The sequence below is a fragment of the Quercus lobata genome, chromosome 7 (assembly GCF_001633185.2).
Source record: "Quercus lobata isolate SW786 chromosome 7, ValleyOak3.0 Primary Assembly, whole genome shotgun sequence".
NCBI classification, from domain to species: domain Eukaryota; kingdom Viridiplantae; phylum Streptophyta; class Magnoliopsida; order Fagales; family Fagaceae; genus Quercus; species Quercus lobata.
In genome coordinates, this window is record NC_044910.1 from 45,265,188 (window position 1) to 45,409,366 (window position 144,179).

The following is a 144,179-nucleotide window of genomic DNA, read 5'->3' on the forward strand; positions in this document are numbered from 1 at the left end:
GCTGGGACCGCAGATTTTGGGCCCCACAATAACCCCTCAAAATCCTACTGCCCGGCCTTGTTGTTGGGGAGGAGGGTTTTGGTGAGATAGGACCCACATCATGGCTTAAATTCTGTACTTCTACCAATATTTGTGTTTTCCCATTTACATGTGAGACGTGCCAAATTAAGAGGCATTTCTTTATTCACTCACACGGAGCCCTTTGATGCTACAGTGTTCGAGGCGCACCTTCTCGAGGATCTTTCAGATCCTACGGCTGCGGATGAGGTTGGAAATTGAGCCAAGTCTGCCTTGTCCGCAGCATTCCTTGGAAACTTGCATGGATTAAATGCCACCGGTTTGCTCTCTGTATAAATAGGATGGGGGGCCACTCCCCTTACATATAACCCCTTCTGCTTCCTTCAAAATTATACCCCTTCCGCCATACTTATGATCTCCATCTTCGGTGCCATTCTGCCTCAGAACAATACGTTTGAGGCGCGGGTGGGGATGAAAGGTCTTCACCCGCTTCAAAGGCACCGAATCCTTCTGATGCTCAAGGTGATGTGGTCTGGACAAGGAAGGCACAGATTTAAGGTGACCTCCCGCTTGGATAAGGTGGGAACGGTACCACCACCTCTTTCAGTCAAAATCCGAAGCAGGTTCTGGTCGCATCAGATTTTTGGTGTGTCAGAAGAAAGAATTTCTGCCATCAGCGCCGTCTGCCTTGTGGCAGGCAAATTTTTGTGGAGGCTCCTCAACTTCCGGTTCCCGGCACCTTCTCTTCAACGGTACGGGCCTCAAGTTGGGTTCCCTGCACCTTTTCTTCAGCTGCGCTAACCCGAAGCTGGGCTCTCTGCACCTTTTCTTCAACGGTGCAGGCCCCGCGTTGGGTTTTTTGGCTGCCTGAGTTATAGGCATGTAAAAGTATTAAGGAATGGCTTCCTTAGACGAAATTTTGAAGCGGCAGCGCGGCTCTTCTCTGCATCTCTTCTTCGGTTTTTCCTTCATTCCTTTGTATCTTTATTTTTCGCTTGTGTAGTTAGTTTTAATATGAGCTTATTTAAGCTCCTTCATTGTACACTGTACTGTTCTTTTGTCTTAATAAGAAATGAATTTGCTTAATCTCAAATACTTTTCTTTTCTGCAACAACTACTTTGTGCATGAATATTAAATATACGCTTTCCTTTAATGATACTTAGAGCAGGAAAATACCTTAAAACAGATTCCTACTAGTTTAAACTTACTGACATTATCAAGTATAGCAATGGTAATTCTCGATAAATTAAACTCTTGAAACTAACCGAGATAACGGCCGAGCGCTGTGCGATGCATGCAAAACAAATGTCCGAGAACGATAAACTCTAAATAATTCATCCGAGAGGGTAACCGAGCAGTGAGGGACTTCGATTGTGTTTTTGGTAACATATTGCTCTATATTGCATCAATCCCTTTGGTACTGAGGATCCAAGAGTAGACTGGGGAATCCATGCAGTTTAGGGATTAACCCAACTGTTAATGGGGAGTTCTCCTCGGATAGATTCTAAAGTCCATGTAACGTAGTTTTTCTTTTAAGTAGTTGGTTTCCCCCCCATAGGCTTGTGTCCGAGGACCATGCAAGGCCTTGGTTCTGTCCAAAACTTGAAGTTTTTCTTTTGAGTACTTGGTTTCCCCATAGGCTTGAGTCCGAGGACCATGCAAGGCCTTGGTTCGGTCCAAAACTTGTAATTTTTCTTTTGAGTACTTGGTTTCCCCATAGGCTTGAGTCCGAGAACCATGCAAGGCCTTGGTTTTGTCCAAAACTTGAAGTTTTTCTTTTAAGTAGTTGGTTTCCCCATAGGCTTGAGTTCGAGGACCATGCAAGGCCTTGGTTCTGTCCAAAACTTGAAGTTTTTCTTTTGAGTACTTGGTTTCCCCATAGGCTTGAGTCCGAGGACCATGCAAGGCCTTGGTTCTGTCCAAAACTTGAAATTTTTCTTTTGAGTACTTGGTTTCCCCATAGGCTTGAGTCCGAGGACCATGCAAGGCCTTGGTTCTGTCCAAAACTTGAAGTTTTTCTTTTGAGTACTTGGTTTCCCCATAGGCTTGAGTCCGAGGACCATGCAAGGCCTTGGTTCTGTCCAAAACTTGTAATTTTTCTTTTGAGTACTTGGTTTCCCCATAGGCTTGAGTCCGAAGACCATGCAAGAGTTTTGTAGTTTTTCTTTTGAGTACTTGGTTTCCCCACAGGCTTGAGTCCGAGGACCATGCAAGGCCTTGGTTCTGTCCAAAACTTGTAGTTTTTCTTTTGAGTACTTGGTTTCCCCATAGGCTTGAGTCCGAGGACCATGCAAGGCCTTGGTTCTGTCCAAAACTTGTATTTTTCTTTTGAGTACTTGGTTTCCCCATAGGCTTGAGTCCGAGGACCATGCAAGGCCTTGGTTCTGTCCAAAACTTGTAGTTTTTCTTTTGAGTACTTGGTTTCCCCATAGGCTTGAGTCCGAGGACCATGCAAGGCCTTGGTTCTGTCCAAAACTTCAAGTTTTTCTTTTGAGTACTTGGTTTCCCCATAGGCTTGAGTCCGAGGACCATGCAAGCCTTGGTTCTGTCCAAAACTTGAAGTTTTTCTTTTGAGTACTTGGTTTCCCCATAGGCTTGAGTCCGAGGACCATGCAAGGCCTTGGTTCTGTCCAAAACTTGTAATTTTTCTTTTGAGTACTTGGTTTCCCCATAGGCTTGAGTCCGAGGACCATGCAAGGCCTTGGTTCTGTCCAAAACTTGTAGTTTTTTTTTGAGTACTTGGTTTCCCCATAGGCTTGAGTCCGAGGACCATGCAAGGCCTTGGTTCTGTCCAAAACTTGTAGTTTTTTTTTGAGTACTTGGTTTCCCCATAGGCTTGAGTCCGAGGACCATGCAAGGCCTTGGTTCTGTCCAAAACCAAGGCCTTTTTCTTTCCAAAACTTGTAATTTTTCTTTTGAGTACTTGGTTTCCCCATAGGCTTGAGTCCGAGGACCATGCAAGGCCTTGGTTCTGTCCAAAACTTGTAATTTTTCTTTTGAGTACTTGGTTTCCCCATAGGCTTGAGTCCGAGGATCATGCAAGGCCTTGGTTCTGTCCAAAACTTGTAATTTTTCTTTTGAGTACTTGGTTTCCCCATAGGCTTGAGTCCAAGGACCATGCAAGGCCTTGGTTCTGTCCAAAACTTGAAGTTTTTCTTTTGAGTACTTGGTTTCCCCACAGGCTTGAGTCCGAGGACCATGCAAGACCTTGGTTCTGTCCAAAACTTGTAATTTTTCTTTTGAGTACTTGGTTTCCCCATAGGCTTGAGTCCGAGGACCATGCAAGGCCTTGGTTCTGTCCAAAACTTGAAGTTTTTCTTTTGAGTACTTGGTTTCCCTACAGGCTTGAGTCCGAGGACCATGCAAGGCCTTGGTTCTGTCCAAAACTTGTAATTTTTTTTTTAAGTAGTTGGTTTCCCCATAGGCTTGAGTCCGAGGACCATGCAAGGCCTTGATTCTGTCCAAAACTTGTAGTTTTTCTTTTGTATTTATTTATTTTTCAAACGTAAGCCCCTAGACCAGGGCGGGGAGAGTTGGCTTGAGGCCAGAAGCCCCTAGAGCTGCCCGCGCCATTGGCACTGCAAGGTGTAGCCCCTAGCAGAAGTTTATGTCGGAGCAACAACTGCATGTCGTCAGAAATGGAGGTAACCCCGCGAACCTCTGCTTGCTAGAGAGTTGACTCCACCGCCACCTGGGCCAACGTGCAAGCCTTCCCACAGACGGCGCCAATTGTAAGGACACGATTTTTAACGACCTAAGGATGACGTTGGGCTCATATGTAAAGGGCCCAAACAATACGATTTGTAGAGAGTGGGTTTGAAAAGGCTGGACCTTGGTCGTTGGGCAACGGTTTAGTCGGGATTTTCATGGAAGCCCATACGAAGGTGGGTTTGGCCTGTATAACTAAGCCTTACACGGATGTGGTTTGAAAGGTCTGACTCCTCAGAATTAATCCGAGGAGCAGTATCTTCTCACCACTCTTCCTCTTTTTTCTCCTTCTTTTTTCCCCCAGGCCCCTCCTTCTTAGCTCTCTTTTCCCTTTTATACTAATACTCCATTCCCCTTCTTCATCTACGTGTCAGTTTCTCCTTGTTTGGGGCAATTACTCGTCCTATCAATCCTCACGTCAGAGTGGTTGGGAAAAACTGGATAGCATGGTATGGGGTATGGGCTTGTCAGGTGCTGGGCTCCACGTTATGGTGTTGGCAGCTTTCTCGTTTGTACTGCTCTTGTACTGAGTTTGTCATTTTCTTCAGGCGTTTTGTGAGGCGTTGAGCGTGAGGTTGTCCTCGGCTACATTCTTGGGCCATTAAGGGGTTCTCATCATACCTCCTCGGTAGTGGGGCTCCTCGGCCTGGGCTTTGAGCCTTTAATACAAGGTGGGCTGGGACCGCAGATTTTGGGCCCCACAATAATAATTATATAAATTTTTCTATTATAAATAATTAATGTACAAGTATAAAAAATATTGTAGGGTCATAATTTGGGGTCCAAATCCAAAGTGTATGGAGTCTTGGTCCAATGAGCCCAATACAATTAATTTGTAGAGAAATGGGTTGGAAACTCGAGCCTTAGCGAATCAGACGAGCGACCTCTATGCCTAGGTGATGAAGAAAGAAAAATAACATCAGTTTATTAGGGAGAGTCATCCTTGGATTCTATCCGAGGAGGAGGTTGATTCTCCCTCTCTTCCTCCTTTCTCTCCCGTCCACATGTAGATTTAGATTTATGGTGCTGATACTTGTCCCATTAGCCCCTCCCCAAAGTCGTTGGGAGTGGTTGTAAAAGCTGAAAAGCAGGGTTCAGTTAGTTGCAGAACACACAATGTATTGGCAGCAGCTTTCTCTTAGATATTTCCATGCCTCTCTTAGTCCTTTTCTTTCTTAATATTTATCCTCTTTCGTGGAGTGGTCCGATGCATCACTTTCAGATGGCTAATAGTCCCCTTTCTCCTCGGCCTGGCCAGTCCGAGGAGGAGTTCTTCCTTGGGCTGGGCCCCTAGCCCAACATATACATTGGTATGGACTTCCCGGTTTATCACCCCCCCCCCCAAATATATGTATATATATATATGCATATAGGGTTGGGTTCAAATTACATCTGATGTAACTCTAAACAATGTTAGACCCTCTAATATTTTTTAATTGGATTTGAATTTTGACAAATCCACCGTTAGATTACATTATCTTCATATATTATCCATGTTTACAAAATTTCAAGGTAGAAAAAAATTAATAGTCATGTCATCAATCAATTGTTTAAATTCAAGTTTTTGTAATTTAAAATAATGCATAAAAGATGAGTTTATGGATTGAATGGTAAATAACATCCAATTCGCATGAATGTTAAGAATATATAGATCATACAATTCAACGGTGGGATTTTCAAATTTTGAATTTTATAACAAATTATTGGGTGATGTAACTCTAAGCAACACTATATTAGGTGTAACTTGAACCCTATATATATATATATATATATATATTGTTGGGACACAGGCCCAAATATATATTAGGCCTTGAGCCTTGTCCGAGGAGGCACAGTAATCCGAGAATAGATCAATAGTGAAGAAGAAGTAAGACTTTGAACTTCATGAGCAAATTATGATTGTAAAGGTTGCGAAAGGTAGGCCGAACAGGAGTATTTCCTCAGCTAAACAAAGAAGTGGTCAGAAGGTGAGTTCTATTATCCAAAGTGACGTTCCAGGAAGTTTTGTTGATAAAAATATGCACTGTGAACGTACAGGACAAAATGGGAGCTGAGAAATATTTGGGGAAAAGCTGCTACCACCGCATTAAATGCTCTGTAGCTAACTCTCTGGCCGCATTAATGAGGAAGTGATATCTGAATAGTGTTTTTCAGCCTTACAGCTACCCCCAAAGATTTCAGGAGGATACTGATGGGACAAGTATCAACACAAGCAATCTAATGTCCACGTGGAGAGTAGAGATGAGAGGGGAGATATGGTATAAAATAGGAGGAAGGTCCCAAGGGAATGAGATCAAGAAATAGAAAGAGAAACACCGTAGCAATCACGAACTGAACTTGTAATCAAACTTGAGAATCAATACATAAGAACTAATCTTCTCGGACTGTGCCGATGACAATTTTCTTTAGATTAAACTAGTCTACCTACATTTTCTTCTCATCTGAATCCACTTTATTTGTTGACCGATTCATTAAAACCCAGTTTTCCAACCCATTCTCTACAAATTCATTATATTAGGCTTTTTGAGCCTAAGTTCATTTATCATTTGGGCTAGTCTATCTACATAGCTCTTACAAATAGATGTGTTACCAATCACAATAAATAATTATTATAAGAAAATCTTAAAAAATACTATAAATTTTACTGCATAGTTTTCACAAATTAATATAACAATAAATATGATTAGTTGACTTCAACAACATATATTAAATGTATTTTTGAATTACTTTTTGTGATTGATGATGCATTTTTGTAATTATCATGTTGTAAAATTTATAATCCATAGCATCGTTCATTCAAATACTTTTTGTGATTGAAGTGCCACTGATCACACTCATTGCTACATTAATTTTATAAGTTTTGTGGTAAAAATTTGCTATAACTTTAGCATTTTTCCACCAAAAAATAATAATAGTAAAAAGTATAAAGAATGGATTTTTTTTTTAAAAAAAAATTATATAAAACACTAGTTAAATATTATTTAAGTAATAACACGAAGGCTTCATTTGAAAATATCACCTTAGGCATCCAAATCTATTGGGTTAGTCTTGGACTAATTTAATGAATTAATACTTTGATATAAATGTAAATTTTATTGAGATAGGAGTCTAAATTAAATATATAAAAAAAATAAAAAATAAAAAAAGTTAGTGCCACAACCACAAACTATATTGCAACATTTTTACAAATTATTGATATAGCAAATTCTTAGTGGTTCTCATATAGGCTTACCATTGATATCACTTTTTCACTTTTTAACCACTTGCCATATTATCAATTTGTGGAAAAAAAAAATTTGTAACTCTAACATTTTCCTTAAAAATTATAAGAAATAAATTACATAACAAAACCTCATGCTGTCTCTCATAAATCATATATATATATATATATATTAATACAGAAAATGCTAAAAGTACTACAAATTTTATTACACAAAACTTATGATTGGTAGATTCTAATCAATTCAAAACTAAATTTTGAATTGCCTCTTTCTATTTGATGACACATTAATTTGTAAGCCCAATGTAATAAAACTTGTAATACTTTTTTTTTTTTAATGAAAAATACTGCAACTTTATTAACTTGTAATACTTTTAGTACTACTCAATTGATATTGGTTGATTAGTCAACACTTCCTAAGGTTATCAGCAATTAGAATTTTACCCAAAGCTGGTTCTACTTTCCTTAATTTCATTGTTGGGCACTCCAGGTGTTTAAACTTAAAAGATTTTATTTCACTTTGGAAATGTAATAAACCATTACATACCAAAGATCATATCATTTCCATGAAAACCTGAGCCTTTTCCTTAATCGGTTGTATCCCAAAGCATTCACAAAATAATTTTAGTCTTGACAAGATATAAGTCCACTTTTTTTTTTCAAAAAATAGCTCCTAGACTAGAATACCACCCTATCCAAATACACCTCATCAAGAGGATTCCAACGTACATGAGAATGAGATAAACTATCAATAACTTTTAACATGACATAAGCTTAAATTACACACACACGACTACATTTTTTCTTCCCTCAAAAGCATGCAACACCATCTTGTAATGCGTGGTTGAATTTGCACTTCAAAAATAATTTAGAATGCGAACACCAGGCCAATCCAATTGTATAGGTCGTATGAAAATCATACACTAGTTTCAGCCACCAGCACAGCTGCTCCTGCAAGCAATCAAGATAGCTCATATCAGTGGACAACACAATACTAGAAAGAGTTCTTAAATCCTACATTAAGTATTTGGAAAAGATAAGATCCTTCAAATAACATAAACTGAAATATTTTACGAGGCTCAGCATTTCCCTTACTAACCAATTCTAATAATTTCAGCAGACTTGAAAGATATACACTGACCTTGAAGAAAATAAACTACCATGCTGTTACTCTATCTCAGCTGTTCTCTTTCAGACTGCTTTCTAGCAAAGTCAAGTTGGGTGTCTTCTCTGCCTCTTTTACCACTGTAGATCCTGTTGAAACATCAAACAATCCATCCATATTGCAATAAGAATCCTTAACAGAAAAAGGTATCCTCGGACTAACTGTAACTTCAAACATGCTGGGAGAAAGAGAGGGGGTAGGTTTCGACGAACATTTCAAGTTTTCATCCTGTTGAGAAAAGTCATGAAGCTCCCTCTGACTGGACAACTCCAGAGAATCAGAATCATCTTTGCTGCCAGCATTTAACCGAGAAAGAGAATCACCAATGAGATTGTTCTGAATCTCCTTATTTATATCCATAGATCCAACTTGTCTGCTCAAACCATCAACTTGATCTTCAACATTTAACTTTTCCTTCTCATAAGTGCTATTATTTAAATGCACATCATACTTGGGATTGTGTAGGTCATATATTGCATCTTCACCCACTTTCTGACCTGGGTTTATATTTACAATATAAGAAATGGTACCTGAATCACCAGTATTAAGTCCTGCATTAATAGGAGTGACCTTCATATCCAATCTGTAGGCACTTCCCTTGGTTTCTGAATCACATATACCAACATCACATCCTTCAGATTCAATTTTCTGTACCTTCAGCTGACTTTTTCCAACAGTTTTAGGAGATATTCTGTTTTGAGCTTTAGGAGATTTTCCGGGACAAGTTTTGACATTCCTTGACGCACTAGAGCCTTGGATTGCAGCAAATGGTGATTCCGGAAGAGGTGTTGGAGATTTAGGTTTCATATTCAAGGAAGTTGGCTGAGGATCAGGTTTTACATTCCTGATGGCTGTTAGAGTTCTGACAGGTTTTCCAAACGTTGCCTCGTTTGGGCCTCCATTTGGTCTAACACTCCCTGCTCCAATTTTAGGCAAGCCACTGGGTACCACAGGATGAGATGGTATTCTTCCTGGTGGAGTGCGTCCTGCCAGTTTAGCCTGCATTGGATAAAAAATTGATGTACAATAAGGTGATTTTGCCAAAACAATTTCCACAAAGGACCTGTCATTTTTTTAGTTTGTATAGCTTAGTCATTTTTAAAATTATATCTTTTAACTCCATCTTGAAAACTGCCACAAAACAAAAAAAACCACTTCCCAACTAGAATACAAAAATTATAATAGGGAATGCAAAAACTGACCCCATCAAAGAAGCCAATTTTAGGTGATGGCAACCGAAGACCAGAAGGTTTTGCAGAAGCTGGATGAAGAAGTGCACCACTTCCTATTGAAGCTCTCTTTACACATTGACCAAGCAATCCAGCCACATGAGTTTCGAGCCCAACTGAACCTTGCTCGTTACAATGTTTCTGAGACTCCAAAACATGAGTTGCATCACTATCTATGGAGATCCCTTTGCAAGAAGTAGCGTCAAAGCTAACTCTTGAATTATTTGACATTTGTTTAACAGTAGAACATGATGATGATGACTCTGAGGACCATTCACTGATAGAGCTAGCAGGTGAAGTATTAGGGGTGAGCTTGGGCACAGACATCAAATGAGAGAGATGAGAACTGCCAGACTGAACTTTATTTATTGATGGTGCTCTGGATGGTGTTCTGGAAGGTGTTTTGGAGGTTGAACCAAATGAAGGTGGGTTACCACTTCCAGATTCAATTTTTCTTTTCATGGAATTTTGGGTAGATATACAACTGTTGTCAGAAGAAGCACTTCCAGAACTATCAAACGAGGAAGAAGTTGGTAGTGTCTTGGTTGCATTTGATGAACCCAAAGAAGAGGATTTAGATGATTCTGTGGGCCTAGGAACAACATTTCGTAAACCACCCGACGCAGGTAATTTAGGCACTAAAGCCCCTCTACCTGCAACGATGAAATAAGGTTTAAATGTACTTCAATTCAAATAAGAGTAAAGCTAATCTGAATATAAGAAACTAAATGATCTGACCAAATAATGCTCATAATTACCAATTGCACTTCTTGCATCATCCTTTACAATTTTAACATGGTGACCACCTATTGAGGCCCTCTTGGTTAATGTAGTTGAGCTGGGACTGTCCTTGCCTACCTTTGGTCGCTTTGCAAGAGATGTAGGCTCTCCCCTCTTGGCAAAGGACTTCATTTTAGAAAGGATAGAAAAAGTGTCAATTAAAACACATCAAAGGTTAGAGCTTAATTTCATGATATCTGATTATTTTTATTCCTGCCTACGTATTAGTTGGCACAAATATAGGCCAAAAATTCTCTCTTCATTGTATTGATTTCAAATAACATATAAAATTTCAATCACCGAATTAGCAATGAAATAGAAAAACCAATGACTAGATCAGCCGAAAGATGGATGCACACCTGAGATACATGTGGACCACCAAAAACTGGCTTTGTCATTTTCCCTGGTCCTTGCAAGCCTACATTTGACTTGTTGGAAGTTGATTTGGCCTTAATCTGAAAATTCATAGCAATATTCTTTCATATATTCCTAAACATTATAGAAATTATGACAATTACCAGCTGCCAAGCTTGGAACTTACCTTATTTCGAGAAACAAAGTCCACCTTCTTTGAAGCTGAAAACAAAAGCCAACGTTAGTTTGAGAATAAGTCATTCCTAAAATAGACCCAGAACTTTAGCTAAAGTTATAAGGGTTTGGATTGGGTTTGGCTAGGGCTTGGGTTCAAATCTTCTCAGCATAACCTGCCAACTCCTAGCACTTCAACATGGGCAAGACAAAGTGAATGACTGCTGAACAAGTAGAGATGTAGCAACTGCACTTACAACGAATACTTTGGATTCCAGTCACTGATGGTGCAGCTGTGCTTCTTGCATTTGCCACATTGGATGCAGCACTGGATTTCTGGATTGAAGCTCTTACGTCTTCAAACAAATCAGCCTCAAGACCTTCTAATGTCAAAGACTCGCTTTCTAAGCTTTCCAAAGTAGAGATTGACTCGGCAGATCTGTGTATCTCCTCTTGAATCCCGGGTAATTTATGTTTTTCAATGCCCTCAACTCCTTCGATGATGCTAGACAACTCCTCCGGTTCCAGAACACCTGTCATACATACCAACAAAGTCATGCTCCTCACAATTGAACTTTAAACAAAAAGCTTCCATATTTTCGAGTATATGCAGAAAGCATACCTGCACTTGTGAAGAAAGCACTATCCCACGCTAAACTTTTGCGCAAGTTACATTTGCGATTTTTTGTTGTCATTTCTGGTTCCTTTGATTCAGATGGTTGAGGCACCTGTTCCATATGTTCAAAAGTGCCAAATGTGTCCTCTAATGTGTTCGTATCCACGGACTCCATCAACTCAACACTTCCATGTTCCTCATTTTCTGAACATTATATTAAATCAGATCCATTTACCATAACTTGTTTTCATCTTATTCGGCTTATGTAAAATTTATTAAAGCTTTACTCTTTCTATGAATAACTGTACTTTCGCTCAGCCTATTTTCTATGAACGAAAGCAAATGAGCAATCTCAACAAGCAAAACAAGATAGATTGTATGACCAAAAATTATCGACCAGGCAGCCCTAGAATCTCAAAGGAAACACTTTTATCTCATTTCAAAACAACAAAATAGAGTATGATCAAGATCAAATTGAACGATTTTCGTCACTTCAGCCACCGAGTGAAAAATCTTCGTTTTGGAGAGCTCGATTCAAAGCTATTCAAAAACTCAATTTCAGTAAAAAAAACAAAGATCAATTTGGCATCTGAAACTTTTTGCTCTTTACAAATGTTTAGTATGAAGCAGTAAGTTTTTCAAAAACCTAAATCACGCTATAAACAAACAAGATCAATCAGATTCACTCACACATACAACCAAAAAAAAAGACTTCATACACACCAATTCGAAAATGAAAAAAGAAACTTGTGGATTTAGAACCTGAAAAAGAATGGTGGAGCGATTCAGAGAAGGAGGAATTGAATAAGAGAGAATCGTCCTCTGAGGAGACATCGATGAGACTGAGGCGTCTGCCTTGAAGATCGTTGTTTCTCTTGACGAAATCGGCGTCCATTACTGGTTTTTGAGCAGCGGATCTACTCGAATTTGATGCGGCGGAGACGGAGTTTTGATTGGTTTTGTATGAATTCGAAGATGAGAGCGGAAAAAAAAAAAAAAAAAAAAAAAAAAAACTGCTGGTGTTGGTGTTGAGATGAGAGTTGAGAGAGAGAGAGAGAGAGAGATGGAGGAGGGGGAGTTTTTTGAACTTTGGAGAAGCGGCGGTTTTTAAAATTTGGGACTAAATTATAAAAAATGAGAAGGTAAAAATGGAAATTTATATATTCGTGTGCAAAAAAGAATGAGAGCGTCTAATTTGTCCTTTGCTCTGACTGATATGTAGTTATATACAACACTTTACGGTTTACACACCAAAAGTACACAACTCATTTTTTAAATTGAAAATGAGTTTAAAAAAAAATGTGTTGGACCCTAATCTAATTGGGGTGGATTAAATTAAAACTCATCATGAATAGGTAAGTTTAAGACTATTTTCCTTCTAAAAAAAATTAAGACTATTTTAATTTGGTTTTTACTATTTTCTAGCAATATCTTTCTGCTCATTTACCTAAATGTAATTTTTCAGATTATAAAAAAAATCTAATTTTATTTCAACCATCATGAAAATTTTACTTGAACGTGATCATAATAACTCTATATTAGTTGAGAAGTCACGTATAATTATTTCTTTTATTGACATGTCATATATTTTCACTTAGGTGTAATGGTAAATTGGTAATGTTTCTAATAAAGTAAGTGATCAACCAAGGCATTATAATAAAGTTGTAAATCTAGTTTTCTAAATTTGACTCTAAAAAAAAAAAAAAAAAAATGTACACTCCGTTTGTTTCGATGAAAAACCTTGTGTAAATATAGTTTTCCGTGTTTTTCAGTATTTTTTAGCATAAAAAAAGATGAGTCAAAGGAAAACTATCTTTGGTCAACATAAAAAGTATGACTTATTTTTAGACATTGTTTTCCATTAAATTTTTTTGGAAAACAACTTTATCTCATAGCAAGCTAAATAAGGAAAGTTAGGAAATTGTTTTTCAACTCATTTAAAATTGCTACCAAACATTGAAAAATGAGATAGTTTTATAGAAAATCATTTTTGAAAAAGGACTCATTTATGTTTGAATGCTTTCACAGTACCTGTAAGAAAAGAAAAATAAATTAGGCAATCAATTTAAGATTATATAATTAAAAAGGTAGGTTATCAATTTAGGATTTCATTACTTCTTTTATCCAATTTACTTATAAAACAACCATGAGTGTTAGAATGTGTTGCCCAAAGTATTAGCAACCAATATGATATGATATTGAAGCTTGTCCATGAAGATCCTAACTCTCCATTTGGAAATGAGGGAAATAAATGAAAGAATAAAACATTGGGGGATATTTAATATATACTCCAACTATTCCCTTGCTTAGGAGTAAAGTAATGGAATGTTTATGAGCAAATGCACATTCATTTATACTCCCTCCTAACTATTCTTCCCATATATAAGAGAACAATGAGATTTTGATATAGGTAGCGATTGAGTTTTCATGAAAACTAACTCAACGGTATCATTTTCTAAAGGGGCAGAGACCCGCCAACATCAGTTCGGCCCAAATGGTTTGGGTGGGTGAGTCGAGTTCACAATTTGGTTGAACGCTCCTACTTATTATTTTTAATGAAATAGAAAATGCTAATTATTTTTTTACCTATTTTAGAAAAGTTCCTTCTTTGATAAACTTCCCGACATGGGGAAAAAAATGTAATATTTAATTCCATTGTCATGTTTCATTCCACTTCATTCTTTTCTGTGGGGCCCAAATGATTTATGGGCCAGGCCCATCTACTCGAGGAGAATCCGAAGACCCAAGCCGAGGAGGGCTACGGCCCAAACTCGACGAAATAGCCTATGGATACCGCCGAGGACAGCTCAGTCCTCGGCAGACCCAAAGTCCCCCCTGAAAGAAGGGTAAAAACGGTATAGGACTGAAACTAGGAAGAAAGATCTAAAATATCCAGGGAAAGCTGCCCTTACTGCCATTCAATGCTCTGAACCTGACAGAGCCGCATTCTTTGGCTTTTACAACCACCCCCAATGACTTTGAATATGGGCTGATGGGACAAGTATCAATCTTGGAAAGGTTGACCCTATACGTGGATGAAGGACAATGAACGCAGGCGAATATAAAAGGAAAAAACAAGTAACCTAAGAGGGGGGGTTGGGAAAAGTGGCCAAAAACCAGAGCCTCCCAGCCCACCTCCAGGAGAAAGACTCCAGGGGTAAAGGAAAACTTAAACTTGTACGAACACCGCGAAAAACCCACCGCCTGTCAACCAGGGCCTAGCCTTCCAAACCCACGCTCTACAAATGATATTGTTAGGGGCCTTTTTACGTGCGAACCCGACACTGTTACGGTCCGCCACGAATCGCGTCCTTACAATTGGCGCCGTCTGTGGGGAAGGCTTGCGTGTTGGTATAAGATGTGGGTCGATAGAGTTTCTTCGTTATTTCTAACCGTTGGTTATAGAGTTCTAGTACAAAGTTCTGCTAAGGGCTACGTTTCTGAACTAGGGGCTTGGCTGAGGAACTAACACCTTTAAAGCCAAGGTCCCCCGTAAAGAGCAAACTAGGTTCTTGGTAGCGTTAATCGTACGGAAAATTTAGGGGCTTGGTGGGAGCTAAGCTCCAGCCATAAAGGTCAAGATCCACAACAAAGAGAAAACTAGGTTTCGGACAGATCAGAGCAATTTGCATGGTCTCGACTCAAGCCTATGGGGAAACCAACTACTTGGATGAGGAAAACTAGGTTTTGGACAGAACCAAGGCATTGCATGGTCCACGGACTCAAGCCTATGGGGAAAACAACTACTTGGATGAGGAAAACTAGGTTTTGGACAGAACCGGGGCATTGCATGGTCCACGGACTCAAGCCTATGGGGAAACCAACTACCTGGATGAGGAAAACTAAGTTTTGGACAGAACTAGGGCATTGCATAGTCCTCGGACTCAAGCCTATGGGGAAACCAACTACTTGGATGAGGAAAACTAGGTTTTGGACAGAACCACGGCATTGCATGTCCCTCGGACGTCAAGCCTATGGGGAAACAACTACCTGGACTGAGGAAAACAGGTTTTGGACAGAACCACGGCATGGCATGGTCCTCGGACTCAAGCCTATGGGGAAACAACTAACCTGGATTGAGGAAAACTAGGTTATTGGACAGAACAAGGCACTTGCATGGTCTCGGACATCAAGCTATGGGGAACCAACTACCTGCGATGAGGAAACTAGGTTTTTGGACAGAACCAAGGCATCGCATAGTCCTCGGACTCGAGCCTCTGGGGAAACCAACTACCTGGATGAGGAAAACTAGGTTTTGGACAGAACCAAGGCATTGCATAGTCCACGGACTCAAGCCTCTAGGGAAACCAACTACCTGGATGTGGAAAACTAAGTTTTGGACAGAACCAAGGCATTGCATAGTCCTCGGACTCAAGCCTATGGGGAAACCAGTTATCAAAACGAAAAAATCACAAGTTTTGGGACAGAAACCATAGGCCTGCACTGGTTCCTCGGCTCAAGCTATGGGGAAACCAAGTACAAAAAAACGAAAAAATCAAATTTTTGGACAGAACAAGGCTTGTAATGGTCCTCGGACTCAAGCCTATGGGGAAACCAACTACCTGGATGAGGAAAACTAGGTTTGGGACAGAACCAAGGCATTGCATAGTCCTCGGACTCAAGCCTATAGGGAAACCAACTACCTGGATGAGGAACCAACTATTTAGAAAAAAAAAAACTATGGCACATAAATCTCGAAATCCATCCAAAGAGAACTCCGCGTTAACAGATGGGTTAATACCTTGATTGCGCGGATTCCTCGGTCTACCCTCAGATCCCCAGTATCAAAGGGGTTGATGCGATACGGCGCAACATATCACCCAAAAGCACAACCAAAGCCCCTCGATACTCGGCTACCCTCTCGGACGAATGATTTAGAGTTTATCGTTCTCGGACATCGCTCTAGTATGCATCGCGCAGCACTCAGCGGTTATCCCGGTTAGTTCCAAGAGTTTAATTTATTGATGATTAACCTTGTTATGCTTGATAATATTTGTAAGTTTAAACTAGTATGAATCTGTGTTAAGACATTTTTCTGCCTAGAATGTCATTAAGGGCAAGCTTATATTTAACATTCATGCACAAAGTAGTGGTTACGGAGAAGAAAGATATGTATAGAGAAATAGACACGTATTTTATTAAGACAAAGGAACAGTACAGTGTACAATGAAAAGCCGAAACAAAGCCTATATTGAAGCTAACTACGTAAGTAACGAAAAATACAAGAGAGTGAAGATAAAGCCGTGGAGGTAGCACAGAGGAGAGGTTGGCTGCTGCCTCGAGACCTTATTTCTCCTCAATGCTTCTGCGCGCCCATAACTCAGGCAGCAAAAGAATCCAACTTGGGGCCTGCATCGGTGAAGAAAAGGTGCAGGGAACCTGACCTCAGGCTAACACCATCTACAGGAAAGGTGCAGGGAGCCGGAAGTTGGGGAGCCCCCACAAAAATTTGCCTGCTACAAGGCAGACGGGGCTGATGGCGGAAATTCCTTTTTCTGACATACCAAAAATCTGGCATGACCAGAACCTGCTTCGGATTTTGGCTAAAAGAAGGAGGAATACTATCTTCCTCTTGTCAAGGTGGAGGATTGGCTTGGATCTGTGCCATCCTTGTCCATACCACATCACCTTGAGGATTCGGTGCCTCTGAAGCGGGCGGAGACCTTTCATCCCCATCCACGCCTCAAACATCTTGCTTTGAGGCAATGGCACTAGAAAGAGAGATTGCGGATATGGAAGAAGTATGGTTCTGAAGGGAACAGGAGAGTTCATGTGCAAGTGAAGTGACCCCCTATCCCATTTATACCCAGAAATAAACCGGTGGCATTTAATTCACGCAGCGTCCCAAGGAACGCTACAGACAAAACGTCTCAGGCTCGATTTCCAACGCCGTCTGCAGCCCTGAGGTTAAAGAAGTCTCGAGAAGGCGCACCTCGAACACTAGGACGCCAAAAAGTACCGCGTGATCAAAGACTATGGAAATACCTCTTAATTTATGGGCCCAGTAAATTCGCGGCCTAGGCCCGTTCAGCATATGGGCCCAGGGACAGAACCAAGGCCTTGTATGGTCTTCGGACTCAAGCCTATGGGGAAACCAAGTACAAAAACGAAAAAATCACAAGTTTTGGACAGAACCAAGTCCTTGCATGGTCCTCGGACTCAAGCCTATGGGGAAACCAAATACAAAAACGAAAAAATCACAAGTTTTGGACAGAACCAAGGCCTTGTATGGTCCTCGGACCCAGGCCAATGGGGAAACCAAATACTTGGACAAGGAAAGGTTTGAATTTTGTAAGATGAGTTACTTGATAAAAATGTCAGGTCACTTCACCCACGGCTTAAACACCATAAAGAGGTTAAGACCAGTAAAGTTGTGAGGAAGGTGGTGAAACGCCCCAGCATTAAGTCGCATAAGAAGGCTGTTCATTTGGTGAGTGAGATATCTTCAAATGGTTATTCCTCACACGGCATCAAACCTTCGTTTTACTCCTCGGCTAGCATGGGGTAAGTATTACTTTTCACTGGTCGGCCTTATTGTGCCAAGCGTTTCTATTAAAGTTATGGCGACATCTTTTTATTATCAAGTATTTTGATCTTAGTCGTCATTGATTTAGATGCTATATTATTGTGCCGAGCAGCGTTTGTAAATTTAAAAAAAAGAAAAGAAAAGAAAAGAAAAGCCATAGAGACAAAACATGCGAAATAAAGTAACAACAATTTTTATTAATACGAAAAATTATTACAACGTACAAAGAGGGGCTCAAGCGAGCCTATACAAAATGAGAACTGCCTAAGCAACAATTACATCCGTAGTACAGATAAGTAAACTGTCAGGCGTCTTTTAAACTCATCTTCAAAGTCTCTCCAATCTCTGCCTCAATACTGCTCATATTACGATAAGAACCTTCTTTGAAAAAAAATGAATGAAGGAGAAGGAAATAGTAAGGAAGAAATCAATGAAGAAGATGGAGGAGATGAATGAAGAAGATGGAGGACATGAGTAAAGAAGGAGGAGAAGAAGAGAGAAGAGATGAAAAGAAAGAAAAAGGAACAAAAGAGGGAGAAGTGAAAGCACCAGGATGGAACTGGTGCTGGGAAGACTAAGAAAGGGAGACGGAGGATAGCACCAGTGAAGGAAGAGAGGAGGAAGTAGGGGCACTTAGTCCCTGCCTCGATCCTGACTCCCAACACACTGAAGCCATACTAGGTATGCTCATAGGAGAGCGGTTGGTACTGATGGTAGGTGTTCTCGACTCAGTCACGCCGAAAGTTGGACGTGACAAGCCCCTGCTTCAGATTTTGACTGAAAGAAGGGTGAGGTTGATTTTGAGTCTTCGTCATCCCTGTCCCGATCGAGCTATAATGAGCTTTATTGGAACATGGCGTTTATGGGAGGGGTTTGGCTCCTGCATCACTCGTTGTTATGATAAAGTATACCACGATTTAGTTTGTGAACCAGTGGGTAAAATGAACCCTAGGGGAGGCCAAGTATTTCAAATCTCAGAAAGATGAGAAGGAATTCTTTACGAAAACAATAACCTCCTCCCTTCCTTCTTATACAGAGGGTGGAGCGGGAGACATTTAATAGGTTCAGATCTCCAAAGGAATCTGCCAACACCAACATGTCGGTTCCGTTTCTCCACCCCATCAAAACAAACCGCCGAATTAAAGTAGTCTCGTAAATAGTGGTCATTAAAAGCACGTTTTGGGAAACCCAAACGATAAGAGCGCATCAAGCGCGAAATCAAAAACTGTCTCATAGATCGGCGCATTTCTTGGACAGATGAAGAGCCGCCAGTATTATTAATGGGCCAAATTGATTCGGCCGTAGGAAGAGGTTCGGCATCACCAAAACCCCCCTTTCCAACCAAGAGGTTGGACAGCTGGGTTTTGAGGGGCTATTGTGGAGCCCAAATGATTTATGGGCCAGGCCAATCTACCCGGGGAGAATCCGAAGGCCCAAGCCGAGGAGGGCTACGACCCAAGCTCGACGAAATAGCCTATGGATACCGCCGAGGACAGCTCAGTCCTCGGCAGACCCAAAATCCCCCCTGAAAGAAGGGTAAAAACGGTATAGGACTGAAATTAGGAAGAAAGATCTAAAATATCCAGGGAAAGCTGCCCTTACTGCCATTCAATGCTCTGAACCTGACAGAGCCGCATTCTTTGGCTTTTACAACCACCCCCCACGACTTTGAATATGGGCTGATGGGACAAGTATCAATCTTGGAAAGATTGACCCTATACGTGGACGAAGGACAATGAACGCAGGCGAATATAAAAGGAAAAAACAAGTAATCTAAGAGGGGGGGTTGGGAAAAGTGGCCAAAAACCAGAACCTCCCAGCCCACCTCCAGGAAAAAGACTCCAGGGGTGAAGGAAAACTTAAACTTGTACGAACACCGCGAAAAACCCACCGCCTGTCAACCAGGGTCTAGCCTTCCAAACCCACGCTCTACAAATGATATTGTTAGGGGCCTTTTTACGTGCGAACCCGACACTGTTACGGTCCACCACGAATCGCGTCCTTACATTTTCTTTTATAGATTTTTTTCTTTTTTTTTATTAGATTCACAAGTATAGTGGAAGTCTACTTCAATACTTTGTAGGCTTGTACCTTCTTCCCGTTGGCCCAGTAGTGAAAAGTGAGAAATTGTTGTGGACTAATTTACCATCAACCATCAAGTGTATATGCGCGCCGGGACATGATAAAAAGTGAAAATCTGACATGCTAGGACAGGCCACCACCATAATAGGTTTATATTATGAGTTTTGAAAACACTCTACTAGAGGGATTTTAATATTATCTTTACAGCATACAGTGGCAAGGAATATGCTGAGAATAAAATGAAACCAGATTTGCTAGAACGTAAGATAAATCAAAAACCAATGAACCTACACAAAATTTAAATCAAAACAGTTTATGGTTGCAAGATATTGTACTAGGATTAATGGTGTAATTCATACAAATGTGATTTTAGAAATGAACAGGATCTCGTAAAATAAAAGAGATTGGCCAAATCTCATTTTTAATCCGTCATAAGGAACATGATATCATCCAATCTCAATATCTAGAGTAAACATAGCAGGCATAATAACATAGAATTTAATTTAAATGAAATTGGCAGGGACATAATCACATAATAATAAGTACTCAGCCAAATCATATTTTCCTCTCTGTTTTGCCACAATAGAGATAAATGGCTGTAATGAACGATATTAAGATCACAGTTTTGAGTCTCTTGACAGTCAAAAGAACTTCAGGGCATCACAAACCATTGAAGTTAGTTCGACTAGCTTGAATTACAAACATCTGGTCATGATCCTACTCAGAAAACCTTATATTACCATAAATCTGCTCAAATATAATTGAACATTGACAAATAAATAAATAAAAGAAAATAAAAATGTTTTTTTTCATCTTTTTAAACTTTTATAACACCCAAAAAGAAAAAATCTTCAACATTGAATGCAAATAATCATGCATGTACAAGTCAGACATGGGAGGGGGAGATCCGACTCCAATCGCCACGGTTGAAAACCAAGAAATGTCATTTGGCCAAAAGATCATCACGGTTGGAAACCAAGAAATGTCATTTGGCCAAAAGATCATTAGTGATTGGCTGCTGATCCTGTATCCTTATACAGGGTTAACAAGAAGAAGGAACGTGACTAACTGAGATAATATGGTGTAGCATTAACTCCAGAAAACAAAACCAGTTGACAAATTTACGTTGACACAAAGCATTCATCATAAGACAAGATGGACAAGACTATATTATAAAACCTTAAATTGAGGTATACTGAAAAATCTAAACAACCAATGAAACCCAGAATCTCCAAAGCCTTGACAGGCCCCAACATCATGGCCTAATAAAATCTCAGGCAAAGAACCCAATTACTGAAAATGTAGAACTTTCTAAGAGTCAATTAAAAAATAACCAACTGGTTAGATACATTTGATTGAGTCTGCTTCCTACACATTTTCACAATCATATCCAAGTCAACTACTCACCTATTTGCTTGCTAACCGCATTTCAGTTAACCAACAGTACATTCATACTTGATTCATGATGAATACCTAAACGCTGAATCAACATCTAGTTAAGAGAGTTCAAAGCATCAAACCGCATTGCCTTCCTCTGATGTTGTATCCTTTCTGCCTCGCTTTTTGGTACTGGGAGAAGCTTTACTTGGTGTAGAGGACAAATATTTGAGTCGATAACTGACAAGTGAAGGTCCGAAAATGCTGAATTTCCCAGCACTGCTAAAAGCCGTCTCTGCATCAGCACGTCTCTTGAAAACCACCTTGGCTCGGTTACTCTTCTTTATAACTTCAGTCTCTGAATCATTCAATGACCCAAAGCGGCTAAATATCTTATTAAGATTTGCTTCTGAAGGAACAGCATCCATGTCCATAAAGTTCAGAATAAGAGCCGTCGGTGAGGGATCCGGCCTAAAGCTCTCCTCCAAGTGAGCCACTGGCTTCACTGCATCTGATCCAAGATTTTCACCAAAACTTTGTTGCTTAGAATCCATATTCAGACTCATTTCAAAAGCTACTAGTGGTTCAATAGCAGAACAATCCTTTTCACTTGGAGTCTCAGGCAGAATCTCTCTTGCTTCATTCTGATTCTCAAGTGACGAGTGCTCTTCAGGTAGGCTTTGGATAATCCTGTCAGTCCAGTAAGAGTCGCTCGTCTCCAACTTGGATTTTTCATTGATTCCTCGCTTTCTTGATCTTTTTCCAGTTTTCCCACCGAAGACTCGTTTCAAACACCATTCACGCTCCATGAAATTAGAATCATCCCGGCTAACAGAATTCCGGAATCCTGAGAAAAAGCTAACAATAGAAACTAAAAAGTTGTATCCTTTCATGGGATGTCTGGCAGCCAAGCAGAGCTGTGACAGCATCTCTTCAGGAGAGGAAACCTCAATTTTTGTGAGCTCACTAATGTGGGATCTCCCCAAGCTAGGATTTTGTTTGCTTTTATTCTTGTCCGCAGAATCTTGAGAAATTCCATCACCATACTTGAGTATTGGACTTGACCCATTCAGTTGGCTGGCAGCCCGACGAATGCTATCTCCAACTTTAAAAGTTTGCCTGGTCTGTACAGGCTTATCAGCAGACCCTGATGACAGATGATGCTTCTCATCTTTCACAGAAGAGTCATCAGACGTACCATCAACTGCCTTGCGTTTCTTTCCAGACAATTTTGAAAGCAACTTACCAACATCTTTCTTTTTTGATCCATTTTCACCATTTGAAGTACGCAAGCTCTTCTCAGTGAGCAAATCTGACAAACTCTTCTCTTTTTTCTCTTTTTTACTGGGGGACAAACTCTTCTCTTCTCTCTCTTTTTTACTGGGGGACAAACTCTTCTCTTTTCTCTCCTTTTTACTGGGGGGCAAACTCTTCTCTTTTTTCTCCTTTTTACTGGGGGACAAACTCTTCTCTTTTTTCTTTTTTTTACTGGGGGACGTACTATCCCCAGAGATGTGCTTTCGCTTACCAGAAGAGCTTAATTGACTCTTCGACTTTCCTTTTCCAGAAGCCAACGGCTTCTCATTGTCAATATCCGGAATAGCATTCTCATTCAACTCACTGTGATTTCTCTTCTCCCCAATTGGTAGAATGTCCGCATCACTCTCCAACAGAGCACCAACCATATTGAACTCAGGCAGCTGAGAATAACCCTTCCAACGATAGAAGGCTGACAATTGAGCCCGTGCTATTACAAGTTCAAGTCTGTTAGCTTCACCACGTGGCGATTGAGCTAATTCTTTAATATAATTAACAAGTTCAACAGGTTCAAAAGAATCAGCAGTCAAAGAATAGTCCCCACCAACTCTTCTACTCGATTCTTCCCTGATTCCGGCATTAGCTATTATCTGAGTTCTGAGTTTGGCATACACTTCTTCTGATGTGCAGGAACAGGCCAGCCCAAACTCTACGCGTCTGGAAATCTCTTCCAAAGCACAGACAACAGCATAGTGGAATTCTTCCTTATTGCTCTGCTTCTCCATTTGCGAGAAATGCCCCCTAAAAGACTTTATCCGTGCCTCTTCATTCCAAGCGAATGTTTGATCTCCAAAATACGCTATCAGATAACCATCTTTTCTAAAATACTTCTTTGCCTTGTCTGACGAATCTGAAGGATCAAAAATCTGCCCAGGCCACCAAGGATGGCTCCTAACTTTACCCCATACTAGATCAGAGACATGAAATTCCGGCCTTGAGGCACCTGATTTGACATTCTCATCCGTTGTCATATACGGATTCAAATCTACAACAAGATTGAAAGCATTAGACTCCTCTCCAATAGTCTCGCTAACCCCAGCTTCCATAACATGAGCATCTGGGGACTGTTTCTCATCGGTCTCTACAACTGCATCCATTTTCACAACTGCATCCATTTTCACATCCTGGTTTTCTAATCCCTCTGAAGTTAAAACCTCAGAAACATGAGTGTCTGGGGATCGTTTCTCATTGGTCTCTACAACTGCATCCATTTTCATATCCTGGTTTTCTAATCCCTCTGAAGTTAAATCCAACAACTGCATCCAATCCTGGTTTTCTAATCCCTCTGAAGAGAAACATGAACGTCTGGAGATCGTTTCTCATTGGTCTCTACAACTGCATCCATTTTCGTATCCTGGTTTTCTAATCCCTCTGAAGTTAAAACCTCAGAAACATGAACGTCTGGAGATCGTTTCTCATTGGTCTCTACAACTGCATCCATTTTCGTATCCTGGTTTTCTAATCCCTCTGAAGTTAAAACCTCAGAAACATGAACGTCTGGAGATCGTTTCTCATTGGTCTCTACAACTGCATCCATTTTCGTATCCTGGTTTTCTAATCCCTCTGAAGTTAAAACCTCAGAAACATGAACGTCTGGAGATCGTTTCTCATTGGTCTCTACAACTGCATCCATTTTCGTATCCTGGTTTTCTAATCCCTCTGAAGATAAAACCTCAGAAACATGAGTAACCCCCGTCTCATCAATCTCCGCTGCAGTTGATAATTGGCTAACTGACTCTACACCCGGCTCTCTATCACCCTGTCTAGAACCTGAGACCTCGTCAACATGAACCTGCTTTCCATTTTGACCCCCATCACTTCCAACTACTTCCTCCTCGGCCCGACTTTGCAATGGATCATTCCCTTCTACAAAAGGGTCTCCATCTACAGTACCAACATTCTTTTCATTAAACCCTGAATCCCCAACCATAGTCCCAACAATCCCAACACTATTTTTCGACTCCAAAACCAATTCTTTATCGCTTTTCACTTCCCCAACAACAACTTGCCCCCCCACTAAACTCTCAGCACCCTCAATCTCACTAAAGATCCTAACTTTCTCCACTAAAGAACCCTGAACCTGACTCTGACTCTTCAAAGGCTCCTCCTTTACCGTTAGGGTTTCAGTTTCAGAACCAACGGGTTTAACCGAAGGCTCCGAATTCTTAACCCGAAGAGACCCGTTTTCCGGGTCGGCCGAATCGACGTCGGAGTTCAGGTCGATATGGGAAGAATTTGCAGACATTAAGGAAAACCCTAAAAAGAATCAAATAGTAAAAAAAAAAAGAAAAATTTACATTATTACGATTACCATAACGAGCCCTAATAATAAATATCACATTCGCACAATACAATAGTAAAACATTAAAAAAAAAAAAACAACAACAAGAACAAAGAAAAAAGGGAAGGATTGTATTTGTTACCTTAGTTTTTGCTATGCCCCGTGAGAGTTTTGATGAGAGAGTTGAAACTTGAAAGTGTAAAGAAATATTTGGGGGTTTTCTGTTGTGAGAGAGAGAGAAGGGTAAGGTGGTCAAGACCTGGTGCGGTGTGGTGGTGGTGGTTTTGTACTTGTAAAGAGAAACAGGTTCTTCGTTTAATCACGAGATGAAGACAGCGCAAATGGGATTCAATGCCACGTGGCGGAGATCAGACGGGGGTTTTATTTTTTATTTTTGTTTTTTGAAGGGGTAGTGTTTGTTTTGGAAGCGATTGACCGGTCTTGATCTGATCAGAAATCAGAATCATCAGATAGGGATTGAAAACGCTTGATTACGTGTCAGGTGTGAAGAAATTTAAGGGTATGGTTATTGTGGGTAGGGGCCAAATGGGGAGCCCCATTTTGGGCCGTTACAAGTTTCAGTAACGCCTGTGGTTTCATTGTCAACTCATCAATCCCACGATTCCCACCAACATGAATATCAAATAACTTTTTCAAATGTCTTATCTTACTCAAAGCCTATCTATACGCTGGTTTTCCTTTTATTTTTCTTTTATTTTTTTATTTAAATGGTTAGACATACTTGGATAATATGAGATGTTTGATACATGTATTTATGGACAGTTTTAAATACCAATTTTTAATTTTTAAACAATATTACATGTATTTTTATATATTTTTCATCTCACACGTAGTTTCAAAAAATACAAATAACATTATTAGAACAGCATTACCAAACGGGCCCATAGATGTTGCGACTCTGGCGACTCTAACTCACTCCTCCGGCTTCTCCAAGCACTTATGACTTTGAGAGGTACCAAAGGCCTATTTAGTAAGAGATTTTTAGTAATGTTGTTTAAGTGCTATGAAAATACGTGTGGGTGAAAATACATGTTGTGATGTTTAAACGACAAAAATTGTTATTTAAACAAAGTACCAAACGGGCCTCCAACTTGCTTAGCTAGTTTTTTTTTTTGGTTAAAGCTTAGCTAGTTTTATCTTCTTCTTTTTTTTCTTATTTGTTTTCGACATTATTTTTACTTCCTCTTGGGACAAGGACGGACCCAGGTGGGGGCTCGAGGGCCTGGGCCCCCTGGGTCCAATTATATATATATATAGTTATAATATATTTCATTTATGTAATTGGGCCTCTTCCAAAACCTTAGATGCTCTTTTTCCTCTATAAATCTAACTAGCCTTACCCAACTTGCAACTATTCAAACCCAAAAACTTAACAAAAATAATAAAAACATTCACAATAGTGATTGTATTTAAGCAAAAAAAAAAAAAAAACTATTTTACTACCAAAGAACCAAAAAATTATGTGTTTTTTTTTTTTTCGATACAAAATAGAATTCTACTCTAACCTAATCTAAGTGTATATGTGTGTAAAACTCCCTCTTGGAGACTTGAACCCCGGCCCTTGCCCCCTACACCCCACAAGCACTTATACTTGTGAAGTGATTATCGCACCAAGGGTGTGCAGTGGTCAAAAAATTATATGTTATTGGAGAAGTTAAAGCTAAGCTTTTTGCAACTAAAATAAACTGGTATAAATACCAGTTGACTATAGTAAGTTGTTAAAAATAAAATACAATATTTTATTAAGATTATATCTCTTTCTCCAATTAAAAAACTCGAATTCTCTTACTTCCTTTATTATTTTAAAGAGTTGTTTATATTATTTTAAATGAAGTGATAAAAAAAAGAACATTTGATATTGAGTGTATTGTAAAGTGATGTGATAAAAACTAATATTTTTAGTACCGTCATTGTGAATGCTCTAATTTTTTTTTTTTTTTTAAATCCTAGCCAGCCTAGTATTAAAAAAAAACATTATTTTGTTTTTGTTTTTATCTTTGTTGGTAAATGATTACATCTTAATGTATTTAGAAACAACAATTTTAAATATTTATAATTTTTTAATACTATATAGATGTATATTTAGAGTTTTTCCTTTTCTTTATACTCCGACCTTTACTGGTTTAAAATCTTAGGCTCGTTCCTGTCGCGGGAGTTAGTATTTTGGATGGAGGATACTATTTGGATAAAATAAAATAAAAAATTAATTCCTGCCACTTGTGTAATTATTGACGAAATAGCGATTCAACATCTATGAGGCAATAAGCATGAATAAAACATCATGGGAAACACGGATATGATAGTTTTCATATCAATTATTCGTTTTTGTTTAGCGCTAGAAATTGAGACAACTAACATCGAGACAATTTTGGAAGTTCCAAATAACTCTTGACAACTATCATCAAAGCCCAAAAAAGGAGGAGAAACATTGAAGGAATAACTATCAATAACTTTTAAACTATCTTGTGGTATGAAAGAAACTCATGGTTGCAAAAGCATTTTTTTCCCAATAAGTCAAGAGTAAACAAAAAAAAATTCACAGTTATCAATGTGACAAGTTTTTATTAATAAGTAAAAAAGTGAAGTTAATAGTGAATATAAATGAGAACTAATAAGAACTTGCTAATTCAATTGTTATGCAGCATTACTTGTTTTTTAACACAACACACTTTTCCCATTAACAAACTATAAAATTTGCCACTATTATTTTGATTATATGATACTATTAGATGAAATAATAAATTCAGCCCCATCACCCATGCAATAAGCATGAAAAAAATGGGAAAATTTACCAAAAAATAAAAAAACATGGGAAACATGGACAACCATTTTCATATAGTTAAACGGTCATTTTCATAGCAGTTATCAATTATTGTAACATTGCGCAAAATAAAGACGATTGACATTAAGACAATAACACTTGAAAGAGCAGCAAATGTCATCAAAGCCCAAAAGAAAGGAGAAACATGGAAGGAATAGCTGTCAAACACCCTAGGTATAAACGAATGAAATATTCTCAATAAAAGACATAACTCTCCACTAACAAACTTGCTTATACAAAAATGACTCTTGTTATTGTATTTCATTAACAGTTTCTCTTAGTTGGTAGGGTTTTATAAGGTGCTCATACAAATAAGTAATTTCATTGTATTTTGTTACTTTGTTAATATTGTTTATTTACTCGAGTTTCATTTAATTTTATCAAAGTTCTTAGTTGTTAATCTTGTTAGATCATTAATTCCTTATTATGGACCTCATTTGATTTTAAATTGTTTGCTAATGCCTTATTATCGACCTCATTTGATGTTTAAATTGTTTGTTAATGCACCTATCTATCATGTTTGAAGTCAAACTTAACATAACTTTAAGCTATTAATTGGAACATACTCCATTCTCAAAAAAAAAAAGAAGAAGGAGAGGAACATACTCAACAAAACCTCAAAAAAGCAAAAATAAAAAACATACTCAACATCAACATTTTTTTCTCTCCTTAATAATTTTCAAAAATATTTTTACTTCCTCATGAGTGTTAGTATTTTGATTGGAGGATATTATTGGATAAAATAATAAAATTCGTCCTTGCCACTTATGTGATTATTGGTGGAATAGCGATGCAACATTTGTAAGGCAATAAGCAAAAAGAAAACATAGTGGGAAATGTGGATATGACAGTTTTCATATCAGTTATCAATTTTTGTGATTGTTTGCTAATGTACCTATCTATCATGCTTGAAGTTGAACTTAACATAACTTTAAGCTATTAATTGGAACATACTTCATTCTCAAAAAAAAAAAAAAAAAAAAAAATTGGAACATACTCAACAAAACCTCAAAAAAAGCAAAAATAAAAAACATACTTGTGGGAGGAACGAATCTACCCCAAGAAGGAATTGTCCTCTTTAGAAATGGCTTTGAGTTTTAGTCCTCAAGATTTTGTTCAATCCCATATCGGGAAGAGATGTGTAGTAGTGGTACACCCTTCCTTAGGCCAAAGGCTTATAAGGCAAGGGTGGGAGATGTCTCTCCTCGATGTGGGATTGAGCAAAACCTTGAGGACTAAGGCTCAAAACCATTTTCAAAGAGGACAATTCCTTATTGAGGTAGATTCGTTCCTCCCACAAAAAAGTGTAGTAGTGGTACACTCATTCTTAGGCCAAAGGCTTATAAGGCAAGGGTGGGAAGAACACTCATCCTTAGACTCTTGGTTACAAATTTATTTTGTAACCAAGAGTCTCTTTCATTCAACGTTGTCATATGAGATAAACCCTAAAGAATCTATTTTGTAACCGCGAGTTTCTTTCATACACAAGACATTTGATGATTATTGATAGTTATTCTTTCAATGATTCTCCCTCCTTTTGGGCTTTGTTGCCAATTGCCACTTATGTGATTATTGGTGGAATAGCGATGCAACATTTGTAAGGCAATAAGCAAAAAGAAAACATAATGGGAAACGTGGATATGACAATTTTCATATCAGTTATCAATTTTTGTGATAGTGCGAGAAACAAAGACAATTGACTTGAGATAATTATAGAAGTTACATATAATACCTGACAACTAGCAACAAAGCCCAAAAGGAGGGAGAATCATTGAAGGAATAACTGTCTATAATCATTAAATGTCTTGGGTATGAAAGAAACTCTCGGTTACAAAATAGATTTTTTAGGGGTTATCTCATATGACAACGTTGAATGAAAGAGACTCTTGGTTACAAAATAATTTTTTATCCAATAAGTCTCGAGTCAACAAAAATCACAATTATTGAGGTGATAAGTTGTTATTGATAAGTAAAAAAGTGATGTCAACAATCGATCTAGATAAGAACTAGTAAAATTTTAATAATTCCATAATTACAAAAATTGTTATGCAACATTACTTATTTTTTAACACAAAACACTTTCCCCACTATCAAATTGTAGAGCTTGCCACTATTGTTATGAATGGGGGATACTATTGGATAAAATAATAAATTTAGCCTCATCTCATGTGCAAAAATGGATGGAATCGAGATGTGACATCTATAAGGCAATAAGCACGAGTCAACATGGGAAACATAGACAACTGTTTTCATGTAGTAAGACAACCATTTTTATAGTAGTTATAATTCCCGTAACAGCGGCATGAAATAAAGACAAGTGGCATCAAGGCAATTATGGAAATTACAAATGACACTTGGATGAGTAGCAAGTGCCATCAAAGCCTAAAAGAAGGGATAATCATGGAAGGAATACTGATCAACAAATGTCAAACGCCTTAGATATAAAATTGATGACTTAGGATCCATTTGGATATCGCTTATTTTGCTGGAAACTGAAAATTGAAAACTAAAAATAATAAAAGTTACTATTCACGCACGGGTTACTATTCATAAGCCTAAATGCATTGTTCATGTCCCATGAATAGTGAAAGAGGCGCTAAAAAAAAAAAAAAAAAAAAAAAAAAAAAAAAAAAACCTGCAGGAGAAATCATTTCTATCCAAACGTATACTTATGCTTGGTTTGGATACAGCATCCACGTTCACGTTTGTCTCTCTTGTGCGTTTTCAGGAATTTTTTTTTTTTTTAAAGACCAGCACCTGGTGCACTATTCATAGGACATGAACAGTGCACCAAGGCATATGAACCAAAAAAAAAAAAAAGTGAACAGTAATTTTTCACACATTTAAAAATTATTTTGCTATAGTGTTTTCAGTTTTTAGCAAAATAAGTTGTATCCAAATGGACTTTTAGTGTGCGTTTGGGATGAGCTGAATTTTTCAATAACTTTTTTTCTACACTTTCAGCAAAAAGTTTTCAATTTTAGCTAAATAAGCTATTTCAAATCGACACTTATTCTCAATAAAAGATACAATTTTCCACTAACAAACTTGATGATACAAAAATGATTATCTTCTTATTTTATTTCTTCAATAGTTTCCCTTAGGTTGTAAAATTTTGTAGAGTGCTCTTGCAAGTGAGTAGTATCCTTGTAACTTGTTACTTTATTAATCTTGTTGATTTATTCTTGTTAGATCCTTAATTCCTTATTATCAACCTCATTTGATGTTTAGATTATTTGCTTAGACACCTATCTATCGTGTTTGCAGTAACACTTGACATAACCTTGAGCTACTTAGTTTCTTGGTACGTAATGACATTGAATCTCATTTAGAACATGGTCTTGACATTTTCAATAACTTAGAAGTTTAAGTCATTTGCTTTCCATAGTCTACTGTTACTAGCATCGTCGTCTTAAAAATTTCTCTTAATTGAGACATAACCTAACCACATTCACCTTAGAACAAAGTCAAATAGTCAAATCAAGTACACAAACAACAAATCGAGGCCTAATACAGGGAAAAATACATCTTGTTTTGGGTGTATATTTCCCTACACTCACAGTTGATGGGACCCACTAGCTGTGGGACCCACCCAACTGTGAGTAAGAGAAAGTATACACTCGAAACAGGGTATAATTTCTCCTAATAAAGGTCATCAACCCACATACAATCACATTGATTAGATAAAACTAAAATTATCTCAAACAAGTACACACCATATTTATTTCACTTGAGAGAAAGTGACATGGTTTGTATGAGTTTATAGTTGGACATTTACACAATGTTTGGTTTGAGGGGAAGAGGAAAAAAATGAAGGGAAATTAAGCCTTTTCCTTTGATAGCATGAGAGAAAATAGAATGAACTAAATTTGATGAAAAATCTATCACTTGGGCCCACATTTTTCTACCCGCCCCTTATTCTTTTCTCTTCTCTTTCATTCCCTTCCCTCAAACCAAATACGAGGTTAGAGCAACACAACAGTGTAAACAAGATGGTTATGGCTAGCATAAATATTCATAAAATCTTTCATGTATAGTATTTAAATATTTTATTTTTTGGATTGGATTATTTAAATAAATTAAACATAGTAGAACAATGGTCAGCACTTATTACATAAATACTCGTAAAATCATTTACATATACTTATGATATCTCTTTATCAATTAACAAAGAAACTGATCGGTTTTTGGTGTAAGCAGGATTGAACTTCGAATCTCTTATTCAATCATCAGAAACTTTACTAGTTGAGTTAATTGGAACCTACTACATATGTTACTTAAACAACTTAACTCATTAAGTAGCTTGTGTCATTAAAAGTAAAAGTTAATAAAAAAAAAATTTTATAAGAAAAGTTAATAATTTTTTGAAATGCAGTAGGTGTGAGACAATTTTTTCTAAACTTTTCCTCCTAGTATACCTTGGAAAAAGTAAAAATTAAAAGGAGCAATGTCTATTATACACAGTAATATTACACATACAATACTTTTTAAAATAAGATCGTGACTTTAAAACATAATTCCAGTTCAAAAATTGAATTGTGTGCACGATGTGTGCAACAAGTAATGTACACCAACAATTACTCCTTATGGATGGGTAAAAATCTGTTACACTACACACTTTGTGATTTCATAAACTAAGGATCCGTTTGGTAATGTTGTTCTAATAACGTTGTTTGCATTTTTTAAAAATATGTGGGTGAAAAAATGTATAAAAATACATATAATATTGTTTAAAAAATGAAAACACATATTTAAACACATATATTAAACGAGCCATAAATACGCTAGTCTCACTATTCCATTTTATGAAAATGTGTAATAAGCATCCCCCATGTGAAATATTGTACTATTCAGCCCAAAAAAAAAAGAAGGGAAATATTGTACTGTAGTAGTCTAGTCTAGTATTAAAGCCAAAACGACAACGGTTTTCTTTGTTTCTCCCAAATTTTCGATCTCCCGCCAATATCCAGCTCAGAGAACTGAAATTCGAAATCCATCGGAGGAAGCTACAGAAAGAGAAAGGCAGAGACCGAGATGGGGTTGGTTTCAAGGTCCGGGTCCGGGTCCGGAGACCCAAGCGGGTACATGGATATCCTGGCTTCATACTTTCCCCAACAGCTTTTCCCAACAATCGAAGACGACTGCCTCAACCTCACTTCTGCTCTCTTTTCCTTCTTCTCCACTCCACTTGCCCTAAATCTCGCTTCGCAGGTCTCTCTCTCTCTCTCTCTCTCTCTCTATTTAAGCAATTGGATTTTTGAGAGTTGTATGTGTTTTTGAATGTGGATTTTGAGGCATTTTCATTTTCATCTCCAATTTTCAAACTTCGGCATTTGTCACTAACGGTTTGGGGTTTCTTTGAAAATTTTCATGTGTAAAGAGGGTTCATTGTGTTAATTGTGGTAAAAAGCTAAAAGAGAGAAAAAAAAAAAAAAGTGAATTCAAGCTCGCACTAAGCATTAGGAGGACATCTCAGATAATTTTCTCAGTGAATAAAGAAGGTTGATATTTTTTTGAATTACGCCGCAGGTAAAAGATGACGATGGCGTCTTCGTTCTGTCAATTGACTTCCAACAATTCCGGAAAGTATGTGATCTCGAAGAGTTTTACATAATGCTAGAGGATAAACCTAAGGCGGCTCTCTTATGCATGAGTGCCGCAATTCACAAGGTACAAAGTGATAATTGTAGAAATTTCTCGAAATTTTTGTTTTTGGCTTAGCATATTTTATCTTTATTTAATATGGAAGCAGGTTCTTTTGAATAATTTGGAGAAAAACATGATGGTAGATGGTGCGAAAATAAATGTACGTCTGCACAATTACCCTGAAACTATGATTGCCCTGAAGAACTTAAAAGCAGCTTATATTGGTAAGCCTTAAAATATTCATCACTAGTCCAAGTGTTAAGGAAATGATATAGACGATATTACTTGTTGACATGACAGACAAGCTTGTATCCGTGCGTGGTACTGTAGTAAAGGTTAGCACTGTCAGGCCTCTAGTGGTGCAGATGAGTTTTCACTGTGCAAAGTGCAAAACTGAAATTACGCGTATTTTCCCGGATGGGAAGTTTTCACCACCACAAAGTTGTGATTTTTATGGATGCAAGAGCAAGAATTTTAATCCAATTCGATCTACCGCTCAAACAATAGATTTTCAGAAAATAAGGTGAGCTCAGTGATGCTAACTTCTGCTTCAATACTTCCAAAACTGCTATTTTTTTTTTTCAGACATCCCTTTCTTAGCGTTTTGATTTTTCCTCATCCAACTTCAGGCTGCAGGAACTTTTAAAGCCTGAAGATCATGAAGAAGGTCGAGTTCCTCGAACAGTAGAATGTGAACTAACCCAAGATCTTGTTGATGTATGCATACCTGGAGATGTGGTGACTGTCACTGGAATTATCAGAGTAATTAATAATTACATGGATATTGGAGGAGGTATGATAAAGAGATTCCTTTCACACTGTTTATTCAGTTCATCGCCAGACATGGATTGTTACATGATTAGTTAGTTCTTTTAAGATGGATGACAAGAACATATCTATAATTTGCAGACTCTGAACTCTTCTTTACTGCTAATGCTGTTTGGAGCAAACTTCATTATTTTCAGGAAAATCGAAAAGCAAAAATCAAGGGTTCTACTACTTGTATCTAGAAGCAGTTTCGATTAAAAACTCCAAGTCACAGTCTACACCTGAGGATTCACAAGATTCTAATTCTAAAGCTAGAGCTACGGAGCTGTGCAATTTATTCTCATTTTCTCCAAGGGATTTGGAATTTGTTGTGAAGTTTAAAGAGGAAAATGGCTCAGATATCTTCAGGCAAATACTTCAATCTATATGTCCTTCAATCTATGGACATGAACTTGTTAAAGGTAATGTTATATGTACTCTATTCATTGTTGTTATATGGTCCAAGGGTTTCATGCTAAATCATATATATATTTTTTTAATAAAAAAAAATTGTTCTAATTCATTTTTTCCCCATTGCTTGTTCTATTCTATTACTATTGTCCTCACCCTGTCCCTTTATAAGGGTATGATGCTGATTAATCCAAAAAGTAATGTTTTGAGTATTTTGCTTGGCAAATATAGAATGTGCTAATGTTTTTTTTTTTTTGGATTCTCCAAACCCAATTTCCCATCTTAATAACTTCAGTTGGAACAAATACAACAGTTTATGGACTTGTTAAAATAGTTTAAAATGCTCCAACGACTCCATGAATTTTCATGGGCTTCAGAGGCTTTCTGGTATGTAGGAACTACAAGAATGAGCACCTACTAATGTCCACAGACCAAGTCCCACAATATATACGATGATGGAGCCCTAGAACAAAAGAGACCATGAAAGAGATAGAGAGGAGCACTTTTAGAGGGGTAAAGCTTCGGTCCAGTGCAGCAGTGCACTGGACTGGACACGATGTGGACAATGTGGCCAATTTTGGACACGTGTCCAAATTGTGTTTGGTCTAGTGCCAAACCCTTCTTGGAGGCTAGAGCTTTCACTATGGCCAGCTATGAGGAAGGTCACACTGTCTTAGCAACACTTTTTGTTTAGGAAATTGTGCTTAAATAGCTCCTTGCAGTAACCTTAGAGTTACGGTTTTTCTGATGTTGGGTTGCCCACAGCACATGGACCAATGCCAACATGACACTTCAAAGCTTCCTTTTACTGTGAATGAAAGAAGAAAAATGGATTCATGAAGGTTTAATTCCTGAATTACTTCCAAATGGTATGCTTCGGGTTCATTTAGATAATTAAGATCAGATTCTAGGTTATGGTTCAGGAAGGATTCAATGTGCTAATTCTTTAAAATTTCACTGACATGTGCTGGCCACAGATGTAATGACATTTGAGGTAACTATTGCTTTTGTGAAATCACATAGTTGTAAACACATAATTAAGTATGAAACCTACTTCCTCAGGTTGCACTCTAGATAATGTCCTTATTGAGCATGTATCTGAAATTGAGGTGTTTTTATGGAATTTCCTTTTTCTCAACAGCGGGCATAACATTAGCACTGTTTGGAGGTGTTCGGAAGCATTCAAAGGACCGGAACAAGGTCCCTGTTAGAGGAGACCTTCATGTCATAGTTGTTGGTATGTTTAAACTCTTTTTGGATGGAACTAAATCTGGTCAGTTATTTTACTTATTGAAAGTGAGAATGAAAATGATACCACATCAAAGTATTTTCATCAACTAAAGGTCAAGGTTGCAGGGAATATTATATCGTTTATGGGGAAGAGAAGTTGAAGTTGTATCATGTTAATTGTCATTTTACTAGGTGATCCTGGACTAGGAAAGAGCCAAATACTGCAAGCAGCAGCTGCTGTTTCTCCACGTGGCATTTATGTATGTGGCAATGCCACTACAAAAGCAGGCCTCACTGTAGCTGTTGTGAAGGATTCCATGACAAGTGACTATGCTTTTGAGGCAGGTAGTTATTTCATATTTCCTTTTCTGAATTGTGATGTTTTGGCTATCTTATTTGTTTTCTCTGCTGCATTGGAATATGAGTGCTTTACTAATGATTCAGGTAATGGTTGATTGACTGAATTTCACAAGTATTTCAATTTTCAACAGATTTTGAAATCTTCTTTGTGTTTTTTACATTTATCTTCAGTGTTTTAATATTCTCAAAGGAGATTTACCACATGGTTAGACACTTGGAAATGTTGTTGCTATAGAACACAGGGTTTGATATCTTTTGATTCTTGCAATAGATAATGCAATATATTGAAACATTTAGCGATTTTGGGTTTTCTATGTTTTGGGGTAGTAATGGGTTGGAGGACACTTTCTAAATTTGCTCTTGGGTCTAGCCTTCTCTATCTGACTTTTAAGAATTCCTGTTAAGTGTGATACTTTAGTTGTGAAATGCAGTACTGCATGGGAAATTCTGATGCCTTTCTAACCTGATTATCATGCCAAAAAAAAAGGAAAAAAAGGGGAAATCTTTAGTTTTCTTTTTTGTCTTCTGTATGTACTCTATTATTATAGCCTTACTGCAAAAAGAATGACAAATGCCACAATTATTTAGTCGAAACTTTCAGGCAGAAACATAATCTTTTGAAAGTAGCCAAGCATTAGAAATTTCTGATATGACAAGTGGAAAAGAGATGGACATTGTTGGTCTGATTCTTGTCAAATAGCTGATTAAGCTACCATAGCAAGGATTAGTCTATAATAAAATTATGGGAATTTATAACATCTCTCCAACTTTAGAGCATAAAGACATGACTTCTGGGTTGTTTGACAACTACAAATTTGCTTGACTCAAAATAGTTTTGCTAGCTAAGAAACCAACATATACAAAATTGGGTCTATAGATGCTCAATGCTTGTGAATCATCTCTACCGCATGGAAAATTTTAACTCTTATACTCTTGAAGTAATAATTGAATTTCCCAATAGGTGCCATGGTCCTTGCAGACGGTGGGTTGTGCTGCATTGATGAGTTTGACAAAATGTCTGCAGAACATCAGGTTTGTCCCACTGTTAATCAATCTTTTATGATTGCTCTCTTTAGTATCAAATAGGTTTCACTTATCTTGGGATTACTGCAGGCTCTACTGGAAGCCATGGAACAACAATGTGTCTCCATTGCAAAGGCTGGACTGGTAGCAAGTTTATCTGCCCGAACTTCAGTCTTAGCAGCAGCAAACCCTGTTGGTGGTCATTATAAGTAATCTCTTAAAATTTCATTTTGTGATTTGATAATTTCTTACTAGACTGTTCTTTAAGGTGATATTAGATGAATTTATCTTTCTTCGTGGGCCATGTATAAATTATGCAAGTAGTGACAGATGACCCCGAGTTGTTAAGTAGCAGAACGACTGTTATATTATTATAGTGTGATGCTGATTATTATGTTTTTCAAAAACATGTTGATAAATCTTAATATCAATTATCCAAATTGCAGCCGAGCAAAAACTGTGAATGAAAATTTGAAAATGAGTGCCGCACTCCTCTCACGATTTGATCTGGTTTTCATATTACTTGATAAACCTGATGAATTTCTGGATAAGCGAGTCTCAGAGCACATCATGTCGGTAAGTTTCCCATCTGTCCTTTCTTTGGCGGTGCATGATTATGAATGAATGACATGCTACTCATATCTTATTAAGGTCTATGGTACCATGCCTTTTATCTTTAGCATTAATACTGTCATGCAGTCATAGTGACAATTTGGAAAGTAATCACTCATGCCACCCAAATGGGAAGTGGAAATTTATCCAAAAATGTCATGAACAAATTTTGATAGAATCGATACTTTAAAAGAAAAAACAAGCAATGTGTAAAATAGAAATAAGCATGTGTTATTGTTTTTGTGCAATTAATGATTATTCCCAAGGTAAGAAGTATTTGCAATTATCTTTTACTATTTAACATACATGAATTTTGGCTAAATAGATAAAACTACCTGGTGTACTTAAAGTTCTTCAACAAATTGGAGTGTCAGTTGTCAAAGTAATGGTTCTGTTGGACCACAAATTCTTCTAGGTAATCTTTGTGTGTGTAATTCAATAATAGGGCTCCCATAAATATCTGTTTTGCAGCTTCATTCTGGACATGGAGAACTTTCACCAGCTGCAAAAAAGCTACGGAGAGGTAGTGTTTCCACTATTTTTTCTACTCCATGTTTTGACTTAGGAAGGAAGTTTTCTAATTTAAGGAAGAAATCAATTTGATTGACATCAAATTTTTTTCTGTAACTGTTCTTGCTTTTGCTTCACCAGATGCAGCATCACAGAGTGCTCAAGGCATAAATGTGAGTGTAAAAGGTGGTTCTTTAGTTTCTCAGTGGAGACTTGACCCAAAGAAAGATGTCGATTTTGTTCCACTACCAGCTCAACTTCTTCGCAAATATATTGCTTATGCTCGAACTTATGTCTTTCCTAGGTGATTTGATCTACTCTCCACGTTGCATCTCTAATGTAGATATTTGCTATTGAAAAATATATTGTTTAGTTCTTTATTTTTGTTTCCTCTTTTTCCTTTGATTATTTTAATTTTAATTTTCAAAATCAGGATGTCAAAGCCGGCAGCAGAAATCCTGCAGAAGTTTTACTTACAACTTAGAGATCGTAGTACATCAGCTGATGGTACACCAATAACTGCCAGGCAACTGGAAAGTCTAGTCAGGCTGGCAGAGGCTCGAGCTCGGCTAGACTTAAGAGAAGAGATAACAGCCCAAGATGCAATGGTGAATACTCTATGATCTATCTAGATGTTAATATCATCGGTCCTGTCACTATTACTTTTCTCATAAAGGATTTTGAGCTGTAGATTGAAGTAGGAAAAGATGTTTAACAACTGTAAGGGAACTTAATTTTGAAAGTGCTCTTGCAAAATATAAAGTACTCATGATTTAAGGAAGCAATTTATAATTCTTGAAATGGCAAATACTAGAAATTAAAATCCAGTTTGAAGCTAAAGCTACTTAAAAACATGAAAATTTTCCAAAATTTTGAAGATGAAAATGGTCGTAAATAATGGCATGAAGGTTAAATAATTCTCTTTTGTTTGGCATTCTTAAGTTTGACGAAACCCTATAACATGAACAAGAACCATTATTTTAATTAAAGGTTGTGGATTATATCTGCAATTTTTTTAGCAATAATTTTGATTATTGACCACTCACTTTAAATGAAGTTTAGAACAACTATACCTTTGGTTGAAGAATCTGGATTGGTACATATGAAGTTCATACTTAATGTCATGTATCTTGCAGGATGTGGTTGAAATAATGAAAGAATCTTTGTATGACAAGTATGTTGATGAGCATGGTTTTGTGGACTTTGGTCGGAGTGGGGGGATGAGTCAACAGAAAGAAGCAAAACGGTTTTTAAGTGCTCTCAATAAGCAATCAGAATTGGATCAGAAAGATTGCTTTTCAATTTCTGTATGAACTCTTGCTTCTCTTGTCTTTTCTAGCTATGATTTATGCTCCTTTAGTCATGCATATATATTATGGTATTTCAGGAAATTTACAGCTTGGCAGATAGGATTGGTCTTAGGGTTCCTGATATTGACACATTTGTGGATAATTTAAACAGTGTGGGTTATCTACTCAAGAAGGGACCAAAGATATATCAGGTACAAATTGCAATAATTTTGTAAACTCTTTAAGACTCAGATCCAATATTGCATACATGCCATTAGAGAATCAAAACACGGGTAACAAAGGATATAGGTTTTTAGTAACCTACTTGAGGTTGCAAACAGTCATGATGTTGTGGAACCTCTGGCCACTGAACCAAATACCTAGGTAATATCTCAGATTGTTGTTAATTGGCAATTGTGACAAGAACACATTTCAATCTATGCTTCTAAGGTTGATAATGTTATGAACATGAATGCATATAAAAGGGTAATCTTCAATAATAATCACCATGATAATGACTGGATACCTTCAGCACTTACTGCGCATCCATTTAAGTTCAGTGACATGCAACTTGTCATTAATCATGCATTCTCTTACAGGTGCTGTCCTCATCTTATTCACGAAGTCAATCATCAAGGTCGAGGGGATAAACTGGAATAGCATTAGAGAGCAGGTCCAATTTTGTTTCTTTTTAAAACATTCTTCTGAAGTCCTGTCAAATCACTTCAGATGCATCATTACTGATTGTCATCAATGCTAAAAAGTTGTATTGATGGGTTTATGGTAACATCTATATTAAAAAATTCTTCAACTATATAAATTGTAAATTAAGCGTTATGTCATGTATATATTAACAGATTGGATAAAACAAACAATGTTGGGCAGCAAGTTTGTAGAGACAAATAGTATGTTGTTGCCCTTAGAAGTTCAATATGAATGAATTTTCATCAAAGCATGCCTGTCTATTGCATTGTTTAAATTGTTTAATCCATTAAAAAAAAAACTGAAAATTAGCTCATGAGTAGTGTAGGGATGGCAATGGGCCAGAGCAATTTATATAAAACCTGTCCGTGCCTTGTCCAATCCCACCTAACACAAACATGGGTTGGGTTTATCCGGGTCAGGTTAGGTCAGCCAACACATCTATCTTTTGAAATAATTTTTTTAGCAAATAAAGTTCAATAACCTCACTGACAAACACATAGCACATAATATTCAACAGTCTCATAGACAAGATATACATTAAAAGCATTTAAGTATCATTGGGGTGGGGTGGTGAGGCCCCAAGGGTCAGGGGTAAACTGTAAACTACCAATCCTAGTTAGGTGACAAAGGTGACCATTCATGCATAACATAGAAGATTATTTTACATATAAATTTAAGCTTCATAACCTTCAGATCCAAAGCAAATGATTACGTTTGCTTTCCCCCTCTTTTTTGGTGGGAAATTCCAACTTCAGTATTATAATATACAGAGACATACCAGAGTGGTCAAACAGAATCAGAAGCATACTCAATTACCCATCTCCATCAATAGGTTCTAACCGCCACTCACTCCCATAATAAGAATTAGGCAAACCCAACCAAAATTTGAAAGCCTCTGCTGCTCGCTTCCTCTCGATCCTTCTGTCTTGCCTGGCCTGTGAGGCATGCTTACTAGTAAACATCCTCGAATGCATTTCCACGTAGATTTTTGTAAACTTGGTCTTGTTTGGTGGTATCCCATACTCTTCCATACAAGCCACAATTTCTAAAGCCTTTTTAAAGAAAGCTGCCCTCACACAGATATCAGCCAGTGTATCTAAAAGCCCTTCATCTGGTTTCAATCGTGGTGGAGAAGTTGAAGAATCAGGAACCTCTCCTTCCCTTTTCACCCCGCACCTCTCCTTTACTTCATTCCAGAGCAGAAGTGCCTCTCCTGGCTTTCTGGCCAATGCAATTCCATTGGCCAGACTGCCATAAGTAGCCACATCTGGGTAAAACCCATTCTCTTTCATTTTTTGAACTATTTTCTGTGCTTCTACAAGCAATCCCAGTCTACAATAGCCTTCAACCAACATATTCCATGCAATTAAATCAGCCTTCACTCGAGGGTCATCGAGCATCTCATCAAATACCTGGTTAGCCAGCTTTGGTTGACCAGACAAGGCAAAAGCTTTCATCAAAGTGGTATAACTAATCTTCGTGGGAGCTATTCCTCTTGCTCGCATCTCATTAAAGAAGGCAAGAGCCCCTGCACTGTCATCAACTAGTATACACCCATCAATCAAGATATTATAGGACACCACATCAGGCTCAATTCCTGCATCATCAGCCATCTCCCTAAGCAATTCCTTTGCCTTGTCTATCTGCAGTTGCTGGCAGTAACCCTTGAGGAGTACATTGTAGGTTATCCGATTAGCAGCTACACCAATTCTTGTCATTTCAGCTAGCACTTCACGAGCCCGGTCCATCAACCCTGCCTTCACCAGTGCAGAAACAACAGTAGTATATGTTACATGGTCAGGGTGACTAGAACTATCATCCTGGCGCCGCATTGCCTCTAGCATTCGGACCGTGTCAGTGACACGACCAGCCTTCATATAACCTTTCATTAGAGTGGTGTAATCTCTAGTGTTAGGAGCATACACTTTCGGCAACAATGGTGGCTCATAATTGCCCGACTCAATACTATTAGGAAGCAACTTCACAAACACATCTCCGTCTTTGCCTCTATATCTGTCTCCATTTCTATCCCCATCTTGATCCTCTTGACCCGAATTTTCTAAATTCGAGTCTCTGAGAATCCTGCAAAGATCTCTCCTACCTTCCCTCATTGCTTGAACCATTTTCTCCGCCGTTTCTAAATCTCCAAAACCAACATAAGCCGCAATAAGCGAATGCAATGTTGTCATACACAACGGAATTCCCTTCTCAATAATCCTCTCTAATACAAATACAAGCAAATCTTTCCTATTAACTCTAGCACACAACTTAATCATAACATTATAAGTTAGCACATCAGGCTCAGCACTAAACTCAGGCATTTCATCAAACAATTGCAAGAACCTCTTCGTGTCACCCAAATTGGCACAGGCATTGAGCACAGCATTGTAAGCACCCGTGTCAGGCCGCGAGTCTGCAACTATCGTGGGGTCAGCGAATTTGCGGATTCGCTTGGTCACCGACCCGAACAGCTTGAGCGCTTCAATGGGGCCGTCATCGCCAGAAGCGGCGAGCCGGCTCACCACAGCACTCCATGCCTTGACATGGGGAAGATAGCCAGAGCGGAGCATGGACTTGACAATTGAACTGGCATAGAGCGTGTGGCCAGCCTTGGCGGCTGCCACGGCAAGGAGGCCAAGGGAATTGGCATCAAGGCGGTGAAGCTGCCGCTCTTTGCGGAGGCGCGTGATGATGGACTGGGCGCGTGTGAGGCCTACACGGGTGTTTAGATAGGACAACTGGGAAACCAAGCGGCTAAGGCAAGTGGCACTTGGGAGATGAGTGCATTGAGTGTAGGCAATCCAGGCTTTCTCTGTTTTTCTTTGACGGAGGAAAGTTAGAAGTTTATTGTCTTGTGAATTGTGTAGCTCTGTGGTGGTGGTGGTGGTGGTGAGAGAGAGGTCTGATGGGCTAGTATGATTTGTTGCGGTATGTACACGAAATGGGTGCTTGGATTTAGTGGTGGTGGAGGAAGAGGGTGGAGGAGAAGCCCAGTGGAGAGTGAGAGTTTGGGTTAGTGGGAAAGAGTTAGAGGTTGATGATGAAGAGGAAGATGAAAGTGTTGGGAATGATTGCAGTGGTTTTGCGTTCATGACTGGGCCATTTGGGAGAAACAGGAGTTTGGAGTGGGAAAAGGTAGGAGCTTGGTTTGAATTTTTATGGGAAGAAAGAAGATAATGTGAGGGAGAGAGAGAGTTTCAGGTTATATTGAGTGGAAGTGGAAACTACTACGTCGAGTATATCCTGTCCTCATGTTTGTCACACAGACAGCCTTACGGTTACTAATTGTTGGATTTTTTTACAGTTAAACTAGTTCTTACGTGTTTTTTGGTCTTTACAGTTAAATTAGTTACTTCTCTTTTTACTTATATATATAAAAAAAAAAAAATTTAATCAGGATCTTTAAGATATTTATCAATAAATTATTTAAAAAAAAATTTTGATACAATTTTTATGAAAAATATAAAATGTCTCTAAATCAATGTTTTTAAGACATTTGTTAAATTTTTTTTTTAAAAATAAAAAAAGGCATTTCTTTAGGTAAGCGCATTAATTTTTTTTTAATTAAATTTAGAATTTTTATAGGTTTACATTGTATTTGCAATGTAATCTTACTTTATAGATGCAAAATGTGTATAATGTTTTTGCAACAATGTAAGTTTACTTTGTAGGTACAACGTAAAACAAGAATTTTCCTTAAATTTAATAATGTGATTTCTTTTTATTTTTTTGGTGATAAAGGTAAATTTATTATTTATTTAAAATAAAAATAGCAAGGTCCTAGCCAGACAGTGCTTGTCATACTACATACTCAAGTTATCAAAATACATAAAAAATAAAACATCAAAAGGTGGGTTATTAAACACCACAAATCTTGATCTTGTCTAACCCTTTTTTAGCAAATGCATCAACACATTTGTTTCCATCTCTACTTCTCTAAAGCAATGCTTGATTTTCTTCAATGGGAGGCATTGGAGGAGTTCCTTGCAGTTATCAACAAGATTGCATTTATTAATTCAATATAAAAATATTATATTTTTTCAATATAATTAAATTCAACCATATGACTCAATAACCAATAAAATTACACAAATTGAATTTAATTGAGAAACACAAGGTACAACATTTAAGAAATAGTACTCTTATGATTTCTTCATTTAATTGGCGAACAAAAGGTACAACATATGTCTATAATCCTCTTTCTCATATGTTAGCCAAGATCTAATACATTCTATCTCATGGTTACGCTAAACAAAACCATTCTAGATTGTTGTTACTTGTTGGTATCTAAGACTACCTATATACTTCATGGTGCCTAAAACAGAGTTCCCCCAATACCAATACCTCATCTAACCCCAATTTAAATTGGCTAACAGAAGATATGAGCTTTGAAGCAAATACAAGTTTCATGACAGTTAGAAATGAATTAACACATAATATTGATACTTTGATAGTCAAGAATATAAAAGACAGATAAACAAGAAAATTTTATAAAGATATACTTGTTTAGAATATCATACAGACTTTTAAGGATAGTAGTTGGATTGTTCCACACTTCTTACGAACTGAAGTACTAGGTTTAATTGCTTAGGTAGGCTATGATGCCAAATAACAACAGAGAAGAAATACTCACTTTAAGTCATATGAAAGAAAACTTATTTTGCATTCGTTGATTTTTAAAAGTTGTTCTTTTGTAGAATGTGTAGTGAAAGAATACATATAAAAGCTAGATAGAAAGATAAGGAGTCCTCGTTCTGCATTCAGAGAGGAGCGGTTCGAGTGATAGCCCTAACAAGGCTCGTGTGGTATACGTAGTATTATCCATTGCCGTCATATGACGTCGGATCGATGAGCTCACATCAAAGACCCCATTTTTTTATTCAGGAAAAAAAAGAAAGATTACATAGTTGTCCTAACTTTACTAAAATGGCCTTAGTATTCTGTTCACTTCCTATTGACAATGTATTCGCATAGGTCCACATTATCCAAGTTCTCTCAAATCCATCATTATACCAATATATTATCCAAGTTCTCTCAAAATCCATCATTATACCAATGTATTGTATTTCAACAAGTCTAAGGAAAACTTATTTCACAAAGTTTTTCATAACTTCCTGAAGTGACAGGTTGTGAATTGTGGGAAATAAAAGTAATGCGAGTGATTGATCATGCAAAAGTGATCACCCACCACTTGCTCTTGTAACTAATCATCTCACTAAGCTGTGTCAATAACAAAGTTGATTTTATTTAGCACCTTTTGGGTATGTTTGGATACTGCTTATTATTGAAAGCATTGTAGCAAAATAATTTTTAAATATGTGAATAGTACTATGTGACCCAGTTTTAAAGCAAAATTGGTTGAATACTATATTTGCAAGTCCCGTGAACAGTACACGAGACCCACAGAAAAAATGCCAAACGCAGACGTTTGGTGTTTTTAGTGCAATCCAAACATACACTTTATCTTCAACTCAGTATGGTTATGGAGAAAGCCAGAATCAACTGAGACAGGAGAAACACGGCAGCACACAAAATAAACATGGCAGTGTGCAGTGTATTTTCCACGTACATACCCATAAAACTATTATTGCAGCAGGAACAAAAGAGCAACTATATATAATGATAAAAATCTATATACACAGCTTTATACATGAAATGTTGGAAGTGCAACCCATCTATCTGAAATTCCCCTTCTTTTCCTGTACAGCTTCCCAACATGAAATAGATAAACCACCTGTAATTACAGGTTATTTACATATCCCACCAATTATAGTCAGCAAAGAAAGGAGCTTCCTTTTGTTCCAAACAATCAGCTCCTCCTCAACAATCAGCTCCTCCTTAACCAGCCAGTCTTTTATCTACACCACCAACACCTACTCTAATAATTACAATTTCACAATTGAGCACCTGTTGGACAGCGATATCTGACGCTATGATAAGTGGAATGATCCTTGTCCTTCTGTTATGGCATATAAGAGCTTCTCCCTCATCTTCTCCTGAAACAAACAAACAAAAAAAGTTCAGAATACATTTTTTCAATGTTTTTCTGTAACAGTTTCAATGAAAATGTGCGCTGGAAAGCCAAGAGAGTTCACTTTTGAAGAGTAAGCTGGCAGCTTAAGATAATTTGCACAAGTCATCACACTAGGTAGGTCAATGTCAGCCCAGTTGCCACAATGCTGTTTAAAACACACGACAATAAAGAAATAGTCAGATGATAACTCAAGAAAGAACAAAAAGCGAATTAAGCAAGCAGATATTTTGACGGTACAGACTTTTCGAACAATTGTCAACTTTGGATTGAGAGACGCCAAACCTCCCGGGGGAAGCCTAGGTGCCCCAGTCACAAACTGCAGAAATGCTCGTCGCTGTCCATGGTCAAACTCTTGTATGATTTCCAGCAACTGAAATTGCAGAAGAAGTGGGTGATTTTCTAGATTATGAATGCAAGTGTCAGATTAATAGATAAGTAAATACATAAAAGATGTATGAACACTAACATTAACTACTGGAGGACTGCTGGATGTGTATCCATGATCAAACTTGATATGATCCAGGAGCTCGTTGAACTGATTAAAAGAATGTATAACATCTTTAGTAAATATAATCAGTACCCCAAATACATAATGAAATATTTAAAGTGATATGATACATACAGCCCAAGAATCATATTCTCCACATAGTAAACGCTCTAGTTCCTTTTCAGTAAAAATCTGAAGATGTTCAATAGGGAAAACCTGAAAAACCAAATACAAAACATTCACAAAATGGATTATCATATTGCTCATAGAAAAGTACATACACAGTACAATAAAATCAAATTAATAATAAAAAAAGCTAAGTAGACTCCAATTCAGAGCCACCCCCCCCCCCCCCCCCCAGATTGGAGTAATGAACCCACATCAAAACATGTTAGGCTCTGTCAATTCTGGAACTTCGATTGCAAGTAATAGCGGTAAACAAAGCTGACCAGAGACTATGAACTATACTGTTATCTAAATGAAGATCTTGAGCTAAATTTGAAGTTCAGGTTTCAATTCTTTTGTGTCACCTTCTATCACTTTAGGCCTACAATAGAAACCTCCCAGTCTCAGCAATATAACCATACTTGTGAGGCAGTGGCTATTTAGGAGTCAGGTTCCAAGTTTTGTTCAGAGGTGACAGCGGTAAATGAGGTAACCACAGACTATAAAATAGGAATGTGTCTAAATTGAAGCTCTAGGATTAGAATGTGATTTCTACAATATAATGGCTGCATTACACCTTATGTAGCATTTGAAGGTAAAAATCAACCATGGAAATGAGGGAATCATAAAAATTGAAGCCATTACCATAACAAATTTCAAAATAGGAATTTTGAAAAGAAATGATGCTGTTTCAATTTTTTTTTTTTAATAATTCATGCCTACTTCATAAAAAAAAGCATGTAATGGTACAGACCTGGTTAAATCCGGATTTAAAAGCTTCTACTTGTCTAGAAATTCCACTGTTTATAGTTGCATCCACAACAAGCGAGATATATTCCTCCAAGTTACTCATATTAACCTGGTAAAACATGAATAAAGTTCAGTACATACCTCATCATTTGAAAGATGACCCAAAAAAATGCATTCATATTGAAGTGTGCATTACCATTTTATGATCAGCGCCAGAAGTAAGTACATAGTCAGGATACCCAGGGAGAGTAAAATCAAGGAAAAGATCTTCAATTCTGGTATTCCGAAAGCATGAATCAAATTCAGGTGGTGAATTTTCTTTGCAGACAGATTCCAAAAACTTTTTCCTATTAACAAGAGCCTGAAACTCTAGCAATGTCCTACCAAGCTCAGGATCAAATGACTGGATGTCATAGAGAGTAAGTTCCTAGAAAAAATTAATACAAATAATAAATTATTAAAGAAATCAAGGTTTAAATAATAACGCTATCATGCAAACTAACTGCTAACCTGACAATCCTATACAGAGTTGCACTAATTTTACATAGAATTGGGACATACCTGGCCAATAATGAGTTTATAAAAGGCTTTAGAGAAATGAAGATCCAAGACCCTTCCATCTTGAAGAGACTTTGCAACCACTTGGCCCAAAAGGACAAACTTTTTCAGAACTTCAGAAAACCGATCATCAGATGTATTTAAACTAGATGGCCATGGACATGGGAAAAGTCCAGAAGGTGACATCAGAATTGCCATATCCTCAGCCTGTAAGCTTGTCCTGGGGGCAAATGAACTATGATCCCCCCTCCACATAACTAGGCCAGACTTCTGGAACTCATGACTGACCAGGGTATAGAATTCCAATGTCGGACCAAGACCAGTACCAACTTCTTCATTATATTCCACTTCAATAAGCACTTTATGACGCGCATGCAGGTCCATCATTTGGGCTGCAGAGTCCAGAATCTGGTTGCGGAAAACTAAAAACTTCTTACGTGGCAAACTGCTAGAGCTGGGCCGCCTGTCGCTAGTGGGCCCTGAATTACTATGAGACAGTTGATGAGATTGAATTTGCAGTTGACCAAATGCTGCCAACCGGAAGTACTTACATCTTGCCTCAAAACTAAATAGAAAAGGACAAGAAGCCATTAACTGTTTACACCAAGAAGGCATACCACCAGTGGACAAAGACAAAGAGTCCCGCATCTGCTGTTCTAGTTTTTCTGTCAATTTATTGCTTACAAACTCATTCTGTGGCACTGAAGGAACTACTACCTTTAGACCATCCAAGTTATCAATTTTTCCTTCAGCAAAAGCACATACTCTTTCACGGGACATCAGATGAAATGCATTTCGGGCCAAGCCTTCCAAGCTTTTGAGCAGAAATAGTATATCGTAAGTAGAACTTGACCTCTCCAAGTCAGAAGTGAGTTCACAAGCAAACATGCTAGAGAAAAATGGAGTGTATTGCATATATGCCCTGACATTATCTGGAACAAAGAAATTTTTTTCTGACAGAATACATTCTTGAGAATTATTTTGGATAGGTTCCACAGCTCTTTTATATGTTAAAGTGTACACTTGACTCCACAATTTTGAACAAGTTATAAATTCATTTTCTTTTATTTGTTGGTGGAGAATTGTTTGGTATAGTGTCAGTGTTCTATCCAGCTGTTGCTCTTCAAGGTAAAACACCAGTTTTGGTGAAGCATCTTCATCGCTAGAAGAGGCAGGATGCTGAATTTCCTTATTGGTGTCTGGGTCTGAAGGAATGTGTAATTCTTGCTCCACAGGCTCCTGTTATGCAACACAATAAATAGATATCTAAGAACAGTGATAATACCTTGGTGCTAAAAAGGAGGAGAAGAAGACAGCCCTAAAACTGGAATTTACACCACCGGTATACTTCCATTACTAACCCAATTCAGATGATGAAAAGTTTGTTAGGTGCAGAAAAAGCATGTAATATCGGATCAAAGCCATGATCACGAATCCAAATAGGAAAGTGATATTTATATAGAAAAAACAATTTAGTATAGATAAGGCCAAGATTAGCTGAGTTAAGATTATAAACTGATGATGAGGGATCAACTAGAAGATTAACTTCACCCAAAGATGTTTTTTAAGGATTTGTCTGTCTTACAGTGACTGCTTCTTCAGGTGCAGACTGAGACAATTTAGCATCATCTTCCTGCGGAAAATTATAACTGAGATTAAATAAATGCTCAAAGATTCATAAATTCCATGTAAATCAGAAAATTCCCTTCCCCCACCACCTATCCCTTTGAAAATAAAATAAAATAAAATAAAACAAAACAAAACAAATCAGAATCTTTCTTGTCTCTAGAAGAATCAATTTAGCTTAAATAATCCATATAACCTGCATATTAGGCAAATCTGTGGACATACTGTCATGTTCCATGTGAGGTAAACTTTCTCCTGGGCCAGCACTTGCATTTGATGGTAAATCAGGTGGTAGACTATCTGTCTGGCCCATAGCACAACTGGATGACTCAATGTGCTCATTTCTTTTAATGCTAACTTTAGGCCACAGATATCCTTCAATGGCATCCAAAGAGCAAAAAGGATCAACAGTTTGAACATCTTCAGAATAGTCACAAAGGCATGTCTCTACATCTCCTCGCACAAAACGAACTTTTAGACATGGATGTAGTGTGCGGCGTCCACTTGGAATCATGGCATAAGAGTTCCTTTGCTTGGATCCATGGCTCAAAATAACCGGGAAATTCTCCAAAGAAGATAGTGCACTCTGTAATTTTTGTATCAGCACCACTAGGGGCAAGTCCACAGAATGGGGTTCTGAAGAAGACAAGAACAGCCTTGCAAACATCTCAAACCGCTTTTCTACAACAAAGAAATGACCATTTACACCCTGACCCTCACACTTTTCCCTTAGGTACTGGCTATTGGATAGGTAATTCAGTAGTGATCTCATAATCCCACTTTCAATAAATTCAAAAGTGGAAATGGTTTCCCTTCCATTAAGATTAGCCATAATTTGATGCAATATACAATAAAACCTCTCTTCAGGCTGAGCAGGAACATCATTACTGATTGTCATGTTAACCAAATCACTTAAAGTAGTAGACAAAGTTCTGAGCTTTTGAAGAATATCAGTCACGCCTTTCTCAGAGTCATATAATTTTGGTGCAAAGTAATTAGTCTTTATGTGCTTTGCGAGATTGTGAACAGAATCCTTTTCAAGCTTGCAACTACCAGTTTCTGATGCTGTAGCAGATTGACCAGTAGCAAAAGCATAACATAAGCATCTCAGGACCTCCTTTGAAGCTAATTTCTGACTTGATTCAAACGGTAGCTGGATGCCACTGAACACTGGAAACATCAACTGAGAACAGTTTTCTTGTGTTAGCAGTGCATCAATAGCAAAGAAGATACCTTCCTTGATGAAGGAATTCAGGAAAATATCAGAAAGCTTCTGCAGGATCATCTCAGCAATCTGTAGGGCTACCAATAGCACATGCTGATCCTTTCTAGTGAATACTCCAGCCAAAAAGCTGCCAATTAGACAGATAAATTTGAGCTTGAGTTAAAATATAATTTAGATTTTCTAACAAAAAGACAAGAAACCTGGTTCACCTTGAAATGTTGGCATTCTTCAGCAATTCAAGAAGCATGTCAGATTTGCTCAAATAAACTAACTTGTTGACAACAGATAGGCAGCCATAGCAAACATATAAATTTGCACCAGAATTAACCACCTGTCCAAGTGTTGCAGGAAATATTACAAAGCCATGGAAGAAAAATAAAAATCAGTTGAACAGAAATATTCAGAAACCAACCTGGATCAACAAGGGAAGTACATCCATCCCAAATTTTTGCAGAAGACTGGGGCAGTTAACTAAGAAAGCTTCCTTATCTGACACTTGTTGAGCATCTAGATCTCTGGCTGAAGTAGGTAGAAGCTCATTAAGCAACTTCAGAACTTCATATACCTGAGGATGAAAAAATAGCAATAACAACACCATTCCCTTTTATAGCATGGAACCCATAATACAATTTCACAAGCAAAATTGGAAAGCAATCAATGAATGTATACGAATAATGGTCTTCCAGTCAAGAATGAACACATAACCATCTATATTATAGAACAATAACTAAATTCCAAGACTCACATACAAAATTAAAAAGCAATCAGTGAATGTATAACATTGACAGTTTCAGCCAAATTAACACAATATACAACCAATCCCACAATCTTTGAACTACAATTTTGCAGAAAACTCAGTGATTTGAGATATTCTAATGTAGGTGAACATGAGATCTCCAATAGGCATATTCTCTGAATCCAGAGGCATACACGTGACTTATTAACAGCTAGCAGACTCGGTATTTCTCTAGCCATGCATAGAGTTCTTGCGTTAAAAATAAAAAATTAAAGGCCATTAATTTGCACATTGGCAACATGTGAATCTGAGATCCTTATGTGCAGCTTGCAGACTAATACTCAAGGAAAAAGGCATGGGTGTCAAACAAAATCCTTCAGCATGGGTTGAGGAGTTTGCATGCAGTTTCAAGCAGGTCTTCATATGATTAGACAAATAAAAGTAGACTTTTCCCAATAAGAATGCATTTACAGAAATTCAAAAACTGGAACATGCAAAGTTGAAAAACATGTATCTAAATGGAATTTTAGTAGATCAATTCTCACCTCTTACCAAAACATGCATAGGTAAATATTGTGATTATGTGCTAACTCTTACTCTTACCTCCAGAGAGACAAGAATTTTCTTCCCGACTATATAGTTAAGAAACAAACATCAAATGAATTCTTTTTCATTAAGCCCTCCAAAAAAAAACTTGAACTAACAGCCATCTTTCTCTCCAGTCCCACAGAAAAATAATTTTTTTTTAAAGCTTTCATACTCAATTACAAAGGCATAAAAAAATTATTATCTTGATCTCTTACATGCATATAGGAGGTTGTTTTGAGGCACATGGAAGTACAAAAGGTCCAATGTATCTTTTTACCATTACCAAGAATAAAAATTGATTTTCCAAGGATTCAATCCACATTGATGCCATAAGAGATAAAACAGAGTTGCATAGGCAAAGATGTAAACCTGGTTGCATTGTCCATCCACTGTATGAGGAGAAGACATTCCATGTGAGAGGTCATAAGTGGATAATATATCCTTCAATATGCTGCTTATATTGAGCTCATATAGAGCTTTGAAGGCTACAATTGAACCAGAAGAAAGTTTGACAAGTATCCCAATCAAACCCTGCCAAAATATAGTCTAAAAGTCAAGATTACTCTTTTAAAGTAGTAATATCAGAAAAGAGCTGGTTCAAATGCAAAATTTAGAAAATTTTGCCTACATTATAAATAGGTCGGGATACAGTTGTTCGGCTATTCAAGTCTAGAAGATGTACAATTTGACCAATCAGCGCATTCTTACAAAGTTCATCCAGCATCTCGGAAGACTGACTTACTTGCTCCACTATTTTAATCAAGCAAATAGCAACATATTCGACAAGCTGAGAATTTGAAATAAAAACATAGTGGAAGGTCAATAAAAGATGAATCGACAAAAAAAAAATTTCTTAAAAAAAAAATTATAATAAAAAACTCTATAAACAGTTCATGCCTGTCTATCCTCATGCTGAAGAAGATTGCACAGTATGGGAACAGCTTCCATAAAACGTGAAGGAGATTCTGAAGGAAGTTTCTTACATATGTTCACCACAGTGGATAAAGCAACTCTCTGATGCAAACAGAATGGGGGGAAATTATGTTTAAAACACCCTCAAGATAAAACAACTGCAAATATCATCATATTCCAAATAAAATTGTATTTTATATTGGCTTGCCTGTACACTTGTTGGGAAGAATTCGATAAAATTTAGGACAGCCATAATTGCCCCAGCCTGTAAGCAAGCAAGTGGTTGCTCCCGCGATATCTTCTCCAAAGCTTGCAGACACTACAACAAAACAGTATTTATAACTATAAGTTCCCATATAACAACACACTTTCCTTGTATAAACAAGGTCATAAATGTCTTAGACTGGATAACACACAACTAACCATATATAACTACATTACCTGTTCAGCAACATCCACGTACTCAAAAGCCATTAATCGACAAAGAGCAGGAACTGCATCATGCCTAATTAAGAAATTAGATGACCGAGGATACACATCACAAATATAAGTTATAGCCCTTATAGCCAGCAACATTATATCCGGATTACTCTCGTGCTTTGCATATTTTACAAGAAGTGGAGCTAATGAGTCGGAAATCATGCTTGAAAGTGAATCCTCTGTACAAAACGACAACACTTCACACAACTCAGTAAGCGCAGCCAGTTGCCCTGAAGGCTCGGATTCTTCACTCAAACTTGTTAAAATCCTCTTGAATTTCCCATGATCACCGGAAGATCTCTGCCTCTGATAATCGCGATAGTCGCGAAGATTGTTACGCCTCTGCCCCGCGTCATCAGAATCACAAGACCCATATGCTGAATCCCTCTCGGGTTCCCCCTCTGATCGGCTTGAAGCCGAAGCAGAAGAGGAAGTGTCCATATCATTGTCATGGGTTTCATGTATTGAATGTGTGGAGTTCATATGGGTCTGAACTGAGGAGTTGGATGAACTGGGTCTAAAATCCAATGAACTACACGCCCTCTTATCAGCTGGCAATTCATCAACCATTTCAGTACGCTTTTGTCCACGATTACCCATTTATGATCAACAAAACACAGAAACTCAATAAAAATAGCCACCCTGTATAGTCCAAAATCTTCATCAGATGAACCATAGAATATCTTTCTCACTAAAATTCCAAACCCACAAATACCATAATCATCAGAATAATCAATAAAAATTTACTCTTTCCCAAGTTGAAACTTCCATTTACACAAAAAAAAAAAAAAAAAAAAAAAAAAAAAAAAAAAAAAAAAAAAAAAATGAAAAAAAAAAAACGTGCTTGATCAGAATTAGTCAATTCTAACAAAAAAAAAATCAAACACAATCCAAAAGAATCTATACAATATGAGATATACAATTTCACAGGTTAAAAAAAAGAAGAGGAAAATTTAAGATCAGCTAGAAGAAAATGATACAACTTGATGACATTAAACAAAATTTATAAAAATAAAATAAAAAAATAAAAAATTTGATGATTTTACGGTACCAAGTTTGTAGTTGTTTTTATCAAGTCTTTGGAGAGAGCGAATAGTTCTATAGGGAATCTAGGGCAAACTGCTTCTTCTTCTTCTTCCTCTGTTTTCTTTCTTTGCTTTCTTTGGCGATTAAAATTAAGGTCTGTGATGCTGATTGTGATTTTGATGGCGATGAAGAAGAGGGCGTGAGTGTGAATAATAAGCTTGTGTGTGTATCTATCTATCTCTGCGACTCTATTTATATTTATATATATATGTGGATTTATTTAATTAATTGTAATTAGAGTTGTTATTATTTATTAACACAGTAAAATAGTGATAGTGAGGTGCATTGAGAGTTGGTGTAGGGTCCGGTTTTGGCCGTAGAAAAGTAGGGTTGTGATTATCGTGATTTGACGTGGAGGTTAAACTTGGAATCCACGGTTAGGGTTTTCCCTTGAGAATCGGAGATGATCAGAATTGTTAGCATGATCAAGTCATTTGGATCGTCTGATCAGGGAGTCTTTGTTTGGCTGGCTGTTGCACCGCCTTATCCTTTTTTCCTCTCTCTTTTTTTTTTTTTTGGGGCCTGGGCTTGGGTCAAGTATTGGTAATGCTTATGTTCACTGCCTTTTGGTGATAACTGATAAGTTCGGGGTAATATAAATCACAAAAATAAGTAGTTACGATATTCATTTTCATATTTAATTTCTAAAAATAATGAAGTTGGTGATAAATCACTGATATAAGTAGTTATGACTTATGATATTCATGGTCATGTCAATTTATAAAAGTTATGAAGTAAAATTTGTATTAATATTTTTAATATTTTTTAAGTTTATACTCATTCATTTATATCTGATAAAAAAATGTTACAACTTACCATCATTATAGAATCATTTATGGCATATTCAAATCTTATTATTTGATCACTATATATCAATGCCTGTAGATTGTTTTATTCTACTTCAAGGTTTTTCTTTTCTTTTCTTTTTTTAATGGAAGGATGTTAAAAGTTAAACATAGTCAAGCACAATCTAATAGTGCTGTATTCATCACTAACCACCAATGGTTGAAAAATAAAAGCTACTTCTGAAAGAGATTCAGATGATATTTCCTTTGCTTTTGACTGTAAAGGGGAAATTATTATCTATTCATTCATTTCAATTCTATCTCTACCTACTATGCGCAAAAAAGTAGAGCATTTTGTTTTTGTTTCTGTAGCTTTTCCCCCCTCCCCCAAATCCATAATCCATGATAGGGATATTAAATGAATGAAAATGTTCTTAAAAATTTAAGAAATTGTAATTTTTGTATTTAGAATTTTGTAGGCAAAAACGTCTTTTCAATTTCAATTAGAAATAAATATTCCGGAAAATCTTTTTAAATCCCTAACATCAACTCACTTCTTTAATAAAATGAAATAAAGGATAACTTGGTGATCAACCTATGGAGAGGAGAACCCTTAAGGAGAGATTACCCAAAATTGTTTTGGATGATTCTCCACTTGAGAAGGAAATTGTAAAAAGATTTTGCCGCTAGCATCAGGTATGGAATATTTCAAAATATTCCTAGTAATGGAAATTATTATAGTAAATCCATTTGCTTTGATGGACAGCAAAACACCAGTGATGTAACATTGCAAAATTTTAATCACTAATCAACCTAATTTCAAAACATAATGGACAAAGGCAAGCTAAAAGATACAGAGATTGGGAAAAGACTTTAGTAAATAGAGACAAAGGGCAGAGCTATGAGGCTCTTTTATAATGTTTAATTTTACCAACAAGAACCAATCACAAGCTGATCCCGAAGCACCATTATCGCCTTTGAACGTAGAGGGGAAGGAAGTGGCAACATTGGTGTGCCGCACCGAGTCAGACACGCAAAAGCATATGCAATTGACGCAGAACTTGTGGCACGAAAATAAAGTAACCCATTGACGTGGAAAAATGCAGCATTTTACTCCCCATATTTTCCTTTACTAAATTACCCTCTATCTAGAATCGCATGAAGGTTACCCACAGTAATTAAAACTAATATTATAAAGAAGACAGCTGTGTCTAAAAGATTCCTTCCTACCTTGAACTTGAAAACAGAGCTCTTCCAAGAAAGAAGTAAACAAAGAAGCATTCTTGCTACTCAAGAACTCTCTCACCTTGTCAAAACCAGAAACAACACCTTGTTAAAACCCAGTAACACGAGCAAAGAATAAAGAAAATTGTTAAGTTTCCTTTCCCAGTGAAAAAAGGGATAGCTTGTGACCAGCAGTGAGTTTGCACTCATTACAACCTTTGCTCTTTTAACCTAAGAGCTCAAAGAGATGCAGGAAACCAAACCTGCAACCGGTTGACCTCAGTGTACTAAACACTTTGCCTGACTACCGTTTGGTAGAGATTAAAAAAACAAAGGAAACCCTTATCCTTTCGTTTACATCAATGCATTAGAAAATTCATAAACTTCTCGGGGTGAGCATTCTTCCTTACATCATCAGAAATTTTATATGGCAAAAAAAATAAAAAAACAGTTTCATAATCAGCTCCATAACATATTGCCAAAACACCCAGTTAACAAATCACAGGACCCAAGATTTACAGTGTTTTCTTAAAATAAATATTTTAATCGAAAGACACCCCTAAACATACAAACCATACCTAGAATACATATGGATTGGACAATAGTGCCCAAAAGACCCTAAAATGTCAGTGTTCACATAAGAATAAATATTTGTTGTGGGCACTGAAAAAGATCTCCTCAAGCAGGACGCCAAATGGTGGAATTAGTAATGATCGAGCAGAAATCTAATCTGAGCCTTGCATAGGAATCATCAGATGTTGTGCCTGAGACTACAAACATTACAAGAGACCAGTATGTAAGTCTTAGAACCAACTAATATGGGGAATATTCATAGGGGGACAGTTAATGACAGACCAGAAATATTGCTTCCTCAATAATCCCAACACAGTCACCAAACCATGTGATGAACGGGAAAGTTTTGGGAAAATATTTGCATGTATATATTTGATTAATAAATATTAATAAATAAAAGCTAAACCAGAGATTGATGAAAAAACAGATATAATTTAATTAGAATGTTTAGAGAAGACTAAACATAAATTAATTAGTGTTTGTTTAGTGTTGGGTTGCTTTAGTCTAATATAAAGGCAAATTCTAATTGGTTTCAAAGGCTAAAGTGGCAGCACAAGAAAGTCCTAAAATGCTTCCATATTACTTTTTTTTTTTTTAAATATATTTTTTATATTATTATTATTATTATTTTTTATGACGAACCTAACAAAAGCAAGGCTCTTTGGACCCACCCCTAGGGAGTAAACCACGGATTCACAACCCCAACTGCCAGAACCATGTATCAAGTAACTTCCTGTTTTTACTATTATACTATATCACATGCTCACATGTGTGAACTTTGGAAGCAACCAGAAGTGATTTCGCACGTCATTTCCATATTCATCAACCAATTGGAAGTGCATGAAGTGGACATCTACAAGATACTCACAAGACACCAAGAAAAATATGGGGAAAGAAAATATCACTGCTAAATTAACATTCCAGCAAAGATATCAATATATCGTGAAATAACATCATTTCGTGCAATATAAAAAAAAAAAAAATATATATATATATATATATATGAATAAGCATGGTTCAAGGAGATTTTGACCATTATCGATATTCTAAATCTCTCTCTCCTTGGTTCGTAACAAATTTTTCCTTTCAAATTATCAAGGTACGAAGAGACTTTCATTCGTAGCTGAAATTTGTTTAAAAGGTCAGGGAAAATGACAGAAGCTTGGGAGCACACTAAAGAACAAACAGTTACACCTAAAAGAGGTAACATATTAGAGGGAGGAAAAAGTTTTCCCATAAAATGATAGAGGGGAAGGGGTAATTAACGAGAATAGAAGAAGGCCCCACATAATAGGATAACCAAAGAAGGAAAAGACCAAACGGCATACCAATTTCAATTATGGGATTCCGATTTAAAAGCACCTACTTTGGCGGCAAACCCTAATTCCAAAAAGACTGGCTCTGCAGAGTACAAGGGATAGAAAAAGTGTTTTAACACTCGTCAGCAATCTCTCCAAAATAGCAGGTACCTTTGTCATCCTGTTATGGCATTTTCTAACTGATATTAAAAAAACTACAGGGCCTATTTTCCTTTTACTGATACCAGGCAAAATTGATTTTAAAATCAAGTTATGATGTAAAAGAAATTTCACATGTAAAAAGTGTTCAAATGGCATACGGACATAAGCCACAAACCTTAATATGCTTATTTGTATAATCATTCTCATATACAATCACACCTTTCTATTAAACAAGAGTCATAATGAATGTTTGCATGTGCTGTGGTTCAGGAAGCTCTGATTTCTGACCTGATAGTTTTTGCACCAGACAGGGGAGGTAGGAGTTGGAATTTCCATTTCCGATGCAATTTTAATGAATGGGAGTTGAGGAGATTTTATTCTTTCTATGAGCATGTCTCTGCCAGGATTCCTAGTGGAGAGGGGGGGAATATCTTGATTTGGCAGTTGAATCACAGTGGTGTCTTTGATGTGCGATCCTTTTATATTGCTTTATTGAAGGCCCCTTCTGTTTCTTTCCCTTCGCAGAGCATTTGGTGTGTAAAGGTACCTAAAAAGGTATCTTTCTTTTTATGGACTGCTGCTAGGGGTGGGATTCTCACAATTGATAACCTTATTAAGAAGAACTTGCCCCTTGTTAACTGGTTTTGTTTATGTAGGTGTGATGAGGAGACTGTGGATCACCTTTTGATCCATTGTAAGTTTGCATCTGCTTTGCAGAGTGAGGTCCTTATTATGTTTAGGGTTCAGTGGGTGATGCTGGACACTATTGTTTCTCTTCTTTTTGCATGGAGGAATTGGTTGGGAACTTACTCTTCAAAGGTTTGGAATTTGGTACCATGCCTTATGTGGGTAGTTTGGAAGGAACGCAATGCCCGAACTTTTGAGGACGTTGAGAATCCTATAGATAAGTTGAAGACCTTGCTTGTTAGGACTTTGTTTGAGTGGTCTCGTATTTGGGGGCTTATGCATTGTAGTTTCTTGTCTGATTTCCTTACCTCTATTAGTCTTTCCTTATGATTTGATTGTATCTGTTTCAAGGGCAGTGTGTTTGCAATCGTAAACACATTGTTCTTTTTCATCAATAAAACTCTTATTATCTATCAAAAAAAAAAATTTGCCATTATTGAAAGAGGCAGAAGGGAAAAGAAAAAAATAATGACGGTTCAATGGGGAGTCAAAAAGAAAGAATGATTGAGCAAATGGGAAGCCACATGTGGCTCAGTTTGCACTTCATAATGTTTTTTTTTTTTTTTTGATAGGTACACTTCATAATGTTATCTGAAGCAGAATCAACACCATGAATACATCAATAGATATTTAGAGATTAAAATGTGATTTACCACTTCAAGAGATAAGGACTGACACTCTTATCTCAAATGGCATCACCTCTCCTAAAGTATGGCTATGGATTCAAAACCTACTATGCGCTTTTGTTGAGGGGACAAAGGGCAACAGAGACTAATGCTTGTGTTGTGATGACATATCGAACAATATTTAAAAGACTAGCAGTCTTCCATGATATACAAAAAGAACTTTCAATGATATGTTATTAGTATATCTTTGCTAATACATGATATGACAGGACACTACATAAAAAATAATCCAAGCATTGGAATAAATTAAACTTGACTTCATAGTTGATAGCTTGAAAAAATATAAATTACACTTAAACTACCCAAAACCAAACATGCCTTTTAGTATTGTCTAATATGTAGATGTTAGCCTACAATAGAGTTGATCATTACTTGGAGTCATTCAAACCTAACAACACAAAAGATAACTGATTCCTTCTTGCCCAAAACCAAAAGATAAGCATGGACGCCTACCAATACAGTCACCAAACTTGATTGTTGGAACTATGCTCAAGATTAATCCCTTTAATTTTTAAATGCTAGATTGATGAAAATGAGATGTTCTTAAAAGAATTTCAACCGCAAACCAATTTTGTTTGTGAGTCTACGCAATAATCATGCCTTTCTATACACCATATTTCTTTTAAGCATGCCTATTAGGATCAAAGTTAACTAACAGAATTAACCTCCAAATAAACCCTACTAGAGCTAGAATGGATGAGAAATGGGAAGTTCCAGTGCAACAAAGGTCCTTTTCGGTTCTAGGTGTAAAATGACAACTCAAGGGAAATCAAAACAAAGTTATATCATAACCCAACAAAGTTTACAACAGTTAAATTACCAATTCTCCCAAAAGCTTAAGCTATTAGGAAATGGTAAATTTAGTCACTTAACCATAATTCTAACACTCCCTCTCACGTGTAGGCTCAAAGTTAGCCTCAAACTACTTTTTAATGGGTAAGGCCCAACACATGGGATTTTTAACATTTTAAATGGAAGGTAGAGCGAGAACAGGGATCGAACCCAGGATCTCCTGCTCTGATATCATGTTAAATTACCGATTGTTCCAAAAGCTTAAACTATTAGGAAATGGTGAGTTTAATCAACTAAACACACAATTCTAACAACAACAAGCAATGCTAGTATTCCATTTTTATAAGTCCTGCACTGTTATTAGAGATTTTTTTTTTAATTGGTAAGTTCAACTCATAGGACCTTACCCTACACCCCCATCATACTAATTAATTATGAAAACAATCCACCAGAAGTATTTAGTTTAGTACCAATGATGTGTGCCTATATTGTATGTAATGAGAGAGAAAGAGAGAGAGAGAGAGAGAGAGAGAGAGAGAGAGAGATTACTTGAGAAGTTGCGTAATTAACACCTTGCGAGAAAGAACCTTGATGAGCAATCTGTTCCATCACCAAAAATAGCCACCATAAGATGCTAAGAAAATTTCACACATAAAAATTAACCCATACAAAGCCACAAATCATAACCTGAGCATTTGGACTTGGCTGAACATCTTTCTTAGCAGATGATTCTCCACCCTTTGCTGACCCCTTGGTGTCACCCTATCAAATCCCATAATTTGCAAAACCCCAATATTCAAAATCCAAACACTCTTATAACAATGAAAACAATAAACCCAAACACATAAAAAAATAGAAATTTTAATAACCAGCCACTTCAATAATAAATAAATAAACCAAAAAAGAAGATAAATTTAACATACCTCCATCTAAATCAGCACCAAGAAAAAATCAGAAAACAAGGAAACAAAGTAAACTCAGTCAGTCAAAACTCATTATCAGAAAAGATTAAAAGGTAACTAGGGACAATAATTTCATTTTCATTGTTAAAAAGCCCAAATTTTCAACGAAATTTGACCTCTCTATATCTGGCGAGGTAAATCTTGAGTGGATCGATATAGTCTTCAAACCCTAGAGTAGCCATAGCCCAAAGCAAATCATCTCCATTAATAGTCTTCCTCTTCTCTCTCTGGCACTTATCACTAGCCCTACACATCATTCAACCTACAATTAATCAAACACACAAAAAAAAAAAAAAAATACTAAGAACAAAGAGTGCGATCGATGTGCAATTGCTCGCTGGTGATGAAGCTGATGAACTCAGAGACGCATTCTTGGACGGTTTCCTTGGCATCCTTGGCGATCTTTCCATTGGCAGGGAGAGCCTTCTTCATGATCCGGCTAATGTTCGCGATCGGAAGAAACCGGTCCTGCTCGCGAACGTTGGAGCGCGGGCTCTGATCGCCGCTCTCGTCGTAGCTGCCTCCTCCGTTCGGACTCGTCGGAACTTCCGCCATCGCAACGCTAGAAGAAGAAACACTAGTCCATCACAAAACGACATCGTCAAACAAAAAAAATCAGAGAGAGAGGGACTCGTGGTGGTTTGGTTTGTGTGAGTGAGTGAGAGAGAGAGAGAGTCTCTCTGTGTGTGTATTTGTGTGAAAGAGAGAGAGAGTGAGTTGGAATTGTTTACCTTATTAAAGAAAAATGGGCGCGAGAGAGGGAGAGGCTTTGGATGGAGTTGGGAAATGGAGGATCGGACGCTGGAGAAGAAAGGAGAGAGGAGACGACTCAGATGAGAGAATGAGGTTTATCAGCACCGTCCGTTTTTTTTTTTCTTCTTTGAGGAGTGAGGTTTTCTTTTTCTTTTTATTCTCTTCTTTGTTTTTTTTTTTTTTTGGCTTTGTATTTGTGTGGTAGGTAGGTACGTTTCGTTTTATTTAATTTTTATTATATTATTATTCATTTCATTGTTTGTTCTTTTTCCCGTGTTCTTCTGCGGTTTCTGTTCTGAATTGAATTCGTCGATGCGATTAGACCACGTGTTCTGCCTTTCTGACTTATCTCTCTCTGTTCTCGCCCTTCGTTCCGGGCGGCCTTTTCATTTTGCTAAACGACGTCGTTCCCTATTCTCTTTTGGTATATTCCCACTTGAGATTTTATGTTATTATATTATACTAACATGTTACCCTCATGCATATGTATAGATATACTCAAAAGATACACATTAAGATGCATAGTATAATAATCTTACATATATAATTTAAATATTATTGATAGTCATTCTTATTTTTTTTTTTAACTCTTTAAAAAGTCTTGTTAAGAGTGTTATTATGTAAAAAATGTAAAATATCCATTTTTTAAATATTGTTATGTTCGTTAATTTTAGACCCTTTGGTTTTTGTACACAATAACTCACTTGAATGAATATTTATGATATGGTCCAACATTTGATTCCAAAATTAAGAAATAAAATTCTCTATAAAAAAAAATAATTTAGAACACATGGCACAAAATTGGACTTTAATTGTAGAATTTAATTGAATTTTCTCTAAACTTTACCTATTAATATATATATATATATATATATATAATTTTTATGCCAAATGAATTATAAAAAAAAAGCTCATAAATATAAAATCATTCAAACTCTTTCTTCCTCTAATTTTATATACAATGTTAGATATATGATTATGTTTTTTTTTTTATGATTTATTTATATTGATTTCGTCGTTTTCTACTCTAAATTAACTTATTTGGCAACAAAAAAAAAAAAAAAAAAAAAAAAAAATTAGATGTAACACATGCCGTAAAATTAAATTCTAATTGAAATCCAATTTTTATACTAACCTAATTAACTTGGTTCAAAATTTTAAATTTTTTGATTAGATGGGACACGTGGTGCAAAATTAGACTCTAATTGAATTTCAATTTAAAATCTAATCAGATTTTCTCTCAGCTTTACTTAATAATATATGTATATATATAGATGATTTATAAACTTCAATTGTTTTTAATTCTACAAAGAAAAATGTTCATAAATATAAAAGGACAAAATTTAGGTACAATACCTTAAGTGCTGTTCCTTAGGTTTCCCTCTTAAAATTCAGTCATTTGACTACTTAACTTAAAAATACACTAAGTTCTCATGAGAAAAAATCCACATGGCAGAATCTTGAAAAGAGAACCTAAGAAACAACACCTAAGTACTGTACCTAAGTCTTACTCAATATAAAATCATTCAAAAATTATGTTTTTTTATGGTTTACTTATATTGAATTCCACGTTTTTTACAATTAACTCATTTGATATAAAAATTTAAAAACTTAGATTAGATGTGACACATAGCGCAAAATTAGACTCTAATTGAATTCAAATTTAAAATCTAATTGGATTTTCTCTCAGTTTTATCTATTATTATCATTATTATTATTATTATATATATAGATTTATCTCCCTTCAAATTTAGAATAAAATACTCATTTCCTCTAAAATGCAAACATGTGAATATTGATGAGTACATAAAATTTGGTCGCCCATGCAATGCACTAGATGATCGTATTGCTTTAAATAAGCAATAAATGTGTAGCTGTTACCAACGGAAAGCCCGAAGAAAAAGAACGTTGACGACCTCATCAAGTGGCTCATTAAACCATCAAATGCGTTACCAAAGAATTAAATGAAACCATTAAAGACCTCCAACGACTAGAAAGGAATAATTTACATAAATCATCTCAGAACAGGAAGAATGCACACACACACATATACTAAGATATTCTTGAGTTAAGATTATATTGTCTCTCTCAAAATATGACTTTATCATTGGAGACTCTTCGGTTGGCACCACGCCCGTGTCCATAAAGGGAGAAATAGGTTTGTTATTGTTTTGCATATTACGATTACATTCACGCCAAACTCCATCTAGACGACCACACTACTGACCAAATCTTGCTTCATCAATTACTATTGGTAGGAAGTGTGCAAAAAGATATTTTAGAGGGTGAAAATTAACCTTCTTTTTGTCTAATGACTTCTCCTGTTTATAGAAATTAACCTTCTTTTTGTCTAAGCTTGGTTAGGCCAGTATTAGTGGGCATGACTCTCGGTTGGTCACATTTAATGGGATTAAGGGTGCGTTTGTTTCGCCTGAAACTGATTTCAGGAAATTATTTTACACCCTTGTGGGTGTTTGGTACCTATGGAAAATAGGGTCAATGGAAAATATGGTACACGGTCAACGGAAAATAACCCACTAAGAGTGTAAAATCGTTTACACTCTTACTTTACCTTCAATGAGTTTCCAAAAAACACACCCGAAGAGAGAGAGTGAGAGAAAGTGAGGGCACACTCCACCTGAAGTGATTCCCAAGCACATCCTCGCCGGTTAGATCATCGTCCTCGTCCCCTCCACGCAGACTTACACACCTGAAGACAGAGAGAGAGCTAGAAGGGAAAGTGAAGAAGACAACCCAACCTTTGCTGGTCTGATCGTGTCGCAGGTTCGTGCCTCAACCTCACCGAACTGTCATCGTCTTCGCCACAGATCTACATCGCCGGTCAAGGAAGCTTTTTCTTCTCTCTTCCTCTCTCTTTCCCTCTGACCAACCAAAGCCGAGAAGCTATCAGACCCACCCATGATCTTTGATCTACAACCCAATCTCGTCGTCGTCGCTTCCTTCGGACCCACCCACCGATCTCACCGCTATCAAACCCATCTACCGATCTTGCCGCTGTCAAACCCACCCGCCCATCTTGCCTTATTGTTGATTTGGTTTATATATTCAAATTTTCTATTATAATATTTGTTTGGAAGCTGAGAAAACGTGTTTTCTAGAGAATTATCAGATATACAACCAAATATTTTCCAAAATATTTTTTGTAATGAGACCAAACACTTGAAATCATTTTCATTTCCAGAAAATATTTTCACTTGAAAATATTTTACATCTTGAAATCATTTTACATTGAACCAAACGCAGCCTAACTCTCATGTGACATAAGTTATGACGAGTAGTGATCAAATGGCCGTCCAATTCATGGACAACCGTAAGCACATTGAAGTCAGACATAAAACCTTCAGTTAAGCTGGTTATGAGCAACAGTTACAAAGCTATTACAGACGTCTTTTACGAGTCATTTCACAACCATTACAAATACCTTTATGAGTTGTTTAATGGCCATTACTAAGCCAATAATCCCTCATCTGAATTTCCCTCTTGCAGCCACTGCTGCTTCCCTTTCTATTGTGATTGTATCTTGAATCTCCTTAAGAACTTCTGAAGTTGACGGTCTCATATGTTTGTGAGGTTGGACACACATCAGAGCTTTCTCTGCTATCTTCCATATTGATTGGATGTCAAATTCCCCATGTAGTGAGGGATCGATGATTCCTTGAATGTCCCCACTCTCAATATGCAACTTTGCCTGTGAAACAATCATTAGTTAATTAATGTAATAAAAGGAGAATCATTTCACTTCTATATTAAACAATTTGTATGAATGATCCATGCTTTTCACCAACCAGGTTTAATTATATCAATGATTTAAACCTTTCCCAGAAACAAAACAAAAAAATTGAGAAGAGAAACCTGAAATAAGATTTGCATGTTGAAAAGTAAAATGCATCTATAAAAGCGACAACTACTTTTACTTGCCCAATAAAAAATGATTAGTTAGGGGATGGATTTAATTCTATTATATGTCCCAATGCCAGCCTCACCAGAAAAACCACACTTACCCACTGGACTATGTTAGTGCAATTAACACCAAAGCTTTCATTAGATATTGCTTCATGACCAGATATCAGCTCAAGAAGAATGACACCAAAACTATAGACATCACTCTTGTCCGATAACTGCTGTGAGATATAATACCTGCATATCATGAGAAACACCCAAAAAAAGAAAAGAAAATCATCTTGATATGATCTAATACAGTATGGTAGCCGATTGATCTAAGAAAGTGTATGATAAAACAGGTGAAGCCACCCCTCTCAAACAAGAAGGGTTTGTTACAGGGATTGCTACATATTTTGGTTTAAGACAATATTGCATTGACAAATTAGTTCAAAAAGGAAAAGAAAAGAAAGAAATACAACAAGGAGTGATAATGGCCCCAAACACCTACACCTGCAATGTTTATGAATCCTTAAAGAGATCACAACTTTGTCCACAGTGACAACCTATCTCTATTCGTTTGTTTGTCTGTTTATAAGTATAGACTCTTGTCAAAGGTCACAAAAATGAGTAATCAATAGGAAGTTTCACCAGCCAAAAGCCTTCTGTCTTAGCAGCACTATTGGATTTGAAACCCCCCCCGGGGGACGGTGGCTCAGTGGCACTTCTAGATTCAAACCCACCCCCCATCCCTGGCCTACTTGTATTAAGCAAAATGAAATAAAAAGTTTCACCAAAAAGCAAATAAGGGCACCCATTTCATACTTAAATGACAAGTCAACAACAGAAGCAACATGTATTTAAAGCAACAGAAATGATGCTTTACTTGATCATGAGAAGAACACCATATTTTAAGCAAGACAGAGAAAAGCCTTACTCGGGATCCAGATAACCTACAGTGCCCCAAACTATGCTTGAGACATGAGAGGCTCCATCTACTGCAAGTTTTGAAAGACCAAAATCTGAAACCTTTGCTCTCATGTGTTTGTCAAGAAGAATATTGCTGCTTTTCAAGTCCCTATGAATAACGGCTGGAACACAGCCTGTGTGAAGGTATTCAATCCCTAAACAAGCATGAAAATGCATGAATCAATTTCAACAAGCTTATAGAGGAGAGGTTTCTGTCAGCAGTATAAGTTAGCTTAAAAACCTTTTGCAGCATCCTCGGCAATTTGAAGTCGCTTGAACCAATTAATACTTTTGTGACCTGTTAATGGGCCTTGAAATATTATGCATGGTTGAGCTTTCAAAATAGTATTGCTTCATTTAGAAACACGTGAGCTTACCATAAAGATGTTCCTTGAGAGTTCCATTATGCATGAACTCATAAACAAGCATACATCTCTCTCCTTCCCCGCAATAGCCAAGAAACTGTACCAGGTTCCTGTGATGTATCCTTGAAAGAAGAGTCACCTAGATCAAATTCAAGAATTTGAAAATCGTAAGAACTAGTTTATAGTCTCTAGCACATATAATCCCACCAAATGCAACAGGACTTATTAAGAATAGAGAAACAATTTCATTAATCGACACTTCTATCTTCAAGAAAGACTATAATGGAAGATATCGAAGTTTCAAATCTCCCTGTTTCACCAAATTTGTCAAAAGAGAATTTGCAAAGAAAAAGAAGCAAAAGCAAGGTGATTTAGATAAAATTACAAGCGACAAAGTTGGTATAAATTCTGGACAGGGTATAAAATTCTGTCGAAAAAAGAATGGGATAGGGCTTTCCCTTCTTTCCACTTAGTTTATTTCCAGTTCAATGGCCAAATTTGCAACAGTCCCATGCCACTAGTTTATATTTCAAATTTGACATAAAAAAAAGTAATAAAGGAACCGTCACCAGTTTATAAATAGGTCAAGATAATGTGACTACAATATCAGAATATAGAAAGAGGTTCAAACAGTATGATAACTTACCTCGTTCAAAAATTCTCGCTTTCCCTGGAAGGAATTATGGGTTAGAACTTTGACTGCAATTTCTTTTCCGTCTTTCATTTTTCCATAATATACAACTCCAAATCCTCCAGAACCAATCTTCTTTTCAAATTTTCTTGTAGAATCTTCAATTTCAGAGAAAGTGAAGCAATATGCAGCTTCTGTGTGCGCTTTGCTCTTGGAAGATGCTAGTCTTAGAACAGGCGAGGAATGGTCAAGTTGGTCTATAACAAAATCAAAATAAGTTAGTTGAACCAACAGTAATTTTTTATAAAAATAAGATAAATGTGAAGATTTCTCAAGTTTCATACCTTGCTCAAAATACCTTTTCTTCCCTTTGCTCATAAATAGGCATAAGGCAATAGTAGCTATTAATAGAACGCCAGCCCCAACTGATGACCCAATAATTATATTCATGTGGCTCCCACTTTTACTCCCTTTTTGAAGATTTATGTTCCCAGAGTAGCTGAGGAAAATCAAAGTAGAATGTAAAGGTTCAAATCAATGGTAGAGCTAGAATCAAAGTATAATACACACATATATGCATATGATACAACACATTAATTTATAAAAACAAAAAAGAACTAAATCTATAAACACATTAATAACAGAAAGCTACAATCAAAGGATGAACTCTCCAAACAAGGGCAACCATTCAAACCAATAAAGAAAAAGTCAAAGCTAATGTTTTAAGGGATTTAATTTAAATCTTTGTTCTAACATTACTCTTGTATCATTTTGTTAGAATAATGGTTAAATGATTAAATCCACCTTTTTTTCTAACAATTTAAGCTTTTGAGACAAGTGGTAGTTTATCCTCGTATCAAAGAAGGTGGTCTTGAGTTTAAATCTTATCACCACTCTACCTCCCATTTAAAAAGTAAAATCCCACATGTTGGGCCCCACTTATTTAGGGAGAGTCTAGGCGAAAACATGAGGAGTGTTAGAATACTAGAATTATTTAAATGATTAAATTCACAAATTTCTAAAAACTTAAGCTTTTGGGAAAACTGATAATTTATCACCTTTATTTGTATGTGCCACAAGGTTAGGTGAGACCCATTAATGTAATTAGGCATATCATGAGATCAACACTTACATGAGCTGAATGCATATCATTAGGCATCAAGTATTTCACCAAACAAAACACCACTCTTCAATTTATTCATGGTATCAGAGTCTTTATGATCATCTATCAAGCTTCTATAAAATAACTTCAATTCCACATCAATCACCAATAGCAGCTTCCTCTACATCAAACACCATGAATCTACCCTTACACAACATGGCCATATCTGAGTCCCTGAAACTCGACAATAACAATTATCTCATCTAGATCAAATCAAATCCATTATTATAAACACAAATCTCCTTGAATTTGTTGATGGAAGTCATCCACCACCACCCACAACCATAAAATCAGCCGATAACACTGAGTAACCTAATCCAGAATACTTGCAAGGGCAAAACCTTGATCATTTTTTCAATAGTTGCTTTGGTGGAATTAGTGCCACCTTATCCATTGGATTAGCTACAAAAATTCTTGGATAGTCATCATCAAAAGCTGTTTGGGATTTTCTTGCCTATTTGTATCAACATCAATCCTTGGCAAGAAAATCTCCCTTGCAGCAAGAACTCCTAAACGCAAATAAGGGGACCGCACCACCACCAACTACCTGCAACAAACAAAATCTCGTGTAGACTTGCTCGCTACCACTGGTGAAAAGATCAAAGATATTCATCTTGTTACATACATCTTGAATGGATCAGGTCCACAGTTTGATCCATTCATCACTGCAATTGAAAACCGATTTGAACCCATCACCTTCATTAAAAATATAAGCTCGCTTGCTGACCCATGAACAATGTTTAAACTACTCTCACACAACCCATGCTCCACTCCCATTGGTGAAAAGATCAAAGATATTGATCTTGTTACATACACCTTGAATGGATCGGGTCCGCAGTTCGATCCATTCATCACTACTATTAAAAACCGATTTGAAACCATCACCTTCATTAAAAATATGATCTCACTTGCTGACCCATGAACAGTGTTTAAACTACTCTCACCCAACCCATGCTCCACTCCCATTGGGAGATGCTACGGTACTCTATACTTCAGGACCTTTATCCACACAAAAATTTCGGAACAAGCCTCAACAATAGTGGTCGACCCTCAAGTCCCCAACAACCATTTCATATTCTCACGCCAAATACCAGTTTTGCACAAGTAACCGAAACTACAAACTGTGCGACCTTTCCCTGTAGACCATGCACTGAATCCATCATGCATCTCTATCAAATGCCAAATATGTCACACCATGACCCACTGTAGACAAGTGTCATTATCATTATGCAGCCAGCTGCAACAGAAACCTTCATCAAAACCTTTACTGGTCTCCATGTTACACAGTCACCACCACCTCAACCAACTCAATGGGTTTCAAATTCAGGCACCCCCTCTTATGTGACCTATGATCCCACTCTTCTTCAACATGTGCAACTATCCAGTGGCAATAATCAAGATCTTGTTGGAGATGGTACATGTTTGCCCACTATTCATACCGGTCATAACGGAAGGTTCTTTTATCCACCCCCAAATCTTCATTATCTCTTCAAGAAGTTTTAGTTGTTCCTCACATCAAACAAGATTTGCTCTCTGTTTCCAAACTCACATGTGATACACGAGCCTTCAATTTCAGTCAGATTGAGAATGTGGGTTGAATTGGATGGTTCCTTGATCTCCTATAAGAACAAATGCCAACGAAATACTGGCTTGGAGCCTTTCCCACCGCTTGCCTCATCACCTTCCCAACAAAGTCCTTAACCACCTCTCTCTTGTTGAATTTCTTTTTGCATTTTCCCTAGATTTCTCTATCCTTCAAGTATTCAACTGATTGTTTTCCATGTTTGTGTCAATACGGAAAAGACAAACTTAGCCCCAAATCCATGGCTTGAGCCTTTCTCGGTTATAACACCATCCACAAAGGCTATCAGTGTCTTGATTCTCAAATAGGTTGTGATTATATCTCTCACCATGTGCTTTTCAATGATAATTAAGATGTCTACCCCTACCTCTTCACCACCACATCCTTTCATCATTTCTTTTACCATTTCACCTCCACCCATCTGCTCTACCACCACTCTTCCCTCTTCTGTTGCTACCACCTCATCATGCTCTACAAAACCTTCATCTCAACCTTCTACATTTCACCTCCCCACCATTGATACCTCTACAACTGACACCTCAAACTCTCCCTTAGTGATAGTGATGGCACTATTGAACAATGTAAAATACAAGTTGTGGCAAAACGTTTGTATCAACACCCCAATGTTGATTTTTCTAATACATTTAGTACTATTGTTAAGCCCACTTCATTCATACTATCCTCTCTATCACCATTACCATCCACCAGCCCATTCATCAACTTGATGTTACTAATACTTTCCTTCATAATGTCCTTAATGAAGAAGTTTACATGCAACAAGCTCCTAGTTTTGTTCATGCTAGTCATCTTACACATGTTTGTTGACTTAAGGCTATGTATGGTATCATTGGTATGTGTCAAGCCTCCCAAGCTTGGTTTGACCGTTTTATTTCCTTTTGATCCGATATGGTTTCATCAGTTTTGCATAGTTCCATGTTTGTCTTACACTCTCCAATAGCTCCCTTATTCTCCTTCTCTATGCTGATGATATCATCCTTATAGGAGCCAATCATTCTATGCTCACCAACTTTGTCAGCATCTCTTGGCACTAAATTCACTAGGTCTAATTAGGGACATTCACTTCTTCCTAGGAATTTAGGCATCTCATTCCTCTCATGACCTTTCTTTGGCACAAAATAAATATGCTCTAATATCCTTGTACCACTCCAGTTGTTTCTGGACCAAAAACAGCTTTATCCAATGGTTTTCTCTTACCTAATCCTACTCAACAAAAACATTGTTGGTCCCTTGTAATATTTGACACTCACCAACCCTACCTGGTGCAACTTGGTCAACCAAGTCTGTCTTGCATGCTTCAGCTACAACTCATTCTCAAGCTGTCAAATGCATTTTACAATACCTTAAGGGTGCTCCTATCACAAGCATCACTCTCCTACCAGGATCTCCATCCACTTATCATGCCTTTGCTGATCTAATCATCAATCCACCTATAATTTTTGCCTCCTTCTTGGTCCAAATCTTATATCCTCAACCTCCTAGGTTGGATGTGGAACGGCAACAGCCGGTCCGCCAATCAACTCGAGGTGTGGACCGATGCAGATTGCTGCGGTGGTGGCAGCGGAAGCCTGGGCTGTAGTTATGCCTGTGGAGACATTGTTGCAACAATCGTGGCGGGCAGCATGCGCCTCACAGCATGCCTCAGCATCCGCGTGCTCCTAGGATTGGCCTGTGGGCTCCCCATTCGGCCAATTTTGCCGAAGTGCGGGACGATGTGGGGCGATGTAGCGTGGCGTGCATGCGAGCAAGCCCTCAGGCATCCTAGCATGCCCAATGCCTGCCTCCCGGGGGCAAATAACCTCCTTTTCCAAAAAAACCCTCATTTTTTGGAAATCAATCCAAATTTGAGGGCAAGCAGCAGCCAAGGCCAAGGCAGCCCTTGGTTGGATTGACAAGCACATGCAAGGAACACCAAAATTATTTCAAAATTTTTTTTTTTGATAAGTAATAAGATATATTGATAAAAAGGAGCACCCAAGTGCACCGGAAGTGAACAAGGGAAAGGAAATCAAATACAAAAATTACAAGAGTCTAGGAAAACAATAAAAGAAGGGAAAGATTTATTTTGCAAAGCAAACAACCAATCCCTTAAAGTTCTAAAAAAGAGAAGCTTGAGGTCCGGAATAGATCTCTCAGAATCTTCAAAACATCTACTATTCCTCTCCCTCCAAAGGCACCACAATAAGCAATGAGGAATGATAGACCAAATAAAACCATTTCGATGACGACCAAAGCTGCCTTGCCAACAACGCAGTAGCCCCAAAACAGAGTGTGGCATAACCCAAGAAACTCCAAAAAGACCCAAAACCATAGACCATAGATCCGAAGCAAAAGGACAATGAAGGAATAGATGGTCAATCGATTCACCATTTCTCTTACACATGTAGCACCAATCCGAAATCCATACCTTCCTTTTACGTAAATTATCAGTCGTCAAGCATTTCCCTAAGGCAGCAGTCCAAACAAAGAAAGCAACCCTAGAGGGAATCTTCTGCTTCCAAATACTTTTCCAAGGAAAACCAAAGAAGGCGGAGCCAGCTAAAATTCTATAATAATCACTAACCAAGAAACCCTTAACTTTGCTAGGAATCCAACACAATTTATCCTCACCTAGCCCCCTTATAGAAGAACCATAAATGGTTTCCAAGAAATCAGACATAGCCTCTAGATCCCGAGCATGCACACCCCTAACGAATCTCACATCCCAAAAGCGGACACCATTGGTGGACATCATAAGCTCAGCCACACTAGCATCCTTATTCCTGCAAAATCTGAACAAGTCCGGATAACTAACAGCAAGAGAAGTCTCTCCACACCACCGGTCCTGCCAAAACTTAACTCTAGACCCATCACCAATATCATATAGAATATGGCGAGAGAAGGAAGGCCATCCCTGATGGATATTTTTCCATAAACCAACACCATGAGGGCCAATCACAGCTCTGGTACACCAGCCCCCCCACATACAACCATATTTTATCTCTATCACTTCCCTCCAAAGGGCAACTTCCTCAATCCCGAATCTCCAAAGCCACTTCCCAAGCAAAGCTTCATTGAAGAGTCTAATCTTCCTTATCCCTAAGCCACCCGAAGAAATAGGAGAACAAACAGTAGCCCATTTAACCAAATGAATTTTAGGATCATCTCCAAAACTGCCCCATAAGAAATTCCGCTGGAGCCTCTCAATTCGGTTAGCCACACTAGCAGGAATAGGAAATAGAGATAGAAAATAAGTGGGTAAATTAGAAAGGGTGCTTTTGATTAGGGTGACTCTACCTCCCTTGGATAAATATAAGCGTTTCCAACCCGCCAATCTCCTCTCCATTTTCTCCAGAATTGGATTCCAGATAGTCTTATCCTTGAATTTAGCACCCAAAGGAAGACCAAGATATTTCATTGGGAGCGAGCCCCGCTTGCAGCCAAGAACAACCAAGAAAAGGTCTATATGATTGACTACCCCAACTGGAACCAATTCTGACTTGCCTAGGTTAATCTTTAGGCCTGACACCGCCTCAAACCAAATAAGAATCATACGAAGAATCAAAATCTGATCTAAATCAGCCTCACAAAAGATTAGAGTGTCATCCGCAAAAAGGAGATGAGACACCGCCTTGGATCTTCCCTCCAAGTTACCCACACTGAAACCCGACATGCGACCTTCATGAACAGCTTTATCCAACATTCTTCCAAGAGCTTCCATCACCAAGACAAACAAGAAAGGAGACAACGGATCACCTTGCCTCAAGCCTCTAGTGCTACCAAAGAATCCACAAGGAGAGCCATTAATCAAGATGGAGAAACGGACAGTGGATAGACAAAAGAGGATCCATTGTCTCCATTTGGCAGAGAAACCACTTCTTTCTAACATCTGCATCAGGAAATTCCAGTTTACATGGTCAAAGGCCTTCTCAACATCCAACTTACAAATCAGCCCCGGCATCCCAGACTTCAATCTACTGTCAAGACATTCATTAGCAATAAGAACAGGGTCAAGGATCTGTCTGTCCCTCACAAAACTATTTTGGACTAGTTTTATTTTATTTTTTATTTTGGCCTTTAATGTTATTGAGGATTTTATGGGATGTAATTGTTGGTTAATGTAATCCCTAAAAACTATTAAAAAAGGCTCTAGGAATAGTTTGAGACAATACAATTTGAATAGGACTTTTCTGATTAAAGAACGTTGTTCTTGCTTGGTGGTTAATCCAAGTACCCTTTGGTGGTGAAGTGTAAGGTTTTCACGCAAATTCTAGGTGGTGAAGTTTAGGATTTCTACTATTTTCTCTTTCTTTTCCTTTAACTGTATTTTTTCTTACCCTGTCTTGCATCAAATTTGATATCAGAGTAACCTCAATCCAATCAACAGACCACAGTCAAAAATCAATTTTAGAGCCCATCCTCCATCCATCCAAACTTCTCAATCTTAAAGAATCATGTCACTCATATCAACCACCCAAAGTCCACTCAACTACAACTCCACACCTAGATTCCCTCAATTCCAACCCAAAGCCAAGTGTGGCATTTGCCGAAAGGTCTCCCTCATCTAGTTGCAGTTACTAAACCAATGCGGGAAAACCCCACCACCATCCCTAAAAAACCCATCACTACAAGACTCTTAGCCAAAACCTCCTCACAGCACTCACCCACAACAGTTGACCATATAGGTACACCCATACTCAAAATCCCACAAAAAACCCAATCGAGATCTTCCTCTCAAACCCACAACCCAAATCCACCCTTCCTTCACCACCCAAGCACCAGAGGCCAGTTTAGTCGCCATCAAAGAACCACGCTCTTGACTCTGTGTATTGGCATCACACCAATTACGCCGGGAAACACCAAACAACCACTACTGCAACTCATAGTCGCCAGCTGAGCACCTGTCACATCACTGCAAACCATCACAGCTTCCATCACCTGTTGTGACCTTCCTCCAAGCTTCACTGGAAAGGTTGTACCACCACTACTCGAGCAGACCCGCCACAGTCTATTGGGTACTCACTGTTGCACTTTGTATTTGATTTCAAATTGTTTTCGTTTATTAGCCCAACTAAAATTTTTGTAATAATTATTTAATGAACTAGTATTATTACAAGCACCAATATTTGATGGTTGACAAGACCCACGGATCTTCACTAAGTGGTTACATGAGATGGATCATTTTTTAAACAAGTAGGTTTGTCAAATGCAAAAAAGGTTCAGTTTGCCAAGATGAAATTGATATGTTAAGCTATGGACTATTGGCACAATATTGAAAACCTTCACCTTAGAAGGGACAACCCCCCCAAAACCGATTGGGAAGAAATGAAAGAAAAACTATGCAAAATATATAACCTCTAATCATATCAAAAGAAATGCTTGCCTAAATCCTATCAAGCTTACTTTGTAGACCAAAGAAACAATTTGACCATTTGAGTGAGTGGAATAGACCTACTGGCTATGTGGCACAATTTGAAAAAGATGAGATGAGTGTTCATACAGTTTCTAGCCCTAAGTCCACCCAATATCATTGGAAGACATACTGAAGGCCATCCAGGACCTAGCTCACAAAACTGCAAGGAATAATGCCCGATTTGACAAAATAATGGCTTCCACCCAAAAACTACCCAATAATCTTGGGGGTAAAGCTTCACATGAGGGACAATAGCGTTGAGGCACCAAAATTTTGTGCCAAAACAGAAATACAAGCTCCAACAAATGTACACTTAATACAGCCAAAACCATATGCAGTAGACCTGATTCAATTTGTTGGGGTCATTATTTGATGAGGCAAAAATTCAGCTAGAGAGACAAATTTTAGAGGATGTACATAATGGATGAAGTGGAAAGTTTGGTATGACGGTGTTTACTATAGAGCAAGATAAGGTTGTATCATTTACTCCACCGATTGTTTGTATCATTCTAGACATATTTAATATGGTGGAACAAAAGGCTTCTTTGTTCTAAGCGAAGTTGGATGTACTTCAAGAGTTTTTGAAATTCTCCAGTACAAGCAGTCTTATCCTCAAGCACTTCAAAACTTGAGATCAAGTTTTCTCCAACCAGGGGAGTATGATGCAAGGAGCACCAAAACTATTTCAAAATCAATTATTTTAGATTTTCTTTGAGACATTAGGTTTTATTTTATTTTTGAATTTAGAATTTGATCTTTAACGTTGTTAAGGATTTTATGGGATGTAATTGTGGCTTAATGTAATCCATGAAGCCTACTAAAAAGAGGCTCCAGGAAGAGTTTGAGGTTGTACAATTTGAATATGAATTTTCTTATTAGAGAATGTTTTTCTTCTTGTTGGCCATTACAAGCACCCTTAGGTTCTGAAGCCTAAGGTTTTCAAGTAAATTCGAGGTAGGGAAGATTTGTCATGTTTTCTCTTTCTTTTCATCTTATCTCTATTTTCTACCCATCCTGCATCACCACCCTTGATAGGAGCGACAGACACATACAAAGAACCCCCCCACCCCCCCAAAAAAGAGGGGATAGCAAAGAAGCCAATGAATAACAAGATGAACAAAAAGGCATTGGAGGAGCCAGGATGTAGATATCAACATTCATATTGAATCTGAAAATATGATCACCAGTCAACATTTTGGCATGCAAAAACAAATCTAAACCATACTGTGGAGTAAAATACATAAACTGAATATAGCTATGCTTTTATCTAAACACAGAACTATGAGCCAGTGGCTTCAAAGTCAATTTAGTTTCCACAGTTAGAAACATAGAGACAATGTTATCTTCAGCTAAGAAGAAATATACAAAAATCGAGTCCTATCATTAACCATTTGGTTGAAAGCAATGATATCTTTTCCAAAACAACAAACTTTTAAAGAGGAGGAAAAGTTAAAAGTAGTTCAACAAAAGGGTATCCCTCTTAGACAAAACTAGCTTAAAATGACATCTAATTCCTTATTACTCCCATAATTAATTATGTAGCCATCCATAAGCAAAGTCTTGCTAAAAAATCTAAACAAATCTAGACCTCTCAGTCTAAAACCATGCTAACAAAACCCATTTGACTGCAATTGTGACCTTCTTTGGTTTAAACTGTATCATTTTCAAGTTCCAAAGACCATTTTCATTTTCTAGAGAACTTAGTTAAAAATTATAATGCTAACATTTCCAAAGCAATGCAGTCATACATTTTAAGATTAAATTTTTTTTAATATGTGCGCATGTCAATAATATTTTCCTTTCTTAAAATGTCACAATTTATGGAATCCCAATTTTAATTGCAAAAAGTCACACTCACTTCAAAATCAAGTTTTTATTGAGAAGACCCCATGGCATAGTTCCTGACAACATATTGTTTTGCACATACCTGCAACCACCAGATGCATCAAGTATATACGATCTTCAGCTAAAAGCCTAAAACAGAATGACAACACTTACTTAAAATAAATGAGAATTAATACAAATATGGATTATATCTTACAATCTATCATAACATATATAATTTCTAATGCATCAACTTAAGGCAAAGAATCTTTGAAATTGGAAGGCATTAAATAAACCAATATAGAAATTGTGATAACTTACAATTCCCTCAAATTTGGTAGGTTCATCAAAGAGGAAGGCAGCTCACCCGTCAACTGATTGTTCTCCAGATGACTATACAAGGTAAAGATTGTAATTACCTAAATTATTTATTACAACCCATGATAAAGAGAAAAATTTATGATAGATTACATGATTTTCAATTCTATGCATCCAGTAAAATCAGGTATTGGACCACTCAATGAATTGTAATCAAGCCACCTGCAACCAAATGACATGGATTATGATGCTTCAAGGGTAATCAATACTAGTGGAACTAATCATGGAAACCAATTATCACCCTCCAGAAAAATGGAAATGTGGTACCAAACTTACAACTCAACTAAACCGGTCAACTTTGCAAAGTCTGAAGGGATATTCCCTGTCAAGTTCTTTCCAGACAATGTACTGCCAAGCTCCAGGGACAGAAAGTAATTGAGGTTAGATCAGTGACATCTGAATTCATCTATGTATGGGACTAACTTTAAACAAAGCAAAACCAATTAGGTATTGATGAGATAAAACCTCAAAAAGGCCTAAAAGTTTACATTTTAACAATTTTTGGTTGTGGATCCGAGTTACACTGCACCCATGAGTATGGAACTGGTAGACATGGGTCACCACCTTCTTGTGCCCAATCAGATGATGAGTAATATGAAACTATTTTTGCAATAGACGCTCCTGCAACTCATGGAAGTTCATGGTAAAGAACAATGCTCGAGCAAAAAAACCATACTATGTATACTCAAAGAACCATTGTTATACTTACCATCTAAAGAACCATCATTTTTCTCCAAATACTTATTTATCTCCATAGCATTCAAAAGAGGCCCCCTCTTAGAATCAGATGTTTTTCCAATTCCAAAAGATAATACAAAGGGAAGGGATAAGTTGGTAAATCCAGGCTCATAAAGACGATATTTTCCCTGAGCATTCTCTTCAATATTGGCTACAAGCCTGCTTAAATCAGCATTGCCTGGAAGGAATAGTCTAAATTTTCTAGTCTCATCTGGACCCAGATCTTCAATTTCTGCAAAGTAGGCGACTGCCCATCCAGAACCAGGAAAACCATCCAAATTTAACCGGTAAGTTAATGACCCATTCATGCCTTCTACAGCTGTCTGCATCACTTTTTGAGGTGGTACCTCTTTAGTGTTTACATAAATTGGCTTTTGGGTTGACACCTTTTCAGTTCCAGCAGCAACATCAACAAGGAAATTTGCTTTCTTCAAAGAGTCTGACTCCCATATTCTATCAAAGGGGTCATCAGGATACCTAGAATAACAAAGATACAGTCATCAGATCTCATAATATGGAAAAAACTTCAAATAATAAATGTGTAGCTACTAACCCTCTCCTACCTCAAAATTCCCTTAATAGGGTGTTCGGCATCTATGTGCGTGACAATAGCTTTAGTAACTTAATGTTTTCTTCTCATACTGTTTCGTGTATATTATTTATTTTAAAATGCATTCAGATAACCATGCATTCAAAATAGCAGGCTGTTAGGCACTTCTAACCAACTATTCTAAGCATACCTAACTGGAGCTTCGCTTTCTGCACCAAAGTTTATCCTTGCAGAGACACTGAGGTAATACAGCTCCTCATAATCTGTGTAGTAAATTGAATCATTAAATTGTCGGAGCTCAAGAGTAGATATAAATGGCTGCCCAGTTACAGCATTGGATAAGCACACACTGATGGTAGGACTTGAAGCCAGGAATATTAGCTCCCGGACCTCTATAGTACTAGCATCCGAAATGACTATTGTGGACCAGTAAGTCGCCCCAAGGGAAATGTCAAATTTCGGATAAACATTGTTTTTGTCAAAGTTACCATACAAGAATGTTGCTCTCAGAAGGTACCTAGACCTACTTATGACATTAAGCGTGTAACAATACTTCCTGGAATCTGCAGGGAAGTATCTCAGGGTCTGGTATTGCCTGCGTGTCTCATTTGCAACAGAAATACCAGCTGTTTCTCCATAAATCAGTTTAATGTCAGAAGTCCACTCGAGACCAATTTCGTCTGTGAAATTTTCTTTGCCTCCACAGTCAAAACTGACAAAACCTGAGTCAAAAGACAAAATCTGTTAGAAACATTAATGTAGAAGAAAAGTGATTCCAAACTCCTACATGAAATTTTTACGAGGAAAACTCTATGAGGAACTGTTATTCTCTAACAAATGTAATTATCACATGACAGGCAAAATCTAAAAGCCAATTCAGTGAGTAAAAAAATCACCTAATTGGGACAACCTTATGCAATTATCAACAAAGATGTATTAAAAGAACAGAAATAGGAGCGGCATCAATGTTGTCTTGAAATAAAACTCGTATAATGTAACTACTACAGTACAGTTGAAATGTTCTTGACTTTTGAGGGAGTTGTTTAAGCACAGGGTTTAAAGTGTTTACCTTTCAATTAAGACTTATTATGGTTTAAATTCCTTATTTTCCATCATTTATTATATCCACCACAAAAGTCAAAACAATGAAAAGTCACTGTTCTAGTGCTTTTCTTTGCTCTAAAATTTCCCAGTTCATCATTTTTATTTATTTTCTGTTGTTAGTTCCTTGGAGTAGGGCTGTAACAATTGTAACTTTCCCTTCCAATTGTTCATCGCCATTAGTGACAGTCACACCCAAGTGAAAATTTTTCTTTAAAAAATTACTTTATAATTAAACAAAAATGACAGATATCAAAGTGACAGTTGACGCAAGATTAGAATTCATGTACATGGCAATAAAAAGATCAGAGTAATTCAAACCCATTTAAAAAAAAAAAGTTTTTTTTTTGGTTAGAAATATACATAAGAGAAAGTTATAGAGAGTGAGAGAGAGAGAGAGTACCTGGCATCTGAGCTTTGGAGGCATCCAAGAGAAGAAGAATGAAGCAGAAGAAGAAAGATAATAGGAGAGGCTTAATCTCCATGATGGGTGTGAAAAAAAGCTAGCTAAACTGAGAGGTTGATAACCACAGAAATGGTGCAAAAAGAAAGAGAGCAAAGAAAAGCCACTCTGTGCTACAGATATAAAGTAACAAGGAAAATGGTAAAGCCAACTAGTAATACAGAGTCACTAACAATATTTTTTAAGAAAATGAAAACAGAATTGATTCTTTTTTTAATTGTTTTTAAGTAAAAGATTATAGAATGTATGTTGGTTTTGCTGGATAAGTGCAAGAGAGAGAGAGTGTGTGTGTTTGATCTTTGGAATTGAAAGAATGATTTGGTGAGAGAAAGAAGAAAGAGTCTGTGAGAGAGAGAGAGTGTGTGTTTGAGAGTGAGTAGGGAGTCTTGGTTTTGGACTATGGTTGGGTCACAGTCACAGTCACAGTCACAGGCAGTTTCGTTTGGGAAAGAGAAGGGGTTGGCAAATGAAGACCCACAAAAGTGGTCACACTTGTGGCCTCGAAGTTAGTAGAGATGGGCCCGTTTGGTAGAGGAATTTGAGTAATGTTATTTGTATTTTTTTTGAAATACGTGTAGGTGAAAAAATGTATAGAAATGTGTGTAATGTTATTTAAAAACTAAAAATGAGTTGTTTAACAACTCTACCAAACGGGGCCTAATGTGTTTGTGTAACAATGAGATTCGGATTATACTAATGTGGGCTACGGCTACCACCACTAGTTTTGCACCACTAGTTTTGCACCGGCCGTTTACATCACATCACCACTTTCATTGTTTCCTTCATTTCTTTCTTTTTTTAGTCATAATATTATAGGAGTAATATTTATACATATTAATTTTCATTATATTTTTTTAATTGATAAGAATTTCAATTTGTTTCATAATTGAGTTGATAAGTTTTTATTGATTTTGAATCCTTTAATACGGTGAATAACTACTACTGTTTTATCCTCCACGCCCTTGTAGATATTGATGACTTCATGATACCGTTGGTTTTTAGCCTATATTAGTATGCGTTTGGATTTAGAGTTTTTTTCAAACGTTTGCGTTTGGCATTTCCAAACAGTGGGACCCATGGCTACAGTACAATGTGTTAAACGCCAAGACTAAAGAAAAAAAAACGCTAGCTTTTTTCTTCAGTTCGCACCCAAACAGCAGAGGATCATCCAAGAAGGTTCGCCGGTGACGGACTGGGTTCTTTTTAAGGCTGTACAGGCACCGCCCACCACCAACAAAACCGGTCGGAGCCGAACCGATCCGCCCACCTCAAACATCCACCGCAGGTGTTAGGCACGGTGGTCGGCAGCGATTTTCAAGCACCGAAGTCGGCCGGTGCGGTTGTCGGCGAAGGTTTTTGGATTCCGATGAACACCGAACCACACCGATTTGCTTATATATATACAAAACTTGAGATTTCTACCCCCTTCAAGTCAAATCTAAGATTTCCATCCCCACCCACAACACAAAACCCTCCACCATTTCAGCTTTTTATCTTCAAGCACCTCTGTTTTTGCTGCCACCCAGGTCAGATCTTCAAGTTGTTGTCTCTACCTCCATTGCCTGGTGGTCGATTACTCGATTAGACTTCGCAGGTGAGTCAATCGATGGTTAATCCCAAGAATCTTGAGCTTGTTTGGGTTTTAATATTTGGGTCTGTAATGGGTTTTAAGATTTTATCTAAGTTTTGATTTGTGGTTTGAATCCTTGAATTTTTTTAGTTTGATTTTGGTTTTAGATATCTCCTCCTCTGTGTGTGTGTGTGTATGATAGACAGGTGGACACTGACCACCACGTCGACTGGAATCGCCACCAGTGTTGGACTGGGTTGTCTTCCTTTGTGAATTTCTCTGGTGGGCGTGGACTTCTCTTCTCGAAGAGAAGCGTTAGGGTGGGAGAGGAGTGAAAAAAATAAATAAATAAATAAATAAAATCATCTATGTTTTTCAGCTGAGCTACCGTACCTATATCAAAAAATAATCATCTACGTTTTTCACTTATTTGCTATAGTGTTTTCAATTTTCAGCAAAATAAGCGATATCCAAACGAACCCTTAGTGTACATTTGAATTAGCTTATTGCTATAAATTTTTTTTTTTTTTGAAAAGTTTACAAAAATAGTGTATCTAAAGATTTTTTTTGGGAGAGATAAGTGTATTTAAAGAATGTAAAATTTAAAAATATATTTTATAAAAAATGCTTTAATTAAATCCTCCGGATGGTATTATATGTAACAATAATTGCATACAAATTACAACATCTTTCTCATGTGGACTAAGGAAGACTTAGTTATTGCCAAAAAAAAATTGATGCATTTTATGGATAAGATTTTGAAATCTGAAAGGCATCTTTTTTCTTTTTTCTTTTTTTGAGAAAAAAATCTGAAAGGAATCTGACTCAAGAAAATCTTGTATGAATCGGAGTATATGCTTTGAAATTGACATGAATATTTATTTTATCCTTGACCAACTCCACTGAACCCAACCGTCGTTTCAATTTTTCTAAAAATAATTAATGACATTTTGGTTAATGGTCCCTTAATACACCTTTTGTGATGTAGATGGACACGACAACATTCATGCAAATACACCATCACAAGGGATAGCTTGGTAGTAATAAATGCCAAAACGTGGGAGTCACATGACTTGGACACTAGTCGAAAGTTCCTATTTTAATTTTTAAACAACGAGTATAGTGTGATATTACAGACATTCTAGCACTGTCAACATAAGATCTATGACCGTTTCTCAAAAAAAAAAAAAAAGATCTATGACCAAAATAATTATCGTATGCACCCAAATAAAAACGAATATATTAGGTGAGAAAGCATTATAAAATTTTAGAAGTGGATTCTAGTTAGCTCAACTGGTCTCTATTGGTTGAATAAAAGATCAGGGATTCAATCCGCACCTACACTAAAAACTAATTGGTGTCTTCATCTAATGATAAAGAGCTATCATCAAGAGCAGATGTCATAAGTTGAAACTATCTCTCAAAAAAAAATTAGAAGATAAAATCCATTTCATATTTCATAGTATACAATTATTCGATGTTCTGGACCTCATGATGGATCATTTATTATAACTCTACGCCATAAGATGTGGTGAATAGTAATAATATTGTATATTAACTGCCCTTAAATCAAAGACCGTAGCATTTATATATATATATATATATATATAAAATAATGGTGGGCCTACCCTCCATTTTACTTTTTATATATACAACATATGTACCGATTAGTTGGTTGGATGAAATTATATTTGCAAATGGTGGTATTAGGTCTTATAAAAAAGAAAAAAGAAAAAAAAGTCTTATCAAAAAAAAAATATTGTACTTAAAAAGTGTTACAACTCAACTAATAATATTTTATTGTATTTTCGATAAAAACATCTAAAATTTAAATTCACACTCCCTATTGTAACCATTGAATTTAAAATTTAATAAAATAAAAAAAAAACAACAACAACAACAACAAAGTTTAAATAGAAGGGTCTAAATATAAAAAGGATTAAATTTTCACATGATAATGGATTGGCTCACTCAACTTGGCAAAAGATACAAGAATTATCTTTTACATATGACAAAGCCAAAAGAGTTTGAGGAGGACGCCCATCCTCCTAACACAAGATTACACTCAGCAAATTTCAGCCCTCACTCAAAGAATCATTTTGTCCTCCAAAATAGGATTACATAGTTACTCCCAAACGTTTTGAATTTAAAACCTTCCACTTTTTAATATCCTAATCACTTCACCATGAATTTCGATGTTTCAAACTTTTAAAACTTATTAGCTTAAACATTAATAATTGGCAACTTATTGATTCATAGGGATGACCATTTTAAAACTTATTAGCTTAAACATTAATAATTGACAACTTATTGATTCATAGGGATGACCATCCTCAATCTATCCACGGCCATCTACCCCAACCCAGTCCAATGGGGCATATTTTAAGGGATGGAGATAGGGGAAGGTTTCTTCAAGTTCAGTACTAGTATCCCCTCGTAACAGCTAACTCTAAGTGTAAGCCGAAGCCGCCAATTATTGTAACTTGAGACACAGTTTTTCACATAAAAAGAAAGAGCTTTCCACATATGAGACTAATTCGAAGTTAGTCTCATAGTTTTTTTTTTCATTTAAAGAGAGAGAGCTTTCCACATAAATATCAATATCATTGTGTGTGATTAATCTATTTCTTATTAAGTTGAGATATTCGTTTGGTAATTTTAGTTATAATATATTTTGAAATTTAGTTTTTTTTTTTTTCCTTTTCGAGAAGGTTAAAATTATTTATTGAATTACTTAGTTAACAATTTAACATCACACTAGATTGTGATCTAAGAATGAAAGCATAACGTTTACATCCTTTCTCTCTTGGGTGGGATCATACCAACACTATTGCTCCGGATCCCATCAAAACTCCACATTTAAGCGTGATTTCTCAACCAAAAAAAAAAACTTACATTTATTTTTTTTGACATCCAAAAAACTTACATTTATAAACTGGCTTAGGTTTGAAATACTTTTCCAAACAGTCATGATACGTTTGGATTTAAAGCATAAAATGCTCGTGGAAGTTGATGACAAAAGGAAACCCCATAGTTCCTTTAGATGACTTTTTCAGGACTTTCAATAAGATCTGCCATATCGAACAATATTTAAAAGACTAGTAGTCTTCCATGATATACAAAAATAACTTTCAATGACATGTTATTAGTATATCTTTGCTAATACATGATATGACAGGACACTACATAAAAAATAATCCAAGCATTGGAATAAATTAAACTTGACTTCATAGTTGATAGCTTGAAAAAATATAAATTACACTTAAACTACCCAAAACCAAACATGGCTTTTAGTATTGTCTAATATGTAGATGTTAGCCTACAATAGAGTTGATCATTACTTGGAGTCATTCAGACCTACCAATACAGTCACCAAACTTGATTGTTGGAACTAAGCTCAAGATTAATCCCTTTAATTTTTAAATGCTAGATTGATGAAAATGAGATGTTCTTATAAAAATTTCAACTGCAAACCAATTTTGTTTGTGAGTCTACGCAATAATCATGCCTTTCCATACACCATATTTCTTTTAAGCATGCCTATTAGGATCAAAGTTAACTAACAGAATTAACCTCCAAATAAACCCTACTAGAGCTAGAATGGATGAGAAATGAGAAGTTCCAGTGCAACAAAGGCCCTTTTCGGTTCTAGGTGTAAAACGAAAACTTAAGGGAAATCAAAACAAAGTTATATCATAACCTAACAAAGTTTACAACTGATAAATTACCAATTCTCCCAAAAGTTTAAGTTATTAGGAAATTGTGAATTTAGTCACTTAACCATAATTTTAACACTGCCTCTCACGTGTAGGCTCAAACTACTTTTTAATGGGTGAAACCTAACACGTGGGATTTTTAATATTTTAAATAGGAGGTAGAGCAAAAACAAGGATCGAACTCAAGATCTCCTGCTCTGATACCATGTTAAATTACCGATTGTTCCAAAAGCTTAAACTATTAGGAAATTGTGAGTTTAATCAACTAACCGCACATTTCTAACAACAACGAGCAATGCTAGTATTCCATTTTTATAAGTCCTGCACTGGTCTTAGAAATTTAAAAAAAAAATGGTAAGTTCCACTCACAGTACCTCATCATACTAATTAATTATGAAAACGATCCACCTGAAGTATTTAGTTTAGTTTCAATGACGTGTGCCTATATTGTATGTAATGAGAGAGAAAGAGAGAGAGATTACTTGAGAAGTTGCGTAACTAACACCTTGTGAGAAAGAACCTTGATGAGCAATCTGCACCATCACCAAAGATAGCCACCATAAGATGCTAAGAAAATTTCACACATAAAAATTAAGCATATACAAAGCCACAAATCATCACCTGAGCATTTGGACTTGGCTGAACATCTTTCTTAGCAGATGATTCTCCACCCTTTGCTGACCCCTTGGTGTCACCCTATCAAATCCCATAATTTGCAAAACCCCAATATTCAAAAATCCAAACACTCTTATAACAACGAAAACAATAAACCCAAACACATCAAAAAATGGGAAATTCTAATAACCAGCCACATCAATAAAAATTAAAAAATCAAAAAAGAAGAAGATAAATTTAACATACCTCCATCTACATCAGCACCAAGAAAAAAACCAGATAACAAGGAAGCAAAGAACACTCGGTCAGTCAAAACTTACACAACAAAAACTCATTATCAGAAAAGATTAAAAAGGTAATTAAGGACAATAATTTCATTTTCATTGTTAAAAAGCCCAAATTTTCAACGAAATTTGACCTCTCTATATCTGGCGAGGTAAATCTTGAGTGGATCGATGTAGTCTTCAAACCCTAGAGTAGCAATAGCCCAAAGCAAATCATCTCCATTAATAGTCTTCCTCTTCTCTCTCTGGCACTTATCGCTAGCCCTACACATTATTCAACCTCCAATTAATCAAACACACAAAAAAAAAAAAAATACTAAGAACAAAGAGTGCGATCGAAGCGTGATTACTCGCTGGTGATGAAGCTGATGAACTCAGAGACGCATTCTTGGACGGTTTCCATTGGCGTCCTTGGCGATCTTTCCATTGGCGGGGAGAGCCTTCTTCATGATCCGGCTAATGTTCGCGATCGGAAGAAACCGGTCCTGCTCGCGAACGTTGGAGCGCGGGCTCTGATCGCCGCTCTCGTCGTAGCTGCCTCCTCCGTTCGGACTCGTCGGAACTTCCGCCATCGCAACCCTAGAAGAAGAAGAAGCACTAGTCCATCACAAAACGACATCATCAAACAAAAAAAACTCAGAGAGAAAGGGACTCGTGGTGGTTTGGTTTGTGTGAGTGAGCGAGTCAGTGAGAGAGAGAGAGAGAGTCTGTGTGTGTGTATTTGTGTGAAAGAGAGAGAGAGTGAGTTGGAATTGTTTATCTTATTAAAGAAAAATGGGCGCGAGAGAGGGAGAGGCTTTGGATGGAGTTGGGAAATGGAGGATCGGACGCTGGAGAAGAGAGGAGAGAGGAGACGACTCAGATGAGAGAATGAGATTTATCAGCACCGTCCGTTTTTTTTTTTTCTTCTTTGAGGAGTGAGGTTTTCTTTTTCTTTTTATTCTCTCTTTTTTTTCTTTTTTCTTTTTCTGGCTTATCTCTCTCTGTTCTCGCCATTCGTTCCCGGCGGTCTTTCATTTTGCTAAACGACGTCGTTCCCTATTCTGTTTTTGGTAAAGTCCCATCTCCCCCTCTAATTTAGAATAAAATACTCATTTTCTCTGTGACAAAACTTAACTACAATACTTTAGATGCTATTTTTTAGGTTCCTCTCTTAAGATTCAATCATATTGACTACTTAACTAAAAAATACACTTCTATCACATATGAAAAATCTACATGGCAAAATTTTAAAAGGGGAACCTAAAGAACAGCATCTATGTACTGTACCTGAGTCTTATCTTTTCCTCCAAAATGCAAACATGTGATTATTAATGAGTACATAAAATTAGGTCGTTCATATAGTGCACTGGACCATTGTATTGCTTTAAATAAGCAATAAATGCACAGCCGTTACCAACGGAAAGCTCGAAGAAAAAGACTGTTGACGACCTCATCAAGCGCCTCATTAAGCCATTAGATGCATTACCAAAGAGATAAATGAAACCATTAAAGACCTCCAAGGCTCCAACAACTAAAAATGAGGAGGTCTTTAAATAACTGACTTTATCATTGGAGACTCTTCGGCTAGCAACACACCAGTATCTATAGAATGAGAAACATCTATTTTATTGTTTTGCATATTACAATTACATTCACACCAAACTTTATCTGGATGACCACACTACTGACCAAATCTCGCTTCAACAATTATTATTAGTAGAAAGTGTGCAGAATTATATTTTAGAGGGTGGAAATTAACCTTCTATTTGTCTGATAACTTTCCTTATTTATAAAAATATTTTTATTAAGTTTGTGTTAGAATTTGAGCCAAGCTTGGTAGGGCCTTATTCGTGAGCATAACTCTTGGTTGGCCACATCTAATAGGATTAATTCTCATGTAATATAGGTTACATTAGAGTGGGTTATAAAATGGTGTAACCTCCCTCGTTTGTGTAACTCGGGACAAATAGAACATCTTTTTCCTCTCTACTATTCTATTAGTTCTTTGGGTTCTCTCCCACATTTCTTAGGTTGTGGATATCGTGCGACTTACTCTAATAGCAAGTGCCACCATAAACAACCATTCGAGATATGAAAACATAATTATACCGTGTAAAAGGCAAGTATAAGGTCTTAGAGGTGAGTACCCTAATTCTTACAATTTGTAAGTATTAAAGGTCGTGTATTTCAATGATTAGCTATTATCTCTTTCTCCAAAATCGTTTGGAAAAAATCGAAAATCAAAATATAATTTAAGAGATCACAAAATTTATGACCCTAAATGCCAAACAGCACTCAAGGAGCTAGGAGTGGCACTTCGGTCTTGGTCAAAGTGCCGACCAAGGCCTTTTTAACTTATATTTCTTGATTTTCTAAATTTATCCGACATTATTCTAATTTTCTAATATTTTTCAATGATAATCCAAATTAAAATTAACTTTTAACATTATCAAGAAATCAAGATAATAATGTATTATTATTGAGATTATTATAAATAATTGTTCTAATAATTCAAGAAACTCCATTATCTCTAAAGATTATCATATGTTTGCATGTCTATAATTGTTTTACATCTGAAATAATGAGAATCAAGCCTTTAGATGACTGTTAATTTTAATTAATCCTTCGAGGACCAATCAAAGTTAGCTACTTTTTCTTTCTAAAAAATAAAGTTTACTAATTTAGTTCCATGCATGCATATCTAATGTAGGACCTATCATTGACTAATTTTTCTTTTAAATTTTAATATTACCTTGGTTACAACCTTGATTTTATCTTAGAAAAATATCATTATTCCCTCAAATTCCATGTGCCATTATGATATGGATTGTAGTCATAAATCAATTACAGAATTTTCAATTAAAAAATATACAAAATTTTCAAAGCATGTGAAATGACCATTTCACGCTTTAACACTAATTTACACAAAAGAGGGGGATTTTGATGGTTGTGAAATGTGGTGTCTATGTTAGCCAACTGCATTCAATAACTAAACCAGATAATTCATAGCTCATTACTCATGAGTTGCATATTTGGATATTGATAGACTTATCCCTGAAAAGTAGAAACTTTTACCAGAACTAAGATATTCACACTCGAAAAACCACTCTACAGTCTACAGCAATAAGGAATGTGATCTCAAGTTCAAAACTTACAAATTCACATCAATGGGATTTTTTTTCTTTTTTTTTTGGGGGGAGGGGGGGGGGGTGGGGGGGGGGTGTTGTTGGGGAAGAAAATTGTGAGCATGCTGTAACAAAAAATCAGAATTTTTTTCCCACCAGAAAGAGAAGCCATTTTGTGTTTATACATGAAGGAGGAGAGCTATCGTGCAGCAGGCCGTGCAATGGATTCATCAAATGATAGGCAATTGTCAGTACCACCCAAATCCATGGAACCCTGATTCAAGGAAGAATGAATAGAAGTCCTTGACACATCTGAATTTCCCTCTCTTGCAGCCACTGCTGCTTCCCTTTCTATTGTGATTGCATCTTGAATCTCCTTAAGAACTTCTGAAATTGACGGTCTCATATGTCCGTGAGGTTGGACACACATCAGAGCTTTCTCTGCTATCTTCCACATTGATTGGATGTCAAATTCTTCGTGCAGTGAGGGATCGATGATTCCTTGAATGTCCCCACTCTCAATATGCAACTTTGCCTGTGAAACAATCATTAGTTAATTAATATAATAAAAAGAAGAGTGGTGAATCATTTCACTTCTATATTAAATAATTTGTATGAATGATCCATGCTTTTCACCAACCAGGTAGCTTAATTATATCAATGATTTAAACCTTTCCCAGAAACAAGACAACAAAATTGGGAAGAGAAACCTGAAATAAGATTTGCATGTTGAAAAGTAAAATGCATCTATAAACGCGACAACTACTTTTACTTGCTCAACAAAAAATGATTAGTTAGGGGATGGATTTAATTCTATTATATGTCCCAATGCCAGCCTCACCAGAAAACCCACACTTACCCACTGGACTATGTTACGGCAATTAACACCAAAGCTTTCATTAGATATTGCTTCATGACCAGATATCAGCTCAAGAAGAATGACACCAAAACTATAGACATCACTCTTGTCCGTCAACTGCTGTGAGATATAATACCTGCATATCATGAGAAACACCCAAAAAAAGAAAAAGAAAATCATCTCGATATGATCTAATACACTATGGTAGCCGATTGATCTAAGAAAGTGTATGATACAACAGGTGAAGCCACCCCTCTCAAACAAGAAGGGTTTGTTACAGGGATTGCTACATATTTTGGTTTAAGACAATATTTTGTATTGATAAATTAGTTCAAAAAGGAAAAGAAAAGAAAGAAATACAACAAGGAGTGATAATGGCCCCAAACAGCTACACCTGCAGCAGCGCGTGTTTATGAATATTTAGAGACCACAACTTTGTCCACAGTGACAACCTATCTCTATTCGTTTGTTTGTCTGTTTATAAGTATAGACTCTTGTCAAAGGTCACACAAATGAGTAATCAATAGGAAGTTCCACCAGCCAAGAGCCTTGTGTCTTAGTAGCACTATTGGATTTGAACCCCACCCCCCCTTGTGGCTCAGTGGCACTTCTAGATTCAAACCCACCCCCCATCCCTGGCCTACTTGTAGTAAGCAAAAAGAAATAGAAAGTTTCACCAAAAAGAAAATAAAGGCACCCATTTTATACTTAAATGACAAGTCAACAACAGAAGCAACATGTATTTAAAGCAACAGAAATGATGCTTTACTTGATCATGAGAAGAACACCATAATTTAAGCAAGACAGAGAAAAGCCTTACTCGGGATCCAGATAACCTACAGTGCCCCGAACTATGCTTGAGACATGAGAGGCTCCATCTACTGCAAGTTTAGAAAGACCAAAATCTGAAACCTTTGCTCTCATGTGTTTGTCAAGAAGAATATTGCTGCTTTTCAAGTCCCTATGAATAATGGCTGGAACACAGCCTGTGTGAAGGTATTCAATCCCTAAACAAGCATGAAAATACATGAATCAATTTCAACAAGCTTATAGAGGAGAGATTTCTGTCAGCAGTATAAGTTAGCTTAAAAACCTTTTGCAGCATCCTCGGCAATTTGAAGTCGCTTGAACCAATTAATACTTTTGTGACCTGTTAATGGGCCTTGAAATATTATGCATGGTTGAGCTTTCAAAATAATATTGATTCATTTAGAAACACGTGAGCTCACCATAAAGATGTTCCTTGAGAGTACCATTATGCATGAACTCATAAACAAGCATACATCTCTCTCCTTCCTGGCAATAGCCAAGAAACTGTACCAGGTTCCTGTGATGTATCCTTGAAAGAAGAGTCACCTAGATCAAATTCAAGAATTTGAAAATCGTAAGAACTAGTTTTTAGTGTCTAGCACATATAATCCCACCAAATGCAACAGGGCTTATTAAGAATAGAGAAACAATTTCATTAATCAACACTTTTAACTTCAAGAAAGGCTATAATGGAAGATATCGAAGTTTCAAATCTCCCTGTTTCACCAAATTTGTCAAAAGAGAATTTGCAAAGAAAAAGAAGCAAAAGCAAGGTGATTTAGATAAAATTACAAGTGACAAAGTTGGTATAAATTCTGGACAGGGTACAAAATTCAGTAGAAAAAAGAATGGGATAGGGCTTTCCCTTCTTTCACTTAGTTTATTTCCAGTTCAATGGCCAAATTTGCAACAGTCCCATGCCACTAGTTTATATTTCAAATTTGACATGAAAAAAGTAATGAAGGAACCGTCGCCAGTTTATAAATAGGTCAAGATAATGTGACTACAATATCAGAATATAGAAAGAGGTTCAAACAATATGATAACTTACCTCGTTTGAAAATTCTCGCTTTCCCTGGAAGGAATTACTGGTTAGAACTTTGACTGCAATTTCTTTTCCATCTTTCATTTTCCCATAATATACAACTCCAAATCCTCCAGAACCAATCTTCTTTTCAAATTTTCTTGTAGAATCTTCAATTTCAGAGAAAGTGAAGCAACATGCAGCTTCTGTGTGCGCTTTGCTCTTGGAAGATGCTAGTCTTTGAACAGGCGAGGAATGGTCAAGTTGGTCTATAACAAAATCAAAATAAGTTTGTTGAACCAACTGTAATTTTTTTTTAAAATAAGATAAATGTGAAGATTTCTCAAGTTTCATACCTTGCTCAAAATACCTTTTCTTCCCTTTGCTCATAAATAGGCATGAGGCAATAGTAGCTATCAATAGAACACCAGCCCCAACTGATGACCCAATAATTATATTCATGTGGCTCCCACTTTTACTCCCTTTTCGAAGATTTATGTTCCCAGAGTAGCTGAGGAGAATCAAAGTAGAATGTAAGGGTTCAAATCAATGGTAGAGCTAGAATCAAAGTATAATACACACATATATGCATATGATACAGCACATTAAATTATAAAAACAAAAAAGAACTAAATCTATAAACACATTAATAACAGAAACCTACAATCAAAGGATGAACTCTCCAAACAAGGGCACCATTCAAACCAATAAAGAAAAAGTCAAAGCTAATGTTTTAAGGGATTTAATTTAAATCTTTGTTCTAACATTACTCTTGTATCATTTTGTTAGAATAATGGTTAAATGATTAAATCCACCTTTTTTTTTTCTAACAATTTAAGCTTTTGAGACAAGTGGTAGTTTATCTTGGTATCAAAGTAGGTGGTCTTGAGTTTAAATCTTATCTCCACTCTACCTCCCATTTAAAAAGTAAAATCCCACATGTTGGGCCACACTTATTTAGGGAGAGTCTAGGCCCACACATGAGGAGTCTTAGAATAATAGAATTATTTAAATGATTAAATTCACAAATTTCTAAAAGCTAAAGCTTTTGGGAAACCTGGTAATTTATCAGCTTTATTTGCATGTACCACAAGGTTAGGTGAGACCCATTAATGTAATTAGGCATATCATGAGATCAACACTTATATGAGCTGAATGCACATCATTAGGCATAAAGCATTTCACCAAACAAAACACCACTCTTCAATTTATTCATGGTATCAGAGTCTTTATGATCATCTATCAAGCTTCTATAAAATAACTTCAATTCCACATCAATCACCAATGGCAGCTTCCTCTACATCAAACACCATGAATCTACCCTTACACAACATAGCCATATCTGAGTCCCTGAAACTCGACAGTAACAATTATCTCATCTAGTCCGATCAAATCAAATTCATTCTTATAAACACAAATCTCCTTGAATTTGTTGATGGAAGTCATCCACCACCACCCACTACCATAAAATCAGCCGATAACACTAAGTAACCAAATCCAAAATACTTGCAAGGGCAAAACCTTGATCATTTTTTCAATAGTTGCTTTGGTGGAATTGGTGCCACCTTATCCATTGGATTAGCTACACAAATTCTTGGATAGTCATCATCAAAAGCTGTTTGGGATTTTCTTGCTGATTTGTATGAACATCAATCCTTGGCAAGAAAATATCCCTTGCAGCAAGAACCCACGCAAATAAGGGGACCGCACCACCACCAACTACCTGGAACATACAAAATCTCATGTAGACTCGCTCACTACCATTGGTGAAAAGATCAAAAATATGGATCTTGTTACATACATCTTGAATGGATCGGGTCCACAGTTTGATCCATTCATCGCTGTGATTGAAAACCGATTTGAACCCATCACCTTCATTAAAAATATGAGCTCGTTTGCTGACCCATGAACAATGTTTAAACTACTCTCACACAACCCATGCTCCACTCCCATTGGTGAAAAGATCAAAGATATTGATCTTGTTACATACACCTTGAATGGATCGGGTCCACTATTTGATCCATTCATCACTACTATTGAAAACCGATTTGAAACCATCACCATCATTAAAAATATGATCTCACTTGCTGACCCATGAACAGTGTTTAAACTACTCTCACACAACCCATGCTCCACTCCCATTGGGAGATGCTACGATACTCTATACTTCAGGACCTTTCTCCACACAAAAATTTCGGAACAAGCCTCAACAATAGTGGTCGACCCTCAAGTCCCCAACAACCATTTCATATTCTCACTCCAAATACCACTTTTGCACAAGTAACCAAATCTACAAACTGTGCGACCTTTCCCTGTAGACCATACATTGAATCCATCGTGCATCTCTATGAAATGCCAAATATGTCACACCATGACCCACCGTAGACAAGTGTCATTATCATTATGCAGCCAGTCACAGCAGAAACCTTCATCAAAACCTTTACCGGTCTCCATGTTACAGTCACCACCACCTCAACCAACTCAAAGGGTTTCAAATTCAGGCGCCCCCTCTTATGTGACCTATGATCCCACTCTTCTTCAACATGTGCAACTATCCAGTGGCAATAATCAAGATCTTGTTGGAGATGGTACATGTTTGCCCATTATTCATACCGGTCATAACGGAAGGTTCTTTTATCCACCCCCAAATCTTCATTATCTCTTCAAGAAGTTTTAGTTGTTCCTCACATCAAACAAGATTTGCTCTCTGTTTCCAAACCCACATGTGATACATGAACCTTCAATTTCAGTCAGATTGAGAATGTGGGTTGAATTGGATGGTTCCTTGATCTCCCATAAGAACAAATGCCAACAAAATACTGGCTTGTAGCCTTTCCAACTGCCTGCATCATCACCTTCCCAACAAAGTCCTTAACCACCTCTCTCTTGCTGAATTTCTTTTTGCATTTTCCCTAGATTTCTCTATCCTTCAAGTATTTAACTGATTGTTTTCCATGTTTGTGTCAATACAGAAAAGACAAACTTAGCCCCAAATCCTTGGCTTGAGCCTTTGTCAGGTATAACACCATCCACAAACGCTATCAGTGTCTAGATTCTCAAGTAGGTTGTGATTATATCTCTCATCATGTGCTTTTCAATGATAATTAAGATGTCTACCCCTACCTCTTCACCACCACATCCTTCCATCATTTCTTTTACCATTTCACCTCCACCCATCTGCTCTACCACCACTCTTCCCTCTTCTATTGCTACCACCTCATCATGCTCTACAAAATCTTCATCTCAACCTTCTACATTTCACCTCCCCACCATTGATACCTCTACAACTAACACCTCAAACTCTCCCTTAGTGATAGTGATGGCACTATTGAACAATGTAAAATACAAGCTGTGGCAAAAGGTTTGTATCAACTCCCCAATGTTGATTTTTCTAATACATTTAGTACTATTGTTAAGCCCACTTCATTCATACTATCCTCTCTATCACCATTACCATCCACTAGCCCATTCATCAACTTGATGTTACTAATACTTTCCTTCATAATGTCCTTAATGAAGAAGTTTACATGCAACAAGCTCCTAGTTTTGTTCATGCTAGTCATCTTACACATGTTTGTTGACTTAAGGTTATTTATGGTATGATTGGTATGTGTCAAGCCTCCCAAGCTTGGTTTGACTGTTTTATTTCCTTTTGATCTGATATGGTTTCATCAGTCTTGCATGGTTCCATGTTTGTCTTACACTCTCCAATAGCTCCCTTATTCTCCTTCTCTATGCTGATGATATCATCCTTATAGGAGCCAACCATTCTATGCTCACCAACTTTGTCAGCATCTCTTGGCACTAAATTCACTAGGTCTAATTAGGCAATATTCACTTCCTCCTAGGAATTTAGGCCTCTCATTCCTGACCTTTCTTTGGCACAAAATAAATATGCTCTAATATCCTTGTACCACTCCAATTGTTTCTGGACCAAAAACAGCTTTATCCAATGGCTTTCTCTTACCTAATCCTACTCTACAAAAACATTGTTGGTACCTTGTGATATTTGAGACTCACCACTGGTGCGACTTGGTCAACCAAGTCTGGCTGACCAAGTCTGCCTTGCATGCTTCGGCTACAACTCATTTTCAAGCTGTCAAATGCATTTTACAATACCTTAAGGGTGCTCTTATCACAAGTATCACTCTCCTACCAAGATCTCCATCCACATTTCATGCCTTTGCTGATCTAATCATCAATCCACCTTTAATTTTTGCCTCCTTCTTGGTCCAAATCTTATATCCTCAACCTCCTAGGTTGGATGTGGAATGACAACAGCCAGTCCGCCAATCGACTCAAGGTGTGGACCGATGCGGATTGCAACGGCGGTAGCCCAAGCCCAGGCTGTGGTTATGCCCGTGGAGACATTGTTGCCGCAATCGTAGCGGGCAGCACACGCCTCACGTCGTGCCTCGGCATCTGTGTGCTCCTGGCATCGGCCTACGTGCTCCCCATTCGGCCAATTTTGCTGAAGTGTAGGACGATGTGGGGCGATGCGGATTGCAACGGCGGTAGCCCAAGCCCAGGCTGTGGTTATGCCTTTGGAGACATCGTTGCTGCAATCGTGGCGGGCAGCACATGCCTCACGGCATGCCTCGGCATCATCGGTCTACAAGCTCCCCATTCGGCCAATTTTGCTGAAGTGTAGGATGATGTGGGGCGATGCAGTGTGGCGTGCATGCGGAGTTGCCCCTGGGCACCCTAGCATGCCCAATGCCTGCCTCCATGGGGCAAATAACCTCCTTTTCCAAAAAACTCTCATTCTTTGGAAATCAATCCAAATTTGAGGGCAAGCAATAGCCAAGGCAGCCCTCTTGGGCATCCCTTGGTTGGATCGACAAGCACATGCAAGGAACACCAAAATTATTTCAAAAATTTTTATTTCAGATTTCCTTTGAGATACCAGACTTTATATTTGAATTTTGGACTAGTTTTATTTTCTTTTTGAATTTGGCCTTTAATGTTATTGAGGATTTTATGGGATGTAATTGTTGGTTAATGTAATCCCTGAAGCCTATTAAAAAAGGCTCTAGGAATAGTTTGAGACAATACAATTTGAAAAGGACTTTTCTGATTCAAGAACGTTGTTCTTGCTTGGTGGTTAATCCAAGTACCCTTTGGTGGTGAAGTGTAAGGTTTTCACACAAATTCTAGGCAGTGAAGTTTAGGATTTCTACTATTTTCTCTTTCTTTTCCTTTAACTATATTTTTTCTTACCCTGTCTTGCATCAAATTTGGTATCGGAGAGTAACCTCAATCCAATCAACAGACCACAGTCATAAATCAGTTTTAGAGCCCATCCTCCATCCATCCAAACTTCTCAATCTTAAAGAATCATTTCACTCATGTCAACCACCCAAAGTCCACTCAACTACAACTCCACACCTAGATTCCCTCAATTCCAACCCAAAGCCCAGTGTGGCCTTTGATGAAAGGTCTCCCTCATCCAGTTGCAGTTACTAAACCAATGAGTAAAAACCCCACCACCATCCCTGAAAAACCCATCACTACAAGACTCTTAGCCAAAACCTCCTTCACAGCACTCACCCACAACAGTTGACCATATAGGTACACCCATACTCAAAATCCCATAGAAAACCCAATCGAGATCTTCCACTCAAACCCACAACCCAAATCCACTCTTCCTTCACCACCCAAGCACCAGAGGCCAGTTTAGTCGCCATCAAAGAACCACGTTCTTGATGCGGTGCATTGGCAACCCACCAATTACGCCAGGAAACACCAAACAACCACTACTGCAACTCATAGTCGCCAGCTGAGAACCTGTCACATCACTGCAGACCATCACAGCTTCCATCACCTGTTGTGACCTTCCACCAAGCTTCATTGGAAAGGTTGTACCACCACTACTCGAGCAGACCCGCCACAGTCTATTGGGTACTCTTTGTTGCACTTTGTATTTGATTTCCAATTGCTTTAGTTTATTAGCCCAACTAAAATTTTTGTAATAATTATTTAATGAACCAGCATTATTAAAAGCACCAATATTTGATGGTTGACAAGACCAACGGATCTTCACTAAGTGGTTACATGAGATGGATCATTTTTTAAACAAATAGGTTTGTCAAATGCAAAAAAGGTTCAGTTTGCCAAGATGAAACTGATATGTTCAGCTATAGATTATTGGCACAATATTGAAAACCTTCGCCTTAGAAGGGACAACGCCCCAGACTGATTGGGAAGAAATGAAAGAAAAACTATGCAAAATATATGTTCTCTAATCATATCAAAAGAAATGCTTGCCTAAATCTTATCAAGCTTACTTTGTAGACCAAAGAAACAATTTGACTATTTGAGTGAGTGGAATAGGCTTACTGGCTATGTGGCACAATTTGAAAAAGATGAGATGAGTGTTTACAGTTTCTAGCCCTAAGTCCACCCAATATCATTGGAAGACATACTGAAGGCCATCCAGGACCTAGCTCACAAAACTGCAAGGAATAACACCTGACTTAACAAAATAATTGCTTCCACCCAAAAACTACCCAATAAGCTTCACATATGAGGGACAATAGTGTTGAGGCACCGAAATTTTGTGCCAAAAAAGAAATACAAGCTCCAACAAATGTACACTTAATACAGCCAAAACCATATGCAGTAGACCTGATTCAATTTGTTGGAGAGTCACTATTTGACGAGGCAAAAACTCAGCTAAAGAGCAAAATTTTAGAGGATGTACATAATGGAGGAAGTGGAAAGTTTGGTATGATGGTGTTTACTATAGAGCAAGATAAGGTTGTATCATTTACTCCACCGATTGTTTGTATCATTCTAGACATATTTAATATGGTGGAACAAAAGGCTTCTTTGTTCTAAGCGAAGTTGGATGTACTGCAAGTGTTTTTGAAATGCTCAAGTACAAGCATTCTTATCCTCAAGCACTTCAAAACTTGAGATCAAGTTTTCTCCAACCAAGGGAGTATGATGTAAGGAGCACCAAAACTATTTCAAAATCAATTATTTTAGATTTTCTTTGAGATATTTGGTTTTATTTTATTTTTGAATTTAGAATTTGATCTTTAATGTTGTTGAGGATTTTATGGGATGTAATTGTGGCTTAATGTAATCCATGAAGCCTACTAAAAAGAGGCTCCAGGAAGAGTTTGAGGCTGTCGAATTTGAATATGAATTTTCTGATTAGAGAATGTTTTTCTTCTTGTTGGCCATTCGAAGCACCCTTAGGTTTTGAAGCGTAAGGTTTTCAAGTAAATTCGAGGTAGGGAAGATTTGTCACAATTTCTCTTTCTTTTCATCTTATCTCTATTTTCTACCCATCCTGCATCACCACCCTTGATAGGGGTGACGTCACATACAAAGACCACCCCCCACCCCACCCCCAAAAAAAAAAAACTCCCCCAAAAAAAGGGGATAGCAAAGAAGCCAATGAATAACAAGATGAACAAAAAGGCATTGGAGGAGCCAGGATGTAGATATCAACATTCATATTGAATCTGAAAATATGATCTCAAGTCAACATTTTGGCATGCAAAAACAAATCTAAACCATACTGTGGAGTAAAATACATAAACTGAATATAGCTATGTTTTTATCTAAACACAACTATGAAGCAGTGGCTTCAAAGTCAATTTAGTTTCCACAGTTAGAAACATAGAGACAATGTTATCTTCAGCTAAGAAGAAATATACAAAAATCGAGTCCTATCATTATCCATTTGGTTGAAAGCAATGATATCTTCTCCAAAACAACAAACTTTTAAAGAGGAGGAAAAGTTAAAAGTAGTTCAACAAATGGGTATCCCTCTTAGACAAAATTAGCTTAAAATGACATCTAATTCCTTATTACTTCCATAATTACTTATGTGGCCACCCATAAGCAAAGTCTTGCTAAAAAATCTAAACAAATCTAGACCTCTCAGTCTAAAACCATGCTAACAAAACCCATTTGACTGCAATTGTGACCTTGTTTGGTTTAAACTGTATCATTTTCATGTTCCAAAGACCATTTTCATTTTCTAGAGAACTTAGTTAAAAATTGCTAACATTTCCAAAGCAATGCGGTCATACATTTTAAGATTAAATTTTTTTTAATATGTGCACATGTCAATAACATTCTCCTTTCTTAACATGTCACAATTTATGGAATCCCAATTTTAATTGCAAAAAGTCACACTCACTTCAATATCAAGTTTTTATTGAGAAGACCCGATGGCATAGTTCCTGACAACATATTGTTTTGCACATACCTGCAACCACCAGACGCATCAAGTATATAAGATCTTCAGCTCAAACAGAATGACAACACTTACTTAAAATAAATGAGAATGAATACAAATATGGAGTATTTCTTACGATCTATCATAACATATATAATTTCTAACGCATCAACTTAAGGTAAAGAATCTTTGAAATTGGAAGGCATTAAATAAACCAATATAGAAATTGTGATAACTTACAATTCCCTCAAATTTGGTAGGTTCATCAAAGAGGAGGGCAGCTCACCCGTCAACTGATTGTTCTCGAGATGTCTATACAAGGTAAAGATTGTGGTTAGCTAAATTTTTAATTAAAACCCATGATAAAGAGAAAAATTTATGATAGATTACATGATTTTCAAGTCTATGCATCCAGTAAAATCAGGTATAGGACCACTCAATGAATTATTATCAAGCCACCTGCAACCAAAAGACATATGGATTATGATGCTTCAAGGGTCATCGATACTAGTGGAACTAATCATGGAAACCAATTATGACCCTCCAGAAAAATGGAAATGTGGTACTAAACTTACAACTCAACTAAACCGGTCAACTTTGCAAAGTCTGAAGGGATATTCCCTGTCAAGTTCTTTCCAGACAAAGTACTGCCAAGCACCAGGGACAGAAAGTAATTGAGGTTAGATCAGTGACATCTGTATTCATCTATGTATGGGACTAACTTTAAACAAAGCAAAACTGATTAGGTATTGATGAGATAAAACCGCAAAAAGGCCTAAAAGTTTACATTTTATCAATTTTTGGTTGTGGATCCGAGTTACACTGCACCCATGACCATGGAACTGGTAGACATGGGTCACCACCTTCTTGTGCCCAATCAGATGATGAGTAATATGAAACTATTTTTGCAATAGACGCTCCTGCAACTCATGGAAGTTCATGGTAAAGAACAATGCTCAAGAGCAAGAAAAAAACCATACAATGTATACTCAAGGAACCATTGTTATACTTACCATCTAAAGAACCATCATTTTTCTCCAGATACTTATTTATCTCCATAGCATTCAAAAGAGGCCCCCTTTTAGAATCAGATGTTTTTCCAAATCTAAAAGATAATACAAAGGGAAGGGATAAGTTGGTAAATCCAGGCTCATAAAGACGATATTTTCCCTGAGCATTCTCTTCGATATTGACTACAGGCTTGCTTACATCAGCATTGCCTGGAAGGACTAGTCTAAATTTTCTAGTCTCATCTGGATCCAGATCTTCAATTTCTGCAAAGTAGGTGACTGCCCATCCAAAACCAGGAAAACCATCCAAATTTAACCGGTAAGTTAATGACCCATTTGTGCCTTCTACAGCTGTCTGCATCACTTTTTGAGGTGGTACCTCTTTACTGTTTACATAAATTGGCTTTCGGGTTGACACCTTTTCAGTTCCAGCAGCAACATCAACAAGGTAATTTGCTTTCTTCAAAGAGTCTGACTCCCATATTCTATCAAAGGGGTCATCAGGATACCTAGAATAACAAAGATACAGTCATCAGATCTCATAATATGGAAAAAACTTCAAATAATAAATGTGTAGCTACTAACCCTCTCCTACCTCAAAATTCCCTTAATGGGGTGTTCAGCATCTATGTGCGTGACAATGGCTTTAGTATCTTAATGTTTTCTTCTCATACTGTTTCGTGTATATTATTTATTTTAAAATGCGTTCAGATAACCATGTATTCAAAATAGCAGGCTGTTAGGCACTTCTAACCAAATATTCTAAGCATACCTAACTTGAGCTTCGCTATCTGCACCAAAGTTTATCCTTGCAGAGACACTGAGGTAATACAGCTCCTCATAATCTGTGTAGTAAATTGAACCATTAAATTGTCGGAGCTCAAGAGTAGATATAAATGGCTGCCCAGTTGTAGCATTGGATAAGCACACACTGATTGTAGGACTTAAAGCCAGGAATATTAGCTCTCGGACCTCTATAGTACTAGCATCCGAAATGACTATTGTGGACCAGTAAGTCGCCCCAACGGAAATGTCAAATTTCGGATAAACGTTGTTGTTGTCAAAGTTACCATACAAGAATGTTGCTCTCAGAAGGTACCTAGACCTACTTATGACATTAAGCGTGTAACAATACTTCCTGGAATCTGCAGGGAAGTGTCTCAGGGTCCGGTATTGCCTGCGTGTCTCATTTGCAACAGATATACCAGCTGTTTCTCCATAAATCAGTTTAATGTCAGGAGTCCACTCGAGACCAATTTCGTCTGTGAAATTTTCTTTGCCTCCACAGTCAAAACTGACAAAACCTGAGTCAAAAGACAAAATCTGTTAGAAACATTAATGTAGAAGAAAAGTGATTCCAAACTCCTACATGAAGTTTTTACAAGAAAAGCTCTATGAGGAACTGTTATTCTCTAACAAATGTAATTATCACATGACAGGCAAAATCTGAAAGCCAATTCAGTGAGTATAAAAATCACCTAATTGGGACAACCTTATGCAATTATCAACAAAGATGTATTAAAAGAACAGAAATAGGAGCGGCATCAATGTTGTCTTGAAATAAATCTTGTATAGCAAAAAAACTCATCTCTTGTAATAGTGGCAAACAAAGTTAACGCGCACACGCGCACACACACACACACATGTATATATATGCGCATTGCAAATTATTCTAAAGTTCAATGGAAATGGATTAGGATCTTAACTTATTGATTTACTTGATAATTAACAGGACTTGGACATATTCAACCACCCAAACCGGATTGATCAAACATTCAAACTTCCCACAACATTCCAAAAAAGTGACTCATAAATTCAATTCATAACCCACTTATAAGCATGCAGATTATTCATATCAACCTAATTGGCAAAAAAATTAATAAAAGATGTGATATTTTAATGCAATTCAAATCTTACAAGACTACCTAAAAAGGTCAAAGTTTTAGGTTGTTGTAGGTTATTAAGGAAACAATATTAATGTAATTACTACAGTACAGTTGATATGTTCTTGACTTTTGAGGGAGTTGTTTAAGCACAGGGTTTGAAGTGTTTACCTTTCAATTAAGACTTATTATGGTTTAAATTCCTTGTTTTCCATCATTTATTATATCCTCCACAAAAGTCAAAACGACGAAAAGTCACTGTTTTAGTGTTTTTCTTTGCTCTAAAATTTCCCAGTTCATCAATTTTTTTTTTCGTTTTGTTGTTAGTTCCTTGGAGTAGGGCTGTAAAGATTGTAACTTTCCCTTCCAATTGTTCATTGCCATTAGTCACAGTCACACCCAAGTGAAAAAAATTTCTTAAAAAAAATTTCTTTATAATTTTAAAAAAGAAAAAAAAAAAAGACAGATATCAAATTGACGGTTGAAGCAAGATTAGAATTCATGTACAGGGCAATAAAAAGATCAGAGTAATTCAAACCCATTTAAAAAAAAAAAAAAAAAAGGATTTTTTTTTGGTTAGAAATATACATAAGAGAAAGTTATAGAGAGTGAGAGAAAGAGTACCTGGCATCTGAGCTCTGGAGGCATCCAAGAGAAGAAGAATGAAGAAGAAGAAGAAAGATAATTGGAGAGGCTTAATCTCCATGATGGGTGTGAAAAAAAGCTAGCTAAACTAAGAGATTGATAACCATAGAAATGGTGCAAAAAGAAAGAGAGCAAACAAAAGCCACTCTGTGCTACAGATATAAAGTAACAAGGAAAATGGTAAAGCCAACTAATAATACAGAGTCACTAACAATATTTAAAAAAAAAAAATGAAAACAGAATTGATTCTTTTTTTTTGTTTGTTTTTAAGTAAAAGATTATAGAATGTATGTTGGTTTTGCTGGATAAGTGCGAGAGAGAACGTGTGTGTGTGTTTGATCTTTGGAATTGAAAGAATGATTTGCCATTTGGTGAGAGAAAGAGAGAGAGAGAGAGTGTGTGCGTTTGAGAGTGAGTAGTGAGTCTTGGTTTGGACTATGGTTGGGTCACAGTCACAGTAACAGGCAGTTTCATTTGGGAAAGAGTAGGGGTTGGCAAATGAGGGAGGACCCACAAAAGTGGTCGCTCTTGTGGCCTCGAAGTTAGTAGAGATTAATAATGTGTTTGCGAATGAGATTCGGATTATACTAATGTGGGCTACCACCACTAGTATTTGCACTGGCCGTTTACATCACATCACCACTTTCATTGTTTCCTTCATTTCTTTCTTTTTTTTATTAGTCATAATATTATAGGAGTAATATTTATACATATTAATTTTCATTATATTTTTTTAATTGATAAGAATTTCAATCTGTTTCGTAATTGAATTGTGTTGGTTTTTATTGATTTTGAATCTTTTGATAAGGTGAATAACTACTACTGTTTTATCCTCCACGCTCTTGTAGATATTTATGACTTTACAATACTGTTGGATTTTAGCTTAGGGTATGTTTGGTTGGGATGAAAACAGAGAAGATGAAAGATAGGGAAAGGAAAATAGTGTAGAAAATTACATTTTTCACTATTTGATTCAGGAGAAAAAATAAGAGAGACAGAAAATGGAGAGGAAAATTTTTCCTCCAGGCCTACATTTTTTTATCCTCCCAATTTGGAAGAAAAATGGAGAGGAAAATGTGCTGAATGATGTACTTTACACAGATACCCTCACTTTATTTATCTTATTTAATGAGTGTAAATTTGCTGACCACATTTTTTTGCCCACTTTTTGTTCCCCAATTGCCCAGTTAAATTATTAGTGCAAGTTTTGACTTATAAAAGTTTTAGTGCAAGTTGATTTGCCCAGATAAATTATTAGTGCAAGTTTTGATTTATATAAATCCGTGCAAGTTTTAGTGCAAATTGATTTGCCCAATTGCCTAATTAAATTATTAGTGCAAGTTTTGATTTATAAGTTTTGCCCAGTTAAATTGCTTAGCTTATTCATCTCTTTGTTCATCTTATTTAATGAGTGTAAATTTGCTAACCACGTTTTTGTTGCCCAATTGTCCAGTTAAATTATTAGTGCAAATTTTGATATATATAAATCAGTGCAAGTTGATTTGCCCAGTTGCCCAATTAAATTATTAGTGCAAGTTTTGATTTATAAGTTTTGCCCAGTTAAACTGCTTAGCTTATTTGTTGCCCACGTTATATTCACTAGTTGAATAGTGAATATAGGAATACCCTGGTTACAAAATATTTTGCCCAGTTAAATTTATATGTACACTATTGTAATTTTTACATAATAATAATAATAATAATAATTTATATATATAATGTGGTAAATTTTATATTATTTAATAAGTACAAATAAATCTATTTCTTACATATTATGTAATAAGGGTATAATAGTCAATTTATATAAACTATATTTTCTATCCTCCCACTTTTATTTTCAACTAAATAAAAGAGTTTTCCACTCTTTCACTTTTCCACCCCTCCAACCAAACACACGAGTGAAAACTAAATATTTTATATCCTCCCACTTTTTCATTCTCCTGTTAATTTTCTATCATTCCACTTTTCCATTCCTCCAGCCAAATGGACCCTTATATTAGTGTACATTTGAATTAGCTTACCACCAACTAATGTGGCATAGTGGTTGCCCCCTTCTTGCTGGTTGTGCCAAGTGTAGGTTCAAGTCCTCATACCCCACAGGTGTGGGGTTTGGACTTTGGTTTCTAAAAAAAAACTGATGCGCATGGGTGGAGTCCAAGTCGTGGGCACCATTATGTGCTAGTGGTACTCACAGGCGATGTATCTGTGGGATGTGGTCGGATTTGATAACATACATGAGTCACCTTTTTTATTCTCAAAAAAAAAAAAGAATTAGCTTTTTTTTAGAAAGAAAAAAAAAAAGAATTAGCTTTTTTTAGAAAAAAAAAAAAGAATTAGCTTGTTGCTATAAAAAAAATTTAATTGAAAAGTTCACAAAAATAGTGTATCTAAAGATTTTTTTTTTTTTTTTTTTTTTTGTGTGGAGAGATAAGTGTATTTAAAGAATGTAAAGTTTAAAAATATATTTTATAAAAAATGTTTTAATTAAATCCTCAGAATGGTATTATATGTAACAATAATTGCATACAAATTACAACATCTTTCTCATGTTGACTAGGGAAGACTTAGTTATTGCCAGAAAATAATTGATGCATTTTATGGATAAGATTTTAAAATCTGAAAAGCATCTCTCTCTTTTTTTTTTTTTAGAAAGAAATTTGAAAGGCATCTGACTCGAGAAAATCTTGTATGTATCGGAGTATATGCTTTGAAATTGACATGAAGATTTATTTTACCCTTGACCAACTCCTACCGAACCCAACCGTCGTTTCAATTTATCTAAAAATAATTAATGACATTTTGGCTAATGGTCCCTTAATACACATTTTGTGATGTAGATGGACACAACATCGTTCATGCATTCACACCATCGCTAGGGATAGCTTGGAAGTAATAAATGCCAAAATTTGGGAGTCACATGACTTGGACACTAGTCAAAAGTTCCTATTTTAATTTTTAAACGAGTATAGTATGATATTACAGACATTCTAGCACTGTCAACATAAGATCTATGACCAAAAAAATTATCGTATGCACCCAAATAAAAACGAATATATTAGGTGAGAAAGCATTATAAAATTTTAGAAGACAAAATCCATTTCATATTTCATAGTATACAATTATTTGATGTTGTGGACCTCATGATGGATCATTTATTATAATTCTATGCCATAAGTGTGGTGAACAGTAATAATATTGTATATATATTGTAACTGCCCTTCAATCAAAGACCATAGCATTTATATATGATTGTGGTGGGCCTATCAAAAGGATGTACCGATTAGTTGGTTGGATGAAATTATATTTGCAAATGGTGCTGAGTTTTAGGTCTTATCAAAAGAATGTTGTAATTAATAGCGTTATAGTTTAATTAGTATTTCTTCGTATTTTTTTCTTAGAAAAAAAAAAATCTCTCCGTATTTTTGTATTTTTTGTATTTTTGATAAAAATATGTAAAGTTTAAATTCATACTCCCTATTTTTTTTTTTTTTTGAGAAAGTTCGTACCCCTATTATAACTATTGAATTAAAAAAAACAACAACAAAAACAAAGTATAAATAGAAGGGTCTAAATATAGAAACGATTAAATTTTCACACGATAGTGGATTGGCTCACTCAGCTTGGCAAAAGATGCAAGAATTGTCTTTTACATATGACAAAGCCAAAAGAGTTTGAGGAGGATGCCCATCCTCCCAACAAAAGATTACACTCAACAAATTTCAGCCCTCACTCAAAGAATCATGCTGTCCTCCAAAATAGGATTACATAGTTACTCCCAAATATTTTGAATTTAAAACTTTCCACTTTTTAATATCCTAATCGCTTCACCATGAATTTCGATGTTTCAAACTTTTAAAACTTATTAGCTTAAACATTAATAATTGGCAGCTTATTGATTCATAGGGATGACCGGTTTTTATTAGCTTAAACATTAATAATTGGCAACTTATCGATTCATAGGGATGACCATTTTAAAACTTATTAGCTTAAACATTAATAATTGACAACTTATTGATTCATTGGGATGACCATACTCAATTGATGGATGGCCATCTATCCCAACCCAGTCCAATGGGGCATATTTTAAGGGATGGAGATGGGGGAAGGTTTCTTCAAGTTAGGTGCTAGTATCCTCTATGAGCGAATGTTAATCGTAATAGCTAATTCTAAGAGTAAACTAAAGCCACCAATTATTGTAACCCGAGACAAAGCTTTTCACATAAGAGAAAGAGCTTTCCACATATGAGACTAGTTCGAAGTTAGTCTCATAGTTTTTTTTTTCATTTAAAGAGAGAGCTTTCCACATATCAATATCATTGTATGCAATTAATCTATTTCTTATTGAGTTGAGATATTTATTTGGTAATTTTAGTTATAATATATTTTGAAAATTAGTTTTTTTTTTCTTCCTTCGAGAAGGTTTAAATTATTTATTGAATTACTTAATTAACAATTTAACATCACGCTAGATTGTGATCTAACAATGAAAACTTAATGTTTACATCTTTTCTCTCTTGGGTGGGATCATATCAACACTATTGCTCCGGATCCCATCAAAACTCCACATTTAAGCGTGATTTCTCAACCCAAAAAAAAAAAAAAACATTTATAAACTGGCTTAGGTTTGAAATACTTTTCCAAACAATCATGATAAGTTTGGATTTAAAGCATAAAATGCTCGTGGAAGTTGATGACAAAAGGAAACCCCATAGTTCCTTTAGATGACTTTTTCAGGACTTTCAATAAGATCTGCCATTCTTTGTGGGTTGATTAAGGGGTTGCCTTTTTTATCAGGTCGTGGGAGATGAGCTTTGTTGCTATACTTTACAAAAAGATAGTTGATTTCTTGTTGTCTTTTAATGCCTTCCACTTTTTCTTTAGCTTGTTGGACTTTGGTGTGGAATCTACCACGAAGGTAAGTATCTCTGTTATTAATTAGTGGCTCCCATTGAATTTTTTAACCATTTAACAATGGCAGAGTTGGCTGCCTCTATGATAGCAAACAAAATAGAAAGTCCTTTCTTAATGTCTAAGTATATAGAGGAGCAGCCACTTTGTTTTGTTTTGTTGCGTTGAAAAGAAACTTTCCATTATGGATTGATGCACAATAATAAACAATTGGACCTTCTTTTCTTCCAACACTGCTTGTTACATCAGTATGAAATTAGGCTATATATATATATTCCCAACTTCATGTTGATAAACATTGGATTCGAGCTTAATGGTACCTCTCTTTTTGAAGGACTAGATTCCTGTTTAATTGAGGCCTAGAAAGTAAAGTAATTTCGAGTGGTGGTACCAACTACCAACTACCAAGAGTAATTTTTTTTTTTTTGGCTGAATCAACTACCAAGAGTAATTATACAGATCTTATAATAATTCACTTATCGTACTTTGACAATCAGCATTCATTTAATGTTCCGTACGATCTTAATTTTGAGTTTTCAATAGGAAGAAACGTTTACCAAATTGGATTTGTTTTGGGCTGAACTAGCACCGGTTATATTGAATCTGGTCCAATATGCAGTCCAAGTATACTTTTTGCACTTGAAATAAAACTGGACTGCCATGAGATCCCCTCAGCAAGCTATCTTGCAACGTTCTCCATTTTCTCAGTCTATAATTTGGGGGTATACCGTGTACATATCACAGTAATTTATTATGGCAGCTTGGTCTAAGCTAATTCCAGCCCAACTAAAGTGAATTCAGTTTCAGTGTCAAAAGCCCAGAGGGTACCCTGGCATTAATGTTCAAAATCAATATCAATTTCATTCAGTGAATGAAATATATCAGTATTTTTGTTTTTGGATACCAAAGCAGGCTGAATTACAACCAGAATTAGTACATCAAAAGTATCGAAACATTTTTATTTTAAAATTAAACATTATAGAATATCAACCTATAGTGTTTGCTCAATGATAATTGCTCTTTATCAGGTTAAGACACTAACTGATTTTTGATATAGGCAAAGTTTGAACCTATTCTCTTACTCAATAACAAATTTTATTAGCCGAGCTAACTAGACATTCTATTATCCTACAGCAGTGGCCAAAATCTCCAGTGCTCTCCATCTCCAACACCAGACCTAGTAGCTGTAGTAAGCAATCCACGAGCTGCTAGTTGGGCCAGTAGGTGACAACAGTCTGTAGAATTACTATGTTGATTAATTAAGTTGAGTTTGGTTCAGCTTTTTGTTTCTTAACTTTTTTAAAAAGTGGGTTTTCAAAAAGTGCAATATGAAAAAGTTTTTTTTTTTTTAACTGAGTATTTGGTAAAAGCTATTAAAAAATGTTTTTTGAAAAAACTGAGTGTTTAGCTAGTACTTATAAAAGTGACAGTTTGATGGGTAAATTACCAAAAAGAACAATGTATATATAAGGGAGTTTATTTCATACTTAAATCAATATTGTGAAATTATTTTTTTCTCACCACTATTAGCTAATAATAATCTACCATTTAAGATTTATTGTGAAAGTATTGTGAAAATATTGTGATAATTTATACTGATTTTAATTTGAACGTACTATTACAATTATTTTTTTCTCTTTCTAAACAATTTTTTTTTCACCAATATTAACTAATAATAACCTACCACTTAATATTTATTGTGAAAATATTATAACAGTATTTCTCAATTTTAATTTCTTATTTTTTATTTTATGTTTCCCTTAATTTTTTTTTATCCATATTTCCTTCTTCTTTTTTCCCCTCTTTTTTTCTCCTCCACAGACGTACCCTTACTTTTTTTTTCTTTATTTCCTTCTTTCCTCTTTTTCCCTTCCACTTCCTCCACACACGTGCCCTTACTTTTTTTTTTCTTTACTTCTTTCGTCTTTTTCCCTAGTTTTCACACTCCAGAACGTTCCAGTGTTCCACAAAGTCTCCGCCCCTCTCTCATCCCTCAAAGTCTCTACATCTCTTTTTTTGTTTTTTTGACAGTTCGAAAACTACAAGGAAGATGATGATGATGATGAAGATGATTGAGTTATGGGTTTGTATTTGATTTTGATTTTGGGTTTGGGTTTTGGGTTTTCAGTTAATGGTTTAATTTTGAGTTGATTTTTTGTGGATTTTGGGTTTGATTTTGAGTTGATTTTGTTTTGGGTTGATTTTGAGTTGGGTTTGGGATGGGTTTTCCAATGGGGTTTGAGTTTATTTTAAGTTGTTTTGTGTTGATTTTGAGTTATTTTTTGTTTGATTTTGTTGATTTTGTGTTTGGATTATCAAATGTTGAAATGTGTTTTGTTGATTGTGGTGGTAGACTGGTGATAGTTGGGTGGTGCTGTGTTTGTAGCAGCACAGAGACGGTAAAGCAGAGAGATGAGATGAGAGGAATTGAAGGGTAATTTGGTAATTGCCCGAAGAGTCCAACGAATAGTTGAGAACGCGCATGGACTTTTTCTAAAATTGACCTCTAGAGCTCCATAATGGCTTGCGCGTTCTCAGCCTTGGCCCAAAACGTAACTTTTTCCAAAAAGTTGCGTTTTATGCTGAACCAAATGGGCTTTCCACTCTAGCTTTCTTCAAAATGGGCTTTTTGGGTCCAAAACGTTGAAACAAATGGGCACTTAACACTACACAAGATGGATCTGTACAATTAACCTCAACAGTTATGCTTTAGATTTAGAAAATTTTCAAAAATGGTGCAATAAACTCATATCAAACACAAGTGCCAACACTGGACTGAAATGGTTAAGAATTGAAACTCATCAAAATAGATTAGAAGTGCCAAAATAGACCAAAAATGAACAAAATGGAGCAAATGAAAGAGGTGGAATAAAACCAATAACTTAAGTTTCTGTTTAGATAACGCTTATTATTGAAAATTAAAAACACTATAACAAAATCAATATATATATATATATATATATATAAAAGTAGAGACCTCATATGAGAAAATATGAGGTTTTACCAAGTGACACATTGTATAAAATCCTTCTCATTTAGGTTTTCATCTCATTTAAATTTAGCATTTATGTCAACCTATTAAGTAATGGCAAATGTATTTATTTCAATGTATTAATAATGGATTTAAAAAGTCATAGGAAATGTAGGAATAAAATTCAAAGAATTTGTATACATTTATAACTTTACATGCTTTGAATTGATACGAATGAATTTAAAAAGTCATGAAAAATGTAGGAATAAAATTAAAAGAATTTATATACATTTATAACTTTACATGCTTTGAATTGATACGAATGGATTTAGAAAGTCATAAGAAAGGTAGAAATCAAAAAAACTTTTCAATTTTCTGCATAAGACTAACTTCAATGTAAAATTGCAAGAGTCGAATTCAATGAATAAGACAAATATTATTTGTCTCCACATCAATCAATCAATATATATATATATATATATATATTATAAAAGCAGAGATCTCATGTGAGAAAGCATGAGTTTTTGCCAAGTGACACATTGTATAACATCCTTCTCATTTAAACTTCCACTTTATCTAAATTTAACATTTATGTCAAACTATTAAGTAATAACAAATGCATTTATTTCAATGTATTAATAAAATTCAAAGAATTTGTATACATTTATAACTTCACATGCTTTAAATTGATATAGATGGATTTAAAAAGTCATGGAAAATGTAGGAATAAAATTCAAAGAATTTGTATACATTTATAACTTTACATGTTTTGAATTGATACGGATAAATCTAAAAAGTCATGGGTAAGGTAGGAATCAAAAAAACTTTTCAATTTTCAGTATAAGACTAACTTCAACACAGAATTGCAAGAGTTGAATTCAATGAATTAGGCAAATATTATTAGTCTGCACATCAATTTAATATTTAATATATATATATATATATATATAGCAGAGACCTCATTTGGGAAAGTATGAGTTTTTGCCAAGTGGCACATTATATGATATACTTCTCATTTCGGCTTCCACCTCATCTAAATTTAGCATTTATGTATTTGTATACATTTATAACTTTACATGCTTTGAATTAATATGGATGAATTTAAAAAGTCATATGAAATGTAGGAATAAAATTCAAAAAATTTGTATACATTTGTAACTTTACATACTTTGAATTGATACGGATAGATCTAAAACGTAATGGGTAAGGTAGGAATCAAAAAACCTTTTCAATTTTCAACATAAAACTAACTTCAATGTAAAATTGCAATAGTCGAATTCAATGAATTAGGCAAATATTATTTGTCTCCACATCAATTTAATACTTAATATATATATATATATTTATATAAGCAGAGACCTCATGTGGGAAAGCATGAGTTTTTGCTAAGTGGCACATTGTATGACATCCTTCTTATTTAAGCTTCCACCTCATCTAAATTTAGCATTTATGTATTTGTATACATTTAAAACTTTACATGCTTTGAATTGATATGGATGGATTTAAAAAGTCATGAGAAATGTAGGAATAAAATTCAAAGAATTTGTATACATTTATAATTTTACATGCTTTAAATTGATACAGATAGATCTAAAAAATCATGGGTAAGGTAGGAATAAAAAAACTCTTCAATTTTCGGCATAAGACTTAACTTCAATACAGAATTACAAAAGTCAAATTCAATGAATTCGGCAAATATTATTTGTCTCCACATCAATTTAATATTTAATATATATATATATATATAAGTAGAGACCTCATGTGGGAAAGTATAATTTTTTGCCAAGTGACACATTGTATGACATCCTTCTCATTTAAGCTTCCACCTCATCTAAATTTAGCATTTATGTATTTGTATAAATTTAAAACTTTACATGTTTTGAATTGATATGGATGGATTTAAAAAGTCATGAAAAATGTAAGAATCAAAAAAACTTTCGATTTTCTGCATAAGACGAACTTCAATGCAGAATTGCAAGAGTCGAATTCAATGAATTGGCCATATATTATTTGTCTCCACATTTGTCCATAATAAATCTCCATTTCCATTGGATTTAAAAATTAAATTTCCGTAATTTTCTCACAATATCTTCGTTTTTCTTTCTGAAAAGTATGTTAATTTTCAAAATATTACGTTCGTGCTAATTAATATATAAAACATAAATAATACAAGAAAGACACCTAGGAACCAACAAGTTTGTAGGTGATAATTTCACTATGATCTGGTGACATTTCTTGATTGCATGAATTAAGGGAATTTTCCCCCAATATATTTAGCTTGAATTTAGTTTTAGGAGAAAACCTCATAGATTAAGTGTGACTAACAATAATAGTATTCATGAAATCAATAAGTCATAAATAATTCATTACAAATTTATCAAAATGCACCGCACATCGCGCGGGATATCGGCTAGTAATTTTTAAATGTGTAAATAGTACCATAAGACCCAATTTTAAAAAAAAATTTGCTAAAATCCGTACTTACGGGCCCCATAAACAATGCACAAAACCCACAGAAATCAAATGCAGACACGGGATCCCAGGCCTAAAACGCTATCCAAACTCAGTCTTAGATTCAAGATTCAACTCTGCCAGAGAGTTTTGAAAGCAGCTGGGCTGTAGGCCTGGAGCTGCCTTAGATTCCAAATCCTACATGTATATAATTTTTGGATGACTCCTAACTGCTTGTTGCTTCCTATGACATGTATCTCCCCCCAAAAAAAAGGAATTCGAACCAAGTACGGCCAACCAAATTCATACCCACATGCATCATTTGAAAATTGAAACCCCTTGAGCCAAAATAGGAAGTAACCAAAAACTTCCATCTCTGCCTATTTGGTGAATTTTGAATCACAATCCTCCAGATATGTTCCTATTGACATTGACTGCAAATTCACATACCACCAGACCGACTTGTGTCAATGTAATTTTTGGGTGAAGCTAGTCAATGTTCCTAACACAATCAACAGATAAATGGATTGAACACAAGTTTTAAAGTCGTCCATACCGCCCAACTCTTCTACTACAATTACTATTTTCATCATCAGGGGAAAAAAAAAAGAGAATTAAAGAAAGAGCAAGCTTTTCACCACATATTTTGATAGGCAATGTACGGCCATCACATAAGAAGCTATAATTGGGGTTGAAACTCATAATGGTCACACCAATGAAACACACCAATGTTTTAACTGTTTTTGCACCAGTTATATACTTATATTACAGACATTAATAGCAATTTAATAGCATACATAGCCAGAAACTAAAGGTCCAAAGCACACAAAACGTCCACGCTATAGAAGTTCATCCAGTCCAGAAAATTCACTAGAATGAACCAGCCTCCAGACTAGACACCAGACAGCAGCCACATTTCACTTCTCTAATTTTTATTCAGCATTCGGCAAATCTAAACATGTCATATAATGTTTGATAGTCAGATTGAGGAGAAAAGTTGGAGTAGATACTAAAGCATGTATTAGGCAGTTAGGCAGTTCAAGGAAACAAATGTATATGAACATATGTCTCACTCACCCAAGCTCTGAGAGCTTCAAATGAGCTTCAGCATAATCAGCAAAGAAGGCATCCTCATCCTGAAGCAAAATTGACAGAAACCAGAAAGTTGAATTAGATAATCGTCAACGCTACATAATATGTTTGTAATAAATAAAACTGTAGGACAGGAGTGAGATACTCACTGCAGCATATTTCTCAACAAGAGGACGGAAGACAGGATCCTCCAGAAGAGCCTTATCTGATGGCAGCTGGAGTAGACCTTCTTTCTCTCCACTAAGGAGTTCCCTGGTTTAAATAAGATTCAAACCAATCAGTTGGTTGTGCATGTGTTTGGATGGGCTAATTTTCTTTTAGCTTATTGGCTCCCTTGCTGATGTTGGACTATTTAAAGCCTAACTTTTTAATAGGTAATCCAAACTTTATAGTTTTATTTAGTTTCAGGAAAAAGCTAATCCAAAAGTACACTTAAGTAGAAGAATTAGCATATGCAAAGAATGAACAAGATGATACAAAAGAAAACAATGTATACAATCAACTTGACCAGAAATTAACTCAAGAAATCAACAAGAGAGAGAGATGTCTTACTTGAAGTAGGAGTTATCAAAAATAAGAGGGTTGCTGGTCCAGGGTCCCTCAAATCCAGAACGCTCCTTATGGCATCTTCCCTGTAAAATGATTTCAAAAACATTTAGAAAAACAATCACTACAATTCACGAATTGCTCAAAACCAAGTATCAGTAGAAAGTAGAAACATTCCATTATTACAAAACCAGTAATAAATTATAAAAGGAGGTGACAAAAGAACTTCATATTTGTGAACATACCAAGGTGTGACCACCGGATAAAGCAACGATATCTTTGTCACTGAGACCCATGTGGCCAAATACATCCCTCAGATGATCCGAACCTTGAATTACAACAAAAATTTAGATACCTGCAATGATCTAACTATGGCTTGATTTTAAACAAATTAATTAACTGACCTTTGGTAGCATCAGGTAAGCGACCTTCTGGGGGTGGTTCAGTTTTGTCCTGAGAGAAACAAGTAACTTTTAGAATTTGACACATATACTGTTAATATGTCAGAATTAACTAATACAATCTATGGAGTCTAACATCACATAAACTACTAATTGATAGGGTTAATTTCAGGCATCTAAATGTGCCCAACTAGGACTGTTCATACAATTTTAGATGCACAAAAGAATTTATACAAGGAATTTATCACCAAAGAAAAAGGGAAAACAAAAATAAAATCCACACTTCCCATATATACAATAGCACAAAAAATGTATTATTATTTTATAATTTTTTATTTTCAAATTACCAGCTTATCGCTTGAATTTTAAACAAATTGTTAACATTCATGCCTTGTAATTAGTGCTGGATTGAACATGAGCCGAGTTTAGAACATCATGAGATAGGTTGGCTTTATCCTTTTGATAAACAATAATTCGCTAAGTGTTATCATATTACCCTACTGACGTAGAGCAGCATGCAGTATCTACTGAAGTAAATAAATACAAGAAAAAATACAACCTAGGCTCAATTCCAAACTAAACTTAAGGAGATGTTTGACAAACTACAAAACTTGTTCAGTTATGACTTACAATATATAAGTTGAATCAACAATAATATATCCAGTTTGTAGACATAGGTTACAACCAATTGTCGTGGGAATATATATGTGAAAATGCCAAATTTAAAACTACCTTTTTGGTGTGAATATGCATTTAAATACACCATAATTTTAAAACTAATTTTGGGGAGGAAAGACACTTGAAAAAACTAAATTTAAAATAGCTTTTTCAATGAGAAAATATTGAACATGATTTTGAACTAGTTTTCTGAACAAATATTTTACCAAGAAAAAAATTAATATCAATTATATTGTTCTTAGCTTGCTCGGTTTGATCACTATATATTCTTTAGTAGATGTAAATCACAAAATACACCCCCTCCCTTCCATGCATTGAATCATTGTTCAACTCTCAAATAATCCCTTAAATAGCACACTGCTCTTCTCAAGAACAGCCAGCCATTTTGTTCCTTAATTGTCCTCGTGTGCAATTTCCTCACTTCACCCAATCAAATGTGTAACAGATTACCGCCATTGTCTTTTCTACACTATTGGGACCCTCATTCACATTAACAATGTACACAATCTTTCAATCCAACCGTGTACACGGTTGGATGTGAAGCAATAATGAACCTGTTGAAAATATTGAGGTTCACTAACCGGTCTTCCAGGATGGAAAGGAATCTCAGGCCCTCCTGTAATTTCAACAGCAACAACTCCAGCCAACTACAAGCAAACATGAATCAAAGGCAATTAATAATTTCAAATCCAAAAAGTGAAAAAAAATTAAAAATAAAAGCAAATTATATAAGTAATTAAAAAATAAAAAAATAAAGAAGTGATGTCCCATTTTTTTGTTAGCAATCAACTTCTTGTCCATGAAATAGTCGAAAGCCCCATTGACCAATAGTACAGTGAATCGAAATCTTCATATTTATGTCAAGTCCTAGACCAATGAGCCCACAACAGGGTACCCCTTGCCACTTGGGGAAATTAATTAATTATACTAGTTAGTTTGATTGTATGGTACTAGTATTTAATTTAGCTGGCTGGCATGGTACCTACCTGGTAGAAGTCTGCATAAGACAAAATGGGAAACTGCTCCTTGATGGGCTCAAGAAGCCTAATGGCAATATCCAGACCGTTGTTTGCTCCGTGAGCAAGCTCCGCTGAGTGTCTTATAGTCCCAAACGGTCCTCCTGTCTTCGTCTTCACATCAAAGGTACCAGCCGAATGCCATCTACAACACCCAACGATCATGTATAAACTCCGTTATTCTAAGATAATCATGTATCTTTTTCTTTTTCTTTTTCATTGAGTTTCAATCTATGACGACTACTTTTGATGATTACGCTCTTTATCATCATATTCTTTACTGGTTGAACTCTCTGGTAATTATGTATCAGTAATCATGTATCCCAAATTCTGATATATAAGATGAACATATACATAGTTAAAAACTATATAGAATCCTCTCATAAAATATATATAATCCAACAACAACTTTCAAACAAAATATCGGTAATATTTGTTACATACAAACTGTTTTATATAGTTTTATTCACAATCCGAAAGATGATGGAAGAGAAATCTTATATCCACAACACTTTCATAACAAATCTTAAATAACAAGTTCTAGCTATTATTAATGGGTAAAAAAATAATTTAAATTGTGTGTCCAAATGAGAATCAGTAATAACTTATCATCTATGATTTTTGGTAATGTGTTTTGCCGCGATAGGCATTGTCCAAATGAGAATTAATAATAACAAATCTTAAACGCAGAACCACGGCACAGTGTGAACAATGTTTTGTCATTTAAAAAATATTTTGTTATAGTATTTTTACTGAAGTCATAATTTCCAACATAAAAATCATGAATTCAAGTTACAGTTTTAATTTTTTTTGGATTGTGTATAAAACACAGCCCTTTAAATATATTGTTAAACAGTTACACATATATTTCTAATCGGGGAAATGATATGTCCACGATATTTTTACATAAATACTAAGTGACATGATGTTACTAGTTGTTATGGTTGGGTTAAAAAAATAATCTCAATGGTAAATTCAAATTTGAACCAATAACAACTAACCAGTGATTTGTTACGAAAACGTTGTAAAAATATGGTGAAATTAGCTCTTTTCTTCCCGTTTTCCTCAGATCATTCTGTCTTATCCACTTTAAATATTTAATTTTTTAATAAACTAAAAACTAAAAAGTCATAATTAAGAAACTCATTAAAAATTAGAGAGATAGATAGAGAGAGTCGCTTACGCTAATCGGAGCATGATAGGGGCACATTTTTTCTCGGCGATGAGTCCTCTGAGCTTCTTCTTGCATTTCTCCACTGCCTTCTGGTACTCCTCGCTCACTGTTGGGTAATTCTTTCCCATGGAGACGATCTTCTTCTATGTTCTGACTCAGCAAAATCAAACCACATGTATCATCGATCAGACTACAACTACAAACAAATAATTCAATCCACTTCTCCGTCCTCAGAAAAAGTAACAGAACAAAACAAGAGAAACTAACTTCATCGTTCAAGTTCTAAGCCTATAGACTATACTTTGAACTTTCCTGCATTTTCTCGGCAACCAAACTAGACGATCGGATCATAAAATCGCATTTAGAGAATAAACTTTGCTAAAAAGTTAAAAAAAAAAGATACAGACCTTTAATCACGCTAATTAAGACTGCAAAGCTGAGCTGAGAGTTGATGAGAGTAGAGAGTAGAGACACACACTGAGCTTGATATATACATAGGAGTCGTAATTGGACAACTGGAACAGAGAAGGTTCTAGCGTTCGTTTTTTAGGCCGTTGGATTTTTTTAAAAAAATCGTCGTGTGGGGGATAGGCTGCGTGCTGAACGTACGGCTAGGATCGTGCTGAACGGATAATATGTGGTTTTCGTGCGTTTTTTGAGAGATGGGAAAGATTGTAATCGGACTGCCAATTGCGTGTAGCCACGTGTTGATTGGGGTTTGGCTAGTGTTGCCGCGTGAAATGAATTGATTGTTGTTTAACGCGTCAGCGGCGTCACAATCCCAAAGTCCGAAGAATATAATAGCATAGTAGCGTACAGCGGGTGGCAAGGTGCGTTTGGGACGGTAGTTTAAGCAATATTTTTCATTTTTTAAATAATATTATATGTATTTATACATATGAATTTCTAAAAAATATAAACAATATTGCTAGAATAACGTACCAAACAGTTCCAAGTTTCAGGATTTTGGTTTGTGTCTCAAACAATTAAAGCCTCGTTTGGTATAGCCACTCAAATACATGTTTTCAGTTTTTAAATAACATTACATGTATTTTCACATATTTTTTCATCCACATGTATTTTCACATATTTTTTCACCCACATATATTTTCACTCGTGTTTTCAAATAATAAAACACATATTTTTAAATGCATGTACAAAACATCTCCTAATTGTGTGTTGGTTACTTCTTATATCTTATCTTATTTTCAAACCGTTCAAAGAATAATAAGTGAGTTTTTCACAAATTAGAAGTACGGGTCTCGCACGAGAGTAGATAAGGTACTATTATGATTATATATATATATATATATATATATATATATATATAAGTAGGGAAGCCATCCTGTCGCCACCTCTACCCATTTTTTATTTACCAAAAAAAAGAAAAAAAAAAAAAAAGAACAGCAATTTTTCGAAACAACCTGTGTATAATTCATTCTATGAATCTATGGGCCTTTAATCCCTAGTCATGTATTTGAAGTTGTTTTTACTTGTCAATGGGCCGGGTAACTTTGTGTCTCTTCAGTTGCTTCTTTCTTACGTATAATTTGTGCTCATTGGCTTAACTAATGTCAACCGATATGTTTCAAAACATAGTCTTTTATTTATTTATTGGATGAAGTGTTTTTGTTAGGGCTTTTCAAACTATCCAAACAATTAACATAACCCGATTGGAAGGCCGAAGGCATATGCTTTTCTACCAATTATTTAGTTGATGGCAAGTTCAATTTAAAAAAAAATAAAAATAAAAACAACGTTAATTATGTCCAAGAGTTTTTTTTTTTTTTTGAGGGGGAATTATGTCCAAGAGTTGGTTTTAAAGAAACTAAAGGCATTAACTTGGGTAGTCGACTTTTAATACTTATATTTTATATGTGATTTATTCTTATTGGTTGCATGTAATTTTATCCTCCCTCGTGGATGATTTTCAAGTGTCGCAAATGTTAACTTATATAATAAATCCATCTCTCTCTCTCTCTCCTTTTTTTAGTTTTCCCTGTCTTCCCAAACTGTTTGTGTTAGAGACACACTCACCTAAGTGTTGTCATGAACACCAAGTTCAATGTCAACATTCTTATTGCATGCAATCCCAAAGGGTTTTAATAATTAAAGAGTTTGGTTTACCTCCAGTACTTTTTTTAATTGGAATCTCCTTTTATTTTAATGAGAAGTTGCCACATCCAGTGGCGACGCCACGTTGGTCCCAGGAACACCTTGAACTGAAAAAAAAAAATTATATATAATAATTAAATTTTATTTATTTGTTTATCCTTAAAAAAAATTATAGGAACACCCTTAAATTAAATTTAGGAACACCCTAAAAACAAATATTTTATTTGTTCTACTTTCAAGCAAAAAAAAAAAAAAAAAAAAAGGCCCAAGAAAAATATATTTGAACTAAAATCTGGAAAAAAAAAAAATTTTGTAACAAAGCAAGCGGCAAGCCCACGGATTCTCCCAAAAAGACAACGGATGGCAAGCCCAACAGATGGTAGCAAACCTAGTAACCCACGGATTCTATAAAAAAAATAAAATAAAAACCTAACCTAATATACTGAAATCATATCGGGCCTCATACACTTCACAAACGTAAACACTTCACAAACACAAGTCATGCAACAACCAACGGACGGCAACAACCAATGGAACGGGCGGAGAAGGAGATCGCCCGCCAGATCGGGTCTCAAACTCGATCTCCCATTCAAACGAACGAAAGCTACATCTTGACGTGCTGCTCGATCGGTCTTCCTCGCCTTGCCACTGTGCCCGATGGCGCCACCCATCAGCCTCAGGCCTCCCTGCTCCCTCAACCTCAAGGTATTTCATCTCAATCTCTCTCTCTCTTCATCTCAGTCTCTTAGTCTCTTTCTTTCAGTCTTAATCTCTCTCTCTTCATCTCAGTCTCTCAATCTCTCTCTCTCTCTTCATCTCAGTCTCTCTTTATTAATATTTACCTTGTTTTTGGCTTTATCCGATGTTGGTGTTGGTGTTGGTAAGATTATTAATTGTCTTTTAGTGTTGGTGTTCGTGTCTTTTGGTGAGATACAATAAATTGGCTTTATCTTATTGGCTCTAGTCTTGTGATTGGGGATCATGGGGCATTGGGGCTTGTCTGTTGAATTGGGGGGTGGATGGAGGCATGGGGTCGGGGTAGTGCAAGTGTGCTGTGTGCTAGTGCTAGTGCAAGTGTGCAACTAATAATTAATAAATATGGCTGTGTGCTGTGTGCTAGTTGATTAGTTCAACTAATGGTCATAAAATATGTAATAAATCACTCTTTTTTAGACTTAGACTTAAGCTATACGGCCTATATATTTTTGTGCTACACAATTTATTGACTTCTTTTTTTTTTTTTTTTTTAAGTAATAGTGTGATATTCCAAGTAGGGAAGTATCAAACAACCATAGTAATTAGTTGAACTAATTAATTTTGTTTGTTTGGAATATTTATTAACCAATAATTAATTGGAAAAAAAAACTAATAAACAATAATTAATAATTTAATTAATCAATACATTATATAAGACAAACAAATTAAATTATGTTAGGTTAAACAACAATTAGTAATTTTATAATTAATAAAACAACAATATAACAGATTATAGTTTATAAAAGACAAACAAATTAATGAAACTACTAAACAACAATACATTTGGGAAAAATTCCTAAAGGCGCCACTGGGAAAAATTATGCTTCTTAAGGAACACCCTGAGAAAAATTCCTAGAGTCGTCATTGGCCACATCACTCACTAATTAAATAAAATATGGAAATTAAAACTCACTACCACTTGTCATTGTGTATTTAAAATAAAATGAGGTCTCCAGTTAAAAAAGTACTAGAGGTAAGTCAAATCCATAATTAAAATAGTGTTAAAATCTCAATGAATTGAGGGAAAAAAAGTTATTCTCAATATTATCTTGACTCTATTGTTTTAGGTTTTGGTCCTTGTAAATTTGATTTATTACTTTGTGGTTGACCCACAAATTACAAAATGTATATTGGTATTGAATTTTCACACCCTTCCTATTCTCTTTGTCTTGTAGTGGACTCAACTAAGTTGTGCATGAAGGGTGTGTGGAAAATTTTGGGGTTGTAGCAACTGTTCACAAGGAAGAATGGTTTTCCCTTTCATTAGACATTATGTGTTTAAGTGGATTTTCTATTTCATGCATGTAGGGACATGGTTTACAGCCCAAACCCAAAATGTGTGGGATCTTGGTCCAATGAGCTCAATACAATAAATTTGTAAATAGTGGGTTAAAGAACTAGGCCCTAATGAATTTGACAACAGCTAGTATGGATTTGGAAGATAATCAAGCAAGAACAAAGACGGTAAAGTTGAACGACTTCACCGTCCAAGGAGGTCAAACTTATATAAATTGGTTACAATTGAATATAAGAACAATTTAGATTAATACAGTGTTCTCTCTCTCTATTTTCCGATCCTCTTCTCATGGAGTGTCTTTCACATTATATATCTTCATTTGGACTATCTTCATCCTACACTTGTTGATCATTTGAGCCCTTACTTGAGTACATGTCCCATCAGACACTCTCTTTGGTTTTTTGTGAGTTGTGGTAGCCAAGGTAGTACTGTTCAGAGGTCTTCTCCACATAAATGCAACCAGAAAAGTAGCTGCAGTGCATTTAATGCGGTGGTGATAGCTCTCCCTTAGATATTTTTGGGATTCCTTCCTTCTCGTATGTTCATGAGGCATGTTCCTATCATTGGAGCTTCTTGGAGGGTTACTCTAATTGCCGGAGTACATACTTGAGCTGTATTTATCATATCCGAGGAAGAGTTCCTCCTTGGACCACCTTCCATTCATTCCTTATTCATGAGACTTTAAATTGTAATTTCTAATAACTATTTGTTCCTCCTCAGATCATCCAACGTCCTCGGACAAATTCCAAGGCCCAATGCATGATTCTGGGCCCTTAACCCTACAATGCATTTTCAAACCAGTGGATTACAAGGTATCAGTAATTTCATTTGACCAATCACTCAAAAGCTAGTAGTCAATTTTTCTTGATTCAATGGTTGATATCTATTCCAAAATCCTTTAACTGACATGTTCAATTTAAGTAGTGAGTTTCATATGGAACCTGATCTAAATTGACCTATGAACATTTATATCTTGCTCGATTCTTTTGTCCTTGAATGGTTTTACTATATAAAGTTATAATTATTGTAGTGCAACTTGGATCAAATTGACCTATTAAAGCCCATAGTTTTGGGTATAATGTTGTAATCCCCCTCTAGTTTCATTATATCAAGTTAGTTGTATTCTTCTTCTTCTTCTTCTTCTTTTTGAGGGGGGGGGGGGAATGTGGGGTTGTTAGACATGGTTTGTACTGTGCTTCCTCGTTTGATCAAGTTCAAACCAAAAATGAAAAATGAAAGTTTTTTGTGCCAACCAAATCCAAAATAAAGGAAAATGAATATGACCCCGAAATACACATCTCGAGTCTTTGACCTTTTTTTAATTTGTAATTTTTATAAATGAGTATTATTGCATTACAAAAAACCAGAATGGACAAAACGATGGTGAGCTTCTCCAATCTAAATCCCTTACACATAAATAAGAGGAAGGGATAGAAAATACGAGGATAGTTCCTTCCTAATTATTCTTAAAAAAAAAAAAAAAATTGCTTTGTTTTATTTTTTAAGAGCGAGGGATAACTATCATTGTTTGGATTTCTTTTTTATTTTGATAGAAAAATTTGGATTTTTAAGTACATGGTTTGCTGACCAAACTGTAGTATGTTTTTGATGTTCAAAATGATTATTCAAATTCAATGGTCCAATAGTGGGTGATTGTTGGACTTGCAGTGGGCTGAATTAACTTATTCTTGTGGATCTAATTCGTCATTAGGCTATCAAGATCTTGGACCAAAATGAGTCATGCTTGGGCGAGCCCTCTAGATGGGCTTCCTGATGAATAGTTGAGTTCAAAAAACCCTGCCCAAAATGCAGCTCCACGTTTGGACTTCAGGCATACAATGTGGGAAAATAAAATGCTAATACCAAAGGAGAAAAAAAAAAAAAATAACAATCCGAAACAATAGTCTTTCACTTCAGTAACAAGGCCTAACCATGGATGGTACATTTTATTGTCTTTTTTTGGGAGGGAGGGAGGGTTGCGAGTTTCGAATAGCCATTCCACGTTTATATCACATGGCTTTCTTTGCATTTAATGAACCAGCCTCTCAATCATTTATTCAGCATCGGCAAACCTAAACATGTCATATAATGTTTGATAGTCAGATTGAGGAGAAAAGTTGGCCAGGAGGAGATACTTAACCATGTATTAGGCAGTTCAAGGAAACAAATGAATACAAACATATGTTTCTCACTCACCCAAGCTCTGAGAGCTTCAAATGAGCTTCAGCATAATCAGCAAAGAAGGCCTCCTCATCCTGAAGCAAAATTGACAGAAACCAGAAAGTTGAAGTAGATAATTGTCAACGCTACTTAACATGTTTGTAATAAATAAAACTGCAGGACAGGAGTAAGATACTCACTGCAGCATATTTCTCAACAAGAGGACGGAAGATGGGATCCTCCAGAAGAGCCTCATCAGATGGCAGCTGGATTAGACCTTCTTTCTCTCCACTAAGGAGTTCCCTGTTTTTAATAAGATTCAAACCCGTCAGTTGGAGGCGGTACCTCCATGTGAGAAGGAGGATGCATGCACATGATGCATAATAGATTTTCTCAATAAGTTGGTTGCGAGCGTGTTTGGATTGACTATTTTTCTTTTAGCTTTTTGATTCTTTTGCTGATGTCGGACTATTTAAAGCCTCACTTTTTAATAAGTACAACAGTACTTTTACTTACTTTCAGCAAAAAGCTATCCAAACGTACACTTAAGTAGTAGAATTAGCATAGAACGAACAAATGATACAAAAGAAAACAATGTATACAATCAACTTGACCAGAAGATATTAACTCAAGAAATCAACGAGAGAGATGTCTTACTTGAAGTAGGAGTTATCGAAAATAAGAGGGTTGGCGGTCCAGGTCCCTCAAATCCAGAACGCTCCTTATGGCATCTTCCCTGTAAAATGATTCCAAAAACATTAGAACGCCAATCACTCTACACAATTCAGGAATTGCTCTAAACCAAGTATCAGTACTAGAAACATTCCATTATCGCAAAACCAGTGATAAATTATGAAAGAAGGTAGCAAAAGAATTTCATATTTGTGAACATACCAAGGTGTGACCACCAGATAAAGCTACTATATCTTTATCACTGAGACCCATGTGGCCAAATACATCCCTCAGATGATCCGAACCTTCAGTTAAAACAAAAGATTAGTTAAGTTATTCAGTAAGTAATTAGATACCTGTAATGATCTGGCTATTGCTTAATTTTAAACAAATTAATACTGACCTTTGGTAGCATTAGGCAGACGACCTTCTGGGGGTAGTTCGGTTTTGTCCTGAGAGAAACAAATGCCTCTTAGAATTGAACATATATACATTTAATATGACAGAATTATATAATCTACGGAATCTTAACAACATCGCATAAACTACTAGATGACAAAGAAATTTCAGGCATCTAAATGTGCTCAATTAGAGCTGTTCATACAATTTTAGATGCTCATAAGAATTTATACAAAAATCCATAATTCACATATACACAATAGCACTAAAATGTATTATTATGTTATGATTTCAATTTTCAGACTACCAGCTTATGACTTGAATTTTGAACAAATTGTTAACATTCATGCCTTCTAATTAGTGCGGGATTGTTCACCCACCAATTAGGAATGTGAGCTGATGAGTTTAGAACATTATGAGATAGGTTAGTTTTATCCAACCGATAAAGCATAATTTACCAAGTGTGATCATGTTACCTACTGATCGATGTAGAGCAGCATGCAGATTGCTGTATCTACTGAAGTAAATGAGGACAAGAAAAATACAACATAGGCCCATTTCTAAACCAAAATTAAGGAGATATTTGACAAACTAGAAAACTTGTTCAGTTACGATATATAAGTTGAACCAAAGATAATATATCCAATCTCTCTATACATAGGTTACAACCAATGTTTGTGAGAATATATATGTGAACATGCCAAATTTAAAACTACCTTTAGGTGCAAATATGCATGTAAGAACACCATAATTTTAAACATCATTTGGGGGGAGGAAAGACACTTGAAAAAACTAAATTTAAAATAGTTTTTTTTAATGAGAAAACCAATTATATTGTTCTTAGCTCGCTTAATTTTATTTATGACATACCAACCATATCTTAAGAATTGATTTGATCACTATATATTCTTTAGTCAATGTAGATCACAAAATCCATTCCCTCCCTTCCATGCATTGAGTCATTGCTCAACTCCCAAATAATCCCTTAAATAGAGCACTGCTCTTCTCAAGACCATCCAGTTATTTTGTTCCTTTGTGTCCTCATGTGCAATTTCCTCACATCACCCAATCAAATGTGCAACAGATTACTCCTATTTTCACCAATACACTATTGAGCTCCCACACACTTCTATACCCATATATTACCTCTCCTTCCTAATTGTTTCTAATTTGTTCAGTCCATATTTTTAAGCCAGTCAAAAAGCGCTCAACTCAACCTATCTCATTGCTAACTTGGGACATAACATTATGCATTTATGCCATCAATCGCAATCAAAGAGGTTATAGGGTGAGTACTACAACAAATGTACAATATACGTACCAATTCATAACACTAACCAAAAGACTAGTTTCATTACAAGAGTCTTATGATTCAATGGTATTGCCTATCTCTCCTATGCATGAGAGTTGGATTTGAATCCCCGAAAAAAATCGTTACAAGCAAAAGCATAATTCTAGATTGAGTCCAAGACATGCAGCTAAACTTAAAATTAAGGACATCAAAAGATTCTCAATATATTTGTTATTCGTGACGCATGAAGATTAACAATTTCTCGACCAAACCAATGCATGTAATTCAATAAAATGGAAAGCAAGGCATTGAGAAAATGAGGTTCACTAACCGGTCTCCCAGGGTGGAAAGGAATCTCAGGCCCTCCCGTAATTTCAACAGCAACAACTCCAGCCAACTACAAAGCAAACATGAATCAAAGTCTATTTTAACAATTTCAAATCCAAAAAGTGAATTGTACTAGTACTAGTGTTTAACAAGTACCATAGTGTACCTACCTGGTAGAAGTCTGCATAAGACAAAATGGGAAAATGCTCCTTGATGGGCTCCAGAAGCCTAACGGCATTCTCCAGACCATTGTTTGCTCCGTGTGCAAGCACCTCCGGGTCCCAAACGGTCCTCCTGTCTTCGTCCTCACGTTGAAGGTACAATTAATTATTGTTGAATGCCATCTGCAACACCAATAAACAATTAATTATTGTTGCACATGCTGAGTTACACACTGCCATACACACTTTAATTAAAATCGTGAAAGCATCAAAACTCTAACGTTTATACTAATATAATCATGGCTAAATTCAAATATTTTTACTATTAATTTTTTAAAACCATTCATTTAGTAAAATATTATATATATATATATATATATAAACACACTACAATTTGAACATTTTAAAGGTAATATACTTCTTAATTTTCGATTATTATGATATTCATTAACTATGATGAACATATGCAAAGTTACAATCCACACACACACACACAGTTTCTAACAAAATATTAATCCAGTAATGTTTAAATATATTGTAAAAGAGTTACACTTTTTTTTTTAGAAAAAGAAGAGTAACCATGCATTATAATAAGAAACTCACAAATCTATAATTTATAATTTAAGGCTTTAACTTTTGAGGACATTTGTACACATTATTATTTTAAATATATACTTTTAACTGAATTTAAAATTTAAATTCTTCTATATGTTTAAATTACTCTTCACTAGAATCTTACTATATTATATTTTCATTAAATAGTCTAATGTTTATATCTGAACATGCTAATTATTGTTGTACATGCTAGTTACACACTACTGTACACACTTAATTAAAATTGTGTAACCATCAAAACTCTAATGTTTATACTAATATTATCATGGCTTAATTCGAATATTTTTACTATTAATTTTTTAAAACCATTCATATATTTAGTAAAATATTATAAAAAACACACTACAATTTGAACATTTTAAAAGTTATATACTTCTTAATTTTCGATTATTATGATATTCATTAACTATGATGAACATATGCAAAGTTACAAACCATATATATATATATATATATATATGTATATATATATATAATCCAAAGACTAGTTTCTAACAAAATATTAATCTTGTAATGTTTAAATATATTGTAAAACAGTTACACCCTTTTTTTAAGCAGAAGAAGAGTTACACTTATAATAAGAAACTCATAAATCTAAAATCTATAATTTAAGCCTTTGACTTTTTATTTTTATTTTTATAGCTTTTCCTAAGGTTGCCATGCAACCTTTTGAGGACATTTGTACACATTATGCTATTTTGAATATATACTTTTAACTGAATTTAAAATTTAAATTCTTCTATATGTTTAAATTACTCTTCATTAGAATCTTACTATATTATATTTCCATTAAATAGTCTAATTGGTTAATGATAGTTCTATATTTAATCTCAATCATAATAATAAACTTATGAATAAATATCATAAATCATAATTATCAAATTTCATATTTAAACAATTCTATAAAAAAATCATTAGACAAAAATAAATTATATTTTGTTACAATTTTATGCAAATTGGAAGGATTTTTCACAAGAGATAAAATTTAGGTACAGTACCTTAGGTGTTGTTTTTTAGATTCCTTTTTTAAGATTCAGCTATGTGACTACTTAACTTAAAAATATACTTTCATCTCATAAAAAAAATCCACATGACAAAATATTGAAAGGGAAGCTTAAGGAACAGTACCTAAATACTGTACCTGAGTCTTACTCTTTCACAAGTATATATGCGTGTGTATATATACAGAGAGAGAAGTCTTACGCCACCCGAACAATAATAGGAGCACAATGTTTCTCCGCGATGTGTCCCCTGAGCTTCCTCTTACATTTCTCGACTGCCTTCTGGTATTCCTCGCTCACTGTTGGGTAGCTCTTCCCCATGATTGGCAACTATATCTTCTTCTATATTCGGACCAAACCAAGTCAAACCATACACATATATCAGACTACAAGAGAAAAGTAAAAGAGCATGCAAAACAAGAGAAACCAAATTATTCAAGTTCTATACATATATATTGATTGTTACTAGCTACCAGTGTATTAAGTACGTATGTATATATTGACTTATACTTTGAACCAATAATTGTGTCATTTGAATTTTCTCTGCAACCAAACAAGACAATCGGATCACATAAATCGCATCAAGAATGATTACTTTGCTAAAGTGGAATTAACAGATACAGACCTTTGATCTCGCAAGGATAATGCTAAGACTGTAATGTCACAAAAAGCTTGAGTAGAGAGACTAGGGACACTGAACGAGCCGACAAATATATAGGAGTCGTTTTTGGGCAACTGGCAAAGTTCTAGAGTTCGTTTTCAGCCGTTGCATTGTTTTAGCCTCCACTGAGAAGCGCGTTTTGCACGTTTTCTAGTAGAAGTGTTTTTTTTGTGTTAGTCATGTATACTGTTTACAAGGCCTATAAATACCTTCATTTAACAATGTTTTTCTTTAAAATTGGATCTCACAATATTATTCATACATTTAAAAACTTATTTTGCAATATTTAACCGTCGTGTGGGGATAGGCTGCGTGCTGAACGTACGGCTAGGATCATGCTTGATGGTTGGTAGTTGGTACGTTTTAGAGAGATGTGAAAGATGGATTCGGACTGCCAATTGCGTTTAGCCACGTGTAGGATGGGAGTTTGGTGCCACAGCGTGAAATGAAATGATCGTTGTTTCATTCGCATCTGGCCATAACATGGTAGCGACCAGCGATTTATCATGGTGCTTAGTTGATCAACGACTTGTAGCATTGTCTTTGTTTTTTTTCCTCTTTTTTACTCAAAATAATTCATTTACACAAAAAGAGTGACTGTACACAGGAGTCTCAAATTAAAACATCAAAAACAGATTGGGGACATACAGCAAAATGAATAGATCTAGAAATATTACAATATAGAGCTCACTCTGCAAGTGCATGAGCTGCACCATTCTCTTCTAGTCCAAGCAAAATAGACTTTGGGCAAGTTGGAAGAAATACAAAGGCGGAGCTACACTGATAAGTGGGGAGGCCAAATTCTGTCCTTTTTTTTTTTAATGGTTAAAGAAAATGGGTAGAGGGGGGCGACCAGTGTGACTTCCTGTTGTGGAATTTTAAAATACTTGCAAGTGTACGAATCGTACCGAAATATAGTTGGACAAGAACGAGGTCGAACCCACAGGGACTTGTATGAACGTAGGAAAATTAATTAAACCTTAACCAAATTAATCCTAATCTAGTTTAATAAAAATTGGTTGTTTGCAATTAAATAAACTAAGCAAAATATATAAAGCAATAAAAAGATGTAAACAATCAAGGGAAAGGAATTAAAGTTTTGGAATCCGCCTTGTAAGTCATATCAGCATATATTTATGATCATTAATTTTTCCCAACTCACTACATAATAATCTAAAAATCAATCTTACTATCATGGAAAATATCATCATTAAAACTTATGTTTAAAAATCTAAAGCATATTCTTCTTCGCTTCTTAAGTATAAAACCAAATCATCAATTGTATCCGTAGCCAAACAAATCACAAGATATATTCAATTCTAAAAATCAAATCATAAATTGTATCCATTGACAGACAAATAACAAGAGATATCTAATTTTATAATCAAGAATTAATAAACCAAGCATTCAATTAATTAAGACAAATCCTAAATCATGAGAAAAACATGATTGAACTCATATCTAGAATCCCATCTTAGTCAATTGATATGATGCAAGAACAATTTAAATCATTAAAGAACAATTATTGTGGGAAAAATCAAATCACATAAATATTACTGATAGTCTTTAACAAGGTTTCATCATTAACCCTAATTATAAATTTAATTACTCATAATAATTGAAAGAAAACATAAAAATAAAATACTAACCATTAAACTAAACAAATAAAATAGAGAAATAATTAGTTACAGTGCGAAAAGCCATAAAAAAAGAAACACGTTCTGCTCCTGCGCACCAGTCCTAGCCGCAGCCCTTTATATGTTCAGCCCCCTTATTTTTTCTGTTTTGCTCTCTATTTATATCACACAAAGACACGCACTTCAAAGAGAAGCCGCCTGACTCTATGAAAATTCCTAATACAAGTGAAACTAGGATTGTAAGCCACACGCTACACTTCAAGTTGTGCCTAGCCGAAACCAAAGACTAGCCCAAAAGAGAAGCCCAAGTTAACAAAGAGCAATTAAAACCCCAAGCCCACTGTATATCTCTTTGACCCACGAAAGCACTTCTATTGTTACTTTTTTAATTTCTTATTCTTGTGCTCCACGTGTCTCCAGGTCCTTATTCTTTTCATGTTGGCTTTGAATCAATAGGCCTGGACCTCCTTTCTTTAATTTTCTTTCTACTTGCTTAGCTCGTGTTGCTTTTCTTTTCTTTACTTCATGCCCTCCACGTCCTTCAAGTTGGGTTAGCGATTGACTTAGCTCCACTTTGTATGTAAAACCCTTCTCACCTATTAAACAAAGATAATATATAATCAATCACAAGATAGCATAAAAATATGGTAAAAAATGCAAATATGAGAGTATTTTATTATATATATTTCATGCACATCACTTTCCTATTTGGGCGTAACCATAGTAGCACCCTACCCGCTCCCGGACGAGACCCCATACTCCCGGTCTATGAGAAACTCACTTATTATTCTTTTGGATCGTTTGGGATGGAGATGGGATATAAGGAGCACCAACACACAACTAGTTGTTGAGGCTTGAACCCAAGTCTTGAGACTTGCCGGCTCGGTATCTTACCAACTAGGCCACCCGAATGTTGGTAAATTCTGTCATTTATATCATATAAAACTGAGAATCCTAGTTTATTTTTATAAGGACTAGTCCCCACAAAGGAAAAGTTTTAGTCCCCTTGCCTTGTTAGATCTTTTTTCGAGTTTCAAAGCCGCATCTTTTAGTCTATGTTTATCATTTACTTACTTTTATCGTTTTACTGTTATCTTATGTTATTGAAATTTCGGTGGAAGAGATGCACGGGTGGAGCTACATTGATAGGTGGGGGAGGGCATGACCCCCCAAACTTTTGTAAAAGTCGTTTATATTATATAAAAATGAGAATTTCAGTTTACTTTGGGTAATTTTAACATGATCTAAGAGTAATATTTCCTCCTCTCACATGGGAGGTAGGCCCCATGGTGGGACTCACGCATGGGACCCACACCTCATGTGAGAGGAAGGAACATTGCTTTTGGAGCACCTAAATTTTTTTCCTTATATAAGGGCTAGCCGCCTAGTCCCACAAAGGAAGCTTCGGGCTCCCTTGCCTTGTCAGATATCTTTTCAAGTTTCAACCAAATCTTTTTATTTATGTTTATCATTTACTTTTACAATTTTGCTCTTACCTTGTGTTATTGAAATTTCAGTGAGAGATGCTGGGGCGGAGCTATGTTGACAGGACGAGAGGCGGGGGACATGAGAACCCAAAGATTTGTAAAAATCCTTTATATTGTATAAAACTGATAATTCTAGTTTATTTTTGTAAGGGCTAGCCCCCACAAAAGAAAAGTTTTGGTCCCTTATCTCGTCAGATCTCTTTCCAAGCTTCAAAGTCACACCTTTTTGTTTATGTTTATCATTTACTTACTTTTACTGTTTTACTATTGCCTTATGATTCCCCACTCACGTTACTGAGTCAAGCACTCAACCAATTAATTTGGCTTACTTTAGAAACTTTTGCTTTTCCATTCTCATTTTCCATGATTCTCACAGTAGCCAATTAGTAAAATTCATCCACAACAAATTTCTCTACCTTACTTTCCAACCTCGTCGAATGATGCTTGACCTATACTGTGCCATTGTTTGTAGTATACTAAGGTGGAAGAAGATCTTACAGAGCTAGGGTGATAGAACTGAGTTATTAAAAATCACACCAAATCTTTGATACACAATTCAATTTCTATATAATATTTTTAAGCAGAAAGAAGAGTATTTTCTTCAATGCATCCCCATACACAGATCTTTAACTCCAACTTGCGTGTTCAACTTTTGTTTCTTCTTTTCATTATAATTAATTTGAGTCCATTTCCATCATGTGTTTAAGAATTGATTGAGTTTTGGCTATCATGCACAACACCTCCACCCAGTACAAATTTCTTTATCTACTTTTTTTTTTTTTTCTCTATTTATTTATCTTATAGCTTAAGATTTTCCTTTTTCCTCTAATTTATTGACTCAATTAGCAAATCATTATAATTTCTCTATTTTAGTTTAATTTAAATTTTATTTATTTAAGAGTTTGGAGAGAAACTCTACAAACTCCTCATATATCTCTAATTTGAAGAGAAACTTTACAAACTCCTCATATATCTCTATATTAAGTGTGGATTTTGAAAATCTAACCATTAGATTGCATGTTCTTATTATATTTTTCATGCATGTAAAATTTCAAAAAGATCAAAGATTAATTGCTATCTCAACAAACAAATGTTAAAATTTCAAATTTTTATGATCTAAAATTGTGTATAAAAAATAAGTTTATTGATCGAATAGTAAATAATATCCAATTTGAATGAAATTTGATATGCATGTTAAGAATATAAGGAACATGAAATTTAACGGTTAGATTTTCAAAATTCACAAAAAAAAAAAAAAGATATATGGAAATTTGAAAATTTTCTTTGGAGAGAAACTTTGTTCTTTATTTAATGGTTACTTATAGTGATTTTGATATTATTAATTTATATTATAATTATGTCTTATTTTATATGTAGTCAACCTTTGTAATGTATTTGTAATTAATTTGTAATTAATTTTTATGAATGTTGTGGACACGTGGTATTTCAAAGGAATAGGCGAAAACTTAAGAGGACAAAATGACCTTTAAGATGCTCTGTTGGTCATTTAGTCTTTATAGTGTTTTGTGCACATACGATAATTACATTGATTACAAGTTTCTAACAAAAAATCTAGCACAATTATAGATATCTCCTGGTTAATTCGATTAATATATTGCACGAAGATATATAATTATGTAGTACTTTACATCTCTTATATCATGCACTAGGCTGTCAATAATCTAGGAAGGACTTGTAGCATTGTCTTTTCCACTAAACTAGTAGTACTTGATTGTTTGAGCTATAATAATTAGTGGTGACGCCATGTACAACTCAGGGTGTTTCCAGAAACACCCTGATCTAAAAAAAAATTAAAAAGAAAATTATATTTAATCTGTATTAGGAACATCCTCAATCACAAAATTAGGAACACACTCAAATTAAAAAAAAAAAAAAAATTTATTGTTCTACTTTCAAGCAAAAAAAAAAAGCCCAAAAAAAAATTTGAACTAAAATTTGAAAAAAAAAAAATAACAGAGCAAACCCATGGTCAGATTACAGAGGTAGCAAACCCAAAATTCTCAAAAAAAAAAAATCAATACAGAGAATTAGAAATCAAACCCACGGTCACGTCGCTGGCAGGGAAAACTAAACCCCAATACAGTCTATACATAGCAAAAGCAAAATAAACTTCAATATAGAGGTGTTTATAAAAAAAAAAAAGAAAAAAAAAAACCCCAATACAGAGCAAATCAAATAGTGACGACTCCAGGAAATTTTTTCAAGGTGTTCCTCAACAAGTATAAATTACACAATCTAATAAAAAGAAAATTTTATATATTGTCAACAACAATAATCAAAAAACACGCAAATATATAAAATTTACAATTGCCTTCTACGAGTTTTCATATTTTGAAATCGTTGCATAATAGTCTCATTATCAATGCTATAAGCTACATCTTTTTCAATATACACAACCAAGCAATCATTCATCCATTGATCTCTCATTCGATTGCGCAGTTCATTCTTTATATATTTCATTGCTGAAAAACTTATTTCTACTGTTGCAGTAGCAACTGGAAGGGTCAAACCTAACTTCACAAGCAAATAGACTAATGGATAAGTCTCATGCTTCCTTGTGCTCACTAACTTTTTAGCAAGTTCACTAACTCCTTGAAACTCTAAAAAGAATTCATTGCTGCGCATATCAAAAATGTAATTCTGCAGTTGAGAGTCAAGTGCCAAAATATTTGTCCCAAGAAAATCAAAGGGATAGAACTTACCTAGACGTATCAACTTTTCCTTATCGAAAGCCACAAATGAATTACTTGGATTCAAGCAAGACATACAAAGGAGCAAATCGGTATTCACCTCAGAAAAAACGGTTGTTAAGCTCTTGAAGTTACATATCTATGACTGTGTAAAATAGCTCAACACGATAATGATGTAAATTTGTATTTTGTTGAGTGTTGCGTCGCGGCCTCCCACTAACTACAAATATTTCATCCATGTCCAAGATAGAAATATCATGTGTGGTACAAAATGAAGACACTTCAATCAATAAAGATTTCCATTCATCATCTCTCATCACTTGTAATTGTTGCTTAGACACTTTAACAAGATCCATAGCATTTACTATATCCTGATTTTATTTTTTTTGCAATGCTATTGACAACTCATTTATGATCTTTAAAATGTTTTTCATCAAGTGTAGAGCAAAGACAAATTCAAAAAATAGAATTGACCTTATAATAGATCGAGCTTCAACTTTTTGGTTGGAAATGCCATCTTCTTCAATAATTTCAAGTACATCAATAACAGTAAAGAACATCAAAATCAAGTTGAGAATAGTCCCATAATATGATCTCCAACGTGTATCACCAGAGCATTTAAGATTTGTCTCTTGATTCAAACCTTGCCCACTTCTACGTATACCATTCTCTAAATCTTCTTTAATTTTGGCAAATTGTGCATCTCGAAGAGCATCTCGTCTCTTACAAGAGCCTCCAACAACAGTTACTAAATTACTAACCACATAAAAAAATTCAGTAATGTTAATGTTATTTTTAGCAACGGCAACAAGTGTCAATTGAAGTTGATGAGCAAAACAATGGACATAAAATGCTGACTTATTCTCTTTCAAAATTAAAGTTTTGAGACTATTGATATTACCTTGTATATTACTAGCCCCGTTATAATCTTGCCCACGTAGGTTCGATAAACTTAAATTATGTTCACAAAGTAAACATTCAATAGCCGCTCTATAATAATTTCTTTTTTGTTCACATAACGAAAAACGATGGTCATTTGTTCTTTCACTGAGATATCACGTGATCCCCCAAAAATTGTAGAAGCTCAAGGAAATTTCCTTTATCACTTGAACCTTGAGATTCATCGTGACCACAAAAAACTAATCCCCGGCATAAAAGGAATCTTATGCAATCAACTATTGTATTTAATTGAACCCAATATTCAAATTTATCTTTATTTGATTACTTAACCAAAACACTTTAAATGTATTGCTTTTCCTTCAGTAGATCTTCACTTTTCTTGACAGCTTGGTTATGAACACTATTAATTCCTTCAACATGGGTAACTTCACAAGCCGATTTCAAAGTTTGAATCACTTCGTTACAAAAGTTTTACCTCCTCCTTGCTTACCAACATCTTGCCTAAATAGGTAGCAATAAAAACAAAATGCCGCATCCTTATCTATACTATTATTCCAACCACTTTCTATTTACATACCATTCGGATCTAAATCGACGGGGCTTTCCAGAAAAATATGATACAGGGTAATCATGAGCAGGTTGACAAGGGCCTTTTATTAAATAATATATTCTTATTTCATCATGATTATTAGGATGATAAGAAGATATCTTTTGTCGTAGCCCAGGATCTAAAGGAAGATTTTCTAAGTTAAAGTCAATACGAATTCGCTTAGAAGATGAAGATGAATTTTGCACAGGAGATGAATCTTGCACAGTAGATGAATCTTGGGTACGTGATTTTCTTATCAAATATTTGTCCATAATTCTAGTAAAAGAATAAATAATAAACTATAAGTTCATTTAAAATATTAATAAAATTATTAATTACTGTTGTTTAGTTGTTTCATTAATTTGTTTGTCTTTTATAAACTATAATTTCTTATATTGTTGTTTTATTAATTATAAAATTATTAGTTGTTATTTAGCCTAACATAATTTAATTTATTTGTCTTTTATAATATATTGGTTAATTATACAACTTTAATTATTTTTGTTTAGCATAATAATAAAATATATTGCTTTAATTTGTTTGTCATTAATTATACTATTTAATTTGTTATATTATTTAGCCCCCTGTGCACATTACACTAAAAGAGCCAGACATTACACATCTCATGTGCAGAACAATAATTAAAACAGTGTAATGTGCAGCACATTACACTGCTTTAATTTGTAATAGAGCCAAGCCCACGGCGAGCCCAACAGATTACAGAGGTAGCAAACCCACGGATTCTCAAAAAAAAAAAAAAACCAATACAGAGAATCAGAAATCAAACCACGATCACGTCGCTGGCAGAGAAAACCAAACCCCAATACAGTTTATACAGAGCAAAAGCAAAACAAACTCCAATACAAGTGTTTATCAAAAAAAAAAAAAAAAAAAAACCCAATACAGAGCAAACCAAACCCACAGTCACGTCACTCGGAGCTCGCTCGTCGTCGTCATCGCTTGCTCCTCATCACAGATCGTAGATCGCTCTGCTCCGGTGCTCGGTGCTCTGTGCTCCCTCCCTCAAGGTATTTCTCTTTTTTTCTCTCTGACTCTCTCTCTGTCTCTCTCTCTTTATCTCACTGAAATGAAAATTATGAAATGAAATTAATGAATGAGTCTCTCTCTCTTTATTCTCTAAGAGTCTAACTTAGTAACTCCCTCTCTCTTTTGAATTGTAAGTCTCTGATTGGTTGGTCGAATTAGCTTTATTTATATTTTGCTTTTTGCTTGTTTTTTGTCTTTTTGAATTTAGCTTTATCTTATCCATTGGTGTTGGTCAATGTGTGTTGGTGTTGGTGTTGGTGAAATATTGATTGTCTTTTAGTGTAATGTGTATTGTGATTGTGCAATTTTCTGATTGGCAGCTGGCTATTGTGATTGGGGCATCAGGCATGAGGCTTGTACTTGTCTGTTGAGTAGGGAGGGGGTAGATGGACTTATGGGGCCGGGTAAACAATAATTAAAGCAGTGTAATGTGTTGCACATTACACTGCTTTAATTATTGTGCTACACATGGGATGGGTAATGTTTAGCTCTTTTAGTGTAATGTGCACAAGGGGCTAAACAATATAACAAATTAAACAGTATAATTAATGGCAAACAAATTAAAGCAATATAGTTTATTGTTAAGCTAAACAACAATAATTAAAGTTGTATAATTAACCAATACATTATAAAAGACAAATAAATTAAATTATATTAGGCTAAATAACAATTAATAATTTTATAATTAATAAAACAACAATATAACAAATTATAGTTTATAAAAGACAAACAAATTAATGAAACAACTAAACAACAATAATTAATAATTTTATTAATATTTCCAATGAACTTATAGTTTATTGTTTATTCTTTTACTAGAATTATGGACAAATATTTGATAAGAAAACCACGTACCTAAGATTCATCTCCTGTGCAAGATTCATCTTCATCTTCTAAACGAATTCGTGTTGACTTTAACTTAGAAAATCTTCTTTCAAATCCGGGGCTACGACAAAAGATATCTTCTTATCATCCTAATAATCATGATGAAATAAGAAGATATTATTTAACAAAAGGCCCTTGTCAACCTGTTCATGATTACCCTGTATCATATTTTTCTGGAAAGTATCGTCGATTTAGATTCAAATGATATTTAGATAGAAAGTGGTTGGAATATAGTATAGACAAGGATGCGACATTTTGTTTTTATTGCTACCTATTTGGGCAAGATGTTGGTAACCAAGGAGGAGGTGAGACTTTTGTAACGAAGGGATTCAAACTTTGGAATCAGCTTGTGAAGTTAGATTCTCATGTTGGAGGAGTTAATAGTGCTCATAACGAAGTTGTCAAGAAGAGTGAAGATCTACTGAAGGAAAAGCAACACATTCAAAGTGTTTTGGTTAAGCAATCAAATAAAGATAAATTTGAATATCGGGTTCAATTAAATGCAATAGTTGATTGCATAAGATTCCTTTTATGCCGATGATTAGCTTTTCGTGTTCACGATGAATCTCAAGGTTCAAGTGATAAAGGAAATTTCCTTCAACTTCTACAAATTTTGGAGGATCACAATGAATCTATCAATGAAGTGTTGTAAAACGTTCTGAAAAATTGCAAGCTTACCCACTCTAATATTCAAAAAGACATTGTGAATGTAATTGCATGTGAAACATTCAAAGTCATCATCAAGGATCTTGACAATGGGTTCGTTTCAATATTAGTTGATGAGTCATGTGATATTTCAGTGAAAGAACAAATGACCCTCGTTCTTCATTATGTGAACAAAAAAGGAATTATTATAGAGCGGTTCCTTGGTGTTGTACATGTAGCAAGTACCACCGCTTTGTCACTCAAATATGCTATTGAATGTTTACTTTGTGAACATAGTTTGAGTTTATCGAACCTACGTGGGCAAGGTTATGACGGGGCTAGTAATATGCAAGGTGATATTAATGGTCTCAAAACTTTAATTTTGAAAGACAATAAGTTTGCATTTTATGTCCATTGTTTTGCTCATCAACTTCAATTAACACTTGTTGCATTTGCTAAAAATCACATTAACATTACTGAATTTTTTATGTGGTTAGTAATTTAGTAACTGTTGTTGGAGGCTCTTGTAAAAGACAAGATGCTCTTCGAGATGCATAATTTGTCAAAATTAAAGAAGATTTAAAGAATGGTGTACGTAGAAGTGGGCAAGGTTTGAATAAAGAGACAAATTTTAAACGTCTTGGTGATATACGTTGGGGATCATATTATGGGACTATTCTCAACTTGATTTTGATGTTCTCTGACGCTGTTGATGTTCTTTAGATTATTAAAGACGATGGCCTCTTCGAACAAAAGTTTGAAGCTCGATCTATTATGAAGTCAATTCTATCTTTTGAATTTGTCTTTGCTTTATACTTGATGAAAAACATTTTAGGGATCACAAATGATTTGTCAATACCATTGTAAAAAAAAAAAAAAATCAGGATATAGTAAATGTTATGGATCTTGTTAAAGTGTCTAAGTAACAATTGTAAGTGATGAGAGATGATGAATGGAAATCTTTATTAACTGAAGTGTCTTCATTTTGTACCACACATGATATTTCTATCTTGAACATGGATGAAATATTTGTTGTTAGTGGGAGGCCGCGACGCAACACTCAACAAAATACAAATTTACATCATTATTGTGTTGAGCTATTCTACACAGTTATAGATATACAACTTTAAGAGCTTAACAACCGTTTTTCTGAGGTGAATACTGATTTGCTCATTTGTATAACTTGCTTGAATCCAAGTAATTCATTTGTGGCTTTCGATAAGGAAAAGTTGATACGTCTAGCTAAGTTCTATCCCTCTGATTTTCTTGGGACAGATATTTTGGCACTTGACTCTTAACTGCAGAATTACATTTTTGACATACACAACAATGACTTCTTTTTAGAACTTCAAGGAGTTAATGAACTTGCTGAAAAGTTAGTGAGCACAAGGAAGCATGAGACTTATCTATTAGTCTATTTATTTGTGAAGTTAACTTTGACCCTTCCAGTTGCTACTGCAACAGTAGAAAGAAGTTTTTTAGTAATGAAATATATAAAGAATGAACTGCACAATTGAATGAGAGATCAGCACATGAATAATTGCTTGGTTGTGTATATTGAAAAAGATGTAACTTGTAGCATTAATAATGAGATTATCATGCAACTATTTCAAAATATGAAAACTCGTAGAAGACAATTGTAAATTTTATGTATTTGCGTGTTTTTTGATTATTGTTGTTGTCAATATATATAAAGAAGTTTTTTAGTAATGAAATATATAAAAAATGAACTGCACAATCGAATGAGAGATCAGCAGATGAATAATTGCTTGGTTGTGTATATTGAAAAAGATGTAGCTTGTTGCATTAATAATGAGATTATCAGGCAACTATTTCAAAATATGAAAACTCGTAGAAGACAATTGTAAATTTTATGTATTTGCGTGTTTTTTTATTATTGTTGTTGTCAATATATAAAATTTTCTTTTTATTAGATTGTGT

At 35.8% G+C, this 144,179-nt stretch overlaps 10 protein-coding genes and 1 pseudogene across 17 annotated transcripts; 1 reads left to right on the forward strand and 10 right to left on the reverse strand.

Annotated features, from left to right (window-relative positions):
- Nucleotides 1-7,588: 7,588 nt before the first annotated feature.
- On the reverse strand, nt 7,589-12,376 carry LOC115954058. Of its 2 annotated transcripts, none has more exons than XM_031071913.1 (9): nt 12,028-12,376; nt 11,272-11,469; nt 10,907-11,182; nt 10,663-10,697; nt 10,481-10,576; nt 10,100-10,247; nt 9,315-9,994; nt 8,089-9,111; nt 7,589-7,898 (listed from the first exon to the last, which is right to left on the reverse strand). In XM_031071913.1, the coding sequence occupies exons 1-8, from the start codon at nt 12,158-12,160 to the stop codon at nt 8,125-8,127; spliced, it is 2,553 nt and encodes an 850-aa protein (XP_030927773.1). In that variant the 5' UTR covers nt 12,161-12,376; the 3' UTR covers nt 7,589-7,898; nt 8,089-8,124. The 2 variants fall into 2 exon arrangements, with proteins under 2 accessions (XP_030927773.1, XP_030927774.1); XM_031071914.1 differs by lacking the exon at nt 7,589-7,898 and having other exon boundaries at nt 8,105-8,201; nt 8,325-9,111.
- An 8,643-nt stretch (nt 12,377-21,019) lies between these two features.
- Nucleotides 21,020-23,812, reverse strand: LOC115952793. The gene has a single exon (XM_031070068.1). The coding sequence runs from the start codon at nt 23,782-23,784 to the stop codon at nt 21,388-21,390; it is 2,397 nt and encodes a 798-aa protein (XP_030925928.1). The 5' UTR covers nt 23,785-23,812; the 3' UTR covers nt 21,020-21,387.
- Nucleotides 23,813-23,843: 31 nt separating this feature from the next.
- Nucleotides 23,844-25,379, reverse strand: LOC115952110. Its single transcript, XM_031069191.1, has 2 exons — nt 24,991-25,379; nt 23,844-24,823 (listed from the first exon to the last, which is right to left on the reverse strand). Exon 2 carries the CDS (start codon nt 24,810-24,812, stop codon nt 23,844-23,846), a length of 969 nt encoding a protein of 322 aa, XP_030925051.1. The 5' UTR covers nt 24,813-24,823; nt 24,991-25,379.
- A 7,239-nt stretch (nt 25,380-32,618) lies between these two features.
- LOC115952745 (probable DNA helicase MCM8) lies at nt 32,619-40,741 on the forward strand. Its single transcript, XM_031069979.1, has 17 exons — nt 32,619-32,901; nt 33,220-33,360; nt 33,443-33,560; nt 33,637-33,859; nt 33,966-34,129; nt 34,302-34,565; nt 35,696-35,791; nt 35,977-36,129; nt 37,106-37,176; nt 37,258-37,376; nt 37,614-37,743; nt 38,251-38,302; nt 38,431-38,593; nt 38,723-38,897; nt 39,426-39,596; nt 39,677-39,790; nt 40,178-40,741. The coding sequence occupies exons 1-17, from the start codon at nt 32,725-32,727 to the stop codon at nt 40,226-40,228; spliced, it is 2,382 nt and encodes a 793-aa protein (XP_030925839.1). The 5' UTR covers nt 32,619-32,724; the 3' UTR covers nt 40,229-40,741.
- Nucleotides 40,742-40,816: 75 nt separating this feature from the next.
- LOC115952746 (pentatricopeptide repeat-containing protein At3g09650, chloroplastic) lies at nt 40,817-43,474 on the reverse strand. Its single transcript, XM_031069980.1, has one exon. The coding sequence runs from the start codon at nt 43,373-43,375 to the stop codon at nt 41,096-41,098; it is 2,280 nt and encodes a 759-aa protein (XP_030925840.1). The 5' UTR covers nt 43,376-43,474; the 3' UTR covers nt 40,817-41,095.
- Nucleotides 43,475-45,865: 2,391 nt separating this feature from the next.
- LOC115951308 (E3 ubiquitin-protein ligase UPL4) lies at nt 45,866-55,091 on the reverse strand. 2 transcript variants are annotated; one of them, XM_031068500.1, is made up of 18 exons: nt 54,896-55,091; nt 53,806-54,486; nt 53,573-53,683; nt 53,350-53,466; nt 53,081-53,239; nt 52,822-52,983; nt 51,541-51,693; nt 51,338-51,459; nt 50,100-51,255; nt 49,863-49,910; nt 48,281-49,516; nt 47,916-48,146; nt 47,724-47,828; nt 46,940-47,020; nt 46,784-46,852; nt 46,559-46,687; nt 46,379-46,462; nt 45,866-46,279 (listed from the first exon to the last, which is right to left on the reverse strand). In XM_031068500.1, the coding sequence occupies exons 2-18, from the start codon at nt 54,442-54,444 to the stop codon at nt 46,214-46,216; spliced, it is 4,668 nt and encodes a 1,555-aa protein (XP_030924360.1). In that variant the 5' UTR covers nt 54,445-54,486; nt 54,896-55,091; the 3' UTR covers nt 45,866-46,213. The 2 variants fall into 2 exon arrangements, with proteins under 2 accessions (XP_030924360.1, XP_030924361.1); XM_031068501.1 differs by having other exon boundaries at nt 53,806-54,535.
- Nucleotides 55,092-57,379: 2,288 nt separating this feature from the next.
- LOC115953908 (nuclear transcription factor Y subunit B-10-like) lies at nt 57,380-62,995 on the reverse strand. Of its 3 annotated transcripts, XR_004083798.1 has the most exons (8): nt 62,831-62,995; nt 62,434-62,676; nt 62,216-62,345; nt 62,061-62,066; nt 61,825-61,899; nt 61,687-61,737; nt 58,841-58,913; nt 57,380-57,709 (listed from the first exon to the last, which is right to left on the reverse strand). XR_004083798.1 is itself a non-coding variant. In XM_031071734.1 (7 exons), exons 2-7 carry the CDS (start codon nt 62,652-62,654, stop codon nt 57,665-57,667), a joined length of 528 nt encoding a protein of 175 aa, XP_030927594.1. In that variant the 5' UTR covers nt 62,655-62,661; nt 62,831-62,995; the 3' UTR covers nt 57,380-57,664. The 3 variants fall into 3 exon arrangements, 2 of the variants coding, with proteins under 2 accessions (XP_030927594.1, XP_030927593.1); XM_031071734.1 differs by lacking the exon at nt 58,841-58,913 and having other exon boundaries at nt 62,434-62,661; XM_031071733.1 differs by lacking the exon at nt 58,841-58,913 and having other exon boundaries at nt 62,831-62,994.
- Nucleotides 62,996-66,148: 3,153 nt separating this feature from the next.
- On the reverse strand, nt 66,149-89,039 carry LOC115953906 (probable LRR receptor-like serine/threonine-protein kinase At1g67720). Its single transcript, XM_031071728.1, is given in 22 exon segments — nt 66,149-66,561; nt 66,875-67,010; nt 67,690-67,876; nt 67,963-68,019; nt 68,099-68,225; nt 68,733-68,974; nt 69,062-69,216; nt 78,730-78,798; nt 79,017-79,088; nt 79,167-79,235; nt 79,350-79,421; nt 79,562-79,694; nt 79,783-80,288; nt 80,552-81,083; nt 81,866-81,872; nt 87,694-87,744; nt 87,833-87,907; nt 88,073-88,078; nt 88,245-88,374; nt 88,461-88,510; nt 88,512-88,689; nt 88,871-89,039. Coding segments are annotated over 21 exon segments (3,072 nt in total). The 5' UTR covers nt 88,683-88,689; nt 88,871-89,039; the 3' UTR covers nt 66,149-66,336.
- Nucleotides 89,040-91,094: 2,055 nt separating this feature from the next.
- On the reverse strand, nt 91,095-106,093 carry LOC115953907 (probable LRR receptor-like serine/threonine-protein kinase At1g67720). Of its 3 annotated transcripts, XM_031071731.1 has the most exons (15): nt 105,625-106,089; nt 103,890-104,421; nt 103,121-103,626; nt 102,895-103,027; nt 102,683-102,754; nt 102,498-102,566; nt 102,348-102,419; nt 102,069-102,137; nt 94,267-94,421; nt 93,938-94,179; nt 93,306-93,432; nt 93,170-93,226; nt 92,897-93,083; nt 92,077-92,212; nt 91,095-91,752 (listed from the first exon to the last, which is right to left on the reverse strand). In XM_031071731.1, exons 1-15 carry the CDS (start codon nt 105,704-105,706, stop codon nt 91,417-91,419), a joined length of 2,775 nt encoding a protein of 924 aa, XP_030927591.1. In that variant the 5' UTR covers nt 105,707-106,089; the 3' UTR covers nt 91,095-91,416. The 3 variants fall into 3 exon arrangements, with proteins under 3 accessions (XP_030927591.1, XP_030927590.1, XP_030927592.1); XM_031071730.1 differs by having other exon boundaries at nt 93,938-94,421; nt 105,625-106,093; XM_031071732.1 differs by lacking the exon at nt 102,069-102,137 and having other exon boundaries at nt 105,625-106,091.
- A 10,496-nt stretch (nt 106,094-116,589) lies between these two features.
- Nucleotides 116,590-121,436, reverse strand: LOC115953030 (L-ascorbate peroxidase, cytosolic). Of its 2 annotated transcripts, none has more exons than XM_031070457.1 (10): nt 121,290-121,436; nt 120,892-121,032; nt 119,679-119,853; nt 119,274-119,339; nt 118,018-118,066; nt 117,859-117,941; nt 117,620-117,699; nt 117,217-117,319; nt 117,053-117,111; nt 116,590-116,927 (listed from the first exon to the last, which is right to left on the reverse strand). In XM_031070457.1, the coding sequence occupies exons 2-10, from the start codon at nt 121,008-121,010 to the stop codon at nt 116,912-116,914; spliced, it is 750 nt and encodes a 249-aa protein (XP_030926317.1). In that variant the 5' UTR covers nt 121,011-121,032; nt 121,290-121,436; the 3' UTR covers nt 116,590-116,911. The 2 variants fall into 2 exon arrangements, with proteins under 2 accessions (XP_030926317.1, XP_030926318.1); XM_031070458.1 differs by having other exon boundaries at nt 120,892-121,078; nt 121,290-121,409.
- Nucleotides 121,437-127,034: 5,598 nt separating this feature from the next.
- On the reverse strand, nt 127,035-131,997 carry LOC115953031 (annotated as a pseudogene).
- Nucleotides 131,998-144,179: the final 12,182 nt, after the last annotated feature.

Excerpts from the sequence above, each read along its gene's own strand:
- LOC115952110 (XM_031069191.1), bottom strand. The coding sequence starts at position 24,812 with ATGTCTGCAAATTCTTCCCATATCGACCTGAACTCCGACGTCGATTCG.
- LOC115952793 (XM_031070068.1), bottom strand. The coding sequence starts at position 23,784 with ATGAAAATGGATGCAGTTGTAGAGACCAATGAGAAACGATCCCCAGAC.
- LOC115953907 (XM_031071730.1), bottom strand. The coding sequence starts at position 105,706 with ATGGAGATTAAGCCTCTCCAATTATCTTTCTTCTTCTTCTTCATTCTT. Across the intron at positions 93,433-93,937 it reads AGCGAGAATTTTCAAACGAG|GTGACTCTTCTTTCAAGGAT; the intron begins GTAAGTTATCAT and ends AATTTGATCTAG. Across the intron at positions 91,753-92,076 it reads GCCGTAACATAGTCCAGTGG|GCAAAGTTGCATATTGAGAG; the intron begins GTAAGTGTGGGT and ends ATTGTTTCACAG.
- LOC115953030 (XM_031070457.1), bottom strand. The coding sequence starts at position 121,010 with ATGGGAAAGAATTACCCAACAGTGAGCGAGGAGTACCAGAAGGCAGTG. Across the intron at positions 117,942-118,017 it reads CTTACCTGATGCTACCAAAG|GTTCGGATCATCTGAGGGAT; the intron begins GTCAGTTAATTA and ends TTGTAATTCAAG. Across the intron at positions 117,112-117,216 it reads TTGTTGAGAAATATGCTGCA|GATGAGGATGCCTTCTTTGC; the intron begins GTGAGTATCTCA and ends ATTTTGCTTCAG.
- LOC115952746 (XM_031069980.1), bottom strand. The coding sequence starts at position 43,375 with ATGAACGCAAAACCACTGCAATCATTCCCAACACTTTCATCTTCCTCT.
- LOC115952745 (XM_031069979.1), top strand. The coding sequence starts at position 32,725 with ATGGGGTTGGTTTCAAGGTCCGGGTCCGGGTCCGGAGACCCAAGCGGG. Across the intron at positions 38,303-38,430 it reads TGCAAAAAAGCTACGGAGAG|ATGCAGCATCACAGAGTGCT; the intron begins GTAGTGTTTCCA and ends TTGCTTCACCAG. Across the intron at positions 39,597-39,676 it reads AAGATTGCTTTTCAATTTCT|GAAATTTACAGCTTGGCAGA; the intron begins GTATGAACTCTT and ends ATGGTATTTCAG.
- LOC115954058 (XM_031071913.1), bottom strand. The coding sequence starts at position 12,160 with ATGGACGCCGATTTCGTCAAGAGAAACAACGATCTTCAAGGCAGACGC. Across the intron at positions 11,183-11,271 it reads TGCTTTCTTCACAAGTGCAG|GTGTTCTGGAACCGGAGGAG; the intron begins GTATGCTTTCTG and ends TATGTATGACAG. Across the intron at positions 10,248-10,480 it reads GTGGTCCACATGTATCTCAG|TCCTTTGCCAAGAGGGGAGA; the intron begins GTGTGCATCCAT and ends TCTAAAATGAAG.
- LOC115953908 (XM_031071734.1), bottom strand. The coding sequence starts at position 62,654 with ATGGCGGAAGTTCCGACGAGTCCGAACGGAGGAGGCAGCTACGACGAG. Across the intron at positions 62,346-62,433 it reads ATCAGCTTCATCACCAGCGA|GGCTAGTGATAAGTGCCAGA; the intron begins GCAATTGCACAT and ends AATGATGTGTAG. Across the intron at positions 57,710-61,686 it reads TTAATTACGCAACTTCTCAA|TCTCAGGCACAACATCTGAT; the intron begins GTAATCTCTCTC and ends TAATGTTTGTAG.
- LOC115951308 (XM_031068500.1), bottom strand. The coding sequence starts at position 54,444 with ATGGGTAATCGTGGACAAAAGCGTACTGAAATGGTTGATGAATTGCCA. Across the intron at positions 51,256-51,337 it reads AAGAATGCCAACATTTCAAG|CTTTTTGGCTGGAGTATTCA; the intron begins GTGAACCAGGTT and ends TCTAATTGGCAG. Across the intron at positions 48,147-48,280 it reads ATAAACTCATTATTGGCCAG|GAACTTACTCTCTATGACAT; the intron begins GTATGTCCCAAT and ends AATTTTTTCTAG.